This window comes from Macaca fascicularis, chromosome 19, assembly GCF_037993035.2.
Source record: "Macaca fascicularis isolate 582-1 chromosome 19, T2T-MFA8v1.1".
NCBI lineage: Eukaryota > Metazoa > Chordata > Mammalia > Primates > Cercopithecidae > Macaca > Macaca fascicularis.
The window spans coordinates 64,501,570-64,645,748 of NC_088393.1; the positions used below are offsets into that span (position 1 = coordinate 64,501,570).

General features: G+C 45.7%; 3 protein-coding genes across 21 annotated transcripts; 2 read left to right on the plus strand and 1 right to left on the minus strand.

The window, feature by feature from the left end:
• The first annotated feature begins 3,514 nt into the window (after positions 1-3,514).
• Positions 3,515-31,290, plus strand: ZNF71 (zinc finger protein 71). Of its 10 annotated transcripts, none has more exons than XM_074024868.1 (5): positions 3,515-3,675; positions 9,764-9,847; positions 19,921-20,047; positions 25,654-25,835; positions 27,771-31,290. In XM_074024868.1, exons 4-5 carry the CDS (start codon positions 25,742-25,744, stop codon positions 29,258-29,260), a joined length of 1,584 nt encoding a protein of 527 aa, XP_073880969.1. In that variant the 5' UTR covers positions 3,515-3,675; positions 9,764-9,847; positions 19,921-20,047; positions 25,654-25,741; the 3' UTR covers positions 29,261-31,290. The 10 variants fall into 10 exon arrangements, with proteins under 10 accessions (XP_073880969.1, XP_073880970.1, XP_065391087.1 ...); XM_074024869.1 differs by having other exon boundaries at positions 3,515-3,573; XM_065535015.2 differs by lacking the exon at positions 25,654-25,835.
• On the plus strand, positions 3,515-70,257 carry SMIM17 (small integral membrane protein 17). Of its 10 annotated transcripts, none has more exons than XM_065535023.1 (8): positions 3,515-3,573; positions 9,764-9,847; positions 46,592-46,651; positions 49,416-49,482; positions 51,555-51,782; positions 58,555-58,823; positions 60,521-60,597; positions 68,126-70,257. In XM_065535023.1, exons 6-8 carry the CDS (start codon positions 58,655-58,657, stop codon positions 68,234-68,236), a joined length of 357 nt encoding a protein of 118 aa, XP_065391095.1. In that variant the 5' UTR covers positions 3,515-3,573; positions 9,764-9,847; positions 46,592-46,651; positions 49,416-49,482; positions 51,555-51,782; positions 58,555-58,654; the 3' UTR covers positions 68,237-70,257. The 10 variants fall into 10 exon arrangements, 9 of the variants coding, with proteins under 9 accessions (XP_065391095.1, XP_065391094.1, XP_005590531.1 ...); XM_065535022.1 differs by having other exon boundaries at positions 51,575-51,782; XM_074024877.1 differs by having other exon boundaries at positions 3,520-3,675; positions 51,575-51,782.
• A 5,948-nt stretch (positions 70,258-76,205) lies between these two features.
• On the minus strand, positions 76,206-87,537 carry ZNF835 (zinc finger protein 835). Its single transcript, XM_005590477.5, has 2 exons — positions 87,341-87,537; positions 76,206-79,983 (listed from the first exon to the last, which is right to left on the minus strand). Exon 2 carries the CDS (start codon positions 79,936-79,938, stop codon positions 78,373-78,375), a length of 1,566 nt encoding a protein of 521 aa, XP_005590534.4. The 5' UTR covers positions 79,939-79,983; positions 87,341-87,537; the 3' UTR covers positions 76,206-78,372.
• Between the last annotated feature and the right edge of the window lie 56,642 nt (positions 87,538-144,179).

A 144,179-nucleotide genomic window follows, 5' to 3' on the forward strand; every position in this document is an offset into this window, starting at 1 on the left:
CTGCAGTTATATTAATTTGAGGTTGGGCCTGGACATTGCGAGCAGCCTGAATGGAAGCTTCAACTGCCCACCAAGTTTTAAACTGTAAGAACTGAGCAGGAGTTAGACAAGCTCGAGTAAGAGCGTCCCAGTTAGTAGGAATCATCCGACTGGAAACAGCAACATTCTTTAACAGTCCCGTTACAAAAGTAGAACCTGCTCCATCTTGATTTATAGCTTGTTTAAATTCTTTGAGTAATTTAAAAGGAAAAGGTTCAAATGTAACTGCAATATTTCCCTGTTGATCTGGGGGGTGTATTCTAACATGGAACTGCCAAGCCTCTAAATCACCCTCTCGTCTAGCTTGCTGAATTCCTGTCTGAATAGAACTAAGGGCGGTCTCTCAAGGTGCTGCTCGAACAGTCACTGGGGCAACTACTTTTCACCCAATGTCCTCTGGAAAAGAAAGATCTGGAGGGTCTTTTTCTTCAAAATAATAAGGAGGGGGTGCAGAAGGGTAGGGATGAACCTTTCCTTCCTTTGCCGCTTTAGCTTTAGCTGGCAAATAAACATGCTCTGTAACCTCTTCTGTTACTTCGTTAGTCTTGTTCTTCCTCATCATCAGTGTGAAAAAGTTCCAAGGTGGAACAAACCAGACCCCACACCTGTCCCATTGTTACCCTGACGCTTCTGAGCTCCCCTTCTTACTCACCATGAGGATTGCTTTAAGAGTACTCGGGTATCCTCCAGCTAGTTTTCCATTACAACCATCACTCTGGCGACCCTTCGACCTGGATTCGAGCCCCCACGAATGGATGCCAGTTGCTGAAACCAGTTCGGTCGGGGAGACCCTGACCCAGAGGAGCTAGAGGAATTAAAGACACATACACAGAAATATAGAGGTGTGAAGTGGGAAATCAGGGGTCTCACAGCCTTCAGAGCTGAGAGCCCCAAACAGAGATTTACCCACATATTTATTAACAGCAAACCAGTCATTAGTATTGTTTCTATAGATATTATATTAACTAAAAGTATCCCTTATGGAAAACGAAGGGATGGGCCGACTTAAAGGAATAGGTTGGGCTAGTTACTGCAGCAGGAGCATGTTCTTAAGGCACAGATCGCTCATGCTATTGTTTGTGGCTTAAGAATGCCTTTAAGTGGTTTTCTGCCCTGGGAGGGGCCAGGTGTTCCTTGCCCTCATTCCCGTAAACTCACAACCTTCTAGCATGGGCGTTAGGGCCATTATGAACATGTTATAGTGCTGCAGAGATTTTGTTTATGGCCAGTTTTGGGGCCAGTTTATGGCCAGAATTTTCGGGGCTTGCTCCCAACAGAAACAGAAATTAGAATGGTGGTTTCCAAGGACTGGGGGAGGTGAGATGTTACTCAATGAGTATAAAGCTTCTATTATGTAAGATAATTAAGTTTTATATATATAGCAACTTGAATATATCTCCAGAGAATTGTGCTGAATGAAAAAAGCCAATCCCACCGTTCAGATACTGTATGATTCCATTTGTATAACATTCTTGAAATGACACAATTGTATATATGGAGGACAGACTAATGATCGAGTCTGGAGGAAAGTGAGTGTGGCTATAAAAGGGCAAGATGATGGATCCTTGTGGAAATATTGGAAGAGATCCTTGTGATGGAAATATTCTGTCTCTTGAATGGACTGACATCAGTATCCTACTTGTGATATTGCAAGATGTTGCCCTTGGGTGAAATTACCTAAGAGACATAGGTCTCTCTCTATGATTTCTGTATTATGTTTTACAACTTGACGTGAACAAATCCACATTTATCTCTGAATAAAAGATTTCACTTAAATACATCATTAGTCACCATCTAAGGTTAGCTGCTGTTGACAGTTTTGTGGCCACTCAGACGTTCAGCAAATGTTTTTAAACTTGGCTTTGTGGTTTACTATAGAAAAGGGCCTCAGCCAGGCACCTGGTTCCTACCTTTTCTCTTGTGTAAGCTCCCCTGTCTGTATTACCCAACTCATCTGGAAAGTAGCTTGGCTGTGAAGATTGTTTATAAATCATAAGGCATGGAGACCAGGGGCCAGAACAAAGGAAACTCGTAACAACAAGGATTGATGCTTTCTTCTTATATCTAAAGATAAAGGCAATTGACATTACGTTTAAAGAGCTAGTTGTTTTTTATTTGCAATTCTAGAATCCAGCCACACCTCCTTCTATAAAATAGAACTAATGTTCTGGTGATCCAAGCAGAGGAATATGGCTTCATACACAGAAACGGGCTGAGGAAAGCAGAAACAGAACAAAAGTGGATGATCATTTTAAAGTTACTTTACCTGTCAAGGTTAAAGCAAAGGGGATTTCTTTTATCATGAGTGCTAAAACTGGCCTGTTTGGGACTTGGCTATTCTCTCTCTCTCTCTCTCTCTCTCTCTCTCTCTCTCCTGAGAGGAGGTCAGATAACAACTTGGAGTTGGTGGCCTGGAACTTCAGCATGAGTAGCTCCATTTCGGTTTGATCTGTTGGGCCTAGTGCAGGAACTCAGTCCAACCCAATAGTCTCCTATACATTTTATTCTACACCTATGCTCATTTTCTTCTTTGCACATCTGTATGCTTTGCAAATGTTCTACAAATAAGCATGATTATCAGGTTTAAAGTTGCCTGGGATGGTCCCTCAGTCCAGTCCATTGGGTGGACTGCAGAAATGTCTGCAGCAGATGTGACACGCCTCTTTTATTCCCCTCATTTATCTGCCTCCACTCATCCCTTGTCCTTTTCTATTTTCCCTCCTCCCTCTCCTTACCCATTCTTTCCTCTCTTCCTCTTCAGCCTGTCCTGCCCTCCCTAACTCGACTTTCTCTTTCCTCCTTTTCCTACCCTTTTCTTCTTCCTTATAGTTCTTTCCACCTTCTCATCCCCCTTTCCACCCTTTCTTCTTTCCTCCTCCTTGCCTTCTCCATTCTCTTCCTTTCCTGCCTCCCTGCCCCTCCCTCCTCCCACCTCCCTCCCTCTTCTTTCTGTTGGTTCTTCTCTCTGACCTGTTCTTTTCCCTTAGTCTCTCCCCAGCCCTTCCTCCTTCCCCTCCACCCTTCTTCCAACCCCTCCTTCTTCTCCATCTCTTCTTCCTCCTCCCTCCTCCCCAGCTCTCCTCTGCCCCAGCTCTCCTCTGCAAGTCCCTCCCCTCCTATCTCTTCTCCCCGCTCCTCCTCATCCCTCCTCCCCTTCCATCCTTCTTCCCACCCCTCCTACTTCTTTTCTCCCTCCTCCCCCCTCCCCCCCTCCTCGCCCCTCCTTTCCCTCCCTCCTTCTTCCCACCCTTCCTCCCTCCGTCTGTTCTCTCTCCTCCCCTTTCCCTGCCTCCTCCCCCTCAATTCTCCCTCTTTCCCCCGCCTCCTTGGCCGCGGTGGCCTCTGGGAGCTAGAGGAGCTCAGTTGGCTCTGCTCGGCTTCGCTCTGCTGGGGGCAGGGCTCGGCTGAAAAAGCCCGAGGGGAGGTGGCGCGCGCGGGCTTCTGGGAAGCGTAGTCTGGCGCAGTCCGCGCAGGCGCATTGCGGCCGGGCGGGCCTAGCGGGCGCGGTCATTGTCCTGGCAGAGCGGCGAGCGGGTGAGTGTGGATGCGGGGTTCCGCCCACCCTCTACCTGTGCGGGGGGCCATACCCTGGCCCCGGATAGGGCGCAGCCTCGGGGAGAGGGCGTGCAGGCCCAGGTACGGGGAGTGCAGGGCTGGGGGCAGGTCCAGGGCATGCGGGCGCAGGGGAGGGCGTGCAGGCCGGGACCGAGGGGCGCCTGGAGCGGCTGAGCGGCCGAGGAGAGGCTGAGGGGAGGCTGAGGAGAGGCTGAGGGGAGGCTGAGGGGCTGAGGAGAGGCTGAGCGGAGGCTGAGGGACTGAGGAGAGGCTGAGCGGAGGCTGAGGGGCTGAGGGGAGGCTGAGGGGCTGAGAGGCTGAGCGGAGGCTGAGGGGCTGAGCGGAGGCTGAGGAGAGGCTGAGGGGCTGAGGAGAGGCTGAGAAGAAACTGAGGAGAGGCTGAGGAGAGGCTGAGCGGAGGCTGAGGGGCTGAGCGGAGGCTGAGGAGAGGCTGAGGGGCTGAGGAGAGGCTGAGAAGAAACTGAGGAGAGGCTGAGGGGAGGCTGAGGGTCCGAGGGGAGGCTGAGGAGAGGCTGAGTGGAGTCTGAGGGGAGGCTGAGAGTCTGAGGAGAGGCTGAGGAGAGGCTGAGTGGAGTCTGAGGGGAGGCTGAGGGGCTGAGGAGAGGCTGAGTGGAGTCTGAGGGGTGGCTGAGGGTCTGAGGAGAGGCTGAGTGGAGTCTGAGGGGAGGCTGAGGGTCTGAGGAGAGGCTGAGGAGAGGCTGAGTGGAGTCTGAGGGGAGGCTGAGGGTCTGAGGAGAGGCTGAGAGGCTGAGTGGAGTCTGAGGGGAGGCTGAGGGGCTGAGGGGAGGCTGAGGAGAGGCTGAGTGGAGTCTGAGGGGAGGCTGAGGGGCTGAGGAGAGGCTGAGGAGGGGCTGAGGAGAGGCCTGGGCCAGGAAGGGAGAGGCGTGACTGGGTTAGAGGTAGGAAAGTTGCATGGACACCAGGGCCATCCTGGGGGGAAGGTGGCCTGTGTGAGAGACAGGCGGTGCATATCATCCTGAGGATGAGGCTGAGCCTTTGTGGATATTGTGAATGTGTCTGTGTGGGTCTGTATGTGTGTGTGAGACAGATTGTGTCGTCCTGAGGGTATGGCTGTGTCTCTGGAGATTGTGAGAGAGAGTGTGTGTGTGTGTGTGTGTGAGAGAGAGAGAGAGAGAAACTGTGTGTCGTCCAGAGGCTGGGTCTGTGAATGAATGTGAATGTGTCCATGTGTGTCCATGTGGGTTATGTGTGGTAATGTGTGTGTGTGTTTGTCCAACTTCTACAGAGTCTTGGTCTCTCTGTGGAGCTGTCTCTCTCCGGGCCTCTGCCTATACATGTGTGGTGATATCTCTGAGTGACTGCCTGTGTCCTTGTCTTTGGTGTTGTGGGTGTGTCAGCCTTGATCTCTATCCTTGGGTGTCTCTGTGTGAGGGTGCCCTCTGGGTGTCCACTATGTCTGGTCTTTCCATGCATGTCTCTTGGCATGAGTGTAGGGGTGTGTCTCTCCAGGGTCCAGTCCTGTCTGGATCTTTCCCTATCTCTGTGTGTCCACGTGTGTCTGAGTGTTTCTTGATGTTTGTGTGTGACTCTGCAGAGGTGGATGCATCTGGGTGTGCCTCTTCCAAAGACTGTATGCCTGGACAAGGGGGCCTAGCAGAGCCACTACCTTCTCACCCCACACTTCTCCTAGTCTGCCCAGCCATAGTTCCCTGGCTTTTTCTTGCCCATAGAAAGCTTTGGAGGCATAGGGGCCTGGGAGTGACAGGGGCAGGGTGGAGGAGGGGAAAAGAAAGGCTGTTTCTTCTGCCTCCCACAGGATCTTCTTAAAAGGGGATCAGACTCCTAAAGGGTCTCTGTGCCCTACTCCGTTCTGACCAAGGAGAGGTTGATTTGTTCACAGAATGTGTTTGCAGCCAGTGCTGGCCATTTATAGGTGTCCCAGTAACTCTGAGGTAGGGACCATCATCATCCTTATCTTACAGACAGGGAAACTGAGTCTCAGACTAAGTGACTCACCCAAGGTTACCTCAGGCATCCAGGTTCCACAGCCCCCACAATTAGCCACTAGACAAATGGGAGATCCCTTTTTTCCCTTTCCGCTCAGCTGACACAAGGTTGCAGGGTTTTCCCCAAGGGAATCTCCGCTTGGAAACAGTAGAAATGGATGAAAGGAAGGAAATGCTAAAAAGCTCAGAGGAAGAAGAATCCAGATCTAAGGCCAAACCAGGTTCAACAGTCACTGGCAAGTACTCTTGGACAAGTCACTCCCAGGGCTGCTGTATGATTTTTAAGGGTACTTTGCCTTTATGGACCTCTTGCTCCATTGGCTTTTTAAAGCACTAAAAGTTACATTTTGTAATTTCATTAATAGGAAGACAAATGTATTCTAGGCTGGATTAGGTCTTTTCTTATGATTTTAAAAGAAATTAAGACCTTCCTATGGGCCCCTAAAGGTTTCATGGGCCCCAGGCTCTGTGCCTACTGGGTAAGTGGGCTCTGGTCACTGCTGTGGTCTGGCAAAATGGGCCAGTGTTCTTGACCTCATAGGACACGGGTGAAAGTCAGAGACCACTGATCTGCAAGGAATATATTTTTTTAAATTAAATTCTGTTTCAAAAATGTGTATGGTGATATGAGGTTTCTACACCCAGGGAGACAGTTCAAAGGAAGAGAAAGAAAAAATAATTAATAACCCCTACCCCTTTCTCATTCCCATTCCACGCCCTCCAGATACCAAGCCAGCCTCATTCCACAACCTTTCCCAGGATGGAAAACGCTGTACAGATGTGTCCACATCCACATGGGTTGGTTTTTTTTTTTCACAAAGGGGCTTAAGTTATGCATAAAACTGGGTAACTTGCTTTTCTCACTTAGTGAAACCACAGACATGTCAACAGATGCAGAACTAACTCTGCGAGATGCAGAACTAACTCTGCTTCGCAGAGGCGACCTGATACTTCGTACTATGGAGACGCTACCATTGATTTGATTCCTTTAGTAATTTTATTAATTTTGTTTTCAGGGTGTGTGTGTTTTTTTTTTTTCCTCTAGAAACAACGCTGCCATAAATATCTTTTTTTCCTATATGTAACTTTTACATGGAGCTTTATTAGTGTGGGCAGATTCCCAGGAACAGGGTTGCTGGGTTATGGGATTTGTGTATTGCCAGCTCACTTTCCAGAAAAATGTTGAGCGATTCACATTCCCTCACCAGTGTGTGAGAGGGCCTGTTCCTTTGAATCCTGGCCAGCACTAGAAGTTAGCTCATCTGTTCGTTCAGCTTGATGTCTAAGTGCCTCCTATGTGTTAGACATTGTCCTAGATGTCGGAAATACAATCTAAAAGTGATAATACCTGCTCCCTGGGGGCTTCTGTTCTCATGGAGGGAAGACAGATGACAAACTTGAAAACAACTATTTAAGAAAAGACAGTTGTCAATAGTGGTTTGTACTGCAAGAAAATAGAGGGGGAGAGAGTTGCTGCTTAAGGTCAGGTGATTGGGGGTGGAGGACTTCTCTAAGGAGGTAACATTGGAGCTGACCAGGAAGTGGGGCTAGTCATGGGAAGAGCACTCCCTCCAGAGGGAACAGCAAATGCAAGGCCAGGGGGCCTGGGGCCAAGCATGGGAGAGGGGAGTAGAGGAGATGGAAGGGGAGAGGGCATCGGGGCACATCGTAAAGGCTGTGTGGGCGGCAGCGAAGACTTTGAGTGATTTCTAATGGTGGGGGAAGCCAAGGAAGAGTTTTGAAGAGTTTTAACCCAGAGGACGTTTTCACTGAGTGGTTACAGTTGGCCAGGTGTGGTGCCTGTATACAGGCGTTAAGTGGTAGGAACCCCGAGCCCAGGCCTTTGTGATCCTTTTGTTCTACAACAGGGCTTCTCAGCCTCCACACTACTGACCTTGGGGCCTAATCATTCTTTGTTGTGGGGCCTGTCCCGTGCATTATACAATGTTTAGCAGCATCCCTGGTTTCTACCCACTAAATGCCCATAGTATTCCCCTGCCAAATTATGACAATTTGGCAAATGTCTCCAGACTTTGACAAATGTTTCCGGGGGGGGGGCAAAATTGTTCCCGGTTGAGTACCAAAGGCTTCTGCCAACTTGGCCATATATATATACCCACCTACAATTAAAATTACTTTTCACCTGTGGAAGTTGGGACCATTTGGCCTAAGAAAGGCTCTTCTTTGTCTTAGTGGTTCTTACGCTGTCAGAGGTGTCAGAATCTCCTGGGAAACTTGTTTAGAAATACTGATTCAAGGGCCCTACCCAGGTAGTTTGATTCAGAGAATCTGGGAGGCGGGTTAGGAGTATATATTCTGAGTGATATTTTAATAAGCATCCCTAGTGATTCTGGTACTTTGAGCTAAAAGAGTATTGTGTTGGAGAGGACTGAGGTTTTTCTGGGTGATCCTGAAGTGCTGGAGATGTAGAGAGGCATGTTTCTGTTTACAGCAGAAGAAAAACTCATTTCCAGTCAGAGGTGTTGGTGGCATGGGTAGGGAGCCCCCTGTCACAGGAGAAGCCAGGACTGAGCCAACATGTCTCAAACTCCAAGAATTTGTCCTAACCTGTGCCATGCATCCTATTTTTTTACTTTGCCATTTACTTGAATTGGCTCACTGATTTTTTTTTTTTAATTTAAATCGACTTAGTTTAAAAGGGCATTCTGTGTGACTGCTGTAAAAAGAAGCTGAGTTTTGCTGTAAGAAGGGAAACAAACATTAAAACAAATGGAAGTAAAGCCAGCTAGTTCTAATGAAATATTATGGTCACCCTAAGTTTGGGTCCTGAACCCTGCTTTTCTTTTTAATTTTAATTTTTAATTTTTGCGGGTATATAGTGGGTTTATGTATCTATGGAGTACATGAGATATTTTGATACAGGCATACAATGTGTAATAATCACATCAGGATAAATGGGGTATCTGTCACCTCAAGGATTTATCCTTTGTGTTACAAACAATTTGATTATACTTTTGTTATTTTTAAATGTATCATTAAATTATTATTGATCATAGTCACCCTGTTGTGCTATCAAATACTAGGTCTTATTTATTCTTTGTGTGTGTGTGTGTTTTGTTGTTGTTGTGTTTTTTGTTGTTGTTTGTTTTGAGACGGAGTCTCGCTCTGTTGCCAGACTGAAATGCAGTGGTGCGATCTTGGCTCACTGCAACCCTTTGTGTTTTTTTAATATCCATTAGCCATCCCCACATTCCCCCCACCACTCCACTGCCCTTCCCAGCCTTTGGTTTCTTCATCATTCTAGTCTCTATCTCCATGAGTTTAATTGTTTTAATTTTTAGCTTACACAAGTAAGTGAGAACATGCAAAGTTTGTCTTTCTATGCCTGGCTTATTTCACTTAACATAATGACCTCTATGTTGTTGCAGATGACAGGATCTTATTCTCCTGCTTTTCTTTTGTTTCAAGGGGTGAGTGAGGGGTTGCAGGAATGTTAAGATACCTCTCCACTTGAGACTTTGTCCTGAGCTTGTCAGGGGAACTGAAAGAGAATTGAACCAAGCTGCATTTCTCCAGGCGAATCTGGCTCTGAGAGCCCCTGGGTGGAAGTTCCTTACACTCATATCTGCTAGTTGAACTTCATGGTAACCCCATGAAGTCTGGGGGAAGTGCCCGAAGAGGCCACAGGTGGTTCTGGGGCATCTCAGGGGGGCCTCGGTCCAGCACTCACATTCGAGGAGGGATCCGGGCAGGGCCATTGGAAGAAGGCAGGGTGTACGGTGGCCCTCAGCAGCCTGTGGGAATGTGTGTGAGTGTATGTGTGTTGACTGTATCTGTAGGAGTGTGCATGGGAGTGCATTTGTGAGGCATTGTAGCCTAGTGGCTAAGCATGTGGACCCAGACATACTCTGCCTGACTCCAGTCCCAGCTTTGTAATCTCTAGCAAGTGGTTTAATCTCCTTGGGCCCCAGTCTCCTCATCTGTGAAATGGGTGAGTAGATGTAGTACCTACCTTCCAGGATGTTTAGAACATCAAGTGAGATACATTCAAGTACCCTACGTGCAGTAAGCCCTCTAAATACTCACTGTTGGTGTGTGTGTATGTGTGTCTGTCTGTCTGTCTCTGCTTGTCTCTCAGTGTGTGATTTGTCCCGTCTACATATGTGAGGCCAGCCTAGACCTGGTCTCTCAGCATGCCTCCGTCTGTCTTCTCCCTACAGCCCTGTTGGCCCCCTAGGCCTGTCTTCCTGTTCACCGTGGGCAGCAGAGGGATGGCTGCTCAGCTGCTGACTGATGAGGCATTGGTGAGTCATGTTGCCCTGTCACTCTCCTTTCCAAAGGCTGGATTCCTGCCTTGGGTGAGCCTCTGCTGCTCGAACCCTCTCCAAGGCCCCCAGTCCCATCTTCTGGGGCTGTGTCTGTCCTGATGAGGAGGGCTGTGCTTACAGATGATGCTGACCCTGGCTGTGGGGTCAGTTGTGCGGGCCAGGGAAGCTTTGGAATGGCCAAACTAGCTCTCTGGACTCAGGAGACACAGGTGGGCACCTGTGGGAAGTGGTGGTTTAGATATGTGACACTGAGTGAAAAAACTCATGCTGGATGTGTCACCTTTAAAATGGGCAGACACACTAAATGCTCCTTGTGGATGCCTACATGTGTGATGAAAGTACAAAAGCTTATGGGAATGAGGCCCACAAATTCACCCATGATTTTACCCCAAAAGATAATCACTCTGGAATGTTTGAGTCTGGCTAAGCAATTTTAATATTAAAGATTGCTTTTTCATCAGAGATCTCATCCTCAGCATTTCTCCACATCATTAAAAACTCCTTTGTAACATCCATCTTAATGACCACATAAAAGTGTTGTTCAGTGGCCATACCCTGGTTTACTTAATGGTTCCTCTGTTGTTGGACCTTTATTGGTTTCCAAGTATTCTTTTTTTGGTTATAAACAGTGTCGTGAGGGACACTGGGCGTAAATCTTTCCTTGTGTCTTATATGATTTCTTTAGGAGCAGTTCCTTGAAGAGGAAGATTGGGTTGGGTATTTTTGAGGTATTTTGATACTACTTTCCAAATCAGTTATGGCGGTAGGTATTCCCACCAGCGTGTCTGAGCAGGTCTCCGCTGGTTTATATGGTTGTTGTCAGGCATTTATTCTGCATGTTGGATATATTTAGACTGGTGTAATATTGCACCATGATAATCAATGATAAATGGATATGAAAGCTATAAACCATGAGCCTGATAGGGCACAAGTGGTGCCAAGTGATTTCTTTCTGAGCAGCATTGTTTGTATTATTAGTGAAGTTCAAGTCTTAGAAAATGTTTACTGGCCATTTCTGTGGGCAGGGAAATGATCCATCTTGTGCTTTAACAGTCTACAGGGATCTGAGTATGCTTTAAAGACTTTACAGAAGTAAATGTGTGTGTGTAAATATTTGTTGCAAATATTCCTCCCAGATTTGCTTTTTGTTTCTTTATTTTGCCTTATTTTTTCATAAAAATATGAAAAAAGCATTTCATATTTTAAAAATCAAATCTGTTGGTTTCTCCCACTGTGGTGTCTTTCTTCATCTTTAAGCTGTGAAAGGGTTTCTCCATCCACAGGTCACAGAGCAGCTATATTTTCTTCCTTTTTGCCATTTATCATTTGAATGTTAACAATGAACTTTTGAATCTACCTGTAATTTATTTTGCTATATAAATGTGTCAGTTGACTTATTTGGGAGCTTTGGTTTATTCTGTCTTCATTTATTTGATACCTTTGTTGAGGTACACATCACGTACCACAAAGTGTACAATTCATTGATTTTGGGTACATTCATAGAGTTGTGTTAACCATCACCACAGTCAATTTCAGAATATTCAGAATATTTTCGTCGTCCTGAAAAGGAGCTGAGTACCCATTGGCACTCATTTCCATTTCCCCCCATCAGTCTGCAGCCCCTGGCAACCGGTAATCAGCTTTCTGTCTCTGTGAATTTGACTATTCTGGACATTTCAAATAAATGGAATCATAAACTGTGTGGTCTTTTGTGACTAGCTTCTTTCACTTAGCATTATATTTACAAGGTTCATCTATGTGGTTCATTCCTTTTTTTGACTGAACAATATCCACTGCGTGGTTATACACATTTTATTTATCCTTTCATCAGTTGATGGACATTTGGGTTGTTTCCACTGTTTGGCTATTATGAATAATGCTGCTATGAACATTCATGTATAAGTCTTTGAACATATGTTCTCAGTTCTCTTGGGTGTGTACCTGGAAGTGGAATGTTGGTTCTCATATCGTTAACTCTGTTGAACCATTAAAGGAACCACCAGACTGTTTTCCTAAGCGATTGCACCATGATGCCTTCATTTTTATCTCATCTGTGATTCTTGCCTTGAATTCTTCTTTTACTTACATTACTTAGAAAGATTTGTTGTTTGTTTTTATTTCAACAGGGTTGGGAGTTTTGGTTTAAGTTTGGTTTTTTAAAAATTACTGCTAGTGTAATTACATCCTGATTTTTAAAAAAATTGAGCCTGTCTGGTTTCAGCTCTTCTGAGTTTTCCCTGTGGTGAAACGGTTTGTGTCATTAGACAGGAAACAGAAAAAGATAGAGTACTAGAAAAAGTGGCCTTGGACACGTACATGCAGAGAACTCAGAGGCCCTTTGTAGCACTTCTGTCCCAACACAATGGGCTCCCAGACCTGGAAGGCTGTGTTCTGTGTCTCAGCACAACTCTGGTGCCAGTCTGGGCTTGGTGCCTGGAGACTGCTCAGTGAATAGTTACTGAGTGAATTAGGTGGGTATACTTAGGGAAGACTTCCAGAAGGAATTGTTATATTACAGTTTTGTTAAATAAATAAATACAGGGGTGAGAGGGAACTTTTGGAGGTAATGGATCCATTTATGGCCTTGATGGTGGTGATGGTTTCATGGGTGTGTATGAATCTGCTAACTCATCAAGTTATGTACATCATTAAATATGTACAGCTTTTTCTATATCAGTCACACCTCAATGAAGTAGTTTAAATTTTTAGAAAAGGAGGAGTTACTAGCTGGACTGGCTGAAAGATACATTGGGCCAAAAGGTCAAATAATATCATATAAGGATCTATAGTTGTACATAAGATATATATTAAATATCAAAATTAAATAATAATAGTAAGAGTCGACATTTACTGAGAGCTTCCTCCGTCACACGAGGCACTGTGCCTGGACCATATTTCTACACATTTAACCTCATGACCCTGTGGAGGGGGACGTTGTTATCAGGAAGCCTGCTTCTCATATGAGGCTCAAAAAGAGAAAGACAGTTGTCCAAGGAAACATAGCTTGTGAAGGGCAGAGCCAGGATTCTGTCGCAGAGTGTGGTTCCTGAGCCCACACTCTGAACCACCAGCCCAACCACTTTCTATCAAAGGTGACCCCTGAGGTAGAGGAGGCTATCCTGAGCCCAAGCCCCAGAAAGGTACCCTAGGACCATGGAGGGACTAGCCAGCGGGGGTGAGGCCTCCCCTTGGGATTTAGTTGGTGGTGGGGAGACTCAGTATGCTGGAGAGAGCCAGCAAGCTCTGGGTGTCAATAACAATAGCTGGCAGTTATTGAGTGCCTGCTGTGTGCTATGCACTACCATTCTGAGTGTCTTACATAAATAAGTGGGCAGGTGGGGCCCATGGCAAATTGGAGCTCTCTTGCCCCATCAAAGGGCCAGCCACCACTCAGCTCCAGCCTACAGTGGCCAGATATTCTGGTTAAAGAGAAACTAAAAATTCATTTTCTTGGTAAATTGTGGATGTTTTTTTCATGTAACAAAAACAATTTTGAAACCCCCATGGGGCAAAATAGCAATGTGTGCAGCTAGCTTCAGGCCCAGATACATCTCATATGCGGTGCATGCTCAGAGCTCCCGTTCTTTCCTTGTGCCATGGGGGTTGTACCACTGACTCAGTTCAGAACAGCAGGTCCCTCTGTAGGACACAGTAGGTCTCTCATTACTCACATACCATGCTATGAGGAAGCCCAAGCAGCCGTAAGGAAGCCCAAGCAGCCATAAGGAAAAGTGATGTAGAGAAAAAGAGATGCCCACCAAGGCCTCAGCTATGCCATCCCTACCAGCTCAAGAGACAGACATGTGTGCAAAGAGGCCAGCAGACTACTCTAGCCCAGCTGCCATCCAGCCGCCTCCACACAAGAGATGCCAGGCACGAACTGCCCAGCTGAACCCATCAACCCCAAAATAGTAATAAATTGTTGTTTTTGAGCCATGAAGTTCTGAGATGGCTGCTACCCAGCAAAATATAACTGGATAGGAAATTTAATCTGTGACCGTGGCTCAAGATCTTCATGTGGTAGAGTCATGCATGGATGATGTGATCAGCCAGCAATAATGTGAGACGTGCAGGCCTTCGTCACTTGAGGGAGGAGGTTGACTGTCAAGCACCATCTCTGGAAGTAGCTTCAGGATCGCTTGTGATCTATCTGGAAGAGAAGCGCCAGCTGGGACACTCTGCTATATTTATCCAACTGTCTTCTTTATTGGAAAAAGACATGCCATCCATCTCAGGGTCTGATCCAAACTAAACTGCTCCTTGGCCCTGATGCCGGCTAGATCGGTGTTATATGTGGATGAGGCCATGTAGTGTTGGGGCTGAGAGTTGAACTGACTGGGTTTAAAATGCTGCCACTCCTATCTGTGTGACCTCTTGTGCCTCAGTCTCCCCCTTTGTAAAAGAGATGAGCTCATAAAAGTACCTACATAGTAGGGTTGTTTTAAAAATTAAGTGAGATGATGTGTGCAATGGGCTTAGAACAATACCTGGCATGTAATATGTACTTAATGAACATTAGTTATTTTTATCATTATTTACTAATGAATTAGTATGGAAGAAACCTGGCGCCAATACCATGTCTGTCTTATTCACAGTTGTATGCCCAGTGCCTGGTGCATAACAGGCACTTAATAAATATTGGTCGAATGAATACGTGAGTGGGTGAAGTGTCACTCTGTGTGTTTTCAGAAACCATCAATGAACATATTTAGAATATGTCAGAATATGTATTAGATACCATTGATCTAGAATTCCTGTTTAGGGGATTCAACCATACTTTTCTGGTAGCCCAGAAAATTATAAATTAAAACACCAGTTAAATTTCCTATCCAGTTATATTTTGCTGGGTAGTAACCATCTTGGAACTTAATGGCTCAAAAACAACAATTTATTACTATTTCGGGGTTGATGGGCTCAGCTGGGCAGTTCGTGCCTGGCATCTCTTGTTGGTGGCAGTTGGATGGCAGCTAGGTGAGAGTAGTCTGCTGGCTTCTTTGCTTACATGTCTGTCTCTTGCTTTGGTATGGATGGCACAGCTGAGGCATTGGTGGGCATCTCTTTTTCTCCACATGACCTTGTGGCTGCTTGGGCTTCCTCACAGCATGGCATGTGAGTAATGAGGCACCTATTGTGATGACTGGCTTCTCCCAGCGCAAGTGTTCCAGGAGGCTGAGGCAGAAGCTGGAAGTCTTCTGTGATCTAGCCTGAGAGTCCCAGAACATTACCTCTGCCAGATTCTATTGGCCAAGCAGGTCCCTCAGGCCAGCCCAGATTCAAGGATAGGGGAACTAGACTCCACTAGTGACGGATTTGAGGCCATTTTCGACCAGTCTACCCACTTACCATTGTCTACCAAAACTGACCTATATTGAAAGAGAGTATGAAAATGGGTAATTTGATCCAGCAAAATATAACTGGATCAGAAATTTAACTGGTGTTTTAATTTTCAGTTTTCTGGGCTACCAGAAAAGCACGGTTGAATTTTTACCCCCTAAAACAGGAATTCTAGATCAATGGTATCTAATACTTATTCTGATGTATTCTAAATATGTTCATTGATGGTTCCTGGAAAGTACCCACATTTTCCTTGCTTGGGCAGCAGGACTGGGCATTTCTGATTCACAGCCCTGAGAGTATGAAAAGGTTTAGTTTATTTACAGAGTTATGCAACCATCACCACAATATTTTTAAAAAATTTTACCACTGCAAAAAGAAACCCCATACCCACTGGCACTTACTCCGCATCTCTCTCCAACCCACCCTCACCCCTAGGCAACCATATATCTACCTTCATTCTATTTTGCCTATTCTGGACATTGTATATAAACGAGGCATTGAGGCATACTATATGGATTTTGCCTATTCTGGACATTGTATATAAATGAGGCATACAATATGGTCTTTTGTGTCCAGCATCGTTCACTTGGTGTAATGTTTTCCAGGTTCCTTCCTGTTGCAGCGTATGTCAGAGCTGTCATATGGACGAACCACATGATTTGTCCATTCGTCAGGAGATGGACATTTGAGTTGTTTCCACTTTGGGACTATTGCAAATAACATTGCTATGAGCGTCAGTGTATAGTTTTTGTGTGGCATTCTGTTTTCATTTTTCCTAGGTACTTACCAAGAATGGAAGTGCTAGGTCATAAGGTAACTCGGTGCTTAGTCACTTGAGGAAATGCCAGACTGATTTACAAAGCAGCTGAACCATTTTACATCCTCACCAGCTGTGTATTCTTACCAGTTTCTTGCATTCACTTCCATAAAAAGTCTGCACCAGCCGGGCACAGTGGCTCACGCCTGTAATTCCAGCACTTTGGGAGTCTGAGGCAGGCAGATCACGAGGTCAGGAGATCAAGACCACGGTGAAACCTTGTCTCTACTAAAAATACAAAAAATCAGCCGGGCGCGGTGGCAGGCACCTGTAGTCCCAGCTACTCAGGAGGCTGAGGCAGGAGAATGGCGTGAACCCGAGAGGCGGAGTTTGCAGTGAGCCGAGATCACGCCACTGCACTAAAGCCTGGGTGACAGAGCAAGACTCCATCAAAAAAAAAAAAATCTGCACCTATATAGGCACATATGTATAAATGTCCCTTATTATTTCCTCTTATGGAAATGTTAACAAACTAGACACACTGTTCTGGGCGTTGATTTGTTTTTTCATGTAACAGTATATTCAGGAGATCATTCTGCATCTGCAGCTAAGGAGCTGCCCCCTTTTTTTTGTTACGGTTGTGTGTATTCCACTGTGGTGGATTCGCTGACCTAATTTAACCAAACCTCTACTGATGGCTATTTGGGATGTGTTCACTCTTTTTACTTCTTCATCTGATGCTGTAATAAATATCCTTAAACATATATGTTTTTGCATGTGTGTTAATATATCTGAATTAGTCTAAAGTGTTCAAAAGAATTTGAATATTCGTTTTGATACATTTTGCTAAATGCTACTCCATAGACATTATTCCAGTCTGTTCCCCTATCAGGAGTGTCAGAGAGGAATATTTTAGTATTTGAGTTGGACAGAGTGTTTCAAGAGGAATGTTGCAGTATTTGTCCTTTTGTGACTGGCGTATTTCACTGAGCAGAATGTCCTCAAGGTTCACCCATGGTGTCGCATGTGTCAGAATTTCCTCCCCTATCAAGTCTGATTTCATTGTATATACAGACCACATTTTGTTCATGTTTTCGTCTGTTAGTGTACACTTGGGTTGCTTCCACCTTTTGTGTATTGTGAATGGTGCTGTTAGAAACATGGGCGTGCAAATACAGAGTGCACTTGTAACATTCTAAATTAGATTCTGTCCCTTTCCTGCTCAAACCTTCCAAAGAATGAGTAAGAAGGAGCCAGCTTAGGCCAGACCTGAAGGAAGAGCATTTTGGGCAGAGGGAACAGCTAGTGCTAGTGCCCTGAGGTATATTCGAAGAGAGAAGGAAGGCTGGCAGGGCTGGAGCAGAGCCCAAGGGGCAGAGCAGGTGTGGGGACAGGGTGGGGGTCAGAGGTCGGAGTCAGGAATACACATTTGGGCACCACAAGTTTTCATTACCTGCCACTCTGGGTAGTTCATGAGAGGCAGCAGCCTGCAAGGATGAGGACTCGGGCTCTGGAGACAGCCCGTGGGGTTCAAAGCGTGGCTGTCCCATGCATTAGCTGTGTGCTTTGGTCCAGGAACCTACCCTCTCTGTGCCTTGGTTTCTTTTTCTTTTTCTTTTTATTTCTTTATCTCCACCTTCCAGCCTCCCTCCAGTGCCCCCTATTGACAGAGCTTAACGGAGAGTAGCTACTAAGGTAGAAACAGCACTGGATCGCTGAGTCAAAGCCCGCAGACCTCTGTGCAGAGTGTGGAAGGCGGGCTTTGGGGATGAAAGACAATCATTTAATCACTTTTAAACAGGCATACTATATTATAATGTTAGTGTCTGCCTCGTAGGTCTGTTTTAAGTTAATAATGGATGAATCAATATGTGCCAAGCACAGTATCTGTTTCTCAAGGCTGCTGTAAATAAGTACCACAGACTGTGCAGCTTAAACAAAGGACATTTATTCTGTCACAGTTCTGGAGGCTGGAAGTCCGTGATCAAAGTATCTGCAGTACCACACTCCCTCTGAAGGCTCAAGGGAAGGCTCTGTTCCAGGCGTCTCTCCCATCTGCTGGCAAGTTCCCTGGCTTGTGGCAGCATAACTCCATTCTTCACACAGCCTTGTCCTTGTGTGCATGTCTGTCTCTGTCCACATTTTTCCTTTCTGAAATGCAAATTAAAACCACAGTGAGACACCACCTTACCCCAGCCGATGACCATTATTAAAAAGTCAAGAACCAATAGATTGGCATGGATGTGGTGAAAAGGGAATGCTTATACACTGCCGCTGGGAAGGTAAATTAGTACAACTTCTTTGGAAAACAGTATGGAGGTTTCTCAAAGAACTAAAAGTAGATCTACCATTTGATCCAGCAATCTCACTACTTGGTGTCAACCCAAAGGAAGATAAGTAATTATATCAAAAAGACACCTGCACGTATATGTTTATTGCAGCACAATTCACAATTGCAAAGATCTGCAGTCAACCTGAGTGCCCATCAACCAATAAAGAAAATGTGATACACACACACACACACATATATATCACATTTATACACATACACATATACATACACACACACACCATGGAATACTACTCGGCCATAAAAAAGAATGAAATAATGTCTTTTCCAGCAACTTAGATGGAACTAGAGGCCATTATCCTAAATTAAGTAACTCAGGAATGGAAAACCAAATGCTGTGTGTTCTCACTTATGAGTGGGAGCTAAGCTATGGATATACAGAGTCATACTGAGTGGTATAATAGACTTTGGAAACTCAGGAGGGGGCAAGGTGGCAGGGGGGTGAGGGATGAAAAACTACATATTGGGTATAATGTACACTATTCAGGTGATGGGTGCACTAAAATCCCAGACTTTACCACTGTACATTTCATCCCTGTAACCAAAAATTACCTGTACCCCTAAAACTATTGAGATTTTAAAAATTAAAAAACAAATTTCCCCTTTCGATAAGGACACCAGTCCTGTTGGATTAGGGCCCCCACCCCCACTCCAGGATGACCTCATTTTAACTAATTACATCTGCAGCAGCCCTGTTTCCAAATAAGGTCATGTTCTTGAGGCCTTGAAGGTTGGGACATCAACATATGAATTGGGGGGGCTCAACTCAGCCCATACCAACCACTTAGAGTAGTACCTGGCACATAGCAGCTGCTGCATAATGTCTGGTGTTGCCTACCTCATCATCACCATCCACCCTGCTCCACCAGGTTCTTTCAGTCCACAGGCTTGTGACATCTACCACATAGCGCTGCTCCTTCCGCGTGGCCTTCTCTCCACTCCCCAGCAGTCTCATCTGCCTTTTTACCTTCGGGTCTTGATCCAAACTCTCTTCCCTACCCAGAATCTCCCCCTAAAGACCCAACCACCAGTTCTCTTCACAGACTACTCAGAGTCTTCCTGGGCACCCCCTATAGCTGACATTACTCAGGCACCTGGAGATCTCTGTTCATACCTTCATGATTGATTGCATTTACCAAGTTACGTGTCTTTGCCTGTCTGTGCCATGAGGAATTAGTTCGTGAACCTTTTGTGTCTGTATCCCAGACCTGGGCTTGCTGCCTGGCGCTTAGTAGGGGCTCAGAAAAGTTAGCTGTGCCCCTGGATTCCATCTGGGGCTCTGCCTCTGCTGTGCTTCTAATGCACTTGTTGATTCACTGGGTTAGACTCACTTTGCCTTCAATTCCTTTGCATCTGGTTCTCAGATCTGTGACCTTCTGTTCCAGAATGTCTCATATGGGATTTATTTCTCTGTCAGAGTGCCAACCCAATATAACTAGACACAGAGAAAACTGTGAGTGATCCCTTTAGAACCCTGCATCTTATTGAAATCACTTCAGCTACATCCCATCTGCCTCCCCTAAATCCTCTTGGCTTTTCTGGCCATTCCGCCAGGCCTCTTTAAGGAGGGCCCTGCGATGAGCGGATGTGGGTTTCCTCTTACAGGAGTCAGTGACGTTCAGGGATGTGACTGTGGACTTCACCCAGGAGGAGTGGCAGCAGCTGGAGCCTGCCCAGAAGGACCTGTACAGGGATGTCATGCTGGAGAACTACAGGAACCTGGTCTCACTGGGTAAGGGGCAGCTTCGTTGAGTTACTCATCATTGGCCCATAACTTCAGGACCACAAATAAATTTAAAAAAAAAAGGCCGGGCGCGGTGGCTCAAGCCTGTAATCCCAGCACTTTGGGAGGCCGAGACGGGCGGATCATGAGGTCAGGAGATCGAAACCATCCTGGCTAACACGGTGAAACCCCGTCTCTATTAAGAAATACAAAAAACTAGCCGGGCGAGGTGGCGGGCGCCTGTAGTCCCAGCTACTCGGGAGGCTGAGGCCGGAGAATGGCGTGAACCCGGGAGGCAGAGCTTGCAGTGAGCTGAGGTCCGGCCACTGCACTCCAGCCTGGGCGACAGAGCGAGACTCCGTCTCAAAAAAAAAAAAAAAAAAAAGATCAACAGATCTGACTACATGGAAAGTTTTAAAATTTGCTCTACTTGAAGCTAAAAATAAAGTTGATAGATGATGGTATGGGAAATAATATTTCTCACGTGTTTACATTCAAAGGGTCATAATTATGTTAGCAGCTCCTGGGAATAAGAAAAAGACTAAGCGAATGATAGAATGGACCAGACTTATGAGTTGGTGATTCATAGATACAGAAATACACAAAGTTACACTTTATAAAAGTTTTTTAAACCTTACTACTGAAGACACACAAATTGAGATACCAGCAGTTTTTGCCCATGAGGTACACAAAGATCAAAAAAGAATAATAGCCTATATTATGAGGCTATAGAGAAAAGGACTCCCATCGTAGGGGTATAAAGTTGCAACAGCTCTTTGGGAGGATAGCTTGGCCTTATCAATCAAATATTGAAGGATTCCGTTTTTAGAGATCTGTCCTTTAGAAATTCTCACGTAAGTATGCAAAGTTTTCCATGGGAAGAAAAATCAAGGAAAACGACCTAAATGCCCAGCTGCCTAAGACTGACTGAACGTATCAAGGCCTATCAATATGATGGAAACCAGGCATCTCTTCAAAGCTGAGGACTGTTTGTAGGCACTGCCATGAAAAGATGTCCCACAACATACTGTGAGGTGAAAACACTCACTTTTGGAATCAGAGTGTGGTCCTATTTCTTTAACAACTTTTCTGGAGGTATTATTGACCTGTAATTAACCGCACATATATAAAGTGAAGAGTTTGATGCATTTTGACGTAGTGCATACCCACGAAACCATCACCGTGATCAAGATAAAGGACACATATCCATCATCCCCAAGAGTTTCCTCATCCTCCTTTATTACCCCTCTCTCCCCCTCCTCAACCCCCATCTCAGGAATCCGCTGGTCTGCTTTATGTCGCTGTGGTTGAGTTTGCATGCTCTCCAGCTTTATATACATAGAATCATACAGGTACTTTTTTTTTTTGGTCTGGCTTTTTTTTTTATTTGACTTGGCATTATTTTGAGATTCACCCATGTCACTGCATGTTTCATAGTTCATTTATTTTTATCTCTGTGTATTATTCCATTGTATGGATATGCCACAATTTGTTTAGCCATTCGCCTGGTTATCAACATTTGGGTCATTTCCAGTTCTGGGCTATTAGAAATAAAGCTGCTGTGAACATTTGTGAACAGTTCTTTGTGTAGACATTTGCTTTTCCTTCTGTTGAGTGGAAAGTCTGGATCATGTGCTACATGTATATTTAACTTGTTTAAGAAACTGCCAACCTGTTTTCCAAAGTGACTGTTTCCACCAGCAGTGCACAAGCTTCATTCCAATTGCTTTATATTTTAAATTTAGCCTCCCTTGTAGGTGTGTGGTCTCATCACTGTGCTTTTCATTTGATACTGACACTTGTAGGTATGTGGTCTCATCACTGCGCTTTTCATTTGATACTGACACTTGTAGGTGTGTGGTCCCGTCACTGTGCTTTTCATTTGATACGGATAATCTTTTCATGAGCTTATTTGATGTTTGTATATTCTCTTTGGTAAAGTATCCGTTCAAGTCTTTTGCCTATTTTTTCTCCCCCATTGGGTTCTTTATTATTGAATTTTGAAAGTTCATTATTTATTCTTGATACAAGTTTTATCAGATATATGCTGTGCAAATATTTCCTCCCATTCTGTGGATTGTGTTTTCACTTTCTTGATGGCATTATTTCTGACTCTAAAGTTTTTAATTTTGATGTAGTCTGATGTATCTATTTTTTGTTGTTCTTGTTGCCTGTATTTTTGGCGTTATATCTAAACAGTCTAACCCAAAGTCATGAAGATTTATTCCTGTGTTTTATTCTAAGGTTTTAGTGGTTTACCTCTTCACTGAGGTCTCTGATCCATTTTGAATTAATTTTTGTGAATGATGTAAGAAAGGGGCTCAGCATCATTCCTTTGCATGTGAATATCCAGGTGCCCCAGCGCTATTTGTTGAAGAGCAGAAGTTTTTAATACAATGAAGTCCAGTTTATCAATTTTTTGGTTTTGGTGTCTTTGTAAGAAATCTTGGCCTATCCCAAGGCCTCAGAGGTTTTCTTCTGTAAGTTATATAGTTTTAGGTTTTACATTTTGTTCTTTTGATCTATTTAAATTTCTTAATATGATATAAAGTACTAATCCAAGTTTATTGGGGTATGTGGGGAGGGGGGACAAATGTATGTCCAGTTGTCCAACACCATTTGTTAAAAAGACCACTTTCTCCAATGAATTGCCTTTGCACTTTTGCCAAAAATCACTTGTCCCTACAACTGTGGGTCCAATTCTGAATCCTGTTCTGTCCATCTGTTTGTCTGCCTTTGCATCAATACCAAGCAGTGTCATCCTTTCAGATCTTGCTTTTATGACTCGTGCCCAGTCTAGAATGACATTCTCCTAAAGACCATTCTGGGTGTTCTGCCCAAACCCCACGAATGACAAGGTTTTACAGTCTGACTGGTAGGAAAAGGCACTCTTCTCAGCCCTGTGTCAGCTCTGGGCACTGTTTTCAAATCCTTTCAGATGGTTTTTTTCCTGTGTTGGGTGGTTTCCTGACTTGCATGTTTTGACCAACAGTCTGCTGAATACTCGAGGGAGTTCCTTGCAGGTCTTCAGAGCACTCTGTGTGCAGCTCATTCCTCTCTAGTCTGTCCTGGGAACTCTATCTGCCTTGGTCTCTCAGCTCCATCTCCTCAACTTGGGGAGTTGGCCAGACTGTACCTCAATTTACCTTTCCTTTGTCAGAGCCTGGAAACTTCCCAGGCAGTAAGCTGGGGCAGTCGTAGGACCTACCTTGTTTGATTTTCTTCTCTCAGGGATTGTTGCCCTTCCTTGCCTGATATTCAGTGTCTTCACATCCATTGTTTTATATATTTTGTTTTAGGCTCAAGGGAATCTCATCCTTTATACTCCATCTTGGATGAAAACCCCATTTGGGGGAAAAATGTGTGTGTGCATGTACAGGTGTGTTGTGTGTATTTTTTTAAAGGTATGTGTTGGAGGGGAGTCTAAAATATAAACCAAACTGTTAACTCTGGTGAGTAAGATTACAGGAGACTTCTGTTTTCTTTTCTTTTCATTTTTTTTTTTTTGAGACAGAGTCTTGCTGTGTCGCCCAAGCTGGAGTGTAGTGGCATGATCAGAGCTCACTGCAACCTCTGCCTCCCAGGTTCAAGCAATTCTCCTGCGTCAGCCTTCTAAGTAGCTGGGATTACAGGCGCCTCAGCCTCTCAAGTAGCTGGGATTACAGGTGCCCACCACCACACCCAGCTAATTCTTATATTTTTAGTAGAGATAGGGTTTCACCATGTTGGCCAGGCTGGTCTCCAACTCCTGACCAAGTGATCTGCCTGATTCAGTCTCCCAATGTGCTGAGATTACAGAGACTTCCATTTTCTCCGTTCCATTTTGGCGTTTGATGTTTTAAAAACAAGTGTAAATTACTTTGTAATCAGAAACAAGCATAGAAAGACAGAAAACTGAAAAACTATGAAGGACAAGAGATTTAGCAATGTGAAAAAACAATGCACCTACACTTGTATCAAAAGGAATGAATGGCATTTTGCACATTAACGGCTTTTGGCGACAGTGCCCTGTGCAGAAGCTTGGGATGTCTCCCATGACAGTGGCCTTGCCATCAGACTTTCTGTTCTTTTGCTGACCTGATTAGAGAAAAGGTGTGATCGGGTTGTTTTAATCTGGGTGGGGTGGACTTGTGTTTTCACAGCTGTCATGGTTAGCGCTGAGTGTTTGCTGTTTGCAGATGATCTCTACTGCAGGGTTTTAACTTGTGAAAGGGAAGTGGCTTCCTTCCCCCTGTCCCTCTGCTGGTATTCTTCCCCCAGCTCTCCTGATTTCTCGAGGTCATGTTCACTCCAGGAGACTTCCAGCTGTATTCACAACCAAGACTCCTGGTCCTCTCCAATCGCTGCCAGCTCATATTCCAGAGCATCTCAGACTCCACAGGCCCCAGACCAAATTCACCATCACCCCTGGAGACAGTCTTCTTTCCGCCGAGTCTACATCCCACACTACCATGTGTGCCAACATCTGGGCATTGTGCCACACCCTGACTAGGGTCTCTAAACCACAATCGTTCACCTGCATTAAGTATTTCTCAGCTCTTTTCGTCTGAGATGGGAAAAGTGATGCATGGTAATATAGCCACTCCTCAGGAGCCACAGCTCCGGGGCCACACTGCTAGGGCTTGAATCCCGCTGTGCCTCAGGTGTATTGTGTGCCCTTGAGTACATCTCTGACTCCATTCTTGGAATCTCCGTTTCCCCGTCAGCAAAATGGGGATGGTCATAACTGTCTACTACTGTACGTAACTCAAGTATGATTGTGAGGGTCTCCAGAGATCCATGCAAATTGCTTAGCACTGTGCCAGGTGTGTTGCCAGTGCTCCATACTCGCTTATCTGGTGCCTTCCGTGTGCAGGCTGTGTGAGGAGCTGGGGGGTGAGCAAGGCCCTTGCCTCTAGTGGAGCTGACTCCTGCTGGGGGCTGATAATAAAACAGATCAAGGGATAGGCAGAGAAGAATTGCCACAGGTCACTGAGTGTTCATAAAGAAGTGGGCAGGAGGACCTTCCTTCCTTCCATAGGGTAGATTGGGAAGGCTCCCGTGGGATTGTGGGGAAACAGGCCTGAAGGATAAGGACGTCCACGGCAGGTCCACAGGACAGTGGGTACAGAGGCCCGGAGGCAGGAAGAACACACGGACAAGAGGGAGAGCATGGTGATGAGAATTTGGGAGGGAAGGTGGCCAGGGGACGACTCAAGCAGGCCAGCTGGGTGCTGAGAGCCCTGAGGCTGCTGAAGGTGCCGGCATCATTCTCAGTACAGTAGGGAGGCCACGGGAGGGCTTGATCTGACTCCTCAGAAGACCACACTCCCGGAGGAGTGGAGGACGCATTGCAGGGGTGAGAATGGGGTGGGGAGGACAGAGAGGAGCTGCTGTTGCATTTCTGGCAAGGGCCCACAGTGGCCAGCCAGCTCTTTTGTCAGCGGGGACCGGGAGATTTGGTCTGATTCAGGCTGTTTGTGCACAGCGACGCTTGCCAACGGTCAGGACGGTGGGAGGGAAAGGGCAAGTCAGGGTGTCTGCTAAGTCTCTCTAAAACAATTTTTTAAATTTTATATTTAAAACTGTGAAAAATATATATAGAACATAAAATCTACCATTTTAACCACTTTTAGGAGTACAGTTCAGTGGCCTTAAGGACATTGATGATGATGTGCAGCCATCACCGCCATCCATCCCCAGAACTCTTTTCATCTCCCGCAAATGAAACCCTATCCCCTAAACACCAACTCCCACCCACTCCTCAGCCCCCGGCATCCTCTGTTCTGCCGTCTGTCTCTGGGAATCCGACCTCCAGGTACCTCAGATGAGTGGAATCACATAGCATTCATCCTTCCATGTCTCATTTATTTTACTAAGTCTCTTTGATGGGCTTTGCTTTTTTAAAGAAATGTTTTTCGTGGGGAAAGTCTGAAATCCCAAGTTTTGTATCGGATGTATTAGACTTGGGCTATCCAGTTGAGATGCTGGGCTTTTTTGAACAGTTTGGACATAGCCCAGAAAGCAGGTCTGGGCTGGAGGTGCATGTTTGAGCAGCATCAGCCTGTGGATAACATTTAGATCCAGACTCACTTCGTGTGGCTTTGCAGGTCTGGTGTGATTCAGCAGAGGGGTCTCAAACTCAGGTGGCCTCAGGAACTACCAGGTGGATCATTTATATAGGGTAGGGGGACAGCTGCTGCCCCACGCAACATCTTGTCACCCATAAGAATGAGGCTCCATGTGGCTGTGTGTTCACGTGTGTTCATGTAGCTGGCAGCTACATGGACAGCAACTTTTAAATGTTGGGAATGAGTCCCCTGATGCAGAGTCTAGACTCCCGAGAGCCACCTAGGCTAGAAATCGAGGTTTAGAAATGAACAGGATACACATGGAAGGTGATTGAAGCTGTGGGTATGGAGGTAGTTAGCCAGGGCAGGGTGGATGAGCAGAGAAGAGGGTCTGAACCCAAGCTCCACGGAATGCCTGCCACCCAAGAACCAGGCAGCAGAGAGGGGTGTGACGGAGCAACAGAAGCAATTGTGAGACCCCAGGTCATGTGGTTATTACGGGCTCAAGTGAGCAGTCCTGTGTGTACGAACACTCTTAGTGCTGAGGCTGACAAGAGGGCTGGGGTGCGGGAGGTCTGGGGCCAGCCAGGGCAGGTGCATGATGAGCTAGCAGGAGCCAGAGCCCCAGCCAGGGGAGGGCATCTCGCAGCCAGCAACCCGGGGGCAGTTACACCAGAGAAGTGGCCAAGGGGCAGGAGAAATGCCCGATTTTTCTCTCATTTCACTTCCAGTTTCCTGCCTTCGGCCAGACGCACAGGAAACCAGTGGGTAAAGTCAGCATCCTGAGTACAGGGCAGGTCAGAGAAGGGTGGAGAATAGAAAGTGGGTCGAAGGAGTAGAGAATAACCAACACATGCCATATAAATGCTAGTTATTTATTATTTCTTTATTTTTATTTTTTCAAAATTTATTTGTTTATTTTTTAAGAGGGTCTCATCCTGTCACCCATGCTAGAGTGCAGTGACGTGATCATAGCTCACTGCAACGTCGAATTCCTGGGCTCAAGTGATCCTCCCACCTCAGCCTCACAAGTAGCTGGGACAACAGGCATGTGCCACCATGCCCGACTAATTAAAAAAAAAAATTTAGTAGAGGCGGGGGGCCGCCGGGGAGGGAGTCTCACTTTGTTGTCCAGGCTGGTCTCAAGCAATCCTTGCCTCGGCCTCCCAAAGTGTTGGGGTTACAGGCACGAGCCACTGTGCCTGGCCATCTTATTATTTCTGATAAAAACTGTTGCTGAGGAGCATGACTGGTTGTGGGTCTGTGGGATGAGGTGAGGAGGCCCTGCAAGTCAGTAGCTGGCTGCAATCATTCCTACTCAGGTTTGCAGAGCCCGCCCTTGGCTCCCTGCTAGCCCAGCTCACTGCTACAGTTGCTCTCCAGCCGTGCCCTTTCCGAGCTCCTGGTGCCGCTGTCATCCCTCTTCTGAAGGGACATTTGCTCTCCCTGCTCACCTCCTGTGTTGACTCTGCCTCATAAACCACATTGGCCTCAGTTCCATGCCTCCCGCTTCCCTCCCTCTCTGATCCAACGTTCTTCGTTGCTAACTCGCTCTGTGCCTTGGGCCTCACTGGGGTCGATTTCATTTGCTCCTTCCTGCTGTGGAGATTCCTCACTCCCAGCATCTTTAACTACATATATTTGCATCTTCTGTTTTTGTTTTTGTTTTGTTTTGTTTTCAGACTGGGAGACTAGACCTGAAATGAAAGAGTTGGATCCAAAGAAGGACATTTCGGAAGACAAACCCTCTGTTGTTGGGGTGGCCACAGGAGGACCGACGAGGAACAGTGCCAGGGGTCCTGGCTCAGAAGGAGTGTGGGAACCAGGCAGCTGGCCAGAGAGGCGGCGGGGAGATGCGGGTGCCCAGTGCGAGCCACTGGGAATTCCCCAGGGGAACAAACTCTTGGGGGGCTCAGTACCCCGATGTCATGAACTGAAGGCATTTACCAACCAAAGCTGTGTCCTGGTTCCACCACGGCTGGATGACCCCACAGAAAAGGGGGCCTGTCCACCCATAAGGCGTGAGAAGAACTTCTCCAGTATTTCGGACCTCAGTAAGCCCCCCACGCCCTGCGTGGAGAAGAAAACCTATGACTGCAGCGAGTGTGGCAAGGCCTTTAGCCGAAGCTCGTCCCTGATAAAGCACCAAAGGATCCACACGGGAGAAAAGCCGTTTGAGTGCGACACCTGTGGGAAGCACTTCATCGAGCGCTCGTCCCTCACCATCCACCAGCGGGTGCACACGGGCGAGAAGCCCTATGCCTGCGGGGACTGCGGCAAGGCCTTCAGCCAGCGCATGAACCTCACTGTGCACCAGCGCACGCACACGGGCGAGAAGCCGTATGTGTGCGACGTGTGTGGGAAGGCCTTCCGGAAGACGTCCTCTCTCACCCAGCACGAGCGGATCCACACGGGGGAGAAGCCCTACGCGTGCGGGGACTGCGGCAAGGCCTTCAGCCAGAACATGCACCTCATCGTGCACCAGCGCACGCACACCGGGGAGAAGCCGTACGTGTGCCCCGAGTGCGGGCGAGCCTTCAGCCAGAACATGCACCTGACCGAGCACCAGCGCACGCACACCGGGGAGAAGCCGTACGCCTGCAAGGAGTGCGGCAAGGCCTTCAACAAGAGCTCCTCGCTCACCCTGCACCAGAGGAACCACACCGGCGAGAAGCCCTACGTGTGCGGCGAGTGCGGCAAGGCCTTCAGCCAGAGCTCCTACCTCATCCAGCACCAGCGCTTCCACATCGGGGTGAAGCCGTTCGAGTGCAGCGAGTGCGGCAAGGCCTTCAGCAAGAACTCCTCGCTCACGCAGCACCAGCGCATCCACACCGGGGAGAAGCCCTACGAGTGCTACATCTGCAAGAAGCACTTCACGGGGCGCTCGTCCCTCATCGTGCACCAGATCGTGCACACCGGGGAGAAGCCCTACGTGTGCGGCGAGTGCGGCAAGGCCTTCAGCCAGAGCGCCTACCTCATCGAGCACCAGCGTATCCACACCGGCGAGAAGCCGTACAGGTGCGGCCAGTGCGGGAAGTCCTTCATCAAGAACTCCTCCCTCACTGTGCACCAGCGGATCCACACGGGCGAGAAGCCCTACCGATGCGGCGAGTGTGGAAAAACCTTCAGCCGGAACACGAACCTGACGCGCCACCTGCGGATTCACACCTGAGCGCCGCCGTGCAGGGCTCTCCCTGGCGGTGCTCAGGACGGACGTCAGAGGGATGCGCGCTTTGCCAGCAGTGCTGTGAGAAGTTCTCCCCTGGGGTGGGGACTCGGGGTCAGGGGACCTCAGGAATGTGGGGTTGTGGAAGGGCTGGCTGATCACACATGCCCCCTCCTTACTGAGCCTCAGAAAGCAAGCCCCTCGGTGTCGGACGTATCTGGGGACATTTCAGGGTTCACTGTAACTGAGCCATGGCCGCTGGTAACAGACATCAGGGTTCCAGACTAGCTCTCTGAGTAACTGTCCTACGAGCTTGGACAGGTCACGCCTGCCTCCACATCTCTGTTTCTTCAATGGGAAAGTGGAGCTGGTGGAGGGGAGGGAGGAGGCATCTCCCCCTTTGTCAGAGACACCCTGGAGTCCAGATGCAGCTTGTCACCATCTGCATTGTCTCGGTGGGTTAGGAGCATGAGGGCTTTCCTATCCCTCCACCCACCATTTCCCTGCAGTGCGCGCTGGAAGCCACCAAGCTAGGAAGTAGGCAGGAGTTTGCCGATTGTTTGTGAGGGGAAAAAAAATTTTTTTTTTTCAGAGTTAGCAAATAACAGTAACTACTGCTTTGAATGCCAAAGTTTCTTAGAGTGTGCTGTTACATTTTTTAAAAATAAAACTTCTAATTAAGGGAGACTGTGTCATTTTAAACAGTCTTCTGTTTTGGCCAGTTGTCTGGTCAAAATCGGCTTCAGTGATTGTGGGAGGGGCAAGAGGGAAAAGAAACAGCAGCAGGTTTGATATTCAGGATTAAATATGCATGGATTCAATAAGTATATATATCTAAGCAGAGACTATTTTTATAGTGATTTTTGCAGCTAAATGGGAAGGCAACTGTCTTAAGTCCCTTCCTGCTACTGTAACAAAAGACCTTAGACTGGGTAATTTAGAAACAATAGAAATTTGTCACTCATGGTTCTGGATGCTGGGAAGTCCAAGATCAAGGCTCTGGCAGATTTGGTGTCTGATGGGATATGTTCTTCATAGGTAGTGCTTTGATGTGTGTCTTCACTTGGTTGAAAACAGCAGACTTCCTCAGGCCCCTTATAAGGGTGCTAATCCCAGTCACAAGGGCCCTGACCTCATGACCTCCCAAAGGTCCTCCCTCTTCATACTGTTACACTGGGGATCATGTTTCCAACATGTGAATATGGGGAGGCACCAACAGACCATATCAGTAGCTTCAAGTGAGTTTCCTAAGGCCGATTGAAGCTCTGTTTACACATGAGCGTTCCCCAAAGTGTACTTTCTCTGGGGCCTTTTAGGCCATCCTTTTTATTTTACAATTTGATACTACTGGTTGCTAATGTCCTGGCTTTTCCAGTTGTTCCACACTCCTTGACACTGGTGTACACGAAGAAATAATACAGAAAAAAATTATATCAGCAAGCACATTCTGCAAGTAAGAAAAACCGCCACTCTGACATGTATAAAAAAGGTGGATCATTTTTCTTTCTTTTTTTTTGAAATGGAGTCTCGCTCTGTTGCCCAGGCTGGAGTGCAGTGGTGTGATCACAGCTCCCTGCAAGCTCTGCCTCCTGGGTTCATGCCATTCTCCTGCCTAAACCTCCCGAGTATCTGGGACTACAGGTGCCTGCCACCACACCTGGCTAATTTTGTGTATTTTTAGTAGAGATGGGGTTTCACCGAGTTAGCCAGGATGGTCTTGATCTCCTGACCTCGTGATCCACCTGCCTCGGCCTCCCAAAGTGCTGGGATTACAGGCGTGAGCCACTGTGCCCGGCCAAGGTGGACCGTTTTTCAAATTCTGGCCGTCAAGTGGGCCTCAGGGTGGGTTTGATCCAGGCTGTCCTCATTGGAGCCATAGCTCTGGTTCTCTGTGATTCTCTGGCTCTCCCTTCATGAGTTAGCATCATCCTCAGGCTGGCTTCCCGCGTGGGATTGTGGTGGTTTCCAGCAGCAAGTCTTGATCAGACATTGTTTTAGTTGCATCTGTTGTGGGAATAAATGAGAACTTGATCAGACATTGTTTTAGTTGCATCTGTTGTGGGAATAAATGAGAATATGTATGCACTGCGGAGAATGGGGTGTTACAATGGTCAACAACTATTAGCTAATATGTACACAAGATCTCACTACCCTTTAGTGGCAAAATGGAAGGAGAAGACCTTCTAAGGCCCTTTGGAGAGATGAAATGGCTCATTTAACTCTCACAAGATCCTTGAGGTAGGGATTCATGTACATATCGTACAGATAAGGAATCTGAGGTTCAGTGAGGCAAGGCGAGCTTCCTGAGGGCACACAGCATGGAAGTGGAGGGGCCAGGGTGTGAGCTGGGGTCCACCTGGACTCTGAGGTCCGTGCTCCTTGCCTACACTGGACTACTTCTAGAGATGGACATACTGAATTTCCCAGGGCTTGACTCCTGGCCTTGGTTTCCTGGACTCCCCAGTGTGTGAAGCAGAGATGGGATCGAGGCCGCACCACCACCATCCCCCTTCTCCGATCCAGAGAACCGCCCGGGCCTCCTCGGAGGTCCCTCCTATTTCTTTTCCCTGCAACCCAAGCTGATGTGGAGGGCATTGAGACTCCTCTCGGGGGGATGTTGTGGTACCAGGTGGGTTTCACATCCCTGGTCTCCTGCCTCCCGGGCAAGTTCCCCACTCAGGGCTCCACGTTTCCCCAAGAGGAACCCCGAGGGGGCTGGAATAGCGGCCACATTGATGGAGTCACTTGTCCACCTCTGAGGGGGTGCTCTCATCACCCCCACTCTACAGATGAGGAAACAGGCTCGCAGAGGTTCAGCCAGATGCCCAAGTTCACACAGCTCCTGGATTAAAACCCAGTCTGACTCCAGAAGCTGGACTGCAGTCCACGGCACCATTCCACCCCCCAGTTCCTCAGTTGGGTACTTACTGAAGCCAAATTATATTTACCCTCCTGAAAATGTGGATTCGGCGGGAATCAAGCAGGTCAGGAACCTACTTTTTAACAAGTCTCCTATCCCATACATCTGTCCAAGGCACTATTTGGGGTTATGTGCTGGCCTTTGGGTTCACCCTCACGGGGCCCTGTGTCTCTGTGTCCCCGGGCCTGACCCAAGCCTGGCCTTGAGGTTGTGGGTGCTGGGTGGGGTCTGAATGACCCCTTTACTCACTCAGAGTAAATGCCAGACTCCTCACAAACCCCTGTGTGATGCAGCCTCTCCCACCTCCCGTCCTGCTCCCCTCCTCACTCTGCTCCAGCCACCCTGTGCTTTTGTCCAGTCCCACCGCTGACCCAGCCAACTCCCACCAAAGGGGCCTCTCCCGTCCTGGCCCGGCACCCACACTGAGCTTCCTCAGGTCCGTGATGCTCAGTTTCACGTGTTGGCCTGGCTGGGCTCCAGTGCCCAGCAGTCCCATCACACAGTGAGTCCTGGTGGTGCTGAGAAGACACTTTATAGACGTGGATGCCGCCCACGTCAGCTGACTTTAAGTAAACGATTCATTATCTGTAATGTGGGTGGGCCTCATCTAATCAGTTGAAGGTCTTAAGAGCAAAACCAGTTTCTTGGAGAGGAAGAAACTCTGCCTCAGGGTTACAGTGCCAACTCTGGCCTGAGTTTCTAGCCTACCAGCCTGCCTTATGGATTTGGGACTTGCCAGCTCCCACAGTAGCATGAGCCAGTTATTTAAATTAAATCTATTTATATATAAAAGTATACATATGCCATATGTATAATAAGAAATATGAGGTATATAAAAGGATATGTATAAGATATACAGGTAGGGCATGGTGGCCCACACCTGTAATCCCAGCACTTTGGGAGGCCAAGGTGGGATGATTATTTGAGACCAGGAGTTTGAGGCCAGCCTGGGCAACATAGCAAGACCTCATCTCTACAAAAACATTAGAAAAATTAACCAGGTGTGGTGGCGTGTGCCTATAGTCCCAGCTACTCAGGAGACGGAGGTGGGAGGACTGCCTGAGTCCAGGAATTAGAGGTCGCAGTGAGGTGTGATCGTGCCATTGGACTCCAGCCTGGGTGACAAGGGAAGACTCTCTCTCTCTCTCAAAAAAAAAAAAAAAAAAAGGTCAGGCAAGGTGGCTCACGCCTGTAATCCCAGCACTTTGGGAGGCCGAGACAGGCCTGAGGTCAGGAGTTTGAGACCAGCCTAGCCAACATGGTGAAACCCCGTCTCTACTAAAAATACAAAATTAGCCGGGCGTGGTGGCATGTGTCTGTACTCTCAGCTACTTGGGAAACTGAGGCAGGAGAATCACTTGAACCCGGGAGACGGAGGTGAGCCAAGATCATGCCACTGCACTCCAACCTAGCCGACAGAGTGAGACTCTGTCTAAAAAAAAAAAGCTATATAGGATATATAATGATATAATAAATATATATGTAATAGCATATATATGATATATCTATATGGGATATATATGATCTAAATAAGGCAATCTATATGATAGGACATATGTAAATATATTAAGTTGTATCACTAATGCGTCTCTGCAGAACCCTAACTGATAGGGAGGCCCTCCCTGATGACCCTTCTTCCCCTGCTTCGTATTCCCCGTCGCGCGCACTGCAGCCTGTATCGATACCTGTTTTCTTTCTTTGCCATCCGTCTCCACACGGCATTCAGGTAGAGATGTGGATGTTACTGGTCCTGCCCACTGTTGTTTCCCCCAAACTTGCTACAGCACAGACACATAGTGGGTGCTCAGTAAATGTGTGTCGAATGAAAGAGTTAATGGTAGGTGCTCAATAAATGCTTCCTGGCTGAATCATGAATAAGCAAGTGAGTTTTCTGAGGCAGCAGCCCATTCCACTCTGGGCCTAATGTAGTCCCTGGAGACCTGGATCTGACTTGGATCCCTCAGCCTTTTGTCCACAGCCCCTGTCTGATTTAAAATGTGGGTTTTATTCTTATTCCAGGGAGGTGAGGCCCATAGGTCAGGAGATACCAGGGAGTGAAAAGACAGTTGCTACAGTTCCTGGGAGGAGAGGGCGGTGCCAGGCCCCACAGGGAAGCCCAGGGCAGATCAGGAGGCAGAGGGGCTGGGGGAAGACGGGGGCAGGAGCTTCTCTGTGGCTTCCCTAGCAAGGAGCGGGATTGGCTTTTCTGAGTAATTTAGCGGTTCTGGGGCACAGGGGCTGCCCTGGCTGTCTGGTTCTCAGCGCTGGGTGTTGAGGACAGGTGCACAGAGCTCCTGAGTGTGGGAGCCCAGTGGGGGAGTTGCTGGGTGTGGGCTCTGGATTGGGTGATTTGCTTGTGAAAGGTACGCTGTCAGCAGGGCTGTTTGCTGTCTCTAGGAATCACCCAGATCTGGGAGGGACAGTCCCTCCAAGGTCGGCAAACCTCCAAAATATCAAAGCATCTAAAAATAAAAGGCAGGGTTCATACACCTTTGCCCCAGCCAGAGATAATCCCCTGCATTCGGCCTTAGCCTGGGCAGCTGGAGAAGGCTCCTGACCCAGGCCTTGACTGAGGGGCAGCCTCTGAAGACCCAGGCTGCAGAGGGAAGGCTCTTCTGCTCCTCCCCGCCTGGAATCCCAATCAGAACCGGGGAACCCAGTGCGCCTGCCCCAGAGCATGACGAAGGGGCCTCCTGGTGGACACCCCTGGCAGCTGCAGATTCCTGGCCTGAGAATGGTCCAACTGAGAGGCTGGGCCTCAGCTCACAGCCTCAGATATGGGGGAGAGAAGGAAGCTCTTCCTTCAGAATCCTAGTGCGGTGGCAGTTTCCCAATTACATGAGATGAACTAGGGATCCTCTCCGAGATCACAGACTATTCTATGACCCCTGACAGGCCAGGTGTAGGGCCATGAACATGAGTTATTTGAGTCAAGCAGGTGCACTATCCAACACACACCTTACGGCCCTAATAATATTTTATTATAAATACTATTATTTATTAATAGAAAGTTTATATTGTAATATAGTCTTAAATATGTATATATAAGAGCTACATACATTAACAGGGTTTACATTATTAATATAGGGTAATACTATTCTCTCTTTCGATTGAGGAAACAGCCTCAGAACAGTAATAATTTATTCGAGATCATGGGGCTGAAAAGCCAGACTTTTATGTGCAATGTTTCTGATTTCTAAATGGCAACAAATTTACATATTTATTAAGAAACTCTGTTTTGGGGTCAGGCATGGTGATGTGTGCCTGTCCTCCCAGCCATTCTGGAGGCCAAGGTGGGGGGATTACTTGAGACCAGAAGTTGGAGGCTGCAGTGTGCCATGATTGTACCACTGCACTCCAGTCAGGGTAGGAGAGTGAGAGGCTGTCTCAAAACAAACAAACAAAAAAGATACGCGATTTGGGCCTGGACTGGACAGGCCACACAAAATACCCCTGGGGAAGAAGGAGATTTGACTCCTGGCTTGCAGCCTGTGTAGGACCACCAAGTGATCAGGTGGGGTCTGGGGTCAGGGAATCCGGGGACCAGCTGCTAGTTCCACCACTTATGAGCTGGTGCTCGCTGAGCTCACTTGGTACCTGGGGATGGTCCTAGCATCTTATGCACAGGGGTGAAGCTCTGGGTGAGGTCGCAGACCTCGTGCTGGTTGGCATGGATTGGATGCATCAACAAGCCACAGAGACCAGGAGACATCCCATGCTGGAAAGTATTCCTCATGCATCAGTCTGATTCTGCTGCTGTCCCTCAGCAGGAGGATCTACTCCATGGGGTGACTCAGGGATCCAAGCTCCCTCCACCATCTTGAGCCCATAATTTCTCAAGTAGACATCTGGGCAGCAGACCGGGGAGGGCCAAGCCATTTCTGGACACCTCTCTACACCTCCATTTCTAGCTCTCCTCTCCTTCCACTGGTGAGCAGTGTTCCTTGCACTCTCCTGCACGTGAAGGGTCATGGGAAGTGCAGTCTCTGGTAGGTGGTCAGCCAATTCCCAGGACCAACTCCACACCCTGGAAGAAAGGTGCAATGGTCTGAATTTGTGTGTCTCCCCAAAATTTACATGTTGAAACCCTAACCCCCAAGGTGATGGTGTTAGGAGATAGGGCCTTTGGGAGGTGATGAGGTCATGAGGGTGGGGCCTCATGAATAGGATTGGTGCCCTTATGAAAGGGACCCCAGAGAGCTCCCTCACTCCTTCCTCCATGTGTGGGCACAGCAAGAGGGCTCCATCTATGAACTGGGAATGGGCCTTCACCACACACTGAATCTGCTGGCACCTTAACCTCGGCCTTCCCAGGCTCCAGAACCGTAAGCAATGAATGTCTGTTGTGTATAAGCCACTCAATCTGTGATATTGTTACAGAAGCCCAAAAAGAAAACATAGAATTTGAGGAGAGGCTGGCCCTCCCTGCTACCCAAAGCCCAGGGTGGTACCAGCACATGTAGATATCAGGTACAGGAATAACAGGTTAAATTCCCAGCTGTTTGGGGTGGCAAATCTGAGCCATGACAGTAACAGAATAAATTGCCACCCCTGCCTGGTCCTGGCGATGCTCACCCCTTGCTGGGATGATTGCAGGAGGTCTCCCCGCCTCACCCTTGCTCCATCCTCCATGCCCTGAGCCTGTTTGCCACGCAGAAGCCCTTCATGTCCCTCCTCTGACCATAACCCTCCATGGCTAAGTTATATTCAAAGGCATACAGACTGTGTTGGAATAAATTATATCAGAAGACATACAGACTGTGCCTGTTTGAACCAGATAAAGTTCTAAGGGCTGGAGAAACAGCTGTGAAGAAGACTTACAAAACCCCTGCCTTTGTGGAGTTGATGTTCTTCTGGGAAGTGACAATTTTTTTAAAGCCGTGGAGAAAATATCTCAGAAAGAGGAGGGTACTATGCGGAGGGTCGGGGCAGGTTCCAGATTTAAGAAGGTGGAGGGGGAAGGCACCCTGAGGAGGAGACAGGAAAGCAGAAACTCAGAGGCAGGACAAGGTGGGTAGGGATATGGGGGAAAGTGTTTCAGGAAGAAGGAAGAGCCAGGGCAGAGGCCTGGGGTTTCGCCCACACCTGAGGCAGAGTGACAAGAGGACAGAGAGCAGACAGGGGCCGGATCATGTGGGGCGCTGGCCAGCAGGGTGAAGACTGCAGCTTGACTGGGTGAGGTGGGAGCTATGGAGGGTTATGGGCAGAGGAGGGACATGAAGGGCTTCTGTGTGGGGAACCGGCTGGGGGCAGGGAGAGTGGAGCAAGGGCGAAGTGGGGAGACCCCTGCAATTGTCCCAGCGAGGGGTGAGAGTGGCTGGGACCAGGCAGAGGTGGTGAGAAGGTAATGGATTCTGGGTAGGTTTTGAAGGTAAATCCGTGATACACTGAACTTTGGGGACTTGGGGGGAAGCGTGGGAGGGGGAGGCGAGGGATAAAAGACAACATATATGGTGCAGTGTGATGGGTGCACCAGAATCTCACAAATCACCACTAAAGAACTTACTCATGTAACCAAATACCACCTGTACCCCAGTAACTTATAGAAAAATAAAATAAAATAATAATAATAAAAAGAAAGTAAAGCCAATGGGATTTATGATCCAACATAGCATCCAACTCCACTGTTATCAATCTTAGGTCTCCAATAGGAGAGCACAGCTCTGAAGGGGTCTGGGCTGGTGAGCGTTGCAGGCTGAACTGTGCTCCCCACCAGATTGATAGGCTGATGTCCTAACCCCAGTACTTCCCAATACGGTGACTGTATTGGGAGATGGGACCTTTACCCAGGTGATCAAGGTCAAATGAGGTCACTAGGGCCGGCCCTAATCCAATCTGCTGGTGTAATTACAAGGAGATTAGGATTCAGACACGCACAGAAGGTCGACCGTCTACAAGCCAAGGAGGGAGGCCTCCGGGAAACCAACCTTGCCAACAGATGATGGTGTGTCCATTCAGAGGCTCAACCCCAAGATGCTTCCGTGCTCTCTTCCTCTCACGTTCCCGCTCAGCCATGTGCACTGGCTTGAGCTAGCTTGCTGGAGGATGACAGGCCCATGGGGGAAGTCATCCTGGTCAAAGTTATTCTAGGCCAGCCAGCACAACCCCCAACTCACAGTCCAAGCTGTGGACAGATATGGGAGCAAGTCCAGCCAAGATCAGCCAAAGACAGATGAGCAGAACTGTCTAACTGGTTCATAACTTCATGAACTATAGTAAATAATAGTTGTTTCTATTTTGAGCTTTTAAATGTTGCCATGGTTGGTTGTATAGCAATAGCTAACTGACGCACCTTCCCAGAGCAATGTCTTTGTTGGTACTCCCGTTGGTACTCCCACCACCAATGTATAAGAACACTTATCTCAGTTACTCCCTGACCCATCCTGAGGAATAACTGCAAACTTCTGATTTTTCAGATCTTCAAGGGTCTAGGGTGGGTGTGTAGAGGCTGTTCATTTTTCCCCAATATCTGGTCCCTCCTTCCATAGTGCTAGAACCCTTACATTTTAGCTGCATTTCCCAGTCTCCCTTGCAGCTAGGTGTGGCCATGTGACTAGCTTCCAACCAATAAAGTCTAAGTAGCAACATCATGTTGCCATTTCCAGGAGACGGACTACTGCATTCAGATGCTGGTTTTGCCACTTCTCTGTTGAGGAACTTTGGAAAAGTGACTTAGTTTCTCTGGTGCATCAGTTTCCTCATCTGCAGACTGGGGATAGCGATAGTATCTGCCTTATAGTGTTGTCAAGAAGAAGTGAAGTAACGCAATGATGCATTTAGAGCACTGCTTACAGCTGGATGTGGTGGCTAATGGCCAGATGTGGTGGCTAATGCCTGCAATCCCAGCACTTTGGAAGGCCAAGGTCAGGAGTTCGAGACCAGCCTGGGCAACATGGTGAAACCCCGTCTCTACTAAAAATACAAGAATTAGCTCGGTGTGGTGGTGCACACCTGTAGTCCCAGCTACTCGGGTGGCTGAGATGTGAGAATCACTTGAACCCAGGACATGAAGGTTGCAGTAAGCTGAGATCGTGCCACTGCACTCCAGCCTGAGCAATACAGTGAGACTCTGTCTCAAAACAAAAACAAACAAACAAACAAAAAAAAACAGAACAGTACTTACACATGGGAAGTTTTGTTATGTGTTGTTATCATTATCAGTATAATAATACTTTCATTTTATTTTTTGAGACTGGATCCTGCTCTGTCCTGAGGCTGGAGTGCAATGGCACGATCATGGTTCGCTACAGCCTCAACCTCAACCTCCTGGGCTCAAGTGATCCTCCCACCTCAGCCTCCTCAGTAGGTGGGACTACAGATGTGTGCCACCACATTTGGCTATTTTTCAAAAATTTTTTTTTGTAGAGGTGGGATCTCTCTATGTTTCCCAGGCTGGTCTCAAACTGCTGGGCTCGAGCAATGATCCAACCTCAGCCTCCCAAAGCATTGGGGTAACAGGTGCTAGCCACCACACCCAGCCAATAATACTTTTATTATCACCTCCTAAGGTTGATGTAAGGTTTAAGTATGACCAAGCTCCATGTCTGTTATCAGAACAAGTTTCCCTGATGCTTATTTGTCTACCAAGACCAGGGAGAAATATTAGGAATTATATCCATCCATCTACTCCTTCCTCCCCAGCACCACCCCATGAGGCTCAATAGGTTTTCCATTTCCTTCGTGACATGTACTCATTTGCCCAGTAAATCTTTTTCAAGGCATGAAAATTCATAAGGGGATCTTTTTGGGCGCAAGTTTCTTTTAAGAGATGCCTACAGGGATGTAAATGTTTATTTATAGCTGATCACCTGTTTTACAGAGAGATTGAGAGGTGGAAAGAAATGGAGGGAAGGAAGAGGTAGGTGTGAAGTTGGCATTTTTCATTGTTGATCCAATGTAGCACAGAGAGGTTGGTGTGAGCAGATGCATGTGGAAAGGAGGAGGAGAAATTTGGGTCAGGAAGGAGCCTGAGCTATTTTTTTCTCTCCCCCTTAGTGGTGGGTGAGTAGCTGTTTTAAGGAAAAAGAAAGTGAGAAAAGGAAGAGAGTGAATACCTAATATATAAATACTCAGAACTTCTGTGCCCTCTGATAAGTAGGAATCCCAAGAAATAAGAAACTTTGGGGGTGAGCAGGGAGTCATTCATTCAACAAACATCTGAGCACCTACTCTGTGCCAGGCACTGTTCCAGGGTCTGGGAACCCAGCAATAAACAAACCAAAGTCTTTTGCCATATGGAACCACCACTCCTAATTTCTGGGTATGAGCAGAGAATGGGATGAAATGGAGAGTGAAGGCGGAGGCCACCTCAACTTCGGTGGTCAGAGAGGGCCCCTCTAAGAAGGTAACATTTGAGCAGAGACCCACTTGGCAAAGAGACAGTTACATGGGTATCTAAGGAAGACATTCTCCTTTCATCCAAGTGTTCACTGATGCTTTCCTTAGAAGAATTGGCAACACCCAAGAGTCCATCTTTAGAAGACTGGCCAAATATATCAGGATTCAACTGGGTGAGAAATGAGTTGAATATTTGAATATGGTAGGAGTTCTGAATTACAGAATTAACTCAAAACAAACAAAGAACAATATGTGTCTTATTTGTGTTTTCTTTAAGTGAGGGAGCTTCAGGGGCTTTCAGTGAGCAGCTATTTACCGACTTTCACAGAAACATTTCAATAAATTAACAACCTATATAGAAGTAGTAGTGCTCTCTGCTAATTATCAGTTGTGTATATAAAGTGTAACAGTAGTAGTGCTCTCTGCTGATTATCAGTTGTATATATAAAATGTTTCAGTCAGCTTTTGCTGTGTAACAAACCACTCCAAAACTTAGTGACTTAAAATAACAAGCGTTATTAGCTTATGAATGTGGCCATTTGGGCTAAGTTAAATTGGATAGTTCTGGCCTGAGCAGGCCTCATGTGTTCAAATGTGGTCAGCTGTGGGCTGCCTGGTCCAGAATAACTTTGTCCAAGATAACTCCCCTCTCCTCCCTGGGCATCTCATCCTCCAGCAAGCCAGCTGAAGCCAGTGCACATGACTGAGCAGGGATTTGAGAGGACGAGACAGCATAGAATTATCTTGAGGTGTGTGTGTGTATGCATTGATCCTCAGCTTCACTTTTCTTATGCATAGAATGAACCTGGTTACTATTACCCATTCCATAATAACAATGCCAAATGCCTATCATCTGCATACTATGAGATATGCACTATTGTTATTGGATAGGTTGTGATAAGTAAATTATTATTATTTTTTTTGAGATGGAGTTTTGCTCTTGATGCCCAGGCTGGAGTGCAATGGTACAGTCTTGGCTCACTGCAACCTCTGTCTCCCAGGTTCAAGTGATTCTCCTGCCTCAGCCTCCCAAGTAGCTGGGATTACAGTAGCCCACCACCATGCTGGCTTTGTTTTTTGTATTTTTAGTAGAGACAGGGTTTTGCCATGTTGGCCAGGCTGCTCTTGAACTTCTGACCTTGGCTGATCCACCCACCTCGGCCTCCCAAAGTGTTGGGATTACAGGTGTGAGCCACCACGCCTGGCCAGTAAATCATATTTTATTGATGCAGAGTTGTTAGTTATTTACATTTTAATATCTCTCACATTGAAATGTGTCTTACAATTGTTCATATCTTTGGCTTTTCTTCTTCTTTCTTTACAAAGTTCTTAACTTCTTTGTTTTATAAGCAATATATTTGAAAGGAAAATCATCACATTCGTGACATATGACAGTCAGGAAGAAAAATTAGGTTGCATCCTGAGGTTGACCAAACATACCAGATTCACCCTGTTTAGTCCTGGTCCCCAAATAATAAAACATTGAGCACTTCCTGTAAGCCGGACTCCTTAGCAATATAGATAGATAGATAGATAGATAGATAGATAGATAGATAGATACATATATGTGTGTGTGTAATGTGTGTGTATATATATATATGTATCTCTAAGTTTTGCCATGCTGAGATTTGAAGAGACTTCACAAACTTTCTGGATGTGGTAATCATTTAATCATTTAATATTATTACTCCTTTTTTTTTTATCATGAAAGAACAAATGCAATTTTGGTAAACGTGGTAATCTTGTGATTTTTTTCTTTTAAATACCTTTTGTGTTTTTAACCTGTGAAGACTTTTTACACATATCTATGTGCCCACAGAAAATATCGACATTGTTTTTTGTGTTGGGTTTTCACGTAATTCATGTCAGACTACATCTGTAGTTTTGCAACTTGCTCCCCGCATCCTCCCATGAAATGATGTGTCTTGGAGACCTTTTCATATCCATCCACAACGATCTATTTTGTTCTGTAAAATGAGTGTAGTAACAACACCCAACCAACAGGATCTTGGTGAGGACACATTAAGCTCTCAATAAATGTTACTTGATGTGTAGCGATTCTGTCTTTGGAATCATTTTTCTAGCGAGACTGCAGAAAAGCCCTGTGGGCTGGAAGTGGCTAGGAGAACCTGTTTCTCTAAGCAGACTTGGCAGCTCACTGCCCTTGTATGATTTACCCTATACACCCCCAAGTAATTGTATCCTTCTAGGTTTTAAATAACAAGGTGAGTTTTCCCATTTCAATCATACTTCTTCCCCCTGCATCCCCATCTTAAATAAATGGAAAATTTTTTAGTAGTAGTGAAACAAGAAGGTCTTTGGGGACATACTGCTCTGGGTTTAATCCTGGATATGCCATTTCCAAGCTGACCTGCCCGAGGGGATCCAAGGCTCCCAAATGATCACCATTTGGAGACAGTCACATAAACGAGATACATCCACATAGTGTGATTAATTCCCTGCAGTTGTCAAAAAGCATGAAATAGATTCCTCTCCTTGTGGGATGGTCCCTACTGATAGGAATCCCTGCTTGGTGCCACAGAACCCTGCCTTATGGGCCACAGCAGATGTACTAGAGGATAGAACAACAGGTCACCGGCCCATGAAGTGGTCTTATGGCAGAGTCTTGCTCAGCAGGGGTCTACGATCTTGGATGTCTCAACCAGGCAGATCATAGACTGCATCCTGCCAACGGATGAGCACAGTTTGGGTCACTCGTTTTCCTTTTAATGAGTTATCAGCATTAAAACATTGAGATAGTTTACATTTACAAACACCGTCTTTCATTTATTCAGCTGTTTCAAAACATTCATAGGCCATCTGGTATGTGCCAAGACATGTTCCAGGTTCTGGAGGCTCAGAGGTAAATTAGAAACACACAGCCCCTACCATCATGGGTCTGTACCATTTTAGAAGCAAGGCAGACAGTAAGCAAAAAGAAATATTCATGACGTAATGAACTCCAGCTTATTTTGAGAAATTGAAATATCAAAACTCACTGGAGCAGCAACTTCATTAGAGGATATAATAGAAAGATAGTGAAGAGCCATATCACAGTGGTTCTCGGTAAACAAAGAGCTCAAAGTCAGAGCCCCAAAGTTTTCTGGCCCTTGAAGAGTTGTGAATATCATCCTGTTAGGCATAGAGGATATGCTTCAGGCATACTGGGTGTCACCTGCGATGTCCAGCACATAGTGAGTGCTTTATAAATGTCTGTCTCTTGAGTGAGTGTGGAAACTGTGCCTTTTCTAGTGACCAGATCATTGGGAAGAATACTTATTCATCCATTCAACAGTTCAAGAGAGGTTTGATTTTGTGAAGGACTCATTCTTGCAGAGGGTGTACAATTAAAAACCCACATAATTCAAGACTAACCCTGATAAAAAGATGATGGGTGTGTCTATTCACCAGCTAAAGCGACACTAAAATAACAGTCACAGTTTACAATGTATGTGATTGGTTGTATTTGGAAGCATGAGAAACTGTAACCATGCTGCATTTCTGTAAATCTACAATAACATCCCTCTTGTGACCCCAGCTTGCAATATAAAAAATAGGGCTTTGCCAATAACTCACATATACTTATATAGTCCTCTCCTCCCCACTCCACTGCTTCTCCCAACACAGAATAACCAACAGCCTGAATCCTGGGCATCTCTTTCTTTGAATTTCCTTTCTGTACTTTCCCCCTCTTCAGAGCTGTTTGGGAAACTTCATGTTAATAATTTCAATCAGGTTGTAGTCAGGCCATGCTGTCCTAAGAACCAAAGCTGTCACTTAAAAATGACTTTGCAGTTCTTGCCCTCATCTGCTTTCATCCCATGCTCTCCACAGCCCAGAGATCTTTGTTTCCAGGCAACAGCAGGGCTTTCCCCAGGCGGATGGGTTCTTTAAAGGAGGGAAAAAAATTTACTTCTGCTAGTCTGTGTACAGCGTCAGCACCACCGAACGCTAATGCTTGAATGATTTAGAACTGCGGACAGCTCATACCAGACAGATTCAGCACCACGGACAGCCCCCAAGGCAACTCGTGATGTGAATGGTTCAGCACCGCAGACAGCCCGAGCCGGGCAGGACAGCCCTGCTGAAAATGGTTCAGCACCACGGACAGCCCTGCTAATATCCATCAGAGCCCCGGATAGCTCAGGCCAGAATGGTTCAGCACCACGGGCAGCCTCCCAGCCTCGCAGGGTAGCGTGTGCCTGGACTATTCCAGCATCAGGGAGAGCCCTGCTGGACTGGTTCTGCAACATGGATAGGAACAAGTGTCATTTCGCCACCACCTGTGCTAGATGTAGGCGTTCTTCTGAGTTGATTCCTGAGCCCACACTGCAACCCTCACCCCTGGAGACTCTAATGGGGCTATTCGGGTAATCCAGGCTCTTCTGGAACAGACCTCAGAAACGCAGTCATCCAGCAGTTAACATGCCCAAAAGGGAACTCTGGATTTTCCCCACAAAATAAACTTGATCCCAGTTAGTGCACTTCAGGGTACTCAGTTGCTCAGGCCCAAAGCCCGGAAGTCTCCCTTGATTCCTCTTGTTCCCTCACACCTCACACTCCAGCCATTAGTGAGTTCGCTCAGCTCTGCCTGTAGAGCAAATCCTGAATCTACCCACTGCTCTCCATCCCCACTGCCACTGCCTTACTTCAGGCCACTGTTGCTTCTCACCTGGTTTACTGCAAGAGCCTCCTAATTGATCATCCTACTTTATTGCCCCTTCTAGTGCATTCCCCATACAGCAGTTTCAGTGACCCCTGGAAAATGTAAAACACAGTCTATCACACCATTCCTCAGTACTTTCCACTACTTTCCAATACACCTACAATAAAATTCAAAGCTCTTCCTGTGGCTTTCACGACTCTGGATGCCTCTCTCTCTCTCTCTTTTTTTTTTTTTTTTTTTTTTTTAGACGGAGTCTCACTCTGTCACCCAGGCTGGAGTACAATGGCGTGATCTCGGCTCAGTGCAACCTCCACCTGCCGGGTTCAAGCGATTCTCCTTCCTCAGGCTCCTGAGTAGCTGGGACTACAGGTGCGCGCCACCACGCCCAGCTAATTTTTGTATTTTTAGTGGAGATGGGGTTTCACCATGTTGGCCAGGATGGTCTCGATCTCTTGACCTCGTGATCTGCCCGCCTCAGCCTCCCAAAGTGCTGGGATTACAGGCGTGAGCCACCGCGCCCGGGCGCCTCTCTATCTTACATCCCATTACACTCTCGCTTTCCTGGTCGCACTGGCCACACCACCTCCTTGTTGGTTCCTCAGGGCCTTTGCCGCTGGTGTGCTCTGTCCGTGGTGCTGAGTGCATTCTAGTGTGAATTCAACTATAATTGTCTCCTTTCCACCATATGGTTCTTAGCTCAAAATGTTACCTTTTCTAAAAGACCTTCCCTGACCATCCCCATCTAAACTGGCTTCAAAGTTACTATCACAGTGATTTATTTCACAGAATTTAGTACTTCACAGAATTTAGCACAAACTATATTTCATTTTGCACTTATTGGTTTACTTGACATTGTCTGTTTTCATCATTAGAATGTAAGCCCCATGAGGCCGCAGACATCAGTTGCCTTAGCTACCCGGAGCAGCATCTTCACATGGCAGTTGTTTAACAAATATTAGTTGAAAGAGTGAATGAATGAGTGGATGAATTCTCAGCCCTGCATTAATTTTTCTTTTCCTGGCTAGTCATGGAGCCCCAGAAAGGTGTCAGCAGCACTCACCTCCTGATAAAATTGTGGTCCAGGGTTTGAGGCCTGTGTTGGGTTCCCCAAGATCACCCTCAGGTTTGATGCTTTCCTGGGAGGAGGACTGAAGAGAGACTCAGCACACAGTCATACGCACGGCTACGATTTACTACAGTGAAAGTACACAAAGCACAATCAACAAAGGGAAAATGCCCATGGGCATAACACATCTGTACTCCACCCCTTGACTTGCCATGAGGCTATGGCAAGACAGAGAATGTGTTATGTTACATGAGGATAATGAAGAATTGGACCCAATAATTCAGTCTACCACACCTAGTGGTGGCATGTAGCTATAATTTATTAATCATGATTTTATTTCCCTTTTAGGTTATGACACTTGAAACTGGTTTTCCATTCATAGGAGTGCTGTAAAGTTTCCATTTACAGGTACTTCTTAAATGGTTTTAGAAAACAAATTCATTTTAAATACAAATATTAAGTAAATAGGAATGCGGGGATGTTATGTGGAAATGAAAGCAATCGTGAAGATATTATTCGTTGCTGCAGAAACAGGGAAAACATTGAAAAAGGATATTGGAGCAGTTGAAGTTTGAGAAACATTAAAGTAAGACATAAAATAGGATTATAGGACTCTCCCTTCATTGTTTTCTTCTGTTTCAGGAAGAAATCACCTCTAAGGGGTCACTCAGTAACATTCCTTTGGGCCAGGCACGATGGCTCATGCCTGTCATCCCAACACTTTGGGTGGCCGAGGCAGGTGGATCCCCTGAGGTCAGGAGTTCAAGACCAGCCTGACCAACACGGAGAAAACCTGTCTCTACTAAAAATGCAAAAATTAGCCAGGCATGGTGGCACAAGCCTGTAATCCCAGCTACTCAGGAGGCTGAGGCAGGAGAATCGCTTGAACCCGGGAGACAGAGGTTGCAGTGAGCTGAGATCATACCACTGCACTCCAGCCTGGGCAACAAGAGTGAAACTCCATCTCAAAAAAAAAAAAAAAAAAAAAAAAAAAAAAAAAATCCTTCCCTCAGAATTCTGGGGTAAGGATTTAACCTCTTTTTCCAAATAGATTTTGGAAAAACTTGAGTCCATTTTGAAATAACCATAATTCATCTGGACTATGAGGGTCATAACTGGAGATTTTTCCCATATTGAGGACGTGCTATTCAATAATTATAATGACAAACCAGTGACATTTACTGAGCACTCAAAACTAGGAGGCATATGTATTAACTTATATGATGTTCACAATAACCCTATGAAGTAGAAAATATTATTGTCCCCATTTTGCAGGTAAGGAAACGGAGACCGAGTTAATTCACTTCCAAAGGTTATACAGCTAGTACATGGTTAGATCTGCATCTGGGTGCCTGGTTCCTAACCCTCTCAAGACTCTGTGACCTGGGGCAGCTCCCCTGGTCTCTTGTACCAAATATCTTGTTATCAAAGGAAATGATGAGGACTGGATGAAATGTCTAATTCTTGACAGTTCATCTCTCTTCTCTGCATACTCTGAACTATCTTTGGAATGGCAGGAAACTCATCTCCTAAACATAGAAATGAAGGAAGTTTCCCCTCCCAATTACATAACCTATCTGAAAACTCCTAGGCAAACCCAATCTCAGCTCTTCCGTAATCTTGCTGTGTGTCCTTCACACAACTCATTTAACTCCTTCGTGCCTCAGTTCCCTTCTCTGTAAAATGGGGATAATAATACTTCCACTTTGGGCTGTTGGAATTAAATGAGATAATATTAACAAGAGGCCTTTCCTTATAGTATTTTTTGGATAAACGAGAGTTATTTTTGTTTTTCTGAATGATCAGGGTAATTCAATTTTCTATCCATTTGGAAAAGGAGGTTAAATCCTTACCTCATACCATTCAAAAAAAGTCCAGAAGGTTCAAACAAAATAAATATATAAAATAAGACTGTAAAATATAAGATTATCCAGGAAAATGTGTTTATGAGAGTAGGGTGAGGCCAGGTGAAATGACTCATGCCTGTGATCCAGCACTTTGAAAGACTGAGCCGGAAGATCAGTTGAGGCCAGGAGTTTGAGATCAGCCTGGGCAACATAGTGAGACCCCCTTTCTACAAAAAATTAAAACTTAGCCAGGTGTGGTAGCACATGCTTGCAGTCCCAGCTACACAGGAGGCTGAGGCAAGAGCATCACTTGAGCCCAGGAGTTCAAGACTGCTGTGAGCTATGATCACACTACTGCACTCCAGCCTGGGTGACAGAGTGAGACCCTGTCTCAAAAAGATGGGGTCGGGGGTGGAGGGCGAGAGAGAGAGAGAGAGAGAGAGAGAGAGAAGGGATAGAAGGCTGAGGAAGGGCATCTTAAGACGTTAAAAGCAAAAAATATAAAATAAAAAGGATATCTTGGATTTTTATTAAAATTCAAAACTTCAGGCACTATGTAAACACAATAAAAACATAAGGGAGAGGCCAGGAGAAAATATTTGCCACAGATAGAGTAACAGGCAAACGATTAATGTGCAGAATATAGAAAGAATACCTATTAGCCGGGCGCGGTGGCTCACGCCTGTAATCCCAGCACTTTGGGAGGCCGAGGCGGGCGGATCACAAGGTCAGGAGATCGAGACCACGGTGAAACCCCGTCTCTACTAAAAATACAAAAAATTAGCCGGGCGCGGTTGTGGGCGCCTGTAGTCCCAGCTACTCGGGAGGCTGAGGCAGGAGAATGGCGTGAACCCGGGAGGCGGAGCTTGCAGTGAGCCGAGATCGCGCCACTGCACTCCAGCCTGGGCGACAGAGCGAGACTCCGTCTCAAAAAAAAAAAAAAAAAGAAAAAAAAAAAGAAAGAATACCTATTAATCAGTAAGTAAAAGCTATATAAACAAATAGAGCAATGCGGAGAGGAGACAAACAGGTAATTAGCAGAAGAGAGAATAAACCTGTTCAAAAACATGTGAGTTTACTTCTCCTCACTAGTAATCAGGGGAATATAGCTAAGATTACACAGGCACACCGTTTTCCCCCTACTTATGGCTTTGTCGAAAATTTTAAAAATTTAATGTAGCCTCCATGAGAGCAACTTGGCTGTAGTCACTGCAGTTGCTAATTTGAACAACAACGGTCATTGATAATAATAGCAGCTATTAGGAACTGTTGTAAGAACTGCACGTGTATTACTTATTATTGTTATTATTGTTTTACTTTCACAGAAATCCTGGGACTTGGTAACCATAATTATTCCCACTTTACAGCTTGGGCAACCGAGGCACGGAAATGGTAAGTAACACACCCGAGGACTCACTAGTAACTAATGGCAAAGCCAGCCGCTGCCCCAGGCGGTCAGGCCTCAGGGTCCCCGGGCTGCCACCCCCTGCCCCAGCTCCTTCTCCCTTCCGCCCACCCGGACTCCCGGTTTGCAGACTGGAGAACCACGAGGGGCGTGCGCAAAGCCGCTGGCCTTGGGGCATCTGTCGCAGGGGACCTCGAACATAACGTACGTGCCCATCAGCTGGGGATGGACAAGCTCGGTACCACACCCCCCTGCAACCACGCCGCGGGTACACGGCCTCTGCGGCCCCTCCGCTGCCTTCCCCACGCCCCTCCAGGTGCAGGCTTCCCGGGGGTGGAGGAGGGGAGGAGGCCGCCCACGCTCCCCAATTCCCCCACCTCCCACCTCTCACTTCCCCCCCCCCCCCACCCCGCAGCCTCCGCGTCTGCGCAGCCGCAGTCAGTGCGGCGCCAGCTCTGCAGAGCCCAGACAGGGTCTGGTTGGGGAGGGTGAGTCCTTCGAGGGACCCCCGCGGGCGGGAAGGAGGCGGAGAAAAGGGGCTGGGGGCTCGGGCGGCGATCCGGGGAGGCGCGCGCGCGAGTGTGGATGCGCAGAGTGTGTGTGTGCATGGGTGGGGGTGAAGGGCAGAGCCGCTCCAGGGATGGGGTCCGGGGAGGGGGGCGTCTCCAAGCCGGTCCGGTGGGAGAGGGCCGGGGTCTGTCGGGGTTGCGTCTGTTTCTCCACAGCGGCGGTCTGTGTCCTGGTTTGGGGTTGCAGGTGAATTCCAGCCTCCGCGTCAGGAGGGGAGCCCGGACCTGCACTGAGAGTGCATTGATGGTCTGTGTACCCTCGTGGGGCGGCGCGGGCACGTGCGCTCGTCTCGCGGGGACCCCATGTCGATGTTCGCTCCCCCCTGGGTGTCAGTGCACCTGCCCGCGTGTGCACCTGTGCGTGTTCGCGTCGTGTGTCCGCCTGGGTCCCCGTGGACCACCCTGCAACGGTGGGAGCACAGGCTCTCAGCAAACAGGTGCTGCAGCCCCGCCCCCACTCTTCTGAGCTGTGTGGCTTTGATCAAGGGACTTCCCTGTCTGTCAAATGGAAACATAATAGTGTCTGTAGCGAGAAGCATGGCGAGCTTTATGTGAGAAAAGGGATTCGCAGTGTTCAGAAGGACTGGGCACAAGGAGAGTCCCGGGCTCCAGGAAACACTGCCGAGATAGTTATTGCTCTTATTGTGGTTGCTGGTTGTCGTTGTTGTGACTGCGTCTCCATCCTCTCAGGGGATGACTTGTTTGCTATTTCACGAAGAACATTGAGGCTGTGGAGTGTGAATCCCCTCCCCGCCCACCATACCTCTGTCTCATCCCCTTTCCTTCTTCCTCCTCCATTCACTGCAGATCCAGCTTCTCCTGACCTTGACCTGATGGCTCTTGTCTCTCCCATCTGTCACCCCGCTTGCCTGCATTTTCTCCTTTTCCACGCCGTCCCCTCCCCTCAACCTAGATCCATGATTAATTATGTCTCACATTAATGATGGTACTCCGTAACCCTCTTTCCCATGAACGTCCCGTAGGAATTTTCTTCCCCTGAAAAATATCTAGGCAGCCTCCTCTCCTCACTCCCAACAGACTCCCCAACCCACACCGAGGTTGCAAATGGGCAACCCCAGGGTCTAATTCAGCCCCACAACTTACGCTGTTTGACTACAGGTGTCTTCCTGTTAAACACTGGAAATAATTATTGACATCATGAAATGTAGAAAATGCCATCTGAAAATACAGATTTCCAGTCTTCTTTTGAGAAATCACAGGATGGGCGACATCAGTCCCAAGCGTTTGCTCTGCAAACATTAGCTGAGTTGCACGGTGCTGCTTCTTCAGACAGGAGACCTGATTTCTCTTTTGCTGCACTCCCCCACGGCCCCGTCGTCTCTTCCCATGCCATGCATCCGCTGCCGTTTGTTCATGGGCACCTTACAATAGGGAAATATTTCTCTGGACCTATATTTAATTTTTATGTGTAGAAAACTCACAGTAAAAGAGTACTCTTGATTGATTCATTGATTGGTTCTTTGAGACAGAGTCTTGCTCTGTCACCCAGGCTGGAGTGCAGCGGCACGATCCTAGCTCTTTGAAGCCTTGAACTCCCAGGCTCGAAGGATCCTCCCAGTAACTGAGACTACAGGCTCGTGACACCACACCTGGCTGATTTTTAAAAACTGTTGTAAAGACTGCGTCTCAGGCTGGCCTCACACTCCTGGACTCAAGCAACCCTTCCACCTTGGTCTCCCAAAGTGCTGGAATTACAGGTGTGAGCCACCTCGCCTGCTGATTCATTTATTAATTCGTGTCATTTCCTGTCCTATTTGTGTTACCTGCTGAGCCTTGGAGGCATGTGAGTTCCAATCATTGCTGCTGGGGTTTCTGTCTGCTGGAATGCTGGGTCTGTGCTCGGTTTGGTCCTGCCTGCTTGCTTACCTTTCTCCTCCAGGAGAATGTGAGCTGTTAAGGATGTCAAATTCATCTTCACATACCCAATACTCAGCACAGGTTTGGCCCGAAGTTCTGGCTGAGAAATGGTTGGGAAAAGTTGTATTCATTGAAGCACTCATGGGTGGCAGATACTCACAGGGTCCCATGAGAGATGAAGGGGAAGCTCTGGCCTGACAGGTAGGGGACTTTCTAGAAGCCTGTGCAAGGAGGTCAAGCTGAGGCCGGGATAGAGGAACACCTTTTTGTTCCTCCATTCACCAGGTACTTACACTATGAATTAAATCGTGTCTATCTAGGTGGAGACAGCAGCTCTATGAGGCAGCTGTCACTGTTATCACCTCCCCATTTTACAGATAAGCAAACTGAATTTTGGAGAGGTTAAAGTGACCTGCCCCAGGCCACATGGGAAATATGTGGCGAAACCGAAATTCACACCTGTGTGGTCATCTCCATCCCTGGCTCGTAACTACTCAGCCATGCAGGCAGCAGTTAGCATTTTATTAACTGCTGTCATTCTTTCCCCACTGTCCTGAGTATTTTATCCGTTTAGCAACACCTGTACTAGCAAACACTTACCTACTATTTTTTAAATTACCTCTTTTTTCTTCTAACATTATTATTATTATTATTATTGAGACAGAGTTTCACTCTTGTTGACCAGGCTGCAGTGAAATGGTGCAATCTTTGCTCACTGCAACCTTCGCCTCCCGGGATCAAGTGATTCTCCTGCCTCAGCCTCCTGAGTAGCTGGGATTACAGGTGTGTGCCACCATTCCCAGTTAATTTTTGAATTTTTAGTAGAGATGGGGTTTCACCATGTTGGCCAGGCTAGTTCGAACTCCTGACCTCAGCTGATCCACTCGCCTTGGCCTCCCAAAGTGTTGGGATTACAAGAGTGAGTCACTGTGCCCGGCCACAATTTTATGTTAGTACCTGTGACAGGCAGAATGCTAGCTCCCTACAGATGTCCAAGTGCTAATCCCCAGAATCTGAATGTGTGGGATTACCTGGCAAGGAAGAATTAAGGCTGCAGATGAGATTAAGGTCAGCTCGCTTGGAGATGGAGAGAAGATCCTGGATTGTCTGAGTGGGCCCAAGGTAATCACAAGGCTCCTTAAAAATGGAAGAGGCACTGGGCATGGTGGTGGGCGACTGTAGTTCCAGCTACTCTGGAGGCTGAAGCAGAAGGATTGTATGAGCTCAGGAGGTTGAGGCTGCAGTGAGCTATGTTCATGTCACTGCACTCCAGCCTGGGCAACAGAGCAAGACCTTATCTCTAAAAACAATCAAAGAAACAAAACAAAACAAAAAAACAAGGACGAAAGATGCAGGAGAGTCAGGGTCAGAGGATTGCAATGGGAGAGTCAAATGGCCACTGCTGGCCTTGAAGGTAGAGGACGGGCCATGGACTGAAGGAAGCAGGTGGTCTCTGTATCTGGACGAGACACAAAACGATTTCCCCCAGAGCCTCCAGAAGGAACCGCCCAGCCCACACCTTTGTTTTATCCCAGTGAGACTCACTTCAGACCTCTGACCTATAGAACCCTAAGAACCATGTGAGCTGCTGTAAGCCAGCGAGTCTGTGGTCCTTTGTCAGAGCAGCCGTAGGAAACTCACGCAACACCCACAGGGCTCTTTAGGTCACAGCTTCATAAAAGACCTGCAGTGGTGCTGATGGTGCCGCTGAGCTGGGTCTAAACAACACAACAAAGTTCGTGCAGGATGCAGCTCCCAAAGCCAACCTGCGTAAACACTGAGATACTGAAACACACATATAACCACAAATCACGTGACATACAGTTTCAGCAATTTTTATTTTCTTTCAGTTTTTAAGTGAGATCTAAAAAAAGACAGAGTGATGTGCACAAAGTGTACAGTGGGGCGAAGGTACAGCTCAATAAATTGGTGCACAAGTAAATCCCCTGGTGACCACCACTCAGCAAGACAGAGGGCATTTCCAGCAGCCCCCGAAAGCTCCTCATAGCCTTTCTCACGTCTGCCAGCCCGGCACCACCACTGCTCTGACTCCACTGAGACCAATCCATTTTGACCTGTTCCAGACGTTTTGTATCTCAGTCAAATCACATGTATGTGCTCTCTGTATCTGGCTTTTTTCACTCAGTCACATACATACATATACGCATGATGTACTTACATGTTTATAATATAAATATATTTATACTTTTATACTTATAACATACATGTATTTATGGTATGATATATTTATAACTCTATATTTATATTATGAAATTGTTTCTATAACTATATTTATATTATATTTATAATATTCATGTTATATTTATAACATTATATTTACATGTAAATTATATAAATGTACATAAACATATTTGAAAATTTATATTTATAATATAAATATATTTATTTTTTATATTTATAATACAAATATATTTATTTTTATATTTATAATACAAATATATTTATTTTTTATATTTATAATACAAATATATTTTTTATATTTATAATACAAATATATTTATTTTTTATATTTATAATACAAATATATTTATTTTTTATATTTATAAGTATATATTTATATAAAATAATTATATACTAAAATATATTTGCTTATTTAAATATATCTATTCTATTCACCCATGTTGCCACCTGTGTCCTTTTGTTGGCCCCTCTCATTACTGAGCTGTACTCCCCTGAATGCATAAACTGCAATTTATGTCTGCATTATCCTGTTGATAAACACCTGGTTTTTTAGCATTTTCATTATGCCTATGAGTGCTTCTGGCTATGCATGTAAACCACTGCGTTCTTATGAATGGTTATGAATACAGCAGACATCAACATTCACGCACACACGTGTGTGTGGACACGGGTTCTCATTGCTCCTGGCTAAGTGTCGGGGGGTTTAATCACCAGGTCCTGGGGTGCTCAGCTTTCCTAGATGTTGCCAAATAGTTTTCCAAAGTGATTGAGCCGACAGACACGTCCACCAGCAGGCCTGAGTCAACCTGCTTTAAAACTCTACCTCAGTGGGTTTCAAAGGCAAACTTTGGATCACTGTTGCAAAGGGAAAGCCAGTATCACTTTTAATGTTTATTTCTTACTGAGGGGAAGCTCTGTGCTGGCTGCTTTGCCTGCCTGGCCTGAAGCTGCTCTTGCTTTGTTAGAAAGGAAGCTCAGCGAGAGAGATGCTAAAAGCATAGGGACACCCAACAGAGACTTTCTCTTTGAGGTAATGCGGAGGATCACAGGGGCTGACGCAGGAGATGCTTTTTCTCCCTGGAATTCAGTGTCAGAGATCCCTGGCTGTGCCTGAAATCTCCACCTGGACTGTCTAGGAGGTGAGAGCATGCAGGGACGTGGTGCCCACTCCTGGGCATTGAGAATCTCATAACTAGAGGGGTCTTGAGGAGGTTGAAGCTGGTGGCAGGGGAGCGGGGAGCAGGATCCATGGGCGAAGGGCTGAGTGGACCCCCAGGAGGCAGGGTGATGAACACGGTGGAGGTCACTCTATCCAGGGGAACAAAAACGCAGACTGGGACGGACCCTGGGCATCAGGCAGGAGGGCAGAGTATTTTCTGAGGCAAGAGGAAGTGGACTTGGCCAAAGATTGGATGTGGCAGGGGAGGCGGAGGCAAGTCGAAGATGAGTCCTTTAGAGATTGTTGGGGAGGACGGTGGAGTCCTGGCCAAGAGTGGGGGACCCAGGAGGAGGGAGTGCTGTGAGTGGGGCAGTGGGCAGAGGGGTCTGGGGAAATGATGAGCTTGAATTTGGGTTCTAGGGAAATGTGAGACACCCCGCTGCAGGAAGGAGACAGAACTGCTGATTGGTAATGCAGAAAAAGAAAGACACATTCTGCATATATATCCACATATAAACATCTGTATTTTCTATTATGAAAACATTTCAAACATACTGTTCAGTGTGAGGATAGTACTGTGAACCACCGTCTACCAACTTCCCAGATTCAGCATTTCTCATTTTCTTGTGTGCTCTTTCTTTGTGGGAGTTTGTTTTTTGTTTGTTTTTGTTTTTTTCTGTAAGTTCTGGGATACATGTGCAGAACGTGCAGGTTTGTTCAATAGGTACACATGTGCCATGGTGGTTTGCTGCACCTATCAACCTGTCATCTAGGTTTAAGCCCTGCATGCATTAGCTATTTGTCCTAATGCTCTCCCTCCCCTTCCCCCACCCCCCGACAGGCCCCGGTGTGTGATGTTCCCCTCCCTGTGTCCATGTGTTCTCACTGTTCAACTCCCACTTACGAGTGAGAACATGCAGTGTTTGGTTTTCTGTTCCTGTGTTAGTTCGCTGAGAATGATGGCTTTCAGGTTCATCCATGTCCCTGCAAAGGACATGAACTCATTCTTTTTATGGCTGCATATGGGAGTATTTTAAAGCAAATCTCAGCCATCAGGTCAATTCACCCCTACGTACTACAAAAGCACCTCTAAAAGCTAAGGTGGACCTCTCCCTATCTATCCGTAAAGCCATTCCCATACTCAACAAAAGTCATTGATAATACCTTGGGGTAGTCAAATACCCAGTCCATAATCACATTAATTTGGTTTTCTTTAAAAAAGTTTTCTTTTCACAGAAGATTTAGTTTTTTAATCTGAGACCAAACATCATAGTCCCTACATGGTTTTGGTTGTTGAGTCACAAACTTCTTGATCTACAGTGTCTGCCCCGTGATTTTAAAATTTGACAGAACAATTTCTATTTACATAAGCCTAAGCAAAGAGACAAAGGCTCACAAAGCTTTCCATTCACTCCAAGATAATTTACTTTTTTTAAAAGTTATTATTCACAAGGATAGTCTTTGGGTTACACATACAAAATTGATGATACAATTTCCTAAAACAAAATCATAAACCAGCTTTAGAGTTTTAAGGCAAAGGGTTACGTAATTATAAGTCCTTAGAGTTTAGATAGCTTCTTGCAAACAACCACCTGAATTTCAGGTTGATCAACTATATAGAATACGGATATTAAATAATAGTTCATTTAAAATTAGACTTTTGAGGCCGGGCACAGTGGCTCATATCGGCAAATTCCAGCACACTGGGAGGCCCAGGTGGGGAGATCACTTGAGGTCAGGAGTTTGAGACCAGCTTGGCTAGCGTGGTGAAGCCTCACCTGCACTGAAAATGCAAAAATTAGCTGTGCATGGTGGTGCATGCCTGTAATCCCAGCTACTCAGGAGGCTGAGGCAGGAGAATCCATGGAACCTGGGGGGCAGAGGTTGCAGTGAGCCGAGATCCTGTCACAGCACTGCAGTCTGGGAAACAGCGAAACCCTGTCTCAAAAAATAAATTAAATTAAATTAAATTAAAAAATAAAATAAGACTTTTAACCCCCATATGGTGAATGCATCATTTTTTATGACAACCAAGGAGAAATTTGGGGCCATGGGGGGCTGGTGCGAAGACTAGGGCTCTTCTGTCTATAGCCAGAGGGATTCCAGGGGCAACTCTCTCTAAAAACCCCCCATATGCTTTGAGATGTGGACTCTGTGAATGTATGTGTGTGTGAGTAGAAGTGTGTGTGTATGTGTGAATGTGTATGTGTGTGTATATGTTAGCGTGTGTGAGTGTATGAGTGTGTATGTGTGTGAGTTTAAGCATGTGTATATGTGACTGTGTATGTGTATGCGTGTATGTGTATGTGAGGGCATATGTGTGTGTGATTGTGAATGCATGTGTGAGTGTGTGTCTGTGAATGTGTGTATATGTGTGTGTGTGTTAGTGTGTGTGTGAGAGTGAGTTTGAGTGTGTATATATGTGACTGTGTGTATGTGTGTGCTTGTATATGTATGTGAGGCATATGTGTGTGTGATTGTGAATGCATATGCGTGTGTGTGTCTGTGAATGTGTGTAAGTGTATGAGTGTGTGTGAGAGAGTTTGAGCGTGTGTATATGTGACTATGTATGTGTATATGTATGTGAGGTGTGTGTGAATGTGTATGAGTGTGTGTATATGTGTGTATGTGACTGTGTATGTGTGTATATGTGTGAATGTGTGTATGATTGTGTATATGTATGTTAGTGTATCGTGTGTGTGTATGTGAGTGTAAGTGTGGGTGTATCGTGTGTGTGTATGTGAGTGTAAGTGTGGGTATGAGTGTGTGTGCCTATGTGACTGTGTGTGTCTAGGTGCATGTGTGGCTGTGTGTATATGTGTGTATGTGTGTGAGTGTGAATGTGTGTGTGTGTGAATGTGAGTGTGTATGAGTGTTTGTGTTAGTGTGAGTGTGTGAATGTGTATGTGTGTGTTCGTATGAGTGTGTGTATGTGACTATGTCTGTGTGTGTGTATGTGTGGATGTGTTTATGTTTGTATGTATATGTGAGTATGTGAGTGTGTGTGTCTGCGTGTACCTGCCCATGACAAACATTCCCTTTCCAGCTTTGTCTCCAGAGTGCTCTCTACCGTTTGACCTGCTGCGTGCTTTATTTGTTCCCTGGCTGTCTCTTTGTCTCCCTACTAGAATGTAAGCCCCAGGAGGTCAGGAATCTCCACTTGATTGCTGCTGTATTTCTAATGCTTAGAATCGTGCCTAGCCCCTGCTGGCCCTCCGTAACGATTCACTGAATGATGAAATGTTCGTCAGTCCTCAGATTCTGAACCCTGTGCCTGGGGAACCAGAGAGGACCCTGCAGCGGGAGGAGAAAGAGAAGCTTGTCTCAGAAGCTTCACCTCCTCCTGGGGCGATGCAGAGTCTCAGTCCTGAGCAGACGCGGGGGCTGCTGGAGCCCGAGAGGACCAAGACGCTGCTGCCTCGGGAGAGCCGGGCCTGGGAGAAGCCTCCCCATCCCACCTGCACCAAGGACTGGGAGGCTGTGGAGGTTGGGGCCTCCAGCCATGACAGTGATGAGAAAGGTGAGAGGCACGGGTCCTTTGGGAGGTGAGTGGGTGGAGGGGAAGGAATCGGCAGAGCCCAGGGAAAGACTAAACATTCACTCCTTCACTCATGCATTTGACAGCTATTCGTGGAGCACTGTGTCAGTCAGCTTTTGCCGTGTAACAAGTCATCCCCAAGCTTAGGGGCTTAAAGCAACAATCACGTATCGGCTCATGATTCTGTGGGTCAGAAGTTTGACCTGCCTTCAGGGGACGCTTTTCCTGCCTGTGCTTGTCTGTGCAGCCTCAGAGAGCTGGTGAGGCCACTGGCCGATCTCAGACGGCTTTACTCCCATGTCTGCTGGTGCTGGCTGTTGGCTGGCTTGGTGGTGCTGAGGACAGGTCATGTGTCTCCAGCAGGATTTTTCAGGGTTATCCTCATGGGGGTGCTTGCAGGGTTCTCAGGGAGGGCAAGAAAGGGAATACCCCAATTTTTAAGCACTGGAAGATTTGAAGGGGAAAAACACATGATCTCATTTGCATTTCAAAAATATTCCTGTAACTCAGTGGATTTCAACTGGGCGTGGTCTTCTACCCCACCCCTCCTCCCCAGGCGATTTTTGGCAGTGTCTGGAAACGTTTAGGGTTATCCTAACTGTGGAGATGCTGCTGTTATCTGGGAGATGCCAGTAGTGATGCTGATAAACGTCCTACCATGCACAGGACGGGCCCTCCCCCCACACAAAGCATGGTGCAGCTCCAAATGCCGATAGTGCCAAGTTTGAGAAACCCTGAGTCTCACTGCACGTGACAATGGATTGTAGGGCTAGGAAGTCAAGAATGGAAGGTGGGAGGCCAGTTAGGAGACTCCTGCAACTGTCCAAGAGAGAGCTGGGGTAAGTGGAGAGATTTGGGACACCTTTGGGAGGAGGAATCAGTTCTTGCTAATGGATGTGGGGAAGGGGGGGAAAAGAGAGGTATCACGATGACTTTTAGGGTTTGGGCCCAAACAGATGGATAAAGGGTAGTGCCATTTGCTGATATCTCAGTGGCACCCCATAGCAGAAAGGGGCTGAGCCTTATATCGCCTACAAGGCACTGTCTTTTTCCTCAGGGGGATAAGCAGGCCTGGGACAGAAGGCGTGGATAACAGAGGCCAGCTCTGCTAGTGAGGCTTGGCGCTCCTGGCTGGGGCTCAGGTGCAAGAGTGGAAAATGCCAGGATTTGCCCAGTCTATTCAGCTTAGGGATGAGAAGGATGCTAAGGTTCTGACTGTGGGGACATGTCTCCACTAGTGTCTGTTCTTTGGAAGCTGGGGAAGCCTCCATCATCCTGGTTTACTTCTGTGGCTTTTTCTTCTGCTCCTTCACTCAGTTTCTGCCTATAGAAAAGGAACTCTTACTTACTGGACAGGTAAGGGAGTGAAGACTCAAGTGGCAGGGCACATCAGGTGACCCAGTTGAAGTTTTCTAGGTAGTTATAGAACAGAATTCAGGCCTCTCATTCTCTCAGCCCCACCTGAACCACATAGGCATGTGTGTGTGTGTGTGTGTGTGTGGGGGGGGTGTTGTGTGTTTGTGTGTGTATGAGAGAGGGAGGGTGAGACAGAGAGAGGAGGCTATTAGTAAAGGGACAAGCTATTAGTAAAGGCACAAGATGCCAGTGGGAAGAGCCCACTCCCACCATCTAGCCACTCACTCATGGCTCCTTTTTCCTCTGCTCCCACCCTCACCCAGACCTGTCTTCTCAAGAGACTGGGCTTTCCCAGGAGTGGAGTTCGGTGGAGGAAGATGACGAATCAGAGGGCTCCCAGGTACACTGAGGGGTTTGTTCTTTTTCCACAAATGTCTCACTCTGTAGATCTCAGAAGTTTGTCACATTTGCATTCTCAGCTTGGAATTTACCTGCCCCATAAAAATCTCAAGAGATCTCTTGTGTCTGATCTCTATGGTGATCAGACACAGACTGGAGGGTCTCCATGTGGTGTGCGTAACTTAGTGCACACGTGTCCTGCAACACTTCCTTCATAAATCCATCTACCCATGCATCCACCTCTGTAATTCTTCTTCTATCCACTTATTCATCAACTTTCCCTTCCACCCACCCTCTTACCTTTCCAATCACTCATCCATTCATTCATCCACCACTCAAACATCTATCAGCCATTCACTCATCTGTCCAGTCATTCATCCGCCCAAACTTTTATTCACCTAGTCATTTGTATACCCATTCCATCCATCCATCCATCTATCCATCCATCCATCCATCCATCCATCCCTACACTTCATCTGTTTATCCACTTATCCATCCATCCATCCATCCATCCATCCATCCATCCATCCATCCATGCATCAACCCATCCCTATACCTCAGCTGTCTATCCACTTATCCATCCACCCATAAACCCTCCCTTCCACCCACCCTCTCACCTTTCCATTCACCCACCCATTCATTCAGCTACCCACTGAACATCCACCAACCATTCATCTGTCTACTCATTCATTTACCCAACCTTTCATCCCTTATGCATCCATATACCCATTCCATCCATCCTTCCATCCACCCATTCATCCATCCATATATCCAGTTATCCATACACATACTCATTCACCCTTTTATTCAGATGCCATCAATCCATCTATTCAATCCACCCACCTACATACCCATCCCATATCCACTCATCTGTCCACCCACCTATTCATCCCTCTACTACCTGTTGGCTGTGGTAGGATGTGGCTAGTATGCATCCACGCATATGCCCACTCATGCATTCATCCATCTGTATCTATTCACACATCCAGTCATAAGGCCACCTACCAATCCATTCACCCATCCACCCACTATTCCATTTATCCATTCACTAACCATCTACTGAGTTTTAATTCACATACTACAAGTAAAACCAAAGAGAATCATCAAACACATTCCTTTCACTAAAAAAAACCTAATGTTTTCTTTTTTGAGGAATAAGACATCAATATAAGAAAACCAATGGTTCTTTCATTTATACATTCATCTCATACATGAGAAAAATCACATAATCACTCTCAGTGAGCACATGAGAGTCCCATCCATCTCCCAATCATGTCAGGAATATAACTCTGGCTGCCTCAAGCCAGAAAATGGATTTATTGACTCGTGGTGCAGAGGTGAGGGTGAGAGAAACAAACTGGCCAACAAACCATGATAGTGCAGAAATAAGTGCTGGGCACAGTGGGGAGGCCCAAAGGAAGAAGTTAACTGCATGACAGGAGGTTTATTCTTGGATATCCTAGAGAGGAGGACACACCAGACCTGGAGTTTTTGGGATAGTAAGAATTCCATGGGCATAGCAGGGAAGGGAAGAGCATGTGCACAGGCAAGGTGGTATAGCACAGTACGCTTCGGGGACACTGAAGTTAAGGGCAGAGCAGTGGGAGATTTGGGTGAAAATATGGCTGGGATGACATCATTCATTCATTGCACGTCTATTTCTTGAGCACCTACTCAGTGCCAAGCAGCGTTCAATGCACAGAGCGTACAATAGTGAGACAGAAATGGTCCCTGCCTTCATGGAGCTCACGGTCACCGAGGTAGACAGATGACAACTGAAATAAGCAGCTAAAATATGAATTGTGCTGAGTGGTGATAACTGCTGTGGAGAAAAATAAAGCAGGAAGGGGGTTTGGGAGTAGGAGTTGGGGCTGGGGGTTGCCATTTTAAGAAGGGTGTCTAGGAAAGTCCCCACTGAGAGGGAGCTATTGAGTGAGGACCTGAAGGAGGTGGGGAGTGAGACTGGCAGATGTCTAGGGGGAACGGGCTCTATGCAGAGGACACAGCAAGTGCAAAGGCCCTGAGGTACAGATGTGCCTGGTACATCTGGGGAACACCAAGAGGGGTGGTGGTCAGCGTGGCTGGAGGGTGGGAGGGAGGACTAGGAGGTGAGGTCATGGAGGCGATGGGATGGATGACGTAGCATCTCGTGGACCATGGTGAAATGTGGATTTTACTCTGAGTGGGGTGGGAGCCATAGGCAAGTTCTAGACAGAGGAGGGACATGTTCTGATTTGGCCTTTAAGAGGACTCCTCTCTCTGCCAAGTCCCACACCGATGAGGTTGGATGTGTTTTGCAGGCAGTGGGAACCACAGAATGGGTCTGGGGACTTAAAGAATCTGGGAGCCCATGTAGAAGGAAGGTGGGTTGGATGTGGCTGGGGTTAGAGTGTGGGGGGCAAAGGAGCAAGTCAGAAATGTGAAGTTAGGGAAAAAAGCAGAGACGAGTTGCCACTTTCCTTGTGCATGTTACAAGCTTGATGTTATTCTTTTTTTTTTTTTTTTTTTTGAGTCGGAATCTTGCTGTCACCAGGCTGGAATGCAGTGGCGTGATCTTGGCTCACTGCTCACTGCAACCTCCGCCACCTCTGTTCAAACAATTTTCCTGCCTCAGCCTCCTGAGTAGCTGGGACTACAGGTGCACACCACCACGCCCAGCTAATTCTTGTATTTTTGGTAGAAACTGGGTTTTACCATGTTGGCCAAGAAGGTCTTGATCTCTTGACTTCATGATCCACCCACCTCGGCCTCCGAAAGTGCTGGGATTACAGGCATGAGCCACGACGCCCAGCCAGCTTGCTGCTATTCTAAGCGCATCTTATTATAACTCATCTAGTAACTGAACACTAATTAACTCCCATGATTAACTCATTAGCCCTGTGAGATCGTTAGCATTGTTTCCTCCTCTACAGATGAGGAAACTGAGGCAGAGAGAAACCAAATGGCTTGCTTCGGGTCCCACAGTGAGTGGGTCGCAGAGCTAGCACAGAGTTTGGGCTTGGAGGCAAGGACAGGAGCCAATGGGACCCAGGACGTGTCGAGTCGGGGACCTGATGGCATTTCCAGATCTGTGGGACATAAAAGCTGCAGGAACAGGGGCAAACCCAGGGGCAACACCTGAATTCTGATGTGGGGATAGGGCAGACGGAGGTTCTAGCCTCCAGCATAGGGATCAAGGAGGAAGTTTGGAAGAAATGACAAGGTCAATTTTAGACATGCTGCTTGGGTGAGGCCTCTGTGACATCATTCATTCACTCACTCATTCGCCCAGTTGTAATTCATTGAACCAGCATTGATGGAGCACACACCAGGGGGCTGATAGGGGACGGCCTCTCATTGTCAGGCCCTGAGTCCGTTTTCTGCATGGACAGACCCTCCTTCCTGCAGACAACTACCCACTTCCAAAAAAGAAAGAGGAGTGGGCTGTCTGGAACCAGAGACCTTTGATGGCAGTCACAGCCTCATCATGGGCCAGGAGCTGGACTTTGTGCTCTACTTACCTTAATTTACTTGGTCCTCTTATCAGTCCTTGAGGTAGGACCTGTCATCCCATTTTACAGATGGGAAAACTAAGGCACAGAGAGGTTATGTGACTTTCCCTTGTCATGCAACACGTAAATGGCAGAGCTAGGATTTGAACCCAGCATGTCTCTTAACCACTAGGTGTCCTGCCTGTTTGGGGCTTGATCCTGCCTCAAGAGAGGACTGGGGACAGAGATGAAGGCCTCTCCCTGTTTTCCTAGTCACTGTACCTCCTGTGGAGAGCACTGAGTGAAGAAGTAGAAGAAAGAAAAAGAGTTACTTTCCAGGAGGGCAGAAGTTCCCAGTCTGTGGGCCCAGAGGAAAGCAAGCAGGGGAAAACGCTCCCATCATTCCCATTCCATAAAATGCAAGCATATGTAACACCTGCAAATCTTATCTAAGTGCATGAGATTTTAAAAAGATCAATGCCCAGAAATAACCCCTGGTAAAAGTTGCTGTAACAGGCCAAATTCATCCATAGTGTGAGAAGTTGGGGTAGTGGTTACCAGATTTGCGGGGTTGATAATGATCTGCTTCCTGTTTGGGGTGCTAGTTACATGGTGTGTTCACCTTCTGAAGTTGCCTCAGGCTGTACACCTAGGATGTGTGCAACCTCCTCTTTCTACATTCCACTTCAACAGAATGTTTTAAGCTGGCCAGGCACAGTGACTCCTGTCTGTAATCGCAGCACTTTGGGAGGCAGAGGCAGGCGGATCGCTTAAGGTCATGAGTTCGAGACCAGCCTGCATAACATGGCAAAACCCCATTTCTACTAAAAATACAAAAATTAGCTGGGCATGGTGACGCTTGCCTGTAATCCCAGCTACTCAGGAGGCTGCAGCAGGAGAATCGCTTGAACCTGGGAGGCAGAGGTTGCAATGAGCTGAGATTGTACCACTGTACTCCAGCCTGGGTGACAGAGTGAGACTCTGCCTCAAAAAAAAAAAAAAAGAAAAAGAAAAAGAAAAATAAGTTGCTGTATATGTCCTGCCAAACGTGTTTCCCTATATACTGAGACTGAATTGAGATTTGTATGCCAGTGCTTGATTGAGGGTTGTGCTCTCAGGTGAAGCCCAGCAGGGAGTGAGGGAAGCTGGGGAGGGGAGGAGAGGGAACCAGGCAAGTATGTTGGTAGAACTGAAGTCCAGCCTCCGTCTTATCTCAGGGGAGCCCTGGAATGTGACTAGAGAGTTGTCCTCCTCTGGGCCGGGCGCAGTGGCTCAAGCCTGTAATCCCAGCACTTTGGGAGGCTGAGGCGGGTGGATCACGAGGTCAGGAGTTCAAGACCAGCCTGGCCAAGATGATGAAACCCCATCTCTACTAAAAATATGAAAATTAGCTGAGTGTGGTGGTGGACGCCTGTAATCCCAGCTACTCAGGAGGCTGAGGCAGAGAATTGCTTGAACCTGGGAGGCAGAGATTTCAGTTAGCTGAGATTGCCACTGCACTCCAGCCTGGGCAACACAGCGAGACTCTCCTTCTCAAAAAAAAAAAAAAAAAAAGAGAGAGAGAGAGAATTGTCCTCCTCTGAGTCAATGGAGTGGCCTTTTGTATCCCATATGAGTTATTGTTGGCTGTGGACTGCCCTGGAGGGCGAGTTAACCTCCTGGGTAATCCTCTAGGAAGGAGGATCTCATTAGCAAAGGGCATTTGTCAGAAGAGAAGGAGCAACTACAAACTGTAAACCATACAACTTGTAGCCAATACCGCTAGCATCCAGGGGAGAGCTGCATCAGCCTGAAAAACAGAAATAAAGAGGAACTAGGTGAGGCATCTATGGGTCTATTATGTGTGATGTGGGTAAAATTATTGGATTTCAGATTACCTGTATTTATTACATTTTCTTAACTTTATATTCTGCTTTTCAAAATTGAAGTATAATTATTTCCAATAAAATGCACTAACCAGAGAGTGTTTACACACGTACATCCATGTAACCAACACCCCAATCAAGATATTGAGTGCTGTCATCATTCTAGAACATTCTCTTATTTTCCCTTCTGGTCCCTCTCACTCCCCAGCCCTGGAGGCAACTATAGTTCTTGATTTCCACTTACATGGATTAGTTTTGCTTGTTGTTGAATTTTATCTAAATACTGTCATGTAGTAAACTACACATATATTTTTTAATTCCACAAAAGGAAATTATGGCAAAATTGTTATTGCTCCAATTGGCATTGTCACTTAATACATGCTGGACAGTTTTCCATTTAATACATATTGATTATCTTCATTGTATTTCAAAGTTACTTTTTACTGCTGCCAAATATTCTCTAGCTCAGTTGTGTCAGACCCATTTCCTTGGCTGATGAATTGTTAGGCTGCCATTGTTGTGATTGTTACAGAAGGCAATGCTACAATGAGCATTTGTTCAGTTGGCCCAATTTTATGCATAGTTTATGAGGAACTTTATACAAATTCACATTCTCTGGTTCTCCTCAGATACACTGAACCAGAAAATCCAAAGGGGATCGCAAGATATTTGAAAAACTCTCCCAACAACTTTTGGGGCTCTAGCAGGTTTGGGAACTGCTTAAGTGGGTCATTGTCCCTAGGTATCTGGTTGTAAAGGAAGATTTGAAATGAGGTATCATCCAGAGGGAATCAGCAGGCTAGAGGGAGGAATTTGTTTTCAAAGATTAGAAATGTGAATTCCATCAATGATTTATAATATACTTTAATAATTCATAGTATGTGTCCTTCCATTTTTCTTCTTTCACAGGATTTTTTTCAGTGTTCACCATTGTCTAACTTTCCAGATAATCCATTATGTCTTGTGCATTCACCATTCACTTCCTCGATATTTTAATAGCAATTGCACTAAATTCATCATTAATTTGGAAAATTGTCATCATTATGTCTTCTCATCTCTTATCATGGTATGTTTTTTCATTTATTAAATCATTCAACAAATATTTACAGAGTTCATACCCTGTTCCAGGCACTGGGACTATAGTAGCAAACAAAGCAAGGGTTTGCCCTCTTGGTGCTTACAGTGTCATTGGAGGAAGAGACGATAAACATACATAGCATGTCAGGTGGTGATAAGAGCATGGAGAAAAAGACAAGGGGTGTGCACAGTGCAGGTCTTTGTTGGGAAGGGGTTGTGGAGGGCATCCTGGTTTAGATAGGTAATGAGGGAAAGGTTTTCTAAGGACTGACAGGCAAGCTTTAAGGGTATCTGGAGGAAGGGCATTCCAGGAAGAAGAGCTCGTAACTACAAAGGCTTGGAAGTGACTGTGGCTGGAACAGAGTGAGAAAGGCAAGGAATGACGTCAACTTTAGAGGGAGCACTCTGACCCATGGACAAGAAATTGGGTGGGATTATCAAGATAAGAAACGAAATTCTGTATCAAGAGTACAAGATAGTTGACAGTGGCTTTGACCAGGGTGGTGGTAGTGAAGGGGAGGGAAATGGTTGGATTCTGAATGCTTTGAAGATAAAGCCAATAGTATTTGCTGATGTCTTGAATGTGGGTGGTGACAGAAAGAGAGGAGTCAAGGATACCACAGTTGGAGGTCTGGAGGGGCCTGAAAGGATGGGAGGAAAACTGCATGAGGAGCTTTTGTGTGTGGCGGGGGACATTAGAATATTTGTTTGGGGACATGTGAAGTTTAAGATGTCCATCAGATATTCAACTGGAGATGGCAAATAGCCAGTGAGATATAGAGTTGGGTCAAAAAACACACATACATATGCATGCACACACATATCTCTTGAGGGGTGAGGTCATTAAAGCATAGACAGTATGTTAAAACTGAGATTTAATATTCCAATGAGATTTTGAAATTGTCATCCCATTATTTGAACATTTCCTCTGAGAGAGCATAGTTATATTACATTCGTTTATCTTATATCTAGTAACTCACCTGTACCGTTTTAAATTCAAACAGCTTTTCTCTTGATATGACATTTCATTTCTAATCATATAAGTCTATTTTCCTGCAAGTAACAATGGTGGCCCCTTCCTTTCCAATATTTATCCTTTTCCTTTTTTCTGTTTCAGGGCTTTGTGGAGTGGTCAAAAGCTCCACAACAAACAACCATAGTCTTGGTAGTGTGCGTGCTTTTTTTGTTCCTGGTTTTAACGGGGATGCCTATGATGTTTCACATTTAACTATAATGGTGGCTGTTGTTTTAAAAGTTTAATTTAATGAAATAGATGCCCTGCGTTATGTTAAGGAACTGTGCTAGTTAAAAATCAGGAATAGGTGTTGAATATTTTCAAATGCCTTTCAAACATCCTTTGAGATGATTTAAAAAAATTTTTTGGTGTGAGTTTTCACATACTTTATTTCCATGAAATGAAAACATCATTGATTGTAAAACATTATTTTGTATACTACGGAGAAAGAAAAATGCTAATTAATCGTAAGATGCCACCAACTGGAAGATATCTCCTGACTTTGAGAAGATGAAAAAATGTGCAACTGAGGATCGATGAAATCTGGTAGATTTCCTAACATCAAACCAACTTTGCATTCTTAAGGTTGTGGTGCACCAGTCTTTTCATACACTAAATTCTATTTATTGATATTTTATGTAGGATTCTTGCCTCTATCTTCATATGTGAGATTGGTGCTATCTTTGTGAAGTTTTGGTATCATGGTTAAGCTTGCATAATAGAAAGACTTGGGTAACTTTTACCTTTTCTATGCTTTTAAGCAGTTTCTGTAGCTTGAGAATTATCAGTCCCTTGAAATTTTAAATGAATTCATTGTTATAACCAGGTCATCGAGTCATGGAGAGAATGTTTCAGCTAATTCTTGGGCAGCTTTCTTAGTTCTTTACAATGTTATCAGTTTATTAATACTTTTTACCTCTTGCATTTATTTTGGCGAATTACAGAGTTTTTTTGTTGGTTTGTTTGTTTGTTTTGAGACCGAGTCTCACTCTGTCACCCAGTCTGGAGTGCAGTGGCGTGATATCAGCTCACTGCAGGCTCTGCCTCCCAGGTTCACACCATTCTCCTGCCTCAGCCTCCTGAGTAGCTGGGACTACAGGTGCCTGCCACCATGCCCGGCTAAGTTTTTGTATTTTTTAGTAGAGACGGGGTGTCACCGTGTTAGCCAGGATGGTCTCAATCTCTTGACCTCGTGATCCATCCGCCTTGGTCTCCCTAAGTGCTGGGATTACAGGCGTGAGCCACCACGCCCAGCCCAGAGTTCTTTTATCCTCTAGAAAATTCTTCATTCCATAGGGCTTTTTCATATGATTAGCTTAATTATGCCTACTGTTTTATAATTAAAATTTTTCCTTTATTTTGTTCTATCCCCTGTATCCTGTCAACTGCTGTTTGTGGTTTACTCATTATTAAATTTGTCAAAGGTTTATCTAGTTTACTATTGTTTTTCCAAAGAACCAGCATTAGGATTCATTTATATCCGTTATTTCTTTTATTTGTAATTTGTTTTCCTTTGATATGTATTGCATTTATTTTTTATTGTTTTTCTTCTTTGTCTCAGTTTTTATATTGAATACTTGATTTATATTTTCTTTATATTTTCTATAGTAGTATACTTACTAATACAAATGTACTTCTGGATATAGCCTTGGCCACATCTTAACATTTGATTATTCATTTTTATGTTGTCTAAATATTACATTGTAGTGTTTCTAAAGAGTGCTTTGAAACTCAGTGATTTGGTTTATTTTTTGTTTAAAAAGAGTTTTGTTTTCTTGTTTTACTGCACTGTGAACACAGAATGTGGCCTACAACACATCTGCTTCCAAAACTTTTTAAAAAGCTTTTAGTGTGGCCTAGAACATGTCCATTTTTTTGTAATTGTTTCTCAAACATTTAAGATGAAGACAGCTTCTCTGTCTGTAGAATTGAAAACTTTACATGCCTGTTAATTAACTCAGTATCATCAATTATATTGTTCAGATTGATGTGTTATCTAATTTTGGCCTACTGTATTCATTAAAAACCAATAAGGTTATGTGAAAATCTGTTAGTACAATTGTTTTTGCTAATGAATTTTTATAATCTTTGCTTTATGTACTCAACAGCTGTGTAATTCGATGCATATAAGTGCAGCATTGTTATGTCCTTGACAATTAAATAATATATGTAAAACACCATATGACAGTGGCTGGCAGATAGTAGGCACTCAATAAATGTTAATTAAAACCTGATTCTGAATCCTTTGTTAAATATAAAATGATTGTTTTGAGTCAGTTTAATCCTTTGCCTTAAATTTTACCTTGTCTAATACTGGTTGATATTACCATCCTGCACTTAAAAAAAAATTCTTCTGTCTACGTATATGAGGTTCTCTAGAGAAATTAACAGGGAAAAATATGGGATTATCTCTCCATTCCTCTCTCAGGCTGATTACCTGCAACAAGCAACCAGCCCTTAAAAGAAAGGAAAACCGGCCGGGCGCGGTGGCTCAAGCCTGTAATCCCAGCACTTTGGGAGGCCGAGACGGGCGGATCACGAAGTCAGGAGATCGAGACCATCCTGGCTAACACGGTGAAACCCCGTCTCTACTAAAAATATACAAAAAAAAAACTAGCCGGGCGAGGTGGCGGGCGCCTGTAGTCCCAGCTACTCGGGAGGCTGAGGCAGGAGAATGGCGTAAACCCGGGAGGCGGAGCTTGCAGTGAGCTGAGATCCGGCCACTGCACTCCAGCCTGGGCGACAGAGCAAGACTCCGTCTCAAAAAAAAAAAAAAAAAAAAAGAAAGGAAAACTGGCCTTAACTATTACATTTTTTTTTGAGATTCTACTGGAAATAAGAGAAGCTCAATTCAGGCCGGGCGCAGTGGCTCAAGCCTGTAATCCCAGCACTTTGGGAGGCCGAGGCGGGTGGATCACGAGGTCAGGAGATCGAGACTATCCTGGCTAACATGGTGAAACCCCGTCTCTACTAAAAATACAAAAAACTAGCCGGGCGTGGTGGCGGGCGCCTGTAGTCTCAGCTACTTGGGAGGCTGAGGCGGGAGAATGGCGTGAACCCGGGAGGCGGAGCTTGCAGTGAGACGAGATCACGCCACTGCACTCCAGCCTGGGAGACACAGCGAGACTCCGTCTCAAAAAAAAAAAAAAAAAAAAAAAAAAAAAAAAAAAAAAAAAAGCTCAATTCAAATGAGCTTAAGCAAAATAATGATAATAATAATTATTATTATTGGTTCATGTTACACCAAAGTTTGGGATAAAATTGGCTTTAATTACAGCTGGTTCTGGGGGACCCAAAAATCTCACTGGGGTTTTTCCTCTCCTCACCTCCCTCTCTTTCTTCTACGTGGCTGGGGATGGCTATCATGGACCCTGTGATTATCTCTTCCACACAGCAAGGTGGGAGACCTGGCGGATTCTCATGACACACACTCACAACTCGCATCCTTGTTCTGCCTTGGGGACAAGAGTGAAATAAGGGGAGAGAGAGCAGCAACTGCAAAGGCCCTGAGGCATAAACCAACTGCCTAAGTAAAGGGTGGAGAATGGACTGTAGCAGGGCAAAGCAGAAGCAGGGAGATGAGTGTGGAGACTGTCTTAGGTGTCCAATCAACAGGGGCTGGGCAGGGCATGGTGGTTCACGCCTATAATCCCAGCACTTTGGGAGGCCAAGGCAGGAGGATCACTTGAGGTTAGGAGTTTGAGACCAGCCTGGGCAACACAGACCCTGTCTCTACAAATAATAATAATAAAAAAAATTGTCAGGCATGGTGGCATGCACCTGTAGTCCCAGCTACTCAGCAAGCTGAGGCAAGAGGACTGCTTAAGCCCAGGAGGCTGAGACTGCAGAGAGCCATGATTAGGCCACTGCACTCCAGCCTGGGTGAGTGAGACCCTGTATCAAAAAACAAACACACACACACACCCAAAAAACAAAAAGTAGGGATGACGTTTGGGGGCTGACTGGGCTCTGATTAGCTCAGACAGTGCCACAGGTCTTGATTGATTTTGTGGGATATTGAAAATAATCATGGCCAGGCACGGTGGCTCACACCTATAATTCCAACACCTTGGGAGGCCAAGGTGGGCAGCTCACTTGAGGTCAGGAGTGCGAGACCAGCCTGGCCAACATAGTGAAACCCTGTCTCTACTAAAATACAAAGAAATTAGCTAGGCCTGGTGGGTGCCTGTAATGCCAGCTACTCAGGAGGCTGACGCAGGAGAATCGCTTGAACCTGGGAGGTCAGGAGGTGGAGGCTGCAGTGAGCAGCAGAATTGTGCCATGCCACTGCACTCCAGCCTGGGCAACAGAGCAAAACTCTGTCTCAAAAAAAAAAAAAAAAAAAAAAAAAAAGGAAAAAAAAAAGGAAAGGAAAGAAAGAAAAGAGAAAAATCATGATACTATCAGTAATATAAATCATGTTAGCAATGGTCTGCTAATTAGCTCTACAGTATGCCAGGGACCTAATTTCATTGATGACGGAAGTATCCACTCAAGCCACTGATGTTGCATTCTCTACCCAACAGCTGGACAGATCCCATGAAAACCTAATTAACCAGATTGGGCAACATAGTGAGACGCTGTTTCTGCAAAAATAAAAATAAAAAAATTAGCCAGGCATGGTGGCGTGCACCTGTAGTCCCAGCTACCGTGGAGGCTGAGGCAAAAGGGTCGCTTGGGCCCAGAAGTTCGAGGTTACAGTGAGCTACAACTGTGTCACTGCATTCCAGTCTATGCAACAGAGAGAGACCTTGTTTCTAAAACAACAACAACAACGATAATAATAACAATAACATTAGGACCATTCATAATCCTCCCATTTCAGGTAAAGCCAAAGTTTTCACAATGCCATCCAGCCCTATTCCAGGTGGCGTCTGTTCTATCCTCCTTATCTTGCTCCCTCCCACGCAGCCACACTGGCCTCCTTGCTGTTTCTCAAACTCACCCGTCATGCTTACTTCAGGACTTGGGCACTGTTCCCGCTCCCCGGAATGCTCTTCCCCCAGAAGCTCACATGGCTCCCTCATCTCTTTGAGGTCTCAAATGTCACCTCCTTAGAGAAGCCTTCCCCGACCACCATCAAGTAGCATCTCTCTCCGCAGGTCCCGCTCTACTTGTCTCCACAGATTGTATCATGACCTGACAAGTAACGGGTCAACGCAGTTTCAGTCTAGCGTCCTCAATGGCCATTCCTACTCCCTGGGTGGTTCTCCCTGGAGGAAGCGCGGTCCGCGAAGATGGAATTGGGGGAGCAGAGGGCTGTGGAGTTCATGCTGTGCCTCCCAGGAACTCCTCACACATCCATACCAGCTTGTGGCACCTCCGCACGACCCCACCCCCATGCTCTTGAAGCTGCTCTGTCTCTTTTTTTTTTTTTTTTTTTTTTTTTTATGAGACGGAGTCTCACTGTGTCGCCCAGGCTGGAGTGCATTGGCTCTATCTCGGCTCACTGCAAGCTCCACCTCCCGGGTTCACGCCATTCTCCTGCCTCAGCCTCCCAAGTAGCTGGGACTATAGGCACCCGCCACCACGCCCGGCTAATTTTTGTATTTTTTAGTAGAGACGGGGTTTCATCATGTTAGCCAGGATGGTCTCGATCTCCTGAACTCGTGATCTGCCCTCCTCGGCCTCCCAAAGTGCTGGGATTACAGGTGTGAGCCACTGCGCCCGGCCGCTCTGTCTCTTCCTTCAACAGGGCACGTTGGACCAGGGTGGTATCTGAATATAGTATCTAGGGAACACTGTGTAGGGGAAAATAGGTACTAGAAGTTGGTAAATACGGCAAATCTAAAATCACAGGGATTAGGCCAGGCACAGTGGCTCATGTCTGTAATCTCAGCACTTTGGGAGGCCGAGGCAGGTGGATTGCCTGAGGTCAGGTGTTCGAGACCACCCTGGCCAACATGGGGAAACCCTGTCTCTACTAAAAATACAAAATTAGCCGGGCGTGGTGGCGTGTGCCTGTAATGCCAGCTACTTGGGAGGCTGAGGCAGGAGAATCACTTGAACCCAGGAGTCAGGGGTTGCAGTGAGCTGAGATTGTGTCACTGCACTCCAGCCTGGGCAAAAAGAGTGAAACTCCATCTCAAATAAATAAATAAATAAAATAAAGTAAAACCACAGAGATTCAGTGGCCCACCCCTTGGGCCAGTCATGTGGCCTGTGGTTAGTAATTGTAAAGGTGAAACTGCCTACTGGGCAATTCCGATTGCCGGAAAGATGGTTTGGGAGGGATTAATGAGAAGGCTGCACGCTGCCACCAGAGGGCAGCTCCGGCATCCAGTGCTGTGAGAGTTCACAGAATCCTAGGTCCAGTTCCTCCTTACCTTATCTGTCAATCCTTACATTTCAGAAGCTCAGAAATATTTTGACTAATTCCTCCTCCACGGACTCAGCCGACTCTAACCTCCCCGGGAGCTTTCCTCTTTCTACAGCAGGAGGGGTTCATGGCAAATTCTCATCACCCCTCCCTATTGCTGCTTCGCCACTGAACAGGAGCTCATGGCCGACCAACCTGCCCACACCAAACACACCTTCCAGGGGCGCTGTCCCGGGCGTGCCAGCTCCGCGGGAAACTCTCCCTAGCAGATGGAGCCCGACGCCTGCGCACTGGAGAGCCGCCAGACGCCTGCGCACTGGAGAGGCACCAGCCCCCTGCGCCTGCGCACTCCGACTAGGAGGGGGTCTCCTCGAAAAGAGCTGGCGGAAGGGTTCAGAGGACCGACGCCGACCACGCCCACGACCACGCCCCCAGCCCTGCCAGTTCTCGGCAGAGCGGGTCTGACCCCGTTCTTTCTGCTCTTTTTCTGACATGTCTGTAAACTAGCGTAAGCATTTCACGCATTCATCCTTTCACCCGGTACTGCCTGAGCACCACCTGTGTGTCGAGGGCTGGACTGGGCAAAGTTCGGGTCTCTGTGGTCCCTGATTCTGAATGACTCTAGGGCTGGTGCTGGGATGTTCAGCTACTCATTAGCTTGCTCAGCTTTTCTTGAGGACCTACTGTGTGCTGGGACAGGGGCTGAGCAAATTTTGGGTCACAGGAAGAAACCAGAATGCATGGTCCCTGAACCTATGGGCTCCAAGGCTGGTGCTGAGGATGTTCACGTGTTCATCCATTTACTTGGCCTCTCCTGAGGACCTACTGTGTGCTTGGCCTGGGCTGGGGGATGTTGGCGGGGTTGGGGGATAAGGAAAAACTAAATGTGTCCCTGAATGACTATGGGACTGGTGTTTGGGATGTATAACTATTCATACAGTCACTGACAATTCTTGAGGACCTACTGTGTGCTGAGGCCTGGGTGGTCAGTCAGGAGCCAAGGGAAGAACCAACTGCTTGGTCCTTGGTCCTAAAGAGCACAGGGCCAATTCAGGTTTTTTTTTTTCACCTATTCAATCAGCCTGACATTTCCTGAGGACCTACTCTGTGCCCAGGCCTGTGCAGGCAATGCCAGGACGGGTCAAAAGGTATAATGACTCCCTTCTTTCTTCTGCCAGGTCCCTCACTGCTTCTTTGGTGGGGCTGAGAGTTAAGGGAGCTGGCAGGTAGGGAGCCAGATGTGTCTATACCTGTGTGTGTCCTGTGTGTCTCTGCACTAGGGTCTCTGAGTGCCCCCCCGAACAAGTTACACATATTAAAGACTATCTGGGTTTGTTATTTTCAAGGCTTGAAACATAATTTTCAGATAAATTACATCACTTTTTCAAATTTTGTTTATGGGGGCAAGGAAATTTGAATGTGGATTAGACACTGGATGATACAAAAATTGTTAATTTTGTTATGTGTGATAATGGTATTGTGGTTGTATAGCAAGATACTTTTTCTTGGAGATGTAAGCTAAAGTATTTAGTAATGAAGGGAGATCACATCTGTAATTTACTTTTAAATAGACCAGGAAAATATATTTTCATGACCTATTTTAAAAGTAAATATATACTATAAAATCTGGTAAATGTTTTATTAAAATGTTTTAGGTATTGTATTTTTATTAAATTTATTTTAAGGATTGAATCTGGGTGGGTATATATGTATGGGTATTACTTGTACTTTATACTTTTCTGTGTAATTGAAAAATCTCATAAGAAACCTTAGGATGTTCTTTTTTATGCAGAGGGGGGCCTATGTTGTCCTGTGACCCAGGAAGATTTGTTGTAAGAAAAGCATTCTTATAGCTGAAAAATATTTTTGTCAGGGATTTTTTTTTTTCCTGGAGCCAAACAAGTCATAGTGGGAAGACTGAAACAATCGTAAGTGATTCTATTTTATAAGAAATCTTATGCCCAAACTTCGTTAAAGGAATAGCATCTACCCATTTGTTTACTAATACAAAGTATATTGGTAAACAGCGTTAAAAAGAGCTAGGTAGAAAAATCTGCATATCATATGCTACCATTTGTGAAGAAAGCTGTACTATATATCTTTCCAGAATATTCTATGCATATAAATATTCACATATATGCTTACATATAGTAAGTGGTTGCTTCTAGTGAGGGGGGACTTGGTAGCTGGGAGACACAGGAATAAGAACGGTATTTTTTTTTTAACTTTATAAATTGTGGACTACACGAATGTATTACCCCATAAAATAATCTTCCAATGATTATAGTCATGTGAAGTTATGAGATTATAACTTTCATTTCACCACTGTAGTAGGTGGATTATGTTCCTAACTCCTACTTTTCACCTTTCCCTGTGACCACACACTTGGGAAGGCTCTTCCTGTGCTGCTTCTAGGCTTGGCTAGGAGGCTTGCTTTGGCCTGTGGGACTAGATGCAAATGTGACAATATCAGAGGCTTGAAAGCGTGCCTGTGTGTCCACTCCCTCTCAGACTCCTGCCACCTCCCTGAGAACACACCCAGGTGAGATGTGAGTCAGGAGAAGATCAAATAGGCCCAGCTGAGCCCTCCTGGTCCAGGTCCAGATCAAGCCTGGTCCAGACCAACAGAACCAGCAGCTGACCTGTAGATGCATGAGAAATAGTCAATGGAGAAATGAGGGCTGGATGATTTGTTACACAGCAAGTGCTGACTGATACAAGCATTAAAGTCAGGTCTTTGAGGTAGGGGGAAAAATGCTGGAGGTGGGTAGGTGTTTCCTCATACCGAAAAAAAGACTAGGCCCACTCTAAAAATCTTTTGTAGAGGAGAGGCACTCCCTTCTTCTAGAATATCTTCCAGTTCTAGATTTCTCCTGCTCATTTTCTCTAAGCACTGTTTCTATCTTAGTGAATCCAGATTTCTTCTTTAGACTCTGCTCCTTTAGTAAATATGCCAAGTTGGCCACAGGAACCAAACCTTTTATTCGCTTTAACTGAATTAAATTTACTGAGCAAGTGCTTACTCAATAATAAAATCCACAATGAAAAGGCCAGCTGGCCAGGCACGGTGGCTCAGGCCTGCACTTTGGGAGGCCAAGGCGGGCGGATCGCCTGAGGTTAGGAGTTTGAGACCAGCCTGGCCAACACGGTGAAACCCTGCCTCTACTAAAAGTACAAAAATTAGGTCGGGTGTATTGGCTCACACCTGTAATCCCAGCACTTTGGGAGGCCGAAGCGGGTGGATAACGAGGTCAAGAGATCGAGACCATCCTAGCCAACATGGTGAAACCCCGCCTCTACTAAAATATAAAAAATTAGTCCAGGTGTGGTGGTGCATGCCTGTAGTCCCAGCTACTTGGGAGGCTGAGGCAGGGGAATCGTTGAACCCGGGAGGCGGAGGTTGCAGTGAGCCGAGATTGCGTCACTGCCCTCCAGCCTGGGTGACAGAGCGAGACTCCGCCTCAAAACAAACAAACAAACAAAATTCGCCAGGCGCCTGTAATTTCAACTCCTCGGGAGACTGAGGCAGGAGAATCGCTTGAACCCGGGAGGCGGAGGTGGCAGTGAGCCGAGATCACACCACTGCACTCTAGCCTGAGTGACAGAGCGAGACGGTCTCGGAAAAAAAAAAAAAAAAGGAAGGAAGGAAGGGAGGGAGGGAAGGAAGGAAAGAAAGAAGAAAGGGCCAGCCATAGGTGTTTCTGCAGGTCTACTTGCTTGTGCCCCATTTATAATTTTGCACCAGGGAGACCCCAGGGGAGTCTGGCAGATACAGACTGAGGTATCTGGGACTGAGGTACAGTCCCAGCCCTGTGTCTTCCCCACTGTGTGCCCTCAGGCAAGTGAACAAGCTTCTCTGAGCCTCGGTTTCCTCACAGGAAGCATTGGGGATAACACAGTATCTCCCCCACAGCATTGTGAGGTAGGAAAGGAGGCATGCAGTAGTGCAGCGCCTGGTGTACACGGCCCCAGTTAACCTCAGCTCTTAATCCGCTTCTGGTCCACGCGGATTTCTGCTAGGGCACCCCTGTTAACAGGCTTCTCCCTGTGAGAGCCCAGGTGTTGAGTCAGGCGTAGGAGCTGGGCAAAGGCGTCCCGCACTGTCTGCATGCGTCCTCTGGTGTCGGATGAGAGCGGAGGAGAAGCTGAAGGCCTTCCCGCAGCCGCTGCACTCGTAGGGCTTCTCCCCGGTGTGCACGATGTGGTGCTGGATCAGGTAGGAGCGGTTGCTGAAGGCCTTGCCGCACTCGGGGCAGGCGTAGGGCCGCTCGCCCGTGTGCGTGCGCTGGTGCAGGGTGAGCGAGGAGCCCTGGCTGAAGGCCTTGCCGCACTCGCTGCACTTGTAGGGCCGCTCCCCGGTGTGGATCTTCTGGTGCTCGATGAGCGAGGACACGTGGCTGAAGGCGGCCCCGCACTGCAGGCACCTGTAGGGCCGCTCACCGGTGTGCACGAGGCGGTGCTGGAGGAGGTGGGAGCGGTTGCTGAAGCTCTTGCCGCAGTCGTGGCAGGGGTAGGGCCGCTCTCCGGTGTGCGTGCGCTGGTGCTGCGTCAGGTGCGACACCTGGGTGAAGGCCTTGGCGCACTGGCCGCACGCGTAGGGCTTCTCGCCCGTGTGGATGCGCCGGTGCTCGGCCAGAGAGGCGCTCTGGCTGAAGAGCGCGCCGCAGTCCTGGCACGTGTAGGGCTTCTCGCCCGTGTGCACGCGCCGGTGCTGGGTCAGGTGCGCGATCTGCGTGAAGGCCTTGGCGCACTGGCCGCAGCTGTAGGGCTTCTCTTCCGTGTGGATGCGCTGGTGGCGGATGAGCGCCGAGGAGAAGCGGAAGGTCTTGGCGCACGCGGCGCACTCGTAGGGCTTCTCGCCGGTGTGGATGCGCTGGTGCTCGATCAGGGAGGAGCGGTTGCGGAACGCCTTGGCGCACTGGGCGCAAGCGTAGGGCCGCTCGCCCGTGTGCACGCGCCGGTGCTGGGTCAGGTGCGTGACGCGCGTGAAGGCCTTGCCGCAGTCGGCGCAGCGGTGCGGCTTCTCGCCCGTGTGCGTGCGCCAGTGGGACGCCAGGTACGAGCCCTGGCTGAAGGCCTTGCCACACTCGTGGCACGCGTAGGGCTTCTCGCCCGTGTGCGTGCGCTGGTGCAGGGTCAGGTGCACGCTCTGGCTGAAGGCCTTGCCGCACTCGGGGCACGCGAACGGCTTCTCCCCGGTGTGGATTCGCTGGTGCAGGATGAACGCCGAACAGTAGCTGAAGGCCTTCCCGCAGTCCCCGCATTTCCACGGCTTCTTGGGGCCGCCACCTCTCTCCCGCTGGCGGCTGTCAGGATGCCTCTGCTTCGGGCTCTTCCCGGGCGCACTGCACCTCTGGGGCCTGCTGTCATCGGGGACACTGGCTTGGGTAGCAGCAGGGTTCGATATGGTTCTTGGGATTCGGCTGAATTCATCGCGTTCCCGGATGTCGTCCCCGGCAGGGTCTCCCTTGCAGGCCACGGCCTCTGGCGCTGGACAGCTTTCCCGGTTTTCCTGCAGGTCCTCAAGCCGGCCCTCGCGTTTCCAGTTTCCTTCCAACTCTGCGCCCTGGAGGGCGACGCCCAAGAGTCCCTCCATCCTCGATCCCTGGGCTGCTGTCAATCTCACATCTCTTCTCTGGGTCTGAAAGGCAAAAGATAGGAAAAAAAAAAAAAAAAAATTAAACATTGTCACTTGTCCTGAGCTGGAAAAATGGCTAACAGCTGAACTGGGAAGGACTTAGCATGGGGTCCCTGGACCTCTGTGCCAATGACATTTTGAGTCCAATAATTCGGTGTGGTAGGACCCATCCTGTGGGTTGTGAGATGTTGAGCAGCGTCCCTGGTCTCTCCACACTGGATGCCAGGGACACTACCCCTCAATCCCCGAGTTGTAACAACGGACGTGGTGGCTCATGCCTGTAATCCCAGCACTTTGGGAGGCCAAGGCAGGTGGTTGCTTGAACCCAGGAGTTTGAGACCAGCAAACTGTCTCAAACTGTCTGCTGCCTGGGCAACACAGCAAGATCTCATCTCTACAAATGAAAAAAAAAATTAGCCAGGCATGGTGTTGTGCACCTGTGGTCCCAGCTACTCAGGAGGCTGAGGCAAGAGGATCACCTGAGCTTAGGGGGTTGGGGCTGCAGTGAGTGGTGATCACACTGCTGCCCTCTAGCCTGGGTGACAGTGTGAGACCCTGTCTGAATTTTTTTTTAAAGCCTCCAGACACTGCCAGGTGTCCCCTCCCCTGGGGACAAAATTGCCCCCAGTTAGGAATCACTGATTTAATGGAACTAAAAACAAATTTAAAACATCCCTGAAATTAAAAGAAAAAAAAGCATGAATCTGTCAGCTCTTAAAATACGGCCTTGTAATCTGGTGCTGTGTACTGAATTGTACCCCCTCAAAATTTATACATGGAAGCCCTAACTCCCAAGGTGATGCTTTTTGGAGATGGTGCCTTTGGGAGGTGATTAGGTTTAGAAGGGGTCATGAGGGTGGGGCCCCCACAATGGGACTAATTTTTTTTTTTTTTTTTTGACATGGAGTCTTGCTCTGTTGCCCAGACTGGAGTGCAGTGGCGCAGTCTTGGCTCACTGCAACCTCTGCCTCCAGGGTTCAAGCAATTCTTCTGCCTCAGCCTCCAGAGTAGCTGGGACTACAGGCGCATGCCACCATGCCTGACTAATTTTTGAATTTTTAGTAGAGACGGAGTTTCACCATATTGGCCAGGCTGGTCTCAAACTCCTGACCTTGTGTTCCACCTGCCTTGACCTCCCAAAGTGCTGGGATTACAGGTGTGAGCCACTGCGCTTGGCAGGAACTAATGCTTTGTTAAGAAGAGGAAGCGACACCAGAGCTCGCTGTCAGGTGAACACATGGCAAGAAGGCAGCCAGCTGTCTGCAAGCCAGGAAGTGAGCCCTCAGCGTGGCCTGACCATGCTGGCACCCTGATCTCGGACTCCCGTCCTCTAGCACTGTGAAGAAATAAGTGTTTCTTGCTTCAGCCACCTAATCTGTGATGTGTTTGTTTGTTTGTAAGCCAGAGCTAAGATACCTGGAAAGACAGTTTTCTTTTCTGGGGAAAAAATCAGTTGAAACTTTAATTCCCAGTGTGACAGTGTTTGATGTGGGGCCTTTGGAGGATGAATAGGTCATGAGGGCACCCTTCTTAATAGGATTAGTGTCCTTATAAGAGGAGACTCCAGGGGGCTCACTTACTCTCTGCTCTCTGCCTTCTCTGCGTGTGAGGACACAGGGAGAAGGCGGCCGTCTGTAAACCAGGAAGAGAGCCCTCACCACACAGAATCAGCCAACAGCAATCCCGGATTTCACATTATGGGGGACACTATTCAACTCACTATGCCCCCCTTCTACAGGGCTCTGGCAGTGAAGGAGCTGCCCAGGGTCTCCCAGGCTCAGAGGTTCAAGCTGGCCCCTGGGCCCAGGGTCCTCATTAGAGATGGTGACCTCAAGCTGTGGTAGGTTACCCTGTCTGTGCTTTCCACATTCTCAGAGGAAAACAGGGATCTGTTTTTATATAAGCCCAGGAAATCACTGTGCTTTTTAGAAAGCCATAACAGAAGCCATACATTTAGTTACTTCTAGTGGGGCTGTGATGCTGAAGGATTTATACCAATTGCCTGGTGTACACTGGACCTGCACACTGGACAAAAACTCACCACTGACTTCTGATACTTTAGTTCTAACAGAATGGGAAGACAGACGGACAAATGACCTCCTGTTACTGAGAGAGGGAAGGAGGCAGCTGCCTGTGGATCCACTGTGCTGGGGCTAGCCCCAGAGGAGGGGGCTCACACTGCTGCGGGTGGGGGGGGCATTTCCAGGCTGTGTGGCTGCAGGTAAGTGGCTACCTGCTCTGAGGTTCTGCCTGGTTTTCTCTCTCTAAACAGGGCTCCAGCCTCCCCTTCTCCTGAGGGCCATGGTAGGGCTCTCAGGAAGCTTGGTCTCATGTTAAGTGTGGGCTCAGCCCCTCACACACAGGCATTCCCTGAACTAACTCGTAGGCTGTGTGCATACAGCAGACAGTGCTGGGCCTTGAGCTCTGCCCTCTGGGATGGGGGGCTGAGTGGAGGCCTCTCTGGCTCATCCTAGGGGAGAAGATTTACTCCCGCAAACACCGGAAAGACCCTGTTGGTTTGGATCCAGAGGGTCCAATGCCCCCCAACCCCTGCATTACATCGCTCTGTCTACAGACCCCCATCAACGCCTCCATGCTGCTCCCTGCTGTGCCCAAAGTTGTATTCACAGCCTCTGAGCTCTCCTCGAGTCCCCATCCCAGCAGAGATAGGACGACAGGGTGTGTGTGGAAAACAGAAACACACACCAGGGACAGGAAACCTGGGAAGGATGCATGGAGGGTGGGTCATACGTCCAGGCTCTCAATCTCAGAGGGATCCAGGCAACGTGATGTCCCTCTCCTCTCAATGGGCACATGGGGCAGATGCATGACCTGCAGCGGTGGGAGGTATAGGAATACCCTGTGATTTCCCTTCTCTCACCACTCAGGACAGGACTCTTCACCACTGGTCACCCACACGTGTGGGAATTTCTCTCCAGCAACAACCACTCCAGCAGAAGCCAGCTGGGCATCCCACAACTAACCTCCATTCCAACACTGTCTACCCAATATTGGTGCAGACCCCACAAGCTGAGGCTCGGTCCCACAAGCCTGCCCCATCTCAGATGGCCGTCACGAGCAGTAGGTTGTCACCTGCACTTCTGACCTATAAATCCAACGGCTGCTTCCTTGGGCTCAGTTAATTGGCTGGAGTGACTCACGGAACTCAGAGAAGCACTTACATTTACTGGTTTAATACAAAGGATCATTTAAAGGATACAGATGAAGAGCTACATAGGGCAAGGAATGGGGGAAGGGGCGTGGAGCTTCCATGGCCTCCCGGGGGGCACCCTCCAGGAACCTCCACGTGTTCAGCTGTCTGGAAGCTCCCCAAACCCTGTCCTCTTGGGTTTTTATGGCAGCTTCCTTATGTAAGCAGGATTGATTGACTCATTGGCCATAGGTGATCAGCTCAACCCTCAGGCCCTCTCCCCTCCACAGAGGTAGGCGTTGGGGTGGGGCTGAAGTCCCAACCCTCAGATCAAGTGGTTGGTTCCCCTGGCAACCACCCCCATCCTGAGGCTGTCCAGGAGCCCACCGAGAGTCACCTCTTTAGAAAAAAAGGTCAAAAGACCCTCCTAGGATATTCCAAGGGATTTGGAAGCTCTGTGTCAGAAACTGGGATCAAAGACCAAATATTGGAACGAAAGCTCCTCCTAGCTCCACAATCTACAAGAGTTTCAGGAGATCTATGCTAGGGACCTGGGGCGGAGACCAAAGATAGATTCCTTGTTATATCACAGTGTCACAGAGGGCGAGTCCTGCAGCCTTGACACTTTGTCCCCGATTTCCACTCTGAATTCAGCACGGCTCCACCCTGGCCTGAAACCTCAGCGTCGCCTGGGGGCCCGTGACACACACAGAGCTCAGGCCCTCCCCGGGCCCGATTCAAATCTGCTTGGGAACAAGAGCCCGGCCATTCGCGGGCACAGGAATGTCTGCAAGGCACGGACACAGGGGTAACCGCCAGCGTGCGGGCGCAGGGCTCTGCAGCACCACCAGTTTCTCCCAGGGAGAGGTTCTGGACGCGGCCACCCCAGGGCCCACACCCAGGCCGCCTGGCCTCACCGTCCTTCCTCTCATTTGTCCTCCTGCTGATAACCCCGAATGGCTCCCTCAATAGCCAGCCTTCTCCCTGAGCCCTTGTCCTCATCCTCAGCGATGCCTTCCCTGTACTGCGCTCATGCTGCTGCAGCCACAGCCACGGCCTCCTCCGGGCACACTCCTCCTGCTGCTGGGCAGGCTATGTTTGAAGCTTGTCCTCCCCACTTCCTGTGTGAGATCCTAACCCTTTGTGGTGGTGCTGGCAGGTGGGGCCTCTGGGAGGTGATGATGACATGAGGCTGGAGCCCTCAGGCATTGGATTCCTGCCCTTACAAAAGGAGACCTGGAAGGCTCCCTTGCCCCTTCCTCCAAATGAAGACACAACAAGAGGGCCCGGTCTGTGAACCAGGAAGCAGCCCTCACCAGACACCAAACCTGCCGGCACCTTGACCTTGGACTTCCAGCCACAGAACTGTGCAGAAATAAACGCTGTTTCTTTCTTTTTCTTCTTCTTTTTTTTTTTTGAGACAGAGTTTTGCTCTTGGTGCCCAGGCTGGAGTGCAATGGCACGATGTTGGCTCACTGCAACCTTCGCCTTCCGGATTCAAGTGATTCTCCTGCCTCAGCCTCCTGCGTAGCTGGGATTACAGGCGTGCGCCACCATGTCTGGCTAATTTTTTTGTATTTAGTAGAGATGGGGTTTCACCATATGAGTCAGGCTGGTCTCGAACTCCTGTCCTCAGACAATCCACCCGCCTTGGCCTCCCATAGTGCTGGGATTACAGGTTTGTGCCACTGTGCCCGGCCAATAAGTGCTGTTTCTAAGCCACCAGAGTATGGCATTCTGTCACACCCCAAAATAGGGCTTTTGTTCTTTTTGTTTTTTTGAGACAGGGTCTTTCTTGCTGTGTTGGCCAGGCTGGAGTGCGGTATTGTGATCGTAGCTCGCTGTAGCCTGGGAATCCTGGGCTCAAGTGATCCTCTCACCTCAGCCTGCCAAAGGGCCTAGATCACAGGCAGGCACCACCAACCACATCTGGTCAAGACAGGGCTTTTGCTTGGGCTATTCTTTCTGCCCGACATGTTCTTCCCGCAGCGTGTGCCTCAGCAAGAGGACAAGAGGAGGCCCTGAGGCAGGGAGTGATGATGTTCAGGGTGGAGAACACAGCAAGTGCAAAGGTCCCGGGGCAGGATGGTGACAAGGGTGGAAGAGGAAAGGTAAAGGTGGTGTGGGGTTGGACACAGCAACTGAGGTGCAAGGCAGGGAAGACAAGGTAGAGTGGGGTGGGGGTCAGCTCACACAGGAAGTCACGTGTGCTGGTAAGAACTCAGCTGGTGGGGACCAGGCTGGGTCGGCTCAGGCACCACGTCCACCAGCATCCCCAGAGTGTGCAGGGGTACCCACCTCGTGTGTGGGGGGAGGGCAAGTGGGTTCACAGCGGGGTTGGGTAAACCTGGGGCATTGTGCACACACACACGGGAGCCCAAGGGGAGACACAGGCTTGCTCCGGGGCAGAAGAAAGTTGTCTACTCCCAGCACTTCTGACACGTGGGCTTTCTCCACACCAACAACCAAGTCCCCAATCTGCTCTGGCTGGGAGGCACAGGCAGCCACCAGCCATAAAGCTACCTCACCCCCTCCTTGGGTTTGGTGATTTGCTCGCACAGCTCATCGAACTCAGGGACATGCTTTATTTACTCTTACTGGTTTCCAATAAAGGACACAACTCAGGAATAGCCAGATGGAAGACACACAGGGTAGGGTATGGGGAGGAGCTCAGAGCACTGTGCCCTCTCTGGGTGCTCGACAACCCCAGAGCTCGGCAAACCCTAAGTTTAGGGCGGTTATGTGGGTTCCATGATACAGGTGTGACTGACATAAGTGTGATGACACTGGCCATCGGTGATGAACTCAACTTCCAGCCCTCTCCCCTCCCAGGAGGTAGGGGCTGGCTGAAGGCTGGAATGCTCATCAGGGCTACCTCCCCTGGCAACCAGTCCATCCTAGGGGCCTACCAGGAGTCCTCCATTAGCATAAATGTACTTAGGGGTCTACCAGGAGTCCTCCATTAGCATAAACACAGGTGTGATTGAAAGGGGCTGATTAAGAACTGCAAAAGACACTCCTTTTACCCCTGTCACTCAGGAAATTCCAAGGGTTTTAGGGGCTCTGGTACCAGGAGCTGGGGATAAAGAGTAAACATATATTTCTTATTATATTACAAGATCACAGGTAGACACATGCATGATGTCACACTCTGAGACACACAGGGTCATACACAATCATACCTGCCCAGACACACACAGACATGCAGAGACACCCACACCCATATCCAGGGACACACAGTCGCCCTCCCAACCCCCATGCAAGGAGGCAGGTGGGAAGCCCTCACCTGCAGCCACACTCACACATGCACACAGGGTCCTGGGCACACGCAGCTACACACACACGCAGCTACACACACACCCAGCCCCACACATAGCATCCCTGTGTGAAGAGGTGCACAGAGAGGGACAAGGTCACACACACCACCTGCTCCACACAGGCAGGCCATCACCAGGACACACCCACAGGGGATGGCTGGACACGTGTGCAGTCACACTGGACAGAGCTCCAGCATGGCCAAAGCCCACGTGTGCAGCGTCTCCATCGTGTGTGTGTGGATGCACACACTTCAGACAGCATGGCACTCTACAGGCTCGCACGCCCAGGTCACCCATCGTTGTGCTGGCAGGCTGAGCCAGCCCACACAGTGGCACACCCAGACATGCACACGTGGGGTCACACACCTCACATCCAGGAGAACTTTCAGACTTGCCCAAAGTCAGTCACACGTGTATGTGAAATGCTGCGAATCGCAGACACCGCTTCACATGAACGAGCACATGACACACCGATAAAGTGTCACATGCCTTTACATGCAGTCACACACCTGCCTGGGCTGGCACCGCCGAGTGAGCAGGTGCAGACGCAGTGACACTCGGGGACGGGCTCACAGGCAGGCACACACCTGCACGGCCTGGCACCGCCGAGTGAGCAGGTACAGACACAGTGACGGGCTGGCACCGCCGAGTAAGCAGGTACAGACACAGTGACGGGCTGGCACCGAGTGAGCAGGTGCAGACGCAGTGACACTCAGGGACGAGCTCACAGGTAGTCACACGCCTGCACAGGCTAGCACTGCCCAGTAAGCCTGTGCAGACACAGTGATGGGCTGGCACCGAGTGAGCAGGTGCAGACACAATGACACACAGGGACGGGCTCACACGCGGTCACACACCTGCACGAACACGCGCGCACACGCACACTACCCACCGTTACTTTCGCCTCCCGGGATCGCCTCCGAACGCGCTGGCCGGCCCCCTCCCAGCCTGATGGAGTCGGCTCCGCTTCTACTCAGTCTCGGGTCCTCCTGGGCCAACACAGACCTTGGGGCCTCCTTCCTTAGAGGAGCGAAGGTCAAGACTTCTGCCGCTGCGGAGTGGCCAGCGCTCCAGGCCCGGGTGGACTGCGCCTGCGCATCAGGCCTGCCCGGCTCTTAGGAACTACAACTCCCAGGAGGCACTGCGCGCTCGCTGGTACCGCGACTAAGGCTTGCAGAGCCTCGGTCATCGAAACTACAACTCCCAGAAGGCTAAGCGTCGGCACGCGCCGGTACGGGCCCCTGGGGGTCCCGAGGAGGGCCGGGCGGCTGCCCCGAGCCCCGCCCAGCACTGACTCAGGGGTGGGACTTTTTTCTTGCTCAGGGGATGAGGCCGAGCCCACAGGCTTAGAAAGAAGGCACCTGAGTCCGGGCGCCTGTCATCCCAGCACTTTGGGAGGCCGAGGCGGGTGGATCACCTGAGGTCAGGCGTTCGAGACCAGCCTGGCCAACATGGCGAAACCCCCGTCTCTACTAAAAATACAAAAATTAGCCGGGCGTGGTGGCACGCCCCTGTAGTCCCAGCTACTGGGAAGGCTGAGGCAGGAGAATCGCTTTAACCCGGGAGGCGGGGGTTGCAGTGACCTGAGATCACACCACTGCGCTCCAGCCTGGGTGACAGAGCGAGACTTCGTATCAAAAAAAAAAAAAAAAAAAAAAAAAAAAAGAAGAAAGTAAGAAGCTGAGATTCAGACAGGCTAAGTCCCTACTGCAGGCTGCACAATCTAAAAAGTTTGCAACCCACACTTTTGTTTTGGTCTGAGGTAGCTGATGTCATTCCAGTCTATGGCAAAGAAGGTGGCAAATCCATTGACATAGATAAATAATTTCATTTTACTTTTTAGTTTTATTTTTTAGAAACAGTTTCGCTTTGTTGCACAGGCTGGAGTGCAGTGGTACAATCACAGCTCACTGCAACCTCAACCTCCCCAGTTCTAGTGATCCTCCCATCTCAGCCTCCCGAGTAGCTGTAGCTGAGATCTTAGGCGTGTGCCACCACACTGGCTAATTGTTTTAACTTTTATTTTTTGCAGAGATGAGGCGTCGCTATGTTGCCCAGGCTAGTCTCGAACTCCAATCCTTCCACCTTGGCCTTCGATAATTTTAATATTAACAGTTGACGTGCACATGGCATTTACTATTGTCCAGCATTATTTTAAGGTGACTTCCCTGAAGGAATTCTGTTAGCCTTCCTAAATTATTCCTTGGCCATTAAAAAAATAGGCATGAGATCATTTTTAGATAATTGGAAAAGCAGAGGAATCTGTGAAGAGAGAATAGGAAAAAAAAATGCATTTCACCAAACCAACATGCCATTGATTGTGAGATACCACATTACTTTATATAGCCCCAAAGCTGCCCGTAAACCATGACACATGCTGTCTTTACAGTTCATATTTTATTTATTTGTAGACCTCAAGAGGCATTGTGTGCTTCCCTCTTCCTTCTGGAAGCTTCATGAGAAGGGACATTTTCCTCAAAGGATGGACAACAGAAACAACTCAAATATTCATTTCCTTTAAATATGGTTTTTAAGACAATTTTCTTTAGAAAGCCACATTTACCTGTTGGGGGTCGATTTATGCTCCGCCCCTCCCAAATATATGTGGGAATCCTAACTCCTGATTCCTCAGAATGTGACTTTATTTGGAGAATAGTTCTTTACAGGGTAATAAAGTTAAAATGAGAAGTAAGGTGGGCCGTAACCCAACATGACAGCTGTCCTTATAAGAAGGGTGAATTTGCATGCAGAGACACGCATAGAGAGAACGTGATGTGAAGAGGCACAGGGAGAAGGCCGCCATCTACAAGCCAAGGAGAGAGGCCTGGAGCAAGTTCTTCATGGCTCTCAAAAGGAACCAGCCCTGCCTACACCCTGATTTCAGATTTCCAGCCTCCAGAAGCGTGAGGCAATAAATGTCTGTTGCTGCAGCCACAGGTGGGGGGTGCTTTGCTACAGTAGCCTTAGCACCTGACAGATGGTCTCTTTACATGCCAAGCACATTGCAGCACACATTTGACACACGGGGAGATAGAAGCTCCTGGAGGATAAGTAATTAATCTGTGATTTTGACAGTTGCAAGTGGAGGAACTGGGACTCGAACCCCTGTCTGCGTGATGCCTGTGCCTCCTCTGTATTAACATTTATTTTTACTTATTTTTAGTTTTAGTTTTTGTAGAGATGGGGGTCTTGCTATATTGCCCAGGCTGATCTTGAACTCCTGGGCCCAAACGATCCTCCTGCCTTGGTCTCCTGGTGTTGGGGTTACAAGCATGAGCCACTGCACCAGGCCTGCACGTCCTCTTTACAGCACTTTGCCTCTTTCATTTCCTAGCCTGGAGAAGATGTACTTCTGTGGTCACTAAGAAAACACCTTCACAATCAGGCAAAAATGTCCCTAGAAAATGCTGGCGCGGACTGCTGAGGAAGTGCACCGTCAAATCGGGCCATGCACTGTCATTTCAGAGACCCTGAGGCAGGGACTCCATGTCCCAGTCATTTTTGTCACACATCAGTAGGCAGCCCCTGCCCAGGCTGGAAGATTCTAGACCCAGCTATAGGCTCTGGCAACCAGGGCAGGCAGCTCCTTCCAGGAACCCCAGGTTTCTGTGGTTTTCTTGGGTCATTTCCATTAAGCCTTAAACACCCTCTGGAAGAAAGTGAAGATGTGACGTTGAGGAACGTGAGGTGAGATGGCGGGTGAGTAGTTTTCTAGAGCCACCATAACAAAGCACCCACACCAGGGTCTTAAACGATGGAAACTTATTTCTTCACCGTTCTCAAGGATGGACGTTCACGGTCAAGGTATGGCCAAGGTTGGTTTCCCCTGAGGCCTCTCTCCTTGGCTCGCAGATGACCATCTTCCCCCTGTCTTCGTATGGTCTTCCCTCTGGGTGTCTGTGTCATAATTTCTCTCACACTCTTTTTTCTTTTTTGAAAGAATGTCAGCCATGGGCCCAGCGTGGTGGCCCACACCTGTAATCCCAGTATCTTGGGAGGCCGAGGCGGGTGGATTGCCTGAGGTCAGGAGTTCCAGACCAGCCTGGCCAACATGGCGAAACACCATCTCTACTAAACAAATATAAAAATTAGCCAGGCAAGGTGGCAAACACCTGTAGTCCCAGCTACTCAGGAGGCTGAGGCGGCTGAATAGCTTGAACCCGGGAGGTGGATGTTGCAGTGAGTCAAGATCGTGCCACTGCAGTCCAGCCTGGGCAACAGAGTGAGACTCCATCTCAAAACAAACAAACAAACAACAACAAAAAGAATGTCAGTCGTATTGGACTTGGGACCCACCCTAATGACCTCATTTTATCTTAATTCCCTTTCTCCATCTCCAAGTACAGTCACATTCCAAGGGATGGGGGTTTAAGACGTCAACATACAAATTTGGTGTTCAGCAACGTATACATTTGGTGGGGGCACGATTTGGCTCATCACAACGGGTAAATTGCATTTATGAGGCATTAAGCTCACATCCTGTGGGTTGAAATACTCTGAATTTTATGCTGCATTATCATTATAACTGGCTTATCTCTGGCTTAGCATCACAATCATGATCTTGCTTCTGAATGTTTGGTGTCCACCTGGCCTCCACTGAAAGATCCTGTTATTCCCACCAAGCTCATGGAATCCAATTTCCTCGTGGCGTTTTCTCCGTCCTACAATGGACAGCAGCCTCAGGGCTCTTCGCCGATCCAGGAGCCTCTTCACCTTACAGTGTTGGTGAGGCAAGTCTCCCACGGGCCCTCCAGGGGTGTGTTTAAGGGCAGCTGGGCAGTTTGCCTGCATAGACCAGTGTCTACATCCACATTGCCTTAAGCTTCCAGACTCCCCCCTCTATGGTGTGCTAGGTAATGGCTGGGATTTTGACCTCAAGGGGGTTGCCAGTCCATTCCGGCTGCTATCACGAAACAGCATAAATGGAGCAGCTTATAACAAGCAGAACAGGTGCTTTATTTATTTATTTAAGCAGAGATGAGGTCTCCCTATGTTACCCATTCCGATCGCAAACTCCTGGGCTCAAGAAGTCCTCCTTTCTTGGCATCCCAAAGCGCTGGGATTACAGGCATGAGCCACTGTAAAAGAATCATTCTGGCCTTGAAAAGAATCATTCTGAAGGCTAGAAAGCCTAAGATGAAAGTGCCAGGAGATTCAGTGTCTGATGAGAGCCCGATTCCTTGTTCATAGATGGCACCTTCTTGCTGGCTGTGTCCTCACAGGGTGGAAGGGAGAAAAGAGCTTTCTTGGGCCTCTTAGAATGACGCTAATCCCATTCATGAGGGCTCCGCCGAATCACCTCCTCAAAATCTCACCTCCCAACACCGTCACCTTGGTGATTAAGTTTCTACATAAAAGTTTTTTTGGGGAGGTGACACAAATATTCAGACCTGGCAGAGGTGGAGTGGCCTGCAGACCACTGTTGATTCAGACTTCACAGTGCCAACATTGGAGATTCTTTTTTTTTTCTTTTTTTTTTTGAGACAGAGTCTCGCTGTGTCTGCCAGTCTGGAGTGCAATGGCACCATCTTGGCTCACTGCAACCTCCACCTCCTGGGCTCAAGCAATTCTTCTGCCTCAGCCTCCCAAGTAGCTGGGGTTACAGGCATCCGCCACCACCCCCGGCTAATTTTTGTATTTTTAGTAGAGACGGGGTTTCACCATGATGGCCAGGTTGCTCTCAAACTCCTTACCTCAGGGGATCCACCCTGCTCAGCCTCCCAAAGTACTGGGAGGACAGGCCTGAGCCACCGCGCCCAGTCCTGGCCCCTTGATCTAGGATTTCAGCCTCCAGAACTGGGAGAGAATAAGTTTCTGTTGTTTGAGTGACACAGTCTGTGGTACTTTGTTATGGCAGCCAAGCTCACTGATAAAGAGACTAAACAACCGCCATGCTTCATTTACTTAATCAGCTGTGGGTCGGCACTGTGGGTTGGGTTTAACCAAGTAGTTCTTCTGTCTTGGCTGGACCCACTCATGCATCTGTGCCGAGCTGGGTTGAGTGGCAGCTGGCCCATCTGTAGCCTCTCATCCTCCATCAGGACAGCCTAGGGTCATCTCCATGGCAGCCGGGCAGGGTTCCAAGAGAGTTAGTAGGAACCGTCAAACCCCTTGAGCACAAGGCTTTGTACTGACAGCTTTGCACTTCCACTGCAAGCTATTGGCCAAAGCAAACCACAAGTGCAGCTTCCACTACAAGCTATTGGCCAAAGCAAACCACAAGTGCAGCTTCCACTGCAAGCTATTGGCCAAAGCAAACCACAAGTGCAGCTTCCACTGCAAGCTATTGGCCAAAGCAAACCACAAGTGCAGCTTCCACTGCAAGCTATTGACCAAAGCAAACCACAAGTGCAGCCCAGACTTGAGGGGTGGGAAAATGGCCACAGGGCAAAGGGCATGGGTTCAAGGAGGGGTGGAAGACTGCAATCTGTTTTGCAGTCTGTCACGTGCACATACACACATGTGGTGAATTGGATACAACCTGGTGTGTGTAATTACAAACACCCTCTAATAAAAATGTGCAAAGATCTTTCAACTACTCAAGTGATGTTATTTCCAAACTTTTCCTATCAGAGTCAACCCCCTTTAGACAGAATTATTCTCATGCAGCCGGACACTGTGGCTCACGCCTGTAATCCCAGCACTTTGGGAGGCTGAGGTGGGAGGATCACCTGAAGTTGGGAGTTTGAGATCAGCCTGACCAACATGGAGAAACCCTGTCTCTACTAAAAATACAAAATTAACCGGGCGTGGTGGCACATGCCTGTAACCCCAGCTACTCAGGAGGCTGAGGCAGGAGAATTGCTCAAACCCGGGAGGTGGAGGTTGCAGTGAGCCTAGATGGTGCCACTGCACTCCAGCCTGGGCAACAAGAGCAAAACTCTGTCTCAAAAAAAAAAAAAAAAAATTATTCTCATGCTAAAATGTATTCCCAACTATGACTTGAATTTCTCTATTCTTTATTGGTAAAATAAAAATTTGGCCAGGAGTAGTGTCTCACGCCTATAATCCCAGCACTTCGGGAGGCCAAGGCGGGCGGATCACGAGGTCAGGATTTCGAGACCATCCTGGCTAACACAGTGAACCCCGTCTCTACTAAAAATACCAAAAATTAGCCGGGCGTGGTGGCGGGCGCCTGTAGTCCCAGCTATTGGGGAGGCTGAGGCAGAAGAATGGCGTGAACCCGGGAGGCGGAGCTTGCAGTGAGCAGAGATTGCGCCGCTGCACTCCAGCCTGGGCGACAGAGTGAGACTCTGTCTCCAAAAAAAAAAAAAGAAAAGAAAAAAAGAAAAAATCAGAGTTGGCATTTGCAAAACTTGCTCTGTGCATTTATATAACTGACCTACAATTGAAGAACATGTATGTGATTTTCAGATTCCTACTGTGATAAATGATGTTTCCGTGAACACGGTTTTTACCAGTTTTTAAAAATGGGTGATAAAATAAATAGAATGTGAAGCTGTATCAGTCAGGGTTCAGAAACAGAATCAACAGGAGATAGCTATGTACCTATCCACATATATATTAGAAATGTACATGTAAATAGATATAAATAGATCATGTGAGCCAATTCCTTAAAATCTTTCTCTTCTCTCCCTCTGTGTTGTCTATGTGTATACATACATAATACAGATTCTGGTGGAAGGCTCTGGGATCAAGGGGGAAGAGAGGGGGACCATGAAAAGGTCACTCTAAGCCAGGTTGGGGTCCTCAGCTCTGCAGACCCAGGAAATTCAGATACATATGTGTGTGTATATATCTCTATCTATCTATCTATCTATCTATCTATCTATCTATCTATCTATCTATCATCTAATGTATGCAGAGATGGAGATTTATTTTAAGGATTGTCTCACACAGTTGTGTGAGTTGGTGTGTAGGGCCAGCCAGCAGGTGGGAAACTCAGGCACACATTGATGCTGAAATCTTGAGGCAGGATTTCCTCTTCTCTGGGAAACCCTGAGTTTTACTCTGAAGGCCTTCAACTGATTGGATGAAGCCCACCCACATCACCCAGGGCAACCTTTTCTTAAAAAAAAACTGGTTGTAGATGATAACCACATCTGCAAAATACCTTCACAGCGACACCTGGATTAGCATGTGATTGGATTACCAGGCTCTGGACCCCAACCAGGTTGGCTGATAGAACTCAACATAGCAGGGCTGGGCACGGTGGCCTACACCTGTAATCCCAGCACTTTGGGAGGCCAAGGCAGGTGGATCACCTGAGGTCAGATCAGCCTGGCCAACATGGTGAAACCCCATCTCTCCTAAAAAATACAAAAATTAGCTGGGCATGGTGGCACGTGCCTGTAATTCCAGCTACTTCGGAGGTTGAAGCAGGGGAATCACTTGAACCAGGAGGCGGAGGTTGCAGTGAGCTGAGATCGCGCCACTGCACTCCAGCCTGGGTGACAGAGAGAGACTCCGTCTCAACAACAACAACAACAACACCAACAACACCAACAACAACACCAACAACACCAACAACACTTTCCGTAGCAGGAGTCTTATGGGAAGTGGGCAGGAAGGGGTGTGGAGAGAGAACTGACTAAGGAAGACTGTTGAGATAAATGTTGGTTCTAAGTACAATTAGAACAAATTACCAAGTCCTACTTTACCCAAAAAATCAAAAGAAAAAAGGAAGCAGGCAAAATGTAAACCATGATAAATGTTACTTTGTCCTTCAGTCACTTGCAAAGATACATTTCAAGCTTCACTGCATCACTTGAGGGCACTATTGCATCACAGAAGGAAGGACCAATCCTGCTCTGAACTAACCTATCCCTTTAAAAATAGGAGGAAAAAAGACAAGATTCCAGTGGAAGGCTCTGGGATCAAGGGGGAAGGGAGGGGGGCCACGAAGAAGTCACTCTAAGCCAGGCTGGGGTCCTCAGCTCTGCAGACCCAGGAAATCCAGTTTTACTCCCACCCTCCCCGCAGGAATAGTCCTTGAAGTACCAGGAACACACACTTGAAGTGCAAGCTTCTTGGTGTCCCCTGAAAACTCCTTCAAGTGCTTTAACCTCCCTGTGCCTTGTCTGTGAAATTTTTTTGGTTATTTATTTATTTATTTATTTATTTATTTATTTATTTTTGAGACAGTCTTGCTCTTTTCACCCAGGCTGGAGTGCAATGGCAGGATCTCAGCTCACTGCAAACTCCGCCTCATGGGTTCAAGCGATTCTCCTGCCTCAGGCTCCAGAGTAGCTGGGACTACAGGCACCTACCACCATGCCCGGTTAATTTTTGCATTTTTAGTAGAAACGGGTTTTCACCGTGTTGGCCAGGCTGGTCTCGAACTCCTGACCTCAGGTGATCCTCCCGCCTCGGCCTCCCAAAGTGCTGGGATTACAGGCGTGAGCCACCGCGCCTGGCCCATCATCACCATTTATTTTTATTTTATTTCATTAAAATATGCAGTGAGCCGAGATTGCACCGTTGCACTCCCACCTGGGCTACAGGATAAGACTCCGTCTCAAAAAACAAACAAACCATATATAAACATACCCATTGTAAGATATCTTTTGTCTTCTCTTTTTACTCTAATTTGAGGCAATGTGTATGATATCAGTGCCTTTGCCATCAATAGGTGGCATTCTAGCATAATGCAAAAGTAAATAGACATTTCTTTAAACTTTTCTTTTCCTTTTTCTTTTTTTTCAGACAGAGTTTCACTATTGTTGCCCAGGCTGAAGTGCAGTGGTGCCATCTCGAGTCACTGAAACCTCCACCTCCCGGGTTCAAGCGATTCTCTTGCCTCAACCTCCCCAGTAGCTGGGATTACAGGCGTGCACCACCATGCCTGGCTGAGTTTTGTATTTTTAGTAGAGACGGGGTTTCATCATGTTGACCAGGCTGGTCTTGAACTCCTGACCTCAGGTGATCCACCCGCCTCGGCCTCCCAAAATGCTGGGATTATAGGCGTGAGCCCCCATGACCAGCAATTTTTAAGTGTGGCGAAATACACATACCATAAAATTTACCATTTTAAGCAATTGTCTTACTAACATTAACCTTGAACATAAAAACATGGCAAAACATAAGATTACCATTCGAACCATTTTTTCAGTGCCCAGTTCAGCGGTATTTAGCCCATTCTCACTGTTTGCATGGTTTCCACCATCTTGCTCCAGGATTCTTTCAGTCCTGAAACACTGAAATGGGACCTGCTATGGTTTGAATGTCCTCCCAGATTCTTGAGTTGAAACCAAATTCCCGTTGTGGTGTTGCGTTTTGGGAAGTGATTACATTAAGAGGGTCCTGCTCTCATGTATGGATTAGCACCTTCAAAGTCTCACTCTGTCACCCAGGCTGGAGAACAGTGGCATGATCTTGGCTCCCTGCAACCTCCGCCTCCCGGATCCAAGGGATGCTCCTGCCTCAGCCTCCCTAGTAAGTGGAACTATAGGCCCAGCTAATTTTTGTATTTTCACTAGAGACGGGGTTTCACCATGTTGGCCAGGCTGGTCTTGAACTCCTGACCTCAGGTGATCCACCCCCCTCAGCCTCCCAAAGTGCTGGGATGACAGGCATGAGCCGCTGCACCCAGGCTTGGTTTAACACCTGCTAAGAGGGCATTAATTGCCTTGCTGTCCCTTCTACCATTTGAGGAGCCCTAGATGAAGCAATCTATTTGAAATGGGACTGCCTCAGACACCAAATCTGCCGCCGCCGTAATCCTGGATTTCCCAGTCTCTACAATTGGGAGAAATAAATGTTTATTGTTTACAAATCACCCAGACCACAGAATTCTGAGCTATCAACACAAATGGATTGAAATGGTACCCATTAAACAGCACTCCCTATGTCCACCTTCCCAGGCCCTTGGAACCATCATTCTGCTTTCTGTCTGTATTAATGTGGGCACTCTATGTGTATTAGAGAAGTTGGATTACACGATATTTGTCATTTTCTGACTGATTGTTTCACTTGGTATAGTGTTTCTTTAGTTCATACTGTAGCATGAGTCAGAATTCTCTTGAGTAGGCTGAGTAGGCTGGGCGCGGTGGCTCATGCCTGTAATCCCAGCATTTTGGGAGGCTGAGGCGGATGGATCACCGGAGGTCAGGAGTCCGAAACCAGCCTGGACAACATGGTGAAACCCTGTCTCTACTAAAAAGACAAAAATTAGCTGGGCATGGTGATGGGAGTCTGTAATTCCAGCTACTCGGGAGGCCAAGGCAGGAGAATCACTTGAATCCGGGAGGCGGAGGTTGCAGCGAGCTGAGATTGAGCCATTGCGGCCCAGCCTGGGCGACAGAGCGAGACTCAAAAAAAAAAAAAAAAAAAAAAAAAAAAAAGGCTGAGTAAAATTCCATTGTATATAAACACGATATTTTGTTTACCCATTTAGTTTTAATGGAGACTTGGGCTGCTTCCATCTTTGACTATTATGAATAATGCTGCCATGAACATGTTTGTGCAAATATCTCTTCATTCTCACTTTCAAATCTTTCTGGTATATACCTAGAAGTGGCATCGCTGGGTCTGATGGTTATTTTATTATTAATTTATCAGGAACCATCTTCCTGTTTTCCACAGCCCCTGCATCATGTCGTACTTCCAACACCAGTGCAGAAGGGCTCCAATTTCTCCAAACCCTGCCAACACCTTGCTACATTCTGCTTAATGGATAGTAGCCATGTTAATGGGTGTTGGTGGTTCCTTTTTTATTTTTGAAAGGAAAAATACAATTCCTTTCCTTCTGCCATGATGACAGTTACTTAATAATACGATGTGTGTGTCTTTTGGGCACTCCATGATTTCTAAAACTTTGGACTCGGACTAGGCCATGTCGCCCCCATTTCCTCATCCTTGCTAGTTTTCATGTGACAATTGCTTTTCTTCACAGCAAGCACTGACGCCCCAGCATCACCCACATGCGATGTCAGCAAAGGAAAGGTGGACACAGCGAATGTTCACACTGTGAACACCTGTAGCTTGGAGAATTTCATGTGGTGTCAGACGTCAATGATGCTGTGTTTCCCTCAAATGTAACATTACCTGGGTGCAGAGTTGCAGCTGCGAGGATAGAACGGCAGAAACAAAGTAGGAGTTAGTGGGGGTAGGGGAGAGAATGGAGGAGCTGGTCTGGTTGCCTAGCAACATGCAGTGTCCTTGGAGATGAGTCACCATGGAAACAGAATGGGAACAGGTAGCGGGGGAAGGGCTATTCCGCCCCAGCCAAATGCAGCTGCAGAGAACAGGAAAGTGATGCGAATGTACCACAGTTCATTTGTTCTTCTTTTGAATAACCTCCTGATTTTATATTCAGATGGCTTCCGTTTATACTTTCACGTATTATTTGTATATCTCTCAGGTTAGCTCTTTCTAAAATGTAGTTCAAGGGTTCCTGGGGGCATCAAGATTCTTTAAGGTGGTTCACAATTCCAAACTATTTCCCTAACACTAGCACTCTGGCCGGGCATGGTGGCTCACGCCTGTAATCCCATCACTTTGGGAGGCCGAGGCAGGCAGATCACTTGAGGCCAGCCTGGCCAACACGGAGAAACCCCATCTCTACTAAAAATACAAAAAGTAGCCGAGTGTGGTGGTGGGTGTCTGTAATCCCAGCTACTCAGGAGGCTGAGGCAGGAGAATCCCTTGAACCCAGGAGGTGGAGGTGAGCTGAGATCACACCACTGCGCTCCAGCCTGAGCAACAGAACAGGACTGCATCTAAAAAAAAAAAAAAATTATTTGCCTTTTCTTTGTCTTTGTCTGTGGATGATGTAATGTTGTAAGTGTTTGAATTAAGTAGTCAATTAGAGAATCTAGCCATCTTGTAGTAATGGGGATATGAACAACGTACACAAAAATGTAAGCCGATGCCACGTCGATTGGAGGGAGAAAGAATGGAGGAGCTGGCCTTGTTTCCAGGCTGTGCTCAGCATCCCTGGAGAGGATCCACCGCGAAGTTGGAGTGGAAACAGGCTGTGGAGGAGGGGCTGTTCCTCCCCAGCCCCCTGCAGCTGCAGGAGTGAGGGATGGAGCAGGCAGAGTCAGGCCCAGCAGGGACGAGGCTTTCCAAGAGAATCGCATAAAAGAGAACATGAAACAGAGATTTGAGTTTGTGTAGAAGGAATTAATTGGAATGATTGACCACAGAAGGTGACCTGGGAGTGGGAGTGAAGGTCAGTGGAAAATAGTTTAATCAATGGAGTGCTGATCTTCAAGGGCCGAATGGATGGTAGCATCAAATAGTTTTTTGTTTTGTTTTGTTTTTGTTTTTGAGACAGAGTCTCGCTCTGTCGCCCAGGCTGGAGAGCAGTGGCGCAATCTCCACTCACTGCAAGCTCTGCCTCCCGGGTTCACGCCATTCTCCTGCCTCAGCCTCCCGAGTAGCTGGGACTACAGGCACCCGCCACTGCGCCTGGCTAATTTTTTGCATTTATTTGAGACAAGGTTTCACTCTGTCACCCAGGCTGGAGTGCAGTGGCGTGATCTTGGCTCACTGCAACCTCCACCTCCCGGGTTCAAGTGATTCTCCTGCCTCAGCCTCCCGAGTAGCTGGAACTACAGCATAACTATATTTTTAAGTGTAAAGTTCAGCAATTAAGTACATTTACTTGTTGTATCCTAATCTGTCCCATACGTCTTCAGAACTCCTTTAGTCTGGGAAAACCATGACTCTGTACCCATTAAGGAATAACTCTCCACTTCCCTTTTCCAGCCCCTGGCAGCTACCATTTTATTTTCTATTTCTATGAATTGGACTCTTCTAAGTACCTCATATACCTAGAATCATATATTATCTGTCCTTTTGGTATGGATTTATTTCAATTGACATCATTTTTCAGGGTTCATCCAAGTTATAGCACTTGTCAGGATGTCCTTTACTTTTTATCAATTTTTATTTTGGGATCATGGGATATACGTGCAGGTTTGTTGCAAAGGCCTATTGCCTGATGCTGAGGTTTAGGATATGACTGAAGCCATCACTCAAGTAGTGGGCATGGTACCTGATAGGTAGTTTTTCAACCCGTGTCTTTCTTCCTCTCTCCCTTCTTTGGTTGCCCACAGTGCCTGTCGTTTTCATCTTTATGTCTGTGTACACTCAATGTTTAGCTCCTGGTTATAAGTGAGAACACGTGGTATTTGGCTTTCTGTTTCTGAGGTAATTTGCTTAAGGAAATGGCCTCCAGCTGCATCCATGTCACTGCAAAGGACATAGTTTCATTCCTTTTTTTTTTTTTTTTTTTGAGATGGACTTTCACCCTTTGTTGCCCAGGCTGGAGTGCAATGGCATGATCTCGGCTCACTGCAACCTGCACCTCCCGGGTTCAAACGATTCTCCCGCCTCAGCCTCCCAAGTAGCTGGGATTACAGGCATGTGCCACCATGCCTGGCTAATTTTGTATTTTTAGTAGAGACGGGGCTTCTCCATGTTGGTCAGGCTGGTCTCGAACTCCTGACCCCCCTTGTGATCTGCCCGCCTTGGCCTCCCAAAGTGCTGGAATTACAGGCATGAGCCAACGTGCCTGGCCGGTTTTATTTCTTTTTATGGCTGCATAGTATTCCATAGTGTAGGTGTGCAACACTTTCTTTATCCAATCCACTGTTGATGGGTACCTAGGTTGATTCCAAGTCTTTGCTGTTGCGAATAGAATGGTAACGAGCATACAGGTGCATGTGTCTGTTTAGCAGAATGATTCATTTTCCTCTGGGCATAAACTCGGTAATGGGATTTCTGGGGTGAATGGCAGTTCAACTCTTAGTTCTTTGAGAAATCTCTAAACTGCTTTCCACAGTGGCTGGACTAATTTTCATTTCCACCAAGAGTATGTAAGTGTCCCCCTTTCTCTACAGCCTTGCTGATATGTTATTTTTTTGACTTTTTAACCAAAACTTGGTTAACGAGCAACTTGGTTTGCTTCTACCTTTTTTTATTTTTTTTTGAGACGGAGTCTCGCTCTGTCGCCCAGGCTAGAGTGCAGTGCTGCGATCTCGGCTCACTGCAAGCTACGCCTCTTGGGTTCAAGCGATTCTCCTGCCTCAGCCTCCCGAGCAACTGGGACCACAGGCGCCCGCCACCACGCCCGGCTAATTTTTTGTATTTTTGGTAGAGACGGGGTTTCACCGTGTTAGCCAGGCTGGTCTCGATCTCCTGACCTTGTGATCCGCCCGCCTCGGCCTCCCAAAGTGCTGGGATGCTTCCACTTTTGACTCTCATGAATAATGCTGCTATGCCCATGGGTGTACATATATCTTTTTAATTTTCCGCTTCCAATACTTCTGGGTAATATCCAGAGATAGAAAGAGAATTTTATTTTTATTCTTTTCAGAACTATTGTCTTTTTTTTTTTTTCGCAGAATCTGCATCACATCACAATTGCACCAGGAGTGCAGATGTGCCAACTTCTCCAAGCCCTGTGGGTGGTTGTTATCTTCTGTTTTGTGGATAGTGTCCATGGAAATGGGAATGAAGTGGTTCATTATCTCTTTGCCAAAGAAAAAAATATTTCTTTCACTTTTCAATAATAATTACTTAATAATGGGATGTGTTTGTCTGTTGGTTCCTGCACAACTTCTCAAATGTAGGAATCAGACTAGACCGTGTCACCCTGATGTCCTCATCCTCATTGATTTTCTTGGAGTTATTGTTTTTATCACAGATACCACCGATAACCCAGCATCACAAAGATATGATGACTGCAAAAAAAAATAAAGAAAATGAGAGACCCAATGTAGAAACTGTGAATCCCTGTAGTTTCTACTTAATGTGGTGTCAGAAGATAGGAAATACTGCCATACTTCCTTTAAAACTAAACTGTAGGGTTACCTCTTCAGACAGATGTGGCTAAAAGGATATAATAGCAGGAATAGAATACGTGTTTGTCGGATCAGGGAGAGAATGGAGAAGGTGACCTGGTTGCCGAGCAACCTTCAGTATCCTTGGAGATGAGTCACCATGGAAACAGCAATAACTCTTCATTTCCCTTTTTCCAGCCCCAGAAAACCAACGTTTTATTTTCCATTTCTATGAATTTGACTCTTCTAAGTACCTCATATACGTAGAATCGGGTACCTAAGTACCTCATATACCTGGACAGTGGTGGGGGATGTTGGGGAAGGAGTTCCTCCTCAGCCAGGGGAGTTGTGGAGACTAAGGAAAGTGATTGGATGTTCCTCAGTTTCCTTCATGGACAACCTCTTGTTTATTCAAATGACCTCCATTTATAATCTCCTGTATATCATTTGTGTATCTGTTAGACCACTTTTTCCCAAAAGTGGAGTTCCAGGACTCCAGGGATGTGGTGGAATCAAGATTTGGAATCCACAATTCCCAATAATTGTCCTAAACACACGAAGACTTTATTTGCATTTTCCCTCATTTTCTCTGGATGGCATAATATTGCACGTGTCTGATTTAAGCAGACAGTTTGATCACAGCCATCTAGTGGTAAGGAAAACACTAACGATATTTGCAGAAACGAAAAGCCACACCATCTTTATTGCGAATTTTGTTTGGAAAATGCAAGCGTCCATTTTTCTGTTGTGCTTCGTTTCCCTGCGCTTCACAGATATGGAGGTTTTTCAAAGGGAAGGTTTGTGCACGTCCGCATTAGCAAGTCTGAGAGTGCTGTTTTCCCAAAGTACCTGCTCACCTCACACCTCGGTATCACGTTTCAGTAACTCTCATAACAGTTCAAGCATGTTTATTATCATCATGGATGTGATGGTGATCTGTGGTCAGTAATCTTTCATGTTACTGCTGTAATTATTTTGGGACATCACAATCCACATGCATATGAGACGGGGAATCTAAATAATACATGTGGCCAGGCGCGGTGGCTCGCGCTTGTCATCCCAGCACTTTGGGAGGCCGAGGCGGACAGATCACCTGATGTCAGGAGTTCGAGACCAACCTGGTCAACATGGTGAAACCCTGTCTCTAATAAAAAAGCAAAAATTATCCAGGTGTGGTGGCGCAGGCCTGTAATCCCAGCTACTCAGGAGGCTGAAGCATGAGAATCGCTTGAACCCAGGAGGCGGAGGCTGCAGTGAGCCGAGATGGCACCACTGCATGACAGCCTGGGCAAGAGTGAGATTCCCTCTAAAACAACAACGACAACAACAACAACAAAAACCATGTGTTTGTTCTGAGTGCCCCATTAATTGCACTAATTGTTCATTCCCCTATTTCCCCATGTCCAAACTTCTCTATTCTGTGAGACACAACTGTATTTGAATTCTTCCAAAACATAACCCTACAATGATGCTAAAGTGTTCAAGCGAAAGGAAGAGTTGCTGGTCTCTCACTTTAAATCACAAGCTAGAAATAACTACGCTTAGTAAGGAAGGCAGGTAGGAAGCCGAGACAGGGTGAAAGCTAGTTTTCTTGCACCAGTGAGACAACTTGTGAGTGCAAAGGAAAAGTTCTGGACTGAAAATAAAGACTACTCCAGGGAACACGCAAACGATAAGAAAGGGAAATACCCTTATCGCCAAGTCAGGAAAGTTGGAGCCATCTGTGAGGACAGAAAATCAAACCAGCCAGAAAATTGCCCTAAGCCATAGCCTAATACACAGTGTTTAACTAACTCTCCTTAATTCTATGAAGGCTGAGAGAGGTAAGGAAGCTGTAGAAGAAATGCTGGAAGCTAGCAGAGGTTGATTCATGAGCTTTAGGGAAAGAAACCGTCTTCATAACATGGAAGTGAAAGGCGGACCAGGCGCAGTGGCTCACGCCTGTAACCCCAGCACTTTGGGAGGCCAGGGTGGGCAGATTGCCTGAGCCCAGGAGTTTGAGACCCGCCTGGGCAACATAGTGAAACCCTGTCTCTACTAAAAATACAAAAAAAATTAGTTGGGCATGGTGGCACATGCCTGTAATCCCAGCTACGCGGGAGGCCGAGGGGGGAGAATTGCTTGAACCCAGGAAGCAGAGGTTGCAGTGGGTCAAGACCACACCATTGCACTTCAGCCTGGGCAAAAGAGCAAGACTCTTGTCTCAAAAAAAAAAAAAAAAGAAAAAAAAAAGTGAAAGGTGAAGTTGCAAGTGCTCGTGTGGAAGCTGAAGCAAGTCATCCAGCAGATCTAGTGAAGGTCCTTAGTGAGTACATCAAACAACAGATTTTCAGTGTAGACAACACAGCCTTTTATTGGAAAAATATGTCATCTAGGACTTTCATAGCTAGAGAGAAGTCAGTGCCTGGCTTCAAAGCTTCAAAGCACAGGCTGACTCTCTTCTTAGGAACGAATGCAGCTGGTGATGGTCAGTGGAATCCAATGCTTTTTTTACTATTCCAAAAGTCCTAGGACTATTTATTTATTAGTCCTAAAAATTTATTATTATTATTATTATTATTATTATTATTATTATTTTGTGAGGCAGAGTCTCGCTCTGTTGCCCAGGCTGGAGCGTAGTGGCACAATCTTGCCTCACTGCAACCTCCACCTCCTGAGTTCAAGTGATTCTCCTGCCTCAGCCTCCCGAGTAGCTGGGATTACAAGTTGTACCACCATGCCCGGATAAGTTTTGTATTTTTAGTAGAGACAGGGTTTTGACACGTTGGCCAGACTGGTCTCGAACTCCTGACCGCAAGTGATCTGCTGGTCTTGGCCTCCCAAAGTGCCGGGATTATAGGCGTGAGCCACCATGCATGGCCTAAAAATTCTAGGACTCTTCAACACTGCAAAACCTACTCTACCTGTGCTCTATAAATGGAACAAGGAGGTCAAAATGTCAACATCAATAGGAGTTTGAAAGAAGTTGATTTCAACTCCTATTGATGACTTTGTGGGGTTCAAGAGTTCAATGGAGGAAGTCACTGCAGATGTGGTAGAAAGAGCAAGAAAACTAGAATTAGAAGTAGAGCCTAAAGATATGACTGAATTCTGTAATCTCATAAGAAAGTTTTAGCAGGTGAGGAGTTGTTTTTCTTTCTTTCTTTCTTTCTTTCTTTCTTTCTTTCTTTCTTTCTTTCTTTCTTTCTTTCTTTCTTTCTATTTCTTTCTTTCTTTTCTTCTTTCTTTCTTTCTTTCTCTCTCTCTCTCTTTCTTTCTTTCTTTCTTTCTTTTTTTTTTTGAGACAGGGTCTCACTCTGTCACCCAGGCTGGAGTGCAATGGCACTATCTTGGCTCACTGCAACCTCCACCTCCTGGGTTCAAGCGATTCTCCTGCCTCAGCCTCCCAAGTAGCTGGGACTACAGGCATGTGCCACCACGCCTGGCTAATTTTTTTTTTTGTACTTTTAATAGAGATGAGGTTTCACCGTATTGCCAGGATGGTCTCAATCTCTTGACCTCGTGATCTGCCCACCTCGGCCTCCCAAAGTGCTGGGATTACAGGAGTTGCTTCTTTTGAACAAGCAAAGTAAGTGGTTTCTTGAGATGGAATCTACTCCTCGTGAAGATGTTGTGAACATTGTAAAATGACCACAAAGAATTTAGAATTTAGAATATATCCTCCAGTTCACAATATCCCCATCTTAATGTAAAATATGTTATTGCTAAAAAATTATAAGAATCACCTAACCTTTCAATGAGTCATAACCATTTTGCTAGTGGAGGGTCTTGCCTCAGTGTTGATGGCTGCAGACTGATCACGGTGGTGGTTATTCAGGGTTGAGGTGTCCGTGGCAATTTCTTAAAATAAGATAACGATAAAGACCGTCACATCAGCTGAGTCACAAAATATTTCTCTGTAGCATGTGATGCTGTTTGATAGCACTTTACCCACAGAACTTCTTTTAAAATTGAAATCCATCCTGTCAAAGCCTGCTGATGCTTTATCAATTAATTTTATATTTTATATTTTAATCCTTCAGTTTACAAATCTCAGCCCCAGCTGATTTTTTCTATTTTTAGAGATGGGGTTTTGCTATGTTGCCCAGGCTGGTCTCAAACTCCTGACCTCAAGCAATCCTCCTGTCTCAGCCTCTCAAAGCATGGGGATTACAGGCACGAGCCACTGCACGTAAATTAATGCTTCTTTTCCTTGCTTACTGTTTGTTCTCTTCCTCTCCTGGAATGTAAGCTTGGAGTGTGGTAGAAAAATATACCTAAAGTTGCGAGTATCTCAGGTTTTAGGTTTGTTGCTGGAGATAGAAGAGGTTCAAAGGGCAAAAGTAAGAATTGTATCTCACTTCCTTTTGGACATGATTAAAAATATTATTTTAATCTTGTTACTTTTGTTTGGGAAATAGGAATAAGGTGACAATGTGAATGAAAGAGTTGAAGTCTTAAGATCAGAAAAGCCTGCCAGGGCAGTGGCTCACACCTGCAATCCCAGCACTCTGGGAGGCTGAGGCAGGCAGATCGCTTGAGGTCAGAAGTTCGAGAATAGCCTGGCCAACACAGTGAAACCCCAACTCTACTAAAAATACAAAAAAAAAAAAAAATTAGCCAGGTGTGGTGGCGGGCACCTGTAATCCCAGCTACTCTGGAGGCTGAGGCAGGAGAATCCCTTGAACCTGGAAGGTGGAGGTTGCAGTGAGCCGAGATGGTGCCATTGTTCTCCAGCCTGGGTGACAAGAGTGAAAAACTCTGTAAAAAAAGAGCCATTACGCAGTGGTCATGCACTGAAGTAGTAGTGTGTATAGAGAAGCTGGTCCTGCTTCCAGGCTGTGCTCAGAATCCTTGGAGGTGAGTCACCGTGAAGGGAGGGTGAGAACAGCAATGGGGTAGGGGCTGTTCCTTTCCAGCCACCAGGAGTGAGGAGTAAGGGGGAGGGCAAGGGGAGTCAGAGCCAAACACGGATGGGGTTTTCCAAGAGAATCACACGAAACTGTGAGTGGAGTGTGTGCAGGAAGAATCCATTTCACAGATTGACCCTAGAAGGTGACCTGGGTGTGGCAGTGAAGGTTTGATAAAAATGGTGGAGTGTTGGTCCTTAAAGGATAAAAGAATGTTGGTATCAGGTGAGGAGGATAAGTTATCTGTTTGGTAGGATGTGATGTTGGAGATGGGAATGGGATGCTCGAAATGAGGGGATTGAGTGGTCTTGGTTATTGGTGATGACAAGGCAGGTAGGAGTGGATGGCTTAGGGAGATTGAACGAAAGCCTTGGAGGGGAGGCGGTCAATACGGCGATGGTCAAACATGTTGGGAGGGTCATCTGTATCATGTATTCTCTTCCAGGGTAACATTGAAAATTTGGTAGGATATTCTTCATTGTGGCAGGGAGGGTTGTGCTAGGCCATGTGGGTCGTTGAGGGGCATTCCTGGATTCTCAGCAGCTCTCCACTCCTGTGATGACTAAAAACTCCTTCAGACACTGCCAACTGTCCCCTAGGGGCACGAGCGCTATCCCAAGCCTGAGGGTGGAACAAGACCGCAGCCCTGGAAACTCTTTTCTAGGAGGTGCCAGACCCCTCTCCTTGGATGTCCAGAGACAGGCTGGGGGAGCAGGTGATGGGGGTGTGGACTCAGGGACAGGCAGCCTGGAGACCTCCCATCTCTGGGCCCAGTGCTTTCTGTAAAATGTGGACGCTCCTAGGACCTTGCTCACGGCCAACGCTGCTGGGGATGGTTGTGTGTGTTTTCCTCTGCATTTAGATTCATGTCCGTAGAGCTGAGCAGAATTTGAAATCCAGCCTGCACTCTCTCTACAGTTATGCCCGTACCGGAACTGAAGAATCTCTCCAGAGCCATACCGAACAGTCTTTGCAAAAATTACGACAGCAAAAATTACGACAGTGAAAGACGTCTGATCTAACCGGCCCCCATCTTGCCTTTAACTTCCAAAGTGTCTTAGATCATTGCTGAGTATAGGCCAAGTTAATTGGGGGAGATGTTTTAATTCATAATTTAAATGATAATGGCCCTTACCCCCCCCAAAAAAACCCCCGAAATTTTGTAAAGCTAATGAAAAGTCACCAGGTTAGGAGGATGAGGAGCCTGAATTCTGCTAAGGTATAGACTTAAATGATAACCAGGAGTCTAGAGGTCACAAGATTTGCCACTTCCACAATTACCTCTGCAGATAACATCGCTCTTGTAGAACCTAAGACTGGCCCTTTGAAATATCTTTTTAGGTTTTTGCATTTCTGATGGCCAATGGCTCCACTCGAATCTCTCAACCCACCAACTGGTCCTTTAGCCCCACCTAGAAGTGGACCCCCTGGGCCACCAAACTAGCCTGGAAAAACCCTAACCTCTGAATTTTCAAGAAGATTGATTTGAGTAGTAACTCTGTCTCCCATGCTGCATGGCCAGCCTCATATCAATAAACTCTTTGTGGCAGTGTCATGGCCTCAGTGAATTGTTTTTTGTTTGTTTTGTTGTTTTTGTTTTTGTTTTTGAGATGGAGTCTCGCTCTGTCGCCAGGCTGGAGTGCAATGGTGGGATTTCGGCTCACTGCAACCTCCGCCTCCTGGATTCAAGCGACTCTCCTGCCTCAGCCTCCTGAGTAGCTGGGACTACAGGCGCCCGCCACCGCGCCCGGCTAATTTTTTGTATTTTTAGTAGAGACGGGGTTTCACCGTGGTCTCGATCTCCTGACCTTGTGATCCGCCCGCCTCGGCCTCCCAAAGTGCTGGGATTACAGGCGTGAGCCACCGCGCCCGGCCGCCTCAGCCTCTTGAGTAGATGGGATTACAGGCGCCCATCACCATGCACGGATGAGTTTGTATTTTTAGTAGAGATGGGGTTTCACCACATTGGTCACCTGCTCTGGAACTCCTGACCTCAGGTGATCCGCCTGCCTCAGCCTCCCAAAGTGCTGAGATTATAGGCATGAGCCACCGTGGCTGGTGTCTCGGTGAATGTTTTTTTTCTGTGCAGGAAGAACCAGCCCATCAGGAGGTTACACCATTGCAGATCAACCCAAGGCCCTACAGCCTTCCGGGGCCATGTGCTCATTAATAAAACTTGCAGCACAAATTCTTTTCAAAGAACAAACAAGAAACTAAAGTGACACAGCAATTTTCAGGGTCTCATTTTTTTCTCTTTCTTCTCATTTGAGGCAATGCGTATAATTTTATCAAATACTGTCAAGCGCCTTTGCCACAGCTAGATGGCACTGTTGAAGCACTGGAAAGGAAACAGGCATTCCTTGTTAAAAATCTGCCAGACTGCACAGGATATAAAATTTACCGTATAGTCCATATTTTGCTAATATTAATTCGTAAGCAAAGACTTTCAAGTTTGTTTTAAATTTTTAAATAAACATGGGGTAAATTATTACAGGAGTCAATATTTATATTTTAATCATTTTTTAAGTGTGCAATTCAGTGTCATTAATTGCATTCACATTATTTGCAAACATCACCACTTTCCAAACCCAGAGTAGTTTTCATATTGCCAAACTGGAATTCTGTACTCATGAAACACTAACTCTCCGTTCCTTCTCTCTTCGCCCCTGGCAACCACCATTGTACTTTCTGTCTTTATGAATTAGGTTAGTTTGGGACCTTATGGAAGTGGAATCAGAGAGAGTTGTCGCTTTGGCACTGGCTTATTCCCCTTGGCATCGTGTCCTAAAGTTCATCTGTGTTGTAGCATGTGTCAGGGTTTTACTTCTTTGTAAGGCTCAGTAATATTCCATCACATGCAAAATCCACAGGTGTTTTTTGTTTGTTTGTTTGTTTGTTTTACAGAGTCTTGCTTTTGTCGCCCAGGCACAATCTCGGCATGGCATGATCATTCGGTGGCACATTCTCAGCTCACTGCAACCTCGAGATCGCTCAGTGGCATGAACTTGGCTCACTGCAACCTCCGCCTCCCGGGTTCAAACGATTCTCCTGCCTCAGCCTCCGGAGGAGCTGGGATGACAGGCACCTGCCACCATGCCCGGCTAATTTTTGTGTTTTTAGTAGAGACCGGGTTTCACCATGTTGGTCAGGCTGGTCTCGAACTCCCGACCTCAGGTGATCCACCTGCCTCGGCCTCCCAAAGTGAAAAACCACAGTTTGTTAACCCATTATCCACTCATCCCTTGATGGACACTTCAGTCTCTCTACGTTTGACTATTATGAATAAAGCTGCCATAAACATGAGAGTACAAATATCTCTTTTTTTTTTTTTTGAGACGGAGTCTCGCTCTATCTCCCATCCTGGAGTGCGGTGGCCGGATCTCAGCTCACTGCAGGCTCCGCCTCCCGGGTTTACACCATTCTCCTGCCTCAGCCTCCCGAGTAGCTGGGACTACAGGTGCCGCCACCACGCCCGGCTAATTTTTTGTACTTTTAGTAGAGACGGGGTTTCACCGTGTTAGCCAGGATGGTCTCGATCTCCTGACCTCGTGATCTGCCCGCCTCGGCCTCCCAAAGTGCTGGGATTACAGGCGTGAGCCACCGCGCCCGGCCCAAATATCTCTTTAAAACACCGTTTTCAATTCTTGGGGTATATACCCAGATGAGGACACAGCTGGATCATCTGGTAACTTTATTATGAATTTCACAGGAACCATCTCGCTTCCAAAGCCCCTGCACCACATCACATTCCCAGCAAGAGGGCGGAAGGCTTCTTATTTTTCCACAGCCTGCCGACCTTTGTTATATTCTGTTTTATGGATAATAGCCATGTTAATAATGTGTGGTGGTTCCTCCTTTCTCTCAAAATCTATTTTTTCCATTTTTCAATAATGACAGTTATTGATGAATGGGATATGTGTGTCTGCTGGGCACTGTGCAACTTCTCGAACTTTTGAATCAGATGGGGCCATGCCACCCTCACTTCTCATTCTCGCTGATTTCCTTGTGGGGACTGCTTTTCTTCCCAGCAAGCACTGACACCTCAGCTTCACAGAGACGTCGTGTCAGCCCGGGAAATGTAGAGAGATCAAATGCAGGATCTGTGCACCGTTGGAGCTGGTAGTCTCCGTGGCATCAGATGTGGAATGTTGCTGTTCTTCCCTCAGTTTTAATGTATCCAGGGTTCCTCTGCAGACAATTGCAGGTATGAAGATAGAACAGCAAGAATGCAGTGGGTCTTCATTGCAGGGGGAGAGAATGGAGGAGCTGGTCTGGTTGCCAAGCAACGCTCAGTGTCTTTGGAGATGAGTCACCATGGAAACAGAGTGAGACCTGGCCATGGGGGAGGGGCTGTTCTGCCCCAGCCAAATGCAGCTGCACAGAATTACAAAGGTGATGTGGATGTTTCACAGTTTCTTGAATTAATAACTTCTCATTTGTACACTCTGATGGTCTCCATTTGTAATTTCTTGTTCGTTATTTGTGCATCTCTTAGGACAGTAATTTCCAAATGTAGTAAATCAAGATCTTTGTAAGGGGTCCACCACTTCAAACTATTTTTCTAAGAACATTAATTTTTATTTAATTTAATTTATTTTTTTTTGAGACAGGGTCTTGCTCTGTTGCCCAGGCGAGAATGCTGTGGTGCCATCACAGCTTACTGCAGCCTCGATCTCCTAGGCTCAGGTGATCCTCCCACCTCAGCTTCCTGAGTAGCTGGGACTATAGGCACACACCACCATGCCCACCTGGTTTTTAATTTTTTTTTTTTTTTTTTTTTTTTTTTTGAGACGGAGTCTCGCTCTGTCACCCAGGCTGGAGTGCAGTGGCCGGATCTCAGCTCACTGCAAGCTCCACCTCCCGGGTTCACGCCATTCTCCTGCCTCAGCCTCCCGAGTAGCTGGGACTATAGGCGCCCGCCACCTCGCCCGGCTAGTTTTTTGTATTTTTTTAGTAGAGACGGGGTTTCACCGTGTTAGCCAGGATGGTCTCGATCTCCTGACCTCGTGATCCGCCCGTCTCAGCCTCCCAAAGTGCTGGGATTACAGGCGTGAGCCACCACGCCCGGCCTAATTTTTTTATTTTTAGTAGAGATGAGGTCTCTACTAAAGCAAGCTACATTGCCCAGGCTGGTCTTGAACTCCTGAGCTCAAGTGATCTGCCCTCCTTGGCCTTACAAAGTGCTGGGATTGCAGGTGTGAGCCACTATGCCCAACCAGAACATTAATATTTTATTTGGATTTTTTCCTTCTCATTTTCTCTGCATGATATAATATTGTGAGTAGATGGGGGAAATCTATCTCTCTTCTCTTTAGGAGGAAATTAAAGAGATTTACAAAAATGTAAAACGATACCACCTTTACCTTTACTAAGATTTTGTTTGGAAAATATTAACACTGTTCACAAAATGTAAGTTCTTTTAACATATAATAGATTTGTTGCTGTTTTTAAGTTTAAAATTTAACAATTTCTCTGCTTTTATTTATAACATGACTAACATAGGAGATATAAACTGTAGAAAGAAACATTCTTCGGGGATTTCTCAATAATTTTTAAGTGGGTTGTATGCAAAGCGTTTAGATCAGAGTCCAGCTCGCAGGAAGAGGTTTTTAAAAGCTAGTTGTCATTCTGCTCAGGTCGCACAAAGGACTTAAAACTGAAGTCAGGGAGGCCTGGGTTCAGAGTTAGATGCTCCCACTTCCTCTCTAAATCTCAGTTTCCTCGTCTGTGACATGGGAACCCTAACAATGCCTGCCTTCCCAGTTTGAGAATCCATTGAAGTCACATCTGGAAAATGCCCTTCCAGAAACAGAATGTTATCATTAGTTTTTGTGAACAGACAGTACAAGCACTTGGCATACAGTAAAAACTCAAATGCACTCCTCCATCCCCCAGGGTCTCCCCCGGGGTGAATATACTTAAGCATTTTCTGGGCATGTGTCGGCACCTCCCCCAGCCCATTGGAGCATCACAGGCACCACACTGGGCATGCTTTGCTTCTTTTTTTTTTTTTTTGAGATGGAGTCTCGCTCTGTCTCCCAGGTTGGGGTGCAATGGCGCAATCTCTGCTCACTGCAACCTCTGTCTCCCAAGTTCAAGTGATTCTCCTGCCTCAGCCTCCAGAGTTGCTGGAATTACAGGCATGCACCACCACTCCCGGCTTCTCATCTGATGGTCTTTGCTTAAAGGCCATCTCCTCAGAGAGCCTTTTTTGGACTAACCTGTCTTAAATGAGCCCTCTTGCATGGTAACTCCCTACCCTTTTTCCTGGTTTTATTTTTCTTCATATCATTTACCACCTTATTTTGCTTATTGCCTGTCTCCCCCATATTACACATTAAAGTTTGAGAAATACTGGTTTCAAGAAAGGGTTGAAAACTCAGGATCCTACAGGGGCCAGCAGAGATGATCTTGGGAGACTAATAAAGCAGCCAAATGTAGTTAGTCTGGTTCTAAAATTTCAGAATTCCTTGGCAATGCTGAAGTGACCCTATTCTTGAGATGCTAGCTTTTTACGAGAAATATAAGAAAAACTCTATAGAAGAAAACTCACAACTGCAAAAACAGGCAGAAATAACTAAGGAAAACTTGTGACATTCTGATAAGAAAACTATATATAAAGCTTTACTGATTGATACAAAAGCCTGAATGAATGAAAAGACAGTATCATATTCCTGGATGTTAAGATTAAATGTAACAATGTTAATTCTCCCTAATTTATAAGTTCATTGCAATAATAATCAAAAGGTTGGTTTTTGATTACTAAAGAGAAATTTTAATCTGGAATAACAGAAATGTACATATATAACTTCACATAAGTTTATGCATACATACACATACACTTTTTAAAGGCACAATGATGGAAAACATTAAATACAGCTACAAAAATTACAAAGAATATAGATCTAGGATAAAACAGGGCAATAAGCCAATAAAAGCAAATAGATGGTCCAAATATAGATCCTACATTATAAAATATAACTATTTATAATTTACTAATAATGTTGGGGCAATTAATAATGAGAAATAGTATTAATTCTCTTTTCATACCATATGCCCAAGTAAATTCAAGAATGACTAAAGTATGTTTTTAAAACTCCAGAATACAACACTAATGTTTACAGAGGGTTAGATTTTGTAGGGTTGGAAGAAAATAGAAGGATTGAAATATATAAAAATTGAAACATTTTCAAAAAATAAAGAAAATGCCCAACAGGGAAAATCATTTGCAGCCAAGATGACAACAAAGAATTAAATCTTTATTACACAAAGAGATGGATCAAATTGATAGGAAGCTATTAAAGACACATAGACAAATGATTAAAAGACAATGCAAAGAGAGGAAACACAATGGCTTAAGAAGCTTACAGGAAAAAGTTCAACATCCTTAAAAACCAAATAAAGACAATTAAAATGAGATACCCTTTCCCCTATTAGCAAAGTTGCTACTAAACACCCTACAATGAAAAGTGCTCTTAATACATAATGCCAGCTGGGGGGAAGGTGTGGAGGGTAGTGGGTGTGTGTGAGGAACACATATCCCCAAGCGTTACTAGCAGTAGCAGCAGTGCAAACTGATGTAATGTTCCCAAAAGGAACTTGGATATATCAAAAATCTTAAAAGCAATTATACACCTTCTGACCCAGCAATTCCTCTTTGGCAAATACATATCTTAAAGAAATTTTACATTTGGAAAAATGTTTAAGCACCGAAATGTTCATTATAGTATATTTATAACTATGAAAAATTGAAACTAAATTTTACCTCCCAAAAACAGAGGAGGAACCATACATAGAAAGCACTGGGTATGCTGTGTAACTGCTAAGGAGGTGATAACCATAGATGAGTGATGAAAGCAGTTTTTTAGGTATAAGATTGGGTAGAAAAACAAGGTGTACTATTGCACACATGGAATGGTCACAGCTATATGACAACTATCTATGAATACCTTAAAAATAGGTTAATACAGGGCTGGGTGCAGTGGCTCACGCCTGTAATCATAGCACTTTGGGAGGCCAAGGCAGGCAGCTCACCTGAGGTTAGGAGTTCCAGACCAGCCTTGCCAACATGGCGAAACTCCATCTCTACCAAAAATAGAAAAAAAAAAAAAAAAAAAAAAAAAGGCCGGGCAGGGTGGTGCACGCCTGCAGTCCCAGCTACTTGGGAGGCTGAGGCAGAAGTGCTTGAACCTGGAAGATGGAGGCTGCAGTGAGCTGAGATCGTGCCACTGCACTCCAGCCTGGGCAACAGAGGGTAATACAGTCACAAGGGTAACAAAGTGGACAGGTATAGACCATGAAAATGAGATCTTTTCTTCAGCCACTCCCCAGAGGCAGCTACCTTCATAAATCTGGTCATTAATTTTAAGTTACAAGAAAACAGACTAAAATGTTAATGGTGTTTATAGTGTATTTTTCTGTTTCGGGGGCAGAGGGAGGGAGGGAGATCTACGTTTCTGTAAAGTAGTTGCCTTTAATGAGTCAAATATTACTTTAAAAAGAAAAAAACATTAGTCCATCAGAAATGTGTACTTAAGAAAAAGGAAAGTGAGTTCACACAAATTAGTAAGAAAAAGCATGAAGGCAAAAACGCTAAAGGGCCTAGGTTATACATAAAGAAGTTTTTAAAACTTATTTGGAGAAAAATGCGTAATAATGCAAACATGGATTAATTATTGTTAATAAGAATCACTTTTTGGGTTTATCAAATAGGTAAAGATTTTTTGGTGGCTGTTTAAGTGAATACATACCCAGTGCTGGCCAAGTTATTTAAAGGGAGTATTTACTTGGCTCCAGGGCGACAAAGGCAGTTCTTTACACATACAAAAACTGCTTAGTGTGTCTTGTTTGCCTTGGGTGCTGTGCTGAGAAAGATCCCAACCCTGTCCTCGGGCTCACTGGAACCAGAGAGTGGGTAACTGGTTAACGACGCCTGCCAGGCACTGAGAGGGAGGATGGTTTACCACCTATTTCACACCTCTGGCCTTCCCTATGCTGAGGGCTACAAATGGCAGAGCCCCTCCAGAAACAAATCCAGCAGGATCTTTCAAGGGCCTTAGAAATGTTCATCACATGCCATCTAGTAAAACAACTTTTTGGAAATAGATTCTAAAAAAAACTGTAAATACAGTACTTTATGCTTTGTTAATCAGAGTTTTATACAAAGTTATTAAAAACTGTCACAAAATCAGAAAAGAACTTTAAACTTGTAATGTTATTTTTAAAAACCTACACATAGAAAAAATTATTTGTAGAAAAAATACTAAAATATGATTAAAATGTCGTTGCATTTTGATGTGTTAACTGTGGTTTACAACTCTAGTTTATCGCTGCTAATAAAACGTTTTTAAAAATAAATTTTAGGCCAGGTGCAGTGGCTCACGCCTGTAATCCCAGCACGTTGGGAGACTGAGGCAGGCACATCATGAGGTCAGGAGTTTGAGACCAGCCTCACCAACATGGTGAAACCCCGTCTCTACTGCAAATACAAAAATTAGCTGGGCGTGCTGGCACACACCTATAATCCCAGCTACTCAGGAGGCTGAGGCAGGAGAATCACTTGAACCCAGGAGGCGGAGGCTGCAGTGAGCTGAGATTATACCACTGCACTCCAGCCTGGATAACAGAGCAAGACTCCATCTCAAAAATAAAATAAATTAAAATTAAAATTACATTAAATTTAATTTAATTTAAAATATTCCCTAATTGCAGCTACTCGTTACTGAGTGCCTTCTAAATACCAGGCACTATGAGGCTCTTTTCTATAGATGAACTCTAGGCTTTTCAATGGTTCTCCCAGGGGAGGATCCCCATTTCCTAAGAAAACGAGATATAATCAGCCTCTAAGGAGGACCCTGAGATTTGACCTCAGCTCTCCCTGGCTCCAAAACCCACCCTCTCTCTTCTCTGCCAAGGGTCTCTTCTACCTGTGAATATAACTACCTCCCTGGACTTGTACTAGTTGCGTACCCAGAACGACTAGGAAGTTTATTAGCCTTCTCTGTTTTGCAAAATTTTCTTTAATATGCTTAATATTATTTGTATAGTGAGGAAACAATACCTAATAAAACTATGTTAAAAATCAGAGTTCAAACAAAAGACTTCAATTAATCTGTGGCTCTTTCCAGACCTGACTTAAATCCTGTTATATCCTAATATGGGATCATTATGCAAATTCTTCAAGGAGAAGAGGGTTGTGGAGGAGAAGTAAGTGGTTTACAGTCCTTCCCTAGAGAAAAAAATCAATACAACTTTTAAACCCTGCTAGGATGAGGCTAGGAGTGTTTCTAAAACCTTCAAGATACACATATTTTGGCTCAGAAATTCCACTGCTGAGAATTTCCTCTTAGGAAACAAGACCAGATGCAAAGACATTAGAGCAAATCAATAAGGAAAAATGCCAAAACCCCAAAACCCAAGGGCTAAAGGGGTGGAAGCATAACTATAGCAGCAACGTGTATATAAGATAAACTGACCAGGCACAGTGGCTCACGTCGTAATTCCAGCACTTTGGGAGGCCGAGGCGGGCGGATCATGAAGTCAGGAGATCGAGACCATCCTGGCTAACACGGTGAAACCCCATCTCTACTAAAAAATACAAAAAAATTAGCCAGGCGTGGTGGCGGGCGCCTGTAGTCCCAGCTACTCGGGAGGCTGAGGCAGGAGAATGGCGTGAACCCGGGAGGTGGAGCTTGCAGTGAGCCAAGATTGCACCATTGCACTCCAGCCTGGGCGACAGAGCGAGACTCCATTTCAAAAAGAAAAAAAAAAGAGAGAAGTTATAAGTAACCCTGGTTTCCAACCCTGAGAGGCCAGATGAAATAAATGAGGACACATCCATGCAACCAAGTACTGAAAGGAAACTTAGGAATGTATATCTGCATATGGACAGATGTTCACAATATATGAGAATGAAAATGATAGCCCTCAAAACAGTGTTTATGGTAGTGTATTTCATTTCATAAAAATAAAACTTTTTTTGTTTTGAGACAGAGTCTCGCTCTGTTGTCCAGGCTGGAGTGCAATGGTGCGATCTCAGCTCAATGTAATCTCTGCCTCTCAGGTTCAAGCGATTCTCGTGCTTCAGCCTCCCAAGTAGCTGGGACTATAGGCGAGTGCCACCACGCCCGACTATTTTTTCGTATTTTTAGTAGAGACAGGGTTTCATCATTTTGGCCAGGCTGGTCTCAAACTCCTGACCTCAGGTGATCTGCCCGCCTTGGGCTCCCAAAGTTCCAGGATTACAGCCATCAGCCACCATGCCCAGCCTAAAAATATAACTTTTAAAAGCTATACAGAGACGTATGTGTAAGAAAAAATGGGCACAAACTTTTAGCAGCAAGTATATCTGGGAGGGGGAAATAGAAATACTCAAAGAAAAAACAAACATAATTTCTAGTGTTCTTCTGGGAATGTATATTACTTGCATCACCACTAAAAACCTTAAAACGTGAGTGCTTCTAAATTTATAGGCGTGAGCCACCATGCCCGGCCTACAGTATGAATATACTGAACATTACTGAACTGTATGCTTAAAAACGGTTAAGACACTAAGCTTTGTGTGGTTTTTACCACAATGAAATATAAGAATTTTTAAATGAGTTCTTCTAAATTTAAAAATGTAAACATGAAGAGGAGTGTCTAAACTGTTTGATGTATCAGGAACTGGGTAGGAACAGGAGGGAAATTCTGTATTAACCTCAGGGTCACACAGGCCTTAACAACGTGAGAGGGGATTGCTTTAGATTAACAGACTTAAGAGCTCAGACGACCAAATGCGATCTGGGGGGCACGTTTAGATCCAGATTGAAACAAGCTGACTGTCCAAGGACATCTGGGAGATAATCAGGAAAGTCTGGTTATGGTGTGAGTAAAACCCTTTGTCTGAGGTGATTTAAAAATTTCCTTTTTAAGTAGAGGTACTGAAGTTTAAAAAACATAAATGAGTCCATTAAAAATATGTTAAGTAAATAACAGTTCAAACAGAATGTAGATTTAGCAAAAACGGCAACAGGAGCAGTGAAATAAAAGACCGATCAGGCTATGAGCCTTCTGACCGTGGGGAGAGAAGTGGATTTCATGAGAGAGTGAATGAGGTAGAAACTACCTTAAAGACATGACAGGGTTTTCCTGGAGGTGAAGGGAGAAAAATTATGGAAGATGTAGAAAGGAAGTGGTTCCTGAAAAGGGTGGGAGCTAATTGAAAAGGCACAGGAGCCAACTTGAAAGAGCTCCCAATGGCCAAAGCTACAGCCGTTTGAACAACAAAATAAATGACAGTACTGAATTACAGCCCATAGAATACATATCCATGAATCCATTCTGATATAAAGAAATGAGGGCGGCCAGGTGCGGGGGCTCACGCCTGTAATCCCAGCACTTTGGGAGGCCGAGGTGGGCAGATCACGAGGTCAGGAGATCGAGACCATCCTGGCTAACACAGTGAAACTCCGTCTCTACTAAAAATACAAAAAATTAGCTGGGCATGGTAGTGGGCGCCTGTAGTCCCAGCTACCTGGGAGGCTGAGGCAGGAGAATGGCGTGAACCCGGGAGGCGGAGCTTGCAGTGAGCCGAGATTGCACCACTGCACTCCACTCCAGCCTGGATGACAGAGCGAGACTCAGTCTCAAAAAAAAAAAGGAAATGAGGGCAATCTTCCCTCATGATGAATAACACTGAAAAAGGTAAAATCTATTAGCTATTTTCCTATGCAACAAAAATATTCTTTGTAAGCTTTTCACCTGTATGACATCTGAGGAATCCCCTCTTGGAAAAAGGTTTTCCTACATCCTTGCAACATTTTTTTTAACCACACTTTGATGAATTTTCAAGTTGTTAAAAAGGTGTGGGGGCTAGTGAAGGCCTTCTCACATTCAGAACACTCTTTCTAGGATGAAGCCAAAAATGTTGAGAAACGTGTGGGCTGTGACTGAAGGTTTCTCAACAGTGATTGGACACAACAGTTTTCTCTTGAGAATGGAGTTGATAATGTTGAGTGAGGTATGAAGGTCGGCCGAAACATTTCCCACACAGCCGACACTGGTAAGGCCTCTCTTGAGTGTGAGTCCTATAATGCTGAATGAGATGTGAATTCCGACTGAAGACTTTGCCACAGTCACAACACTGGCAGGCTCTCTCTCCAACATAGTCATGTTTCCGCTGATAACGAATTAAGTATATCTTGCTGGGGGACAGCCCAGGAGAAAGGACTCTTGCTGCCTCATGGGCTTTGAGATGTTGAAGAAGATGCACATTCTGGAGAAAAGCTTTGCCGCACTGAAAACATTCATAGTAGTCCTCCTGACTATGAATTCTTACACGTTCACAGAGATTCACACACTGGATGGAAGGCTTCCTACCAGAATGGGTCTTCTGATGTCTGTTGAGGTGTGGCATGAGATAGAAGGCTTTACCACACTGTTTACATTCATAGGGTTTCTTCCCAGTATGGATCTGTTTGTGTCTCCCAAGGGCTACTTGAGTACTAAAGGTTCGTTTGCAAAATTCACATCTGTTGTGTTTGTTATCTTGGGAAGCTGACTGGGGACTTGTACATATGCCAGGAGCAGTGTCCTCCTGGGGATCCTTTCCTAGAGGATCCTTGGATTGTTCACTAAAAGTAGAGCTTCTCTCAAATTCATCACTGCCACAGCTTCTTTCCTGAGTGAGGGTCTTGGGGTCATTCATTTTTATAGGACTCAAAAGTTTCTCTTGGTTGCCCTGGTGTGGTTCCAATGGATTGTCATGAGCCTCTCCTGCAGAGACATGCCAGAAGTTACCTACTGCTAAATTATCCTTTCCTGCCCCCCAGTAATGACATTTCTATAGGCAGGCTTTGCCCTGGAGTTAGTGCTTTGGTTTCAGGTCTCTTTTCCTAATCTAAAAAAAAAAAAAGTAAAAATTCCTCTATTCTTTTTACTCAGAGAGACATACGAATATAATAGAAATAAAGAGACCAAGGGTAACAAACAGATCTCATGGAGGTTGAGAGAGTTTTCTGAAAACCTAAAGAGAAAATGGGAAAAGGACAGAAAGGACAGTAAGTGGCCAGGCACAGTGGCTGACACCTGTAATCCCAGCACCTTGGGAGGCCGAGGCGGGCAGATCACAAGGTCAAGAGATTGAGATCATCCTGGTCAACGTGGTGAAACCCCGTCTCTATTAAAAATACAAAAAATTAGCTGGGCGTGGTGGCGCACACCTGTAATCCCAGCTGCTCAGGAGGCTGAGGCAGGAGAATCGCTTGAACCCGGGATTCACCCGGGTTCACCCGAGATCGTACCACAGCACTGCAGCCTGGACGACAGAGTGAGACTCTGTCTCAAAAAAGAAAAAAAGAAAGAAAGAAAAAGAAAAGACAGTAAGCAAGGAAGAGTGAGGAAGAAGCAGAAAAAGTATCATCCAGGAGGATGGCGTGTCAAAAAGATGCCACAAATGTACAGAGTTCGAATGAGCAGAAATCAGAGAAAGAGCTGGGGTTGGGGTTCGCCAGCATTTTCCAAACCATGTTTGGCAGATCGCTAATATTCTGAAAAACAAATAGCTGTTACCATGAAGGGGGTTCCATTGTCAAGTTAATTTGGGAAATGTTGTATGACACAAATCAAGAAATCAAGCAGATTTCATTCCTGTAGGATTCAGAACTTTTAATATGCACCTCGAACCCCAAAAAGGGAAGGTACAGAATGTGGCGTTTCTTAAACTGATCTTGCCATGAAACATTTTTTTTTTTTTAGAATATCTATTACCGTGGTTCTTCAGGACTACTGAGGAGAGACACTGGAGTAAACAGGTCAATAACCTCTTGTTCAGAATTAAATAAAGATTCTCCTTTCTTAGCTCCAAATCTCTTATTTTACCCCAATCTACACTGCCAACCAATTCCCTTTAATTCAATATTTATTAAATGCCTGTTTGGTGCAAGGCATTATCTAACCAGATGGGTCAGAGGTCTGTAAAAGGGACTCTAATCGGACTATAAATGACGACAGGAGCAGAGATGGGGGAACTGACTCCACTTAGGAACAGGACATGATTAGTGGAGGGGACAGCATTTGGCCTCAGCAAATGGGGAAGGGGGGCGAGTTTATATAAAACAGCCTGAGCTAAGCTATAGAACTGTGAAAGTATACAGTCCTGGGGAGCTAGAAACAGGATTTTAGTTGCCAGATCTGTAGGAGATGAGGGTGGGATGCAAATTTCAGGCCAGACTGGGAGGAACTTCAGTGTTTTTTTGAGTTTTATCTTGACGGAGGTAAGAAGCTGATAAAAAAGTCCATGCTTTATAAAGGCAACTCTCTGGTAGGAAAAATACTGAAGCCAAGGAAGTCAAGTATAAGACTGTGGTTTGGAAAAGAGGTGGTGAACACAGTGGTTGCATCCTGGCAGACACTCAAAGTATGTGAACAGAGTACAGGTAAAACAGCACAGCCAGAACACGGCTTAGGAAGTCATCAGGAAAAGAGGGATAGCTGGGCCCATCACAATGGATTGACTCTTTTAGGAAGTGGTCTTTGAAGAGAACACTCAAGAACGGAAGAGTAAGAGAACACCTAGTCCTCGCTGGCTCTTCTGTTTTCCTTACCCTGCTGTACATCCAATATTTCAGTATGTTCTGCCAGTTCTCCTTTCAGGGAATACCTCAAACCTGACCACTCTACAACCATAGCCTCAGCCTCCATCATCTTTAGCCTGGTGGACTTCAATGGCCTCTTGAACTGGTTTCTCTGGCTTTTCCTCTTAAAGCCTGTTCTCCATAGGACAACCAGATGGATCTTTCTAGAATAGCACTGCCCAGTAGAACTCCCAGTGCTGATGGAAATGGTCTACACTTTTGCTGTCCAGCACAGTAGCCGTTAGTCACATGTGGCTATCAAATGTTTGCCATGTGGCTTGTGTGACTGAGGAACTAAATTTTAAATTTTATGTAATTCTTACGAGTGTAAATGTAAGTAGCCACATGTGCCTATTGTCTACCACACTGGACAGCAAAGTTCTAAAATGTCAATAAGACTACCTCATTTCCCTGCTCAAAACTTCCCACCATCTTTGCATCTCACTTATAACAAAATTCTTTAACATATTCCTAAGTGGGCTGGCCCCTGACTATCTCTGTGATCTCATCTTCTATCTTCCGCTTAACTCAGACCATATTGCCCTTCTTCCTGTTTTTGGAACACCCACGCTCATTCCAATCTCAGGGTCCTCGCATTTGCTGTTCGCTCTGCCTGTAACAGTCTTCCTCACGATTTCTACATGGGTAGAAATCTCATTCAAGTCTTCCACAGTGAGGCCTTCTCTGACTATTCCATCTTAAGCAACCTCCCATATCTCATTCACTATCCGCTTTACACTCAGTTATTGTCTATTTTTTAAAACTACTGCCTCCGTTAGAATGCAAGCTCTATGAAGGAAGAGATTTGCCTGTCTTGTTCATTATTGTATCCACAGATGCTAGGACAGTACCTGGTCCACCACAGAAGCCTGATAAATATCTATGGGATGACTGAATGAAGAAACCAGAGTAGGGAAAGAAGAGAAGACAATGAAAGAAACAGAGAGGAGTCTTCCTGGTAACTTCTTGCATTTTGTTTGGACATCCCTTTTCCACTCACACAGAAAAAGGTGGAGGAGGGCTGTGTCAATCAGCACTGTACTGGACACAGCTACTAGTTCAGGAAAGGGATACAACCCGATATGGAACAATGAAAAATCAGGAGAGCTGGAAAAGATGTTTCCTCTCTCTTGAGAATGCGTGTTGGACACACCAGCTCTTTCTTGCTCCTTCTTTGCACATGAACAACAACAACAACAAAAATGCATCTAGGATTTATTGTCAGAGTTGAAGGCAGAGTAGAAGGAGAAAATGAAACTAGGTCTTCGATGACTTCACTGGGTCCCTGAATACAGGCCAGCTGATCAGTAGTATAGGCTAATAATCCCTCTATGACTTTAGCCAGTTTGGGTGTGGGTTTTCTGTTAACTGCAACTGAAGGACAACAGTGATCCCAGCTGATGCACATAGTGACCCAATTCAAAGAAGGGGATTTCATGAAGATGGTAAGTGTTATTAGACTGTAGCCATAGAGTTTGGAGGACGTGAAGTCTATGGTTCCAGAACCGTAAGGATGCTAGTGGGAACCTTTTGTGGAACTTTCAGAAAAGAGCATATACGTGTGTCTATGTTGGCAGAAGTAGGGGGATGGAAACCAGAGGGCCGGGGTTAAGAAGAAAAGGGAAGGGAGCCTCTGGGTGTCAACAAGTCTGAGGAGCTGATGTGAGGGAAAGTGGAGGGCAGTGAGAAAGACAAGTGGTATCAGGCCAGTTTTTTGTTTGTCTCAGTTAAAGAGGAAAGATCTATGATTTCTAGCTGCAAGGAGAAAGGCAGGAGTGAATGGAAGGGCTGGAACACAAGAGTAAAAGGACACTGGCCACCCTGGAACTGAGCAGGACAGGAACTGACGTTGCAGGAAGAGATGAGCTCCAGAAAGGAGATGAAGGGGAGTAGTGAGGAGAAAGAGGCCCTGAGGTGAGAGCACCTACCAGCCTTCTCCCTGGCCCAGGGGGCTTTGAGGAAAGCTCCCTGACTAGCATTTCCTGGTCCCTCCTCCTACAGCCCGGGCTTCCCCCTCACTACTCACCTTGACAAATCACTGTATGTCTGCTGTCTGTCTCCATTGCACGTGATTCCTCCGCTTCCAGGCGTGAGATAATGTCAGGTTTAGAGAACTGGTACCCTGTTGGAGAAGATTCAGAACTCAGGGTTTCAGTAACTCCCAACCCGGGGTCCCAAAGACTCTGGGGTAATAAGGAATAAACTCTTGCAGGAGTGAAATGAAGCCTGTTTCCAGCCTATAGAGATTTTACCCCCAAGGGACATCTAGAATGTATGGAGATATCTTTGGTTGTCACAACTGTGGGAGCAGCGGGAGGGGTTCCTGGTGTCTAGTACGGCTGGAGGCAGGGACACGGCTCAACATTCTGCAAGACAGCTCCACAATCCAGAATGATCTGGCCCCACGTCAAGAGCGCCAAGGTTGAACAACTCTGCTATGAAGACTAAAAAGGGGGCATGAGGGCAGTGTGCTGAGCTCTACACTTCAGCACCAAGAATCTGACGTAGCTGCTCAAAAAGTCAACAGTTTGGTTCTTTTCCTTCCTGGGATAATGTCCACTGACTCTTTGTCTTGAAGTGCTGCTCCTCCCCCTCCCTTAGTTCCTTGTTTCCCAAACTTCTATCATTTGCACACCAAATTATTATCTATTTGTCTACTGTCTGACTCTCTCTACTCAAACATAACATCCATGAGAATGGGAAATGTCATCTATTTGGTAACCCCAATGCCTATACCAGGCCTTGTGCATCTGAATTCACTGACAAGTTAATGAATGACCCTTGCATTTTGGCATTTCTATGTGCCATTTATAGTCATATTCAGTATTTATTTAATGTTTTTCTTTAGATCACCTTTCTTGTTAACTTAAATACACTTATTTTATTTTTTATTTTTTTGAGACAGTCTCGTTCTGTCACCCAGGCTAGAGTGCAGTGGCGCAATCTCGGCTCACTGCAGCTTCTGCCTCCCAGGTTCAAGTGATTCTTCTGCCTCAGCCTCTCCAGTAGCTGGGACTACCCAGCTAATTTTTCATATTTTTAGTAGAGATGAGGTTTCACCATGTTGGCCAGGCTGGTCTTGAACTCCTGACCTCAAATGAACTGCCCGCCTCTGCCTCCCAAAGTGCTGGGATTACAGGCATGAGCCACTGCACCTGGCCAATATGCTTATTTTCAATGGAAGCTTTATATCAACCCTATAAATGGAAACCAATGTCACTCACCCACACGCACAAAAAAAGGAAGGTAACATCATGGTAAATATAACAGAAAATAAGGTTATTGAGTGCTAGCTAGCTTCTGTTGCCTATCTGACACTCAGGGTTTGATGTCTGCTCTCTCTTTGCTAAAATGGAAGAATAAAAAATAAGATAGAGAGACATCTAACAAACTGATATTCTCTACTTGATAGTCAGAAGGCTTAAAAGAAAATTAGAAGAACTTTTTTCTCACCAACAGATTGAAGGATTATGTCATGCTGTCCATGTACTGCCTAAAATAATCTTCTATTTAGCTCACTGTACTCACTCCATACTTAGGAAGACAATGTCCCAGATGACATATAAGATTGCTATTAACATGAAACCTTTAGTGTTAAAGAAGCCAAGGGCTCATAAGATAGAAACGCCTCCAGGTCACTGCATAAGAGCTGGAAAGATAAAATTAATTTATTTCTTCTATTTTGATACTATTCCCTCTATTTTAAGTCATAAAATGTGGTAAGCTAGAGAAGAGTATAAAATATGCTGGAAAATGTACTTCCTGGTAACCGATAAGAACCAGAGTTAAACGTATGCATCCCTGTGCTAGGTTTGAGGTAGGATGTGTGTGTTTTCCCACTAGATCTCTGACTTCACCAGGTTACTGCCAGTGGAACAGCATTTGTTTCGGATTCTGTTTTTCAGGAGACCTCAAGCCCCCAAAAAAGCCACTGAAAAAGGATGTTGGCACCGGCAACATAAACTTTTCACTTTTCACTTTCAACTTTACCTGTGAGAACAGGTAAGACAATTTTGCCTCTGCATGTAAAGAGAGATTGGCAACCTCTGATTGTTAAAACTCAAGCCAGTAGAAGTCTTTGGAGCTCCTGGAATTTTTAGCAATTCCTTCGCTCATTCAATAAACATCATTTCGAGCCTTCCATTGTGCTGAGAACTGGTGGAGCAAACCCCTGTCAGGTAGCACATCAGAGTTTAAGAGAGCAGATTCTGGAGTCTGCTTGGGGTTAAATCCCAGCTTTCGACAAGTAATTTAACCTTCCAACGACTCAGTTTCCTCAACGTTAAAAATGTCGATAATAACAACAACGATAAGCATACCTCCCCCTTATAGGACTAGTGTCGGGATTAAAGGAGTCGGAATATGTAAAACACTTATACAAGTGCCTGACACATATGTAGTGCTCAAGAAATGTTAGCTATTTTATAATTAACAGTGAATTTGATATTCAAGTATTAAAATATTGCCTCTGACCTGGGTTGAGACTCACTGACATACTGAACCGCCATTACTCATGAGAGGACACAAAGGAGTTGAGAGCCACTGCCCTAGTGGGAAGAAACCAAGTCCTGTGGAGAAGGCATACTTACCCAAGGAGACCAGGTTCCGGTAATTCTCCAGCATCACCTCCCTGTAGAGGTTTCTCTGAGCGGCACTAAGGGAGCTTAATTCCTCCGGGCTGAAGTCCACAAACACATCCTCAAAGGTCACCAACTCCTCAAACACCAGAAATGCTCCTAAGTGTTTGAAGTCCAGGAACTATCCCAGAGAGAGGAGAAGGAATGTGATGAGAGGACTGAACATGACGCAGGCATTCAGACCAGCAGAGAGCTTCCGCGTGCTCTAATGCAGAGCCACAGGCACCTGGCATTGCATCTTGCTTTGTCTTACAGTCTGAGAGAAGTGGGAACATTACTGAAACAGTTCCTGTTGCTAATTACTACAGATTTGGGTTGAGGGGGAAATAGCCTTTTAAGCCACTTTATAAAGATAGAATGCAAGCATGCAAATGCTTAAAAGCTCAGCAGTATACCTCAGCCTCAGGAATCAGAGTCCTGGCTCTGGTTCTTTGTGAGTTTGGGTAGGTTAAGCCTCAGGGTACCACCTGTAAAACAAAGCACTCATAACATGAAGAAATATTCAATCTTGCTAATAAACAAGGAGATGAAAATCAAAATGACAAAATACCATTTTATACCCATTCAATTAAGTATTGGGTAAAAATTAAGTAACTGAGTAAAAATTAAGAAGTGGGACAATACCAAGTATTATATAAAACATGGATCCACTGGAGATGCTAAGGGAAATGTAAATTGGAAAACCATTTTTGATCCAGAAATTATTTTTTTAATTTTTAAAAATTTTTGTGGGTACATAGTACTTGTATATACTTCTGGGGTGCATGAGGTGCTTTGATACAGGCAGGCAATGTGGAATAAGCACATCCTGGGGAATGGGGTATCCATCCCCTTAGGCATTTGTCCTTTGAGTTACAAACAATCCAATTACACTCTTTAAGTTATTTTACAATAACTTTATTGTAATAATAAAGTTATTATTGACTATAGACTCCCTACTGTGTTATCAATAGTAGGTCTTATTCATTCTTTCTACTTTTTTTTTGTACTTGTTAGCCATCTCCACCTCCCTCCAGCCCCGCAACTACCCTTCCCAGCCTCTGATAACCACCCTTCTCATCTCTATTTGACCCCAAAATTCTATTCCTAGGTATATTTGCTCATGTGTACTTAAAGACATGGATGGGTAGGTATGTTTATAATAGCATGTTTGGAACATCCAAAATCTGGAAATAACCCAAACATTCATTAACAGTAGACGAGACAAATATGGTATAGCCATATAATGAAATAGTATTCTAGCAATAGAAATCAATTAACTGGCTGGGTGCGGTGGCTCACACCTGTAATCCCAGCACTTTGGGAGGCCGAGGTGGGCGGATCACAAGGTCAGGAGATCGAGACCCTGCTGGCCAACACGGTGAAACCCCGTCTCTACTAAAAATACAAAAAATTAGCTGGGCGTGGTGCCTGTAGTCCTAGCTACTCGGGAGGCTGAGGCAGGAGAATGGCATGAACCCGGGAGGTGGAGCTTGCAGTGAGCCGAGATCACACCACTGCGCTCCAGCCTGGGTGATAGAGCAAGACTCCGACTCCGAAAAAAGAAAAAGAAAGAAATCAATTAATTACAGTTATATATAAGAATCTTGGTAGCCTAAGGTTGAATTTAAAAGGCAGATACCATATATCCAAAGGAAAATAAGCCATCCTACCAAAAAGACACATGCACTCATATGTTCATTATAGCACTGTTCACAGAAGCAAAGACATGGAATCAACCCAAGTGCCTATCTACAGTGGACTGGATAAAGAAAATGAGGTGTGGGCCGGGCGCGGTGGCTCAAGCCTGTAATCCCAGCACTTTGGGAGGCCGAGACGGGCGGATCACGAGGTCAGGAGATCGAGACCATCCTGGTTAATACAGTGAAACCCCGTCTCTACTAAAAAGTACAAAAAAAAACTAGCCGGGCAAGGTGGCGGGCGCCTGTAGTCCCAGCTACTTGGGAGGCTGAGGCAGGAGAATGGCGTGAACCCGGGAGGCGGAGCTTGCAGTGAGCTGAGATCTGGCCACTGCACTCCAGCCTGGGCGACAGAGCGAGACTCCATCTCAAAAAAATAAAAACAAAAAAAAAGAAAAAGAAAAAGAAAATGAGGTGTGTACACACCATTGAATGCTATGCAGCCAAAAAAAGAACAAAATCATGTCATCTGCAGCAACACAGATGCAACTGGAAACCATTATCCTAAGTGAACTATCGCAGAAACAGAAAACCAAATACCACGTGTTCTCATTTATTAGTGGGAGCTAAACACTGGGTTCGCATGGTCATTAAAATGGGACAACAGGCAGAAGACAGGTGATTTCTGCATTTCCAACTGAGGTACCGGGTTCATCTCACTGGGGCTTGTCGGACAGTGGGTGCAGGACAGTGGGTGCAGCCCACCAAGCATGAGCCGAAGCAGGGCGAGGCATCATGGGAATGCAGGGGGTCAGGGAATTCCCTTTCCTAGACAAGCAAAGCTGTGACAGATGGCACCTGGAAAATTGGGTCACTCCCACCCTAATACTGCGCTTTTCCAATGGTCTTAGCAAATGGCACACTGGGAGATTATATCCTGCGCCTGGCTCGGAGGGTCCCATGCCCATGGAGCCTCGCTCATTCCTAGCACAGCAGTCTGAGATCGAACTGCAAGGTGGCAGCGAGGCTGAGGTAGGGGCGCCTGCCATTGCTGAGGCTTGAGTAGGTAAACAAAGCGGCCAGGAAGTTCAAACTGGGTGGAGCCCACCACAGCTCAGGGAGACCTGCCTGCCTCTGTAGACTCCACCTATGGGGGCAGGGCATAGTCGAACAAAAGGCAGCAGAAACCTCTGCAGACTTAAATGTCCCCGTCTGACAGGTTTGAAGAGAGTAGTGGTTCTCCCAGCATGGACCTTGAAATCTGAGAATGGACAGACTGCCTCCTCAAGTGGGTCCCAGACCCCCAAGTAGCCTAACTGGGAAACACCCCCAAGCAGGGGCCAACTGATACCTCATACAGCTGGGTGCCCCTCTGAGCCGAAGCTTCCAGAGGAAGGATCAGGCAGCAACATTTGCTGTTCAGCAATGTTCGCTGTTCTGCAGCCTCTGCTGGTGATACCCAGGCAAACAGGGTCTGGAGTGGACCTCCAGCAAACTCCAACAGACCTGCAGCTGAGGGTCCTCACTGTTAGAAGGAATACTAACAAACAGAAAGGACATCCACACCAAAACCCCATCCGTATGTCACCATCATCAAAGACCAAAGGTAGATAAAACCACAAAGATGGGGGAAAAACAGAGCAGAAAAGCTGAAAATTCTAAAAATCAGAGCACCTCTTTCCCTGCAAAGGAATGCAGCTCCTTGCCAGCAATGGGACAAAGCTGGACAGAGAATGACTTTGATGAGTTGAGAGAAGAAGGCTTCAGACGATCAAACTAAAGGAGGAAAGGAGGAAGCTAAAGGAGGAAGTTCGAACCCATCGCAAAGAAGCTAAAAATCTTGAAAAAAGATTAGACGAATGACTAACTAGAATAACCAGTGTAGAGAAGTCCTTAAATGGCCTGATGGAGTTGAAAACCATGGCATGAGAACTTTGTAACGAATGCACAAGCTTCAGTAGCCGATTCAATCAACTGGAAGAAAGGGTATCAGTGATTGAAGATTAAATGAATGAAATGAAGTGAGAAGAGAAGTTTAGAGAAAAAAGAGTAAAAAGAAATGAACAAAGCCTCCAAGAAATATGGGACTACATGAAAAGACCAAATCTACATCTGATTGGTGTACCTGAAAGTGATGGGGAGAATGGAACCAAGTTGGAAAACACTCTGTAGGATATTATCCAGGAGAACCTCCCCAACCTAGCAAGACAGGCCAACATTCAAATTCAGGAAATACAGAGAACGCCACAAAGATACTCCTCGAGAAGAGCAACTCCAAGACACAAAATTGTCAGATTCACCAAAGTTGAAATGAAGGAAAAAATGTTAAGGGCAGCCAGAGAGAAAGGCCAGGTTACCCACAAATGAAGCCCATCAGACTAACAGCGGACCTCTCAGCAGAAACTCTACAAGCCAGAAGAAAGTGGGGACCAACATTCAACATTCTTAAAGAATTTTCAACTCAGAATTTCATATCCAGCCAAACTAAGTTTCATAAGGGAAGGAGAAATAAAATCCTTTACAGACAAGCAAGTGCTGAGAGATTTTGTCACCACCAGGCCTGCCCTACAAGAGCTCCCGAAGGAAGCACTAAACATGGAAAGGAACAACCGGTACCAGCCACTGCAAAAACATGCCAAATTGTAAAGACCATCAATGCTAGGAAGAAACTGCATCAACTAACAAGCAAAAAACCAGCTAACATCATAATGACAGGATCATAAATTCACACATAATGACATTAACCTTAAGTGTAAATGGGCTAAATGCTCCAATTAAAAGACACAGACTGGCAAATTGGATAGAGTCAAGACCCATCAGTGTGCTGTATTCAGGAGACCCAACTCACATGCAGAGACACACACAGGCTCAAAATAAAGGGATGGAGGAAGATCGACCACGCAAATGGAAAACAAAAAAAGGCAGGGGTTGCAATCCTAGTCTCTGATAAAACAGACTTTAAACCAACAAAGATCAAAAGAGACAAAGAAGGCCATTACATAATGGTAAAGGGATCAATTCAACAAGAGGAGTTCACTATCCTAAATATATATGCACCCAATACAGGAGCACCCAGATTCATAAAGCAAGTCCTTAGAGACATACAAAGAGACTTAGACTCCCACACAATAATAATGGAGACTTTAACACTCCACTGTCAACGTTAGACAGATCAATGAGACAGAATTTTAATAAGGATATCCAGGAATTGAACTCATCTCTGCACCAAGCGGACCTAATAGACATCTACAGAACTCTCTACCCCAAATCAACAGAATATACATTCTTCTCAGCACCACATTGCACTTATTCCAAAATGGACCACATAGTTGGAAGTAAAGCACGCCTCAGCAAATGTAAAATAACAGAAATTATAACAAACTGTCTCTCAGACCACAGTGCAATCAAACTAGAACTCAGGATTAAGAAACTCACTCAAAACCACTCAACTACATGGAAACTGAACAACCTGCTCCTAAATAACTACTGGGTACATAACGAAATGACGGCAGAAATAAAGATGTTCTTTGAAACCAATGAGAACAAAGATACAACATACTAGAAGCTCTGGGAAACATTTAAAGCAGTGTGTAGAGGGAAATTTATAGCACTAAATGCCCATAAGAGAAAGCAGGAAAGATCTAAAATTGACACCCTAACATCACAATTAAAAGAAACAGAGAAGCAAGAGCAAACAAATTCAAAAGCTAATAGAAGACAAGAAATAACTAAGATCAGAGCAGAACTGAAGGAGACAGAGACACCAAAAACCCTTCAAAAAATCAATGAATCCAGGAGCTCGTTTTTTGAAAAGATCAACAAAATTGATAGACCACTAGCAAGACTAACAAAGAAGAAAAGAGAGAAGAGTCAAATAGACACAATAAAAAATGATAATGGGATATCACCACTGATCCCACAGAAATACAAACTACCATCAGAGAATACTATAAACACCTCTATGCAAATAAACTAGAAAATCTAGAAGAAATGGATAAATTCCTGGACACGTACACCCTCCCAAGACTAAACCAGGAAGAAGTTGAATCTCTGAATAGACCAATAACAGGCTCTGAAATTGAGGCAATAATTAATAGCTTACCAACCAAAAGAAGTCTGGGACCAGACGGATTCACAGCCGAATTCTACCAGAGGTACAAAGAGGAGCTGGTACCATTCCTTCTGAAACTATTCCAAACAATAGAAAAAGAGGGAATCCTCCCTAACTCATTTTATGAGGCCAGCATTACCCTGATACCAAAGCCTGGCAGAGATACAACAAAAAAAGATAATTTTAGACCAATATCCCTGATGAACATCGATGCAAAAACCCTCAATAAAATACTGGCAAACCGAATCCAGCAGCACATCAAAAAGCTTATCCACCATGATCAAGTGGGCTTCATCCCTGGGATGCAAGGCTGCTTCAGCATATGCAAATCAATAAACATAATCCAGCATATAAACAGAACCAAAGACAAAAACCACATGATTATCTCAACAGATGGAGAAAAGGCCTTTGAGAAAATTCAACAGCCCTTCATGCTAAAAACTCTCAATAAATTAGGTATTGATGGGATGTATCTCAAAATAATAAGAGCTATTTATGACAAACCCACAGTCAATATAATACTGAATGGGAAAAAACTGGAAGCATTCCCTTTGAAAACTGGCATAAGACAGGGATGCCCTCTCTCACCACTCCTATTCAACATAGTGTTGGAAGTTCTGGCCAGGGCAATCAGGCAGGAGAAAGAAATAAAGGGTATTCAAGTAGGAAAAGAGGAAGTCAAATTGTCCCTGTTTGCAGATGACATGATTGTATATCTAGAAAACCCCATCGTCTCAGCCCAAAATCTCCTTAAGCTGATAAGCAACTTCAGCAAAGTCTCAGGATACAAAATCAATATGCAAAAATCACAAGCATTCTTATACACCAATAACAGACAGAGAGCCAAATCATGAGTGAACTCCCATTCACAACTGCTCCAAAGAGAATCAAATACCTAGGAATCCAACTTACAAGGGATGTGAAGGACCTCTTCAAGGAGAACTACAAACCACTGCTCAACGAAATAAAAGAGGACACAAACAAATAGAAGAACATTCCATGCTCATGGATAGGAAGAATCAATATCGTGAAAATGGCCATACTGCCCAAGGTAATTTACAGATTCAATGCCATCCCCATCAAGCTACCAATGACTTTCTTCACAGAATTGGAAAAAACTACTTTAAAGTTCATATGGAACCAAAAAAGAGCCCGCATTGCCAAGTCAATCCTAAGCCAAAAGAACAAAGGTGAAGGCATCATGCTACCTGACTTCAAACTATACTACAAGGCTATAGTAATCAAAACAGCATGGTACTGGTATCAAAACAGCATGGTACTGGTACCAAAACAGACATATAGACCAATGGAACAGAACAGAGCTCTCAGAAATAAGACCACACATCTACAACCATCTGATCTTTGACAGACCTCACAAAAACAAGAAATGGGGGAAGGATTCTCTCCTTAATAAATGGTGCTGGGAAAACTGGCTAGCCATATGTAGAAAGCTGAAACTGGATCCCTTCCTTACACCTTATACAAAAATTAATTCAAGATGGATTAAAGACTTAAATGTTAGATCTAAAACCATAAAAACCCTAGAGGAAAACCTAGGCAATACCATTCAGGACATAGGCATGGGCAAGGACTTCATGTCTAAAACACCAAAAGCAATGGCAACAAAAGCCAAAACTGACAAATGGGATCTAATTAAACTAAAGAGCTTCTGCACAGCAAAAGAAGCTACCATCAGAGTGAACAGGTAACCTACAGAATGGGAAAAAATTTTGGCAATCTACTCATCTGACAAAGGGCTAATACCCAGAATCTACAAAGAACTTAAACAAATTTACAAGAAAAAAACAACTCCATCAAAAAGTGGGCAAAGGATATGAACAGACACCTCTCAAAAGAAGACATTTATGCAGCCAACAGACACATGAAAAAATGCTCACCATCACTGCCATCACAGAAATGCCAATCAAAACCACTGTGAGATACCATCTCACACCAGTTAGAATGGCGATCATTAAAAAGTCAGGAAACAACAGGTGCTGGAGAGGATGTGGAGAAACAGGAACACTTTTACACTGTTGGTGAGACTGTAAACTAGTTCAACCATTGTGGAAGACAGTGTGGTGAATCTTCAAGGATCTAGAACTAGAAATACCATTTGACCCAGCCATCCCATTACTGGGTATATACCCAAAGGATTATAAATCACGCTGCTATAAAGACACATGCACACGTATGTTTATTATGGCACTATTCACAATAGCAAAGACTTGGAACCAACCCAAATGTCCATCAATGATAGACTGGATTAAGAAAGTGTGGCACATATACACCATGGAATACTATGCAGCCATAAGAAAGGATGAGTTCATGTCCTTTGTAGGGACATGGATGAAGCTGGAAACCATCATTCTCAGCAAACTATCGCAAGGACAAAAAACAAACACTGCATGTTCTCACTCATAGGTGGGAATTGAACAATGAGAACACTTGGACACAGAAAGGGGAACATGACACACTGGGGCCTGTTGTGGGGTAGGGGTAGAGGGGAGGGATAGCATTAGGAGATATACCTAATGTAAATGATGAGTTAATGGGTGCAGCACACCAACATGGCACATGTATACATATGGAACAAATCTGCACGTTGTGCACATGTACCCTAGAACTTAAAGTATAGTAAAAAAAAAAAAAAAAAGAAAGAATTGCCAACAAATTTGAATGTGAAATATTTGAAAGGTCAAAGCTGTAAAAAACTCTACTTAATTTTTAAGAATATTTTAGGTAATATTAAAATACTAAAAATAATAAAAGTAGTTAATTGTTGTCCTAAAAAAAATGGGGCAACAGACACTAGGGAATACAAAAGGAGGCAGGGAGGGAGGGGAGTAAGGGTTGGAAAAAGCTATTTATTGGGTACCATGCTTAGTACCTGAGTGACATATTCATTCATGCTCCAAATCTTAGCATTGTTACACCTTTGTAACAAACCTGCACATGTGTGCCCTAATTCTAAAATAAAAGTGAAAAAAAAAGATAGACTGACCTCTTCAAATCTAACATTATCCTGAGGCAATAGGATACTTACCTTCCTTAGCAAATCTGAATATCTACTAACTAGAAAATTGTAACACGTATGAGAAAATGCATAGGATCTCCCCACTCAAATATGCTAATCCAATAACAGTCTTCATAAACAGTTAACGACAAAAATTGAAAATTAAAACTTACTAGCCATTTTGCTCAAAATGTTATAGCAGTTAATGAGTTTTCTGTTTGTTTCCAGTTATACTTTGGCAATGAAAAAAATGATTCAAAACCAAAGGTACATTGTTAGGCTGAGGTCTTAACCTGGCAATCAAGGATTCTTAAGGTTGAGCTTTGCAGTACATGTGCACCTTTCTGGAAGATAAAAATTCCAAGTTTCTCAAAGGAGTCTGTGACTCAAAATATTTAGAATAGACAGCAGTCTCAGTTTTTCATAATCATTTTTCTTGTGCTTTATTTTAGTTAACTAATACAGTTAATATGCTATAATACCTTGAATATAATGGATAATCGATATTATTATATATAAAAATTGTTAAAAGAGAAATGTTACCTGATTCACTGTAAGACAACTGAATTTAGTTGTAGAAAAGGTATCTATTTCAAGTAAGAATCACTGTATGGTAGGCCATGAGTTCTCAGTCACAGCGTCCTTTTTAAACGATGGTGGTCATGTGGTAGTCAGAGCATTTTTAAGACTGCTCTCTTACTGTTCCCAACTGTTTTCCTACTATAAACTGTCAATCGACCCTCCTTTCTTTCTTCCATCTCATTCTCTGTAACTATTAGAGAAAATCATGGGAACAAACCTATACTGGAATAAGGAGTTTTGAGTTCTGCTATTAGCTGGTTGTGAGGTATGGTTAATTAATCTTTGATTCTCATTGTCTCATCTTTAAAATAAAGAGACCCATTACATTATTTCTAAAGTCACTTACACTCTAAAATTTTACAATAAAACACCTAAAATTGCTTGATACTATAAAAATAAAAAGGCAGATATCATAAGATTACATAAGACTATGATAGCCATTTTATTAATATACATCTTTTGTGTTTTAATTGAAACTTTTTAAAACTTTATGCAAATCAACAAACACTGGATTAAATTAGGGATCACATACTGGCTGCCCAGCTCCTTCAGATGGGTTTATTTGGCTCGCGTGGTCCTTCTACTCTTTTTAAAAAATTTGTATTAGCTGCCAACACCAAAAAATTAGGAAATGTCATTATTAACTGGTTTTGTGACTTCTGATTAAAAACATTAGAAAATCTGGGGACCTGGGTACACATTCTCACATGGCACCATCAGCAAAAGCTGAGTCACAGCTGCCCTTATATATGGGACAGGCACTCCCCTGTTTGTCATAATCCACCCAGCCTAGTTCCTTATTTATATTCCCTTGGTAGTCCCTCGGGGGCATCTTTGCTTGGAATCCCTGGCACAGAAGGTAGGGACAGAGGGCTACTCTCAGGAGCAGACATTCTAGAACATTGTTTCTCAACCTTTTTTCCTTATCTCGCTCCCTCCACCCCAGTAATCTTTATAGACCATTTTTTCTATTCACAACCCCCATGAATTTTTTCTGGTTCTAAAGAAAGCAGAGTATATTAATTTCATTATTGTCTTTTAGGTTTCTAAAACATGACTTAACAAGAACACTGGAGAACATTTTTGAAACAAAAAATCAGAAAACCTCATAACAGTATCATGTCCCTATAAGAGCTGCCATTTGTTAAAGGCCTACAGTAAGCCACACCCTTTGTGTGGGTAGAAGGGGTTGTCTTCATCTACACTATTTTCATTTTTGCAAAGTACATTCCAGACCTTGACATGGGTATACTTTTTCAAACAATTATAAATTAGCATTGATTCACATACACAGTTATTGGATGCTTCCAATTTTAATGTGCACACAAATCACCTGGGGATCTTGTTAAACACAGATTCTAATTCAGTTGGTGGAACTGGGGCCACAGGTGCCATATGTCTATTTTTAAAATAACAGCTTTATTGAGATTTAATTTATGAATTATAAAAGTCACCTATTTGAAGTATACAATTTAATGGGTTTTTAAGCATATTCACAGCATTGTGCAACCATCACCCCAATTTCAGAACATTTCATCACCCCAAAAGAAACCCTGCACCTTCTAGCAGTCACTCTCCATTTCCCTCCAACATCTTCCCACTCCCTACCCCAAGCCCTAGGCAAACACTAACATACTTTATGTCTCCATGGATTTGCTAATTCTGGATATTTCATAAAAATGGAATCACACGGTACCCCATACATTTTAATATTGCAAATATACTGTGTATCTGTGTATGTACTATATGTATGCCTGTGCTATATGCATAAGAAGAATAGTATGTGTTCATCCCCAAGAACCAGTTTTCTTCCCCTTGAAGGCAATATCCTCCTCCTTAAGAATGCATGTTCTAGGACATGACTTTCAAGGAAAAGGCCCTTTTCAATTGCTCTGTGACTTTCTGGCACCTCCTATATGGTTCTAAGAACATTCTTTTTTCCCTCAAACAGAACCTGACCGGTAGACATTGGTGAATAAACAAACAGATGATGACACTACCAGAATCATTTGTATAATCTTGTACAATGAGAAAAAAGTTTTATGTTTGATGATTTCATTAAAATATTATTCATTATTTTGGAGGAAATATATGGTAGGACATAATTACCTTTCCTTTTTTTTAAAATTCTGGGGTATTCTAGCCTATCCATGCTTCCCAGTGGACCCCATTGTCTCAAATCTCCAAATCCAAAAATTTAGTTGAAATAGGATGGCCGGATAAAATTCAGCATGCCCAGTTAAATTTGAATTTCAGTAAGTTTTAAGGGGCTGAGTTTTCTGAAATCTTTGACAATTTCATGGATAGTGTGTTGGGTGGGAAGAGCACTGGGCTGGCAGTTCAGAGACCTGGGTTCAAGTACTGTACTGTTTTTTTCTTTTTTTTCTTGTTTGTTTTCTGAGATAGAGTCTCCCTCTGTCACCCAGGCTGGAGTGAAGTGGTGCAATCTCAGCTCCCTGCAACCTCCACCTCCTGGGTTCAAGCAATTCTTGTGCTACTCCCAAGTAGCTGGGATTACAGGTGTGTCTCACCACGCCCAGCTAATATTTGTATTTTTAGTAGAGACGGGGTTTCACCATGTTGGCCAGGCTGGTCTTGAACTCCTGACCTAAGGTGATCTGCCTGCCTTGGCCTCCCAAAGTGCTGGGGTTATAGGTATGAGCCACTGCACCCAGCCTGTACTGTTATTTAGTTGCATTGCACAAGACAGGTAACATCTCTGATCTGGACCTTGATCTATAAATGGTCATCATACTTTTTGTATCATAGGGTTTTGTGAAGATCAAATTTTGTTATGTGTCTATTAAAAATCTTTTTTTTCTTTTTTTTTTTTTTTTTTTTTGACATGGAGTCTCTCTCACCCAGGCTGGAGTGCAGCAATGTGATGTTGGCTCACTGCAACCTCCGCCTCCCCAGTTCAAGTGATCCTCCTGCCTCAGCCTCCCGAGTAGCTGGGATTACAGGCATGTGCCACCACGCCCAGCTAATTTTTGTATTTTTAGTAGAGATGGGGGTTGGCCAGGCTGGTCTTGAACTCCTGACCTCAGGTGATCCTCCCGCCTCAGGAAGGATATTGGCCTGAAATTTTCTTTTTTTGTTGTCTCTGCCAGGTTTTGCTATCCGGATGATGCTGGCCTCATAAAATGAACCTCTTTTTCTATTGTTTGGAATAGTTTCAGAAGGAATGGTACAAGCTCCTCTTTGTACCTCTGGTAGAATTTGGCTGTGAATCTGTCTGGTCCTGAGCTTTTTTTGGTTGGTAGGCTATTAATTACTGCCTCAGTTTCAGAACTTGTTATTGGTCTATTCAGGGATTCGACTTCTTCCTGGTTTAGTCTTGGGAGGGTGTATGTGTCCAGGAATTTATCCATTTCTTCTAGATTTTCTAGTTTATTTGTGTAGAGGTGTTTAAAGTATTCTCTGATGGTAGTTTGTATTTCTGTGGGATCAGTGGTAATATCCCTTTATCGTTTTTTATTGTGTCTATTTGATTCTTCTCTCTTTCCTTCTTTATTAGTCTGGTGAGCAGTCTATCTATTTTGTTGATCTTTTCAAAAAACGAGCTCCTGGATTCATTGATTTTTTGAAGTGTTTTTGGTGTCTCTATCTCCTTCAGTTCTGCCCTAATATTAGTTGTTTCTTGTCTCCTGTTAGCTCTTGAATTTGTTTGCTCTTGCTTCTCTAAATAAGTTCTTTTAATTGTGATGTTAGGGTGTCAATTTTAGATCTTTCCTGCTTTCTCCTGTGGGCATTTAGTGTTTAGTGCTATAAATTTCCCTCTAAACACTGCTTTAGCTGTGTCCCAGAGATTTTGGTACATTGTGTCTTTGTTCTCATCAGTTTCAAAGAACTTATTTATTTCTGCCTTAATTTCGTTATTTACTGAGTCATTCGGGAGCAGGTTATTCAGTTCCCATATGGTCGTGCGGTTTTGAGTGAGTTTCTTAATCCTGAGTTCTAAATTATTTTCCTTAAGAATGTTGAATATTAACCCCCCACTCTCTTCTGGCTTGTAGGGTTTCTGCAGAGAGATCTGTGTGAGTCTGATGGGTTTCCCTCTGTGGGTAACCCAACCTTTCTCTCTGGCTGCCCTTAACATTTTTTCCTTCATTTCAACTTTGGTGAATCTGACAATTATGCGTCTTAGAGTTGCTCTTCTCAAGGAGTATCTTTGTGCTGTTCCCTGTATTTCCTGAATTTGAATGTTGGCCTGTCTTGCTAGGTTGGGGAAGTTCTCCTGGATAATATCCTGAAGAGTGTTTTCCAACTTGGTTTATTCTCCCCATCACTTTCAGGTACACCAATCAAATGTAGGTTTGGTCTTTTCATACAGTCCCATGTTTCTTGGAGGCTTTGTTCTTTTCATTCTTTTTTATCTAATCTTGTTTTCATGCTTTATTTCATTAAGTTGATCTCCAGTCTCTGATATCCTTTCTTCTGCTTGATCGATTTGCTACTGATACTTATGTATGCTTCATGAAGTTCTCATGCTGTGTTTTTCAGCTCTATCAGGTAATTTATGTTTGTCTCTAAACTGGTTACTATAGATAGCAATTCCTCTAACCTTTTTTCAAGGTTCCTAGCTTCATTGCACTGGGTTACAACATGCTCCTTTAGCTTGGAAGAGTTTGGATAAACAATAGTTTTTTACATAAGTATGTCTTAAACATTGCATACTTACACAAAAAATTGTTTATCTGAAATTCAAACTTCATACTTATGCTAAATATTTATACTTATGCTAAAAATTTATTCATAGTTTATCCAAAATTCAAATTTAATTTGGGCATTGTGTATATTTACTTGCTAATCTGGCCAGCCTAAGTTGGAGTAACAGCACTATATTAGGCAGCAATAACTAAGGGGTTATGAATGTGGACTGTAAAGCCAGACTGCCTGGGTTCATGTCTCAATTGTATTATTTAACAGCTGTGTGACCTTTAGCATATTACCTAGCCTTTCTGCTTCCACTCCCTCATATATAAAAAGGGGTACAACAATAATGCAAACCACGTAAGGGTTTTTTTTTAAATAAAATAGAATACTAAAAAAAGTAAACAATTCAAAATACAGGGAAAGAGGAAAAATATTAAATAAAGAGTATGTGGGCTGGTGATAAGTACAACAGAGAAAAGTAAAGCAAGGAAAGAGGATAAAAGAGTCAGAAGGATTTTTCTTGGAGAAATAAGAAAAAAAAGAATCATAAGCAAATGTTAGATTAGTCAGAAAAAAGGCTCAGTAAAGTGATATTTAAATAAAAACTGAATGGAAATGAGGATGTGGTTCAATTAAATAAGGAAGTCCACAAATTAGGAAGATAAGATCCCCATATTTGATAACCATGTCAGAGGAAAGCCTGACTCACCTGGGACCCAGCAGATGGCAGATTGTCTAACATCTCTGTGTTCCTCTTTTCTGCAGGGACAGAGTCCTGAGCAACGAAACCTAGAAGGGAAAGAGGAATAACCATGGAATTGAGTCCTGTCTGGCAGCACTGACAGACACAGTGGCCAGTCACCCTCATGCCACCCTGTCCTGCCATGGGAAGGAACAGCAGCTCTAGAGTTCCTACGGTGAGAAAGACAGAAATCATTTTTCAATTCAATATAACAAGTTCCAAAAAAGAGCTCTAGTTATTTCCCAGCTCTAAATGCTTCAATGGCTCCCATGCCTTCCAAATAAAGTGAAAGTTCCCTCCATATCAGTCATTTCGGGCCTCACTGTCCAATCAAGATCAGCCCTTTGAAGACCATAGGGCCAAAGGAAATATCCTCCGATAACAAAGAGAAAGAAGCTTTCTGAGAAACTTCTTTGTGTTCAGTGAAATCATCTCACAGAGTTACAGCTTTCCCCTCAAGAAGCCTTTCGCTAAGACTGTTCTTGTGGAATTTGCAAAGTGATATTTGGAAGCCCATGGAGGGCTATGGTGAAAAAGGAAAACAGAACCTCTGTTTCTCAACTGTAAAGCAGAAATAATGACAATACCTATACAGTAGTATACACTTATCTGAGGTTTTGCTTTCTGCAGTTTCAGTTACCCATGGTCAATTGGGGGTCAAAAATATTGAATGGAAAATTCCAGAAATAAATAATTCATATGTTATAAATTGTGTGCCATTCTGGTTATGCAATCTCACACTTTCCTGCTCTGTCCCACTTGGGACATGAATCCTCAGTGTGTCCACTCTGTATACACTACCTACCTGTTAGTCACTTATTAGCTGTCTTGGTTATCAAATCAACTGTCATGGTATCGCAGTGCTTGTGTTCATGTAGCCCTTATTTTACTTAATAATGCCCCCAAAGCACATAAGTAGTGATGCTAACCTACTGTTATAATTGTTCCTTTTTTTTTTTTTTTTTTGAGATGGAGTCTCGCTCTGTCACCCAGGCTGGAGTGCTGTGGCCGGATCTCAGCTCACTGCAAGCTCCGCCTCCCGGGTTCCCGCCATTCTCCTGCCTCAGCCTCCCAAGTAGCTGGGACTACAGGCGCCCGCCACCTCGCCCGGCTAGTTTTTTTTTTTGTATTTTTTAGTAGAGACGGGGTTTCACCGTGTTAGCCAGGATGGTCTCAATCTCCTGACCTCGTGATCCGCCCGTCTCGGCCTCCCAAAGTGCTGGGATTACAAGCTTGAGCCACCACGCCCGGCCTAATAATTGTTCCATTTTATAACTAGTTGTTGTTAATATCTTACTGTGCCTAATTAATAAACTTCATCATAAGTATGTATGTAGAGGAAAAGACATAGTATGTATAGGGTTTGATACTATCCACACTTTCAAGTGTGTTAGAATGTATGCCCCTCAGATAAGGGGAGTATACTATACCTGTAAGGGCTCTTGTGAGAATTAAATATTATATATGTAAGGCACATAGCAGGTATTTTGTTTGGTAAATGGCAGCTCTTATGATTAAGCCTTTCCTACATATTTTTCACTCATTGATCTAAAAGACAACCACCACGTTCCCTCAGGAGCCTTAACCTTGATGGCCTTCCTTGCCTATATATTCTCTTTTCTGGGTAAACCCTTCATTAATCTGTTGTTTATTTCTGGTACCCTAGGGAACTCTCTTTCCTTCTCACTGAACTCTAGCTTCATCAATAACTCAGTGCCTCTGGCCAAGTTTTTAGCCTCTGGGACAACATCCACTATATCTATATGAGGCACTCACTGTAACACCGTGATTAAGAGTACAGATGCTGGAGCCAGCAGCCTAAGTCTGAATCCTGACTGCCAATTATTATTATAAGTTGTGGAACCACGGTCAAGTTACTCAACCTCTTTATGCTTCTGGCTCCTGGTCTATGAAACAAAGGTAATACCTATTTCACAGAACTATTAATAGAAGAAAATGAATTAACATGAAAGAACACCTGTGATAATACATTAAAACATTGTAAGTGCTCAAGTGTTCACCGTCAGCATTTTTAAAATTCTTTTAAGTAATGTGGGAACATAGAATGGGATTAATCATAATCCTTAGTTCATGATATGCTATCTTTATTGAG

Excerpts from the sequence above, each read along its gene's own strand:
- ZNF71 (XM_065535015.2), top strand. The coding sequence starts at position 9,815 with ATGGCTGCTCAGCTGCTGACTGATGAGGCATTG. Across the intron at positions 9,848-19,920 it reads TGCTGACTGATGAGGCATTG|GAGTCAGTGACGTTCAGGGA; the intron begins GTGAGTCATGTT and ends TTCCTCTTACAG. Across the intron at positions 20,048-27,770 it reads CAGGAACCTGGTCTCACTGG|ACTGGGAGACTAGACCTGAA; the intron begins GTAAGGGGCAGC and ends TTTTGTTTTCAG.
- ZNF835 (XM_005590477.5), bottom strand. The coding sequence starts at position 79,938 with ATGGAGGGACTCTTGGGCGTCGCCCTCCAGGGCGCAGAGTTGGAAGGA.
- SMIM17 (XM_065535023.1), top strand. The coding sequence starts at position 58,655 with ATGCAGAGTCTCAGTCCTGAGCAGACGCGGGGGCTGCTGGAGCCCGAG. Across the intron at positions 58,824-60,520 it reads CCATGACAGTGATGAGAAAG|ACCTGTCTTCTCAAGAGACT; the intron begins GTGAGAGGCACG and ends ACCCTCACCCAG. Across the intron at positions 60,598-68,125 it reads ACGAATCAGAGGGCTCCCAG|GGCTTTGTGGAGTGGTCAAA; the intron begins GTACACTGAGGG and ends TTTCTGTTTCAG.